General features: G+C 42.6%; 1 protein-coding gene and 1 long non-coding RNA gene across 5 annotated transcripts; both read right to left on the bottom strand.

Moving 5' to 3' along the window:
* Nucleotides 1–31,975: 31,975 nt before the first annotated feature.
* On the bottom strand, nucleotides 31,976–89,489 carry LOC111979602 (adhesion G protein-coupled receptor L2-like). 4 transcript variants are annotated; one of them, XM_024010194.2, is made up of 20 exons: nucleotides 89,283–89,489; nucleotides 85,029–85,138; nucleotides 82,051–82,854; nucleotides 67,945–68,247; nucleotides 65,333–65,436; nucleotides 64,345–64,524; nucleotides 63,110–63,148; nucleotides 56,988–57,171; nucleotides 53,969–54,091; nucleotides 53,611–53,807; nucleotides 52,765–52,938; nucleotides 50,760–50,969; nucleotides 50,361–50,581; nucleotides 48,869–48,935; nucleotides 45,015–45,106; nucleotides 43,212–43,380; nucleotides 42,565–42,693; nucleotides 41,730–41,826; nucleotides 39,896–40,024; nucleotides 31,976–34,104 (listed from the first exon to the last, which is right to left on the bottom strand). In XM_024010194.2, the coding sequence occupies exons 1-20, from the start codon at nucleotides 89,396–89,398 to the stop codon at nucleotides 33,182–33,184; spliced, it is 4,371 nt and encodes a 1,456-aa protein (XP_023865962.2). In that variant the 5' UTR covers nucleotides 89,399–89,489; the 3' UTR covers nucleotides 31,976–33,181. The 4 variants fall into 4 exon arrangements, with proteins under 4 accessions (XP_023865962.2, XP_070304937.1, XP_070304936.1 ...); XM_070448836.1 differs by lacking the exon at nucleotides 39,896–40,024; XM_070448835.1 differs by lacking the exon at nucleotides 63,110–63,148.
* Nucleotides 89,490–110,932: 21,443 nt separating this feature from the next.
* Nucleotides 110,933–139,621, bottom strand: LOC111979418 (uncharacterized). The gene is made up of 2 exons (XR_002879331.2): nucleotides 138,993–139,621; nucleotides 110,933–111,146 (listed from the first exon to the last, which is right to left on the bottom strand). It is a non-coding gene; the product is annotated as an uncharacterized lncRNA (long non-coding RNA).
* Nucleotides 139,622–144,179: the final 4,558 nt, after the last annotated feature.

Here is a 144,179-nt window from a genome sequence, read left to right as displayed (position 1 = left end):
AGACGCACGCACGCGAAAACACAGACACACACACACACACCCACACAAACACACACACACACACAGAGTCCCAAAAGTGTTTGTGTGTGTGTGTGTGTGTGTGTGTTTGTTTGTGTGTGTGTGTGTGGGTCCGTGCATGTGTCTGTGTGTGTTGTTTACTGATTGAGTCTAGGCAAGAGGATCTATAGTGTATAGTATGTACACTATGTGAGTGTGCAGAAGCCTATGTGTGTGTGTGCATGTGAATATTTCTGTGTGTATCTCAAGGACAACTAGGACAACCTCCTCAACAGACACACATTTTACAGACATGCACACATCTGCGGAGAGCAGACTCGTAGAGGAGAGCTGTATGTCCTCTTTATGACAAAATTAATCTTCTCGGAATACTTATGACTACTCCTTTAAGATTTGTTCTTCCTGTGCAAAATATATAGGCCTATGCCCAAAACATGTAGCACAATTGATGTACTGTATTTTCATCATTAATGCTACAATACTCTACAAAGGGGCCACATCTTACCCATTGCTGTCCTCAACTACTGGACATTATGTTGCTGGAGCGCAATTTTTCACAGAGTAATCCCCTGACTCAAGCCCTTCTATTATGATCTAATTTATGTCTTTTAAACGTTGCCTCGATCAATAATTAACGAGACACAATGTATGACAAATGAACAATAATCGACTAGTCTACGGCAAGCACTGGGAATCTTCAGGGGGTTAAGAAGAAGGGTGTGTGTGTGTGTGTGTGTGTGTGTGTGTGTGTGTGTGTGTGTGTGTGTGTGTGTGTGTGTGTGTGTGTGTGTGTGTGTGTGTGTGTGTGTGTGTGTTTGCATGAGGTGGTCAGAGACTCAGAGACAGCCCCAGCTTTAGAGGCTCTTGTGAGGTTGGTAAACATGTTCCTGTTCACTTTTCCAGCTGCCATTCTTAAATGGCACATTAATCTCCGGTAAACCCTAAAAGTCACCCGGGAACACATGAAATGCTCTTTGAGCATCAAGTGGGGTCAAGGACAATCCTGTTGCTCTATTCTCTTTTTTTCTTATAAGTAATTTTTTAGGTGTACATAGATCGACACTAATAGATCACAAATAGTCATATATCACATAAAAATACAAATAATGTTTTTTATTCACTTATGCAAAATAGTTACAACCTAGAAATATTGGATACGGCACAGCCAGAAGAGGACTGGCCACCCCTCATAGCCTGGTTCCTCTCTAGGTTTCTCCCTAGGTTCTGGCCTTTCTAGGGAGTTTTTCCTAGCCACCGTGCTTCTACACCTGCATTGCTTGCTGTTTGGGGTTTAAGGCTGGGTTTCTGTACAGCACTTTGAGATATCAGCTGATGTAAGAAGGGCTTTATAAATAAATGTGATTTGATTTGGATACTTCAATTAAATAAATAGGAAGCCACTAAACTTCCTGTTATAATTTTCCATGTGAATCCATAATAGAATAATGCGGAATGAAAAATTCAACATGTTTCAAACATGTTTGTTTTCTGCTATTAGTTGATGTGAGTCATCATGAAGATAATTCATTGTAATTCTGTACGATATTGTATTATATAATGAGTGTACAGTATTATACTACGCATATGTGCTGTAATTTCCCCTGCCCCAGACAGATTACCTGCTACAGGACCACTGTGTACTAGACGGATAAGGATGATCAAACAACCGTGGGTTTAGAGCTAGATGTTACATCTGGTCATATTGTGGTTGGTAGCCTATGACAGATACTGGAACGATAAAGCGTATTGCTCTGAGAGCACTGAAACACGGCTAGTTTACCTTTACACTATCACGGCCACAAAAACACAGCTCCCTCTTATATGGATGAAGAACCCTGACTACCTATTGAATGTAGGCTACAGCTTGGAATGATGCACTCAAAGAACAGCTTTTCATTTTAAGATGAGAATGAACGTCATAAAGGCCTATCCAGGCCTGTTTTTCAATACATATAGCAATGTTAATACCACGCACAGCCTTGAATCAATACATTTGTGCCCTGTAGGAGACACTGACTAACAAAAAGAACACTTTAAAAAAAAGCATTGTGGGGATAATAATGTAACATTAAAAGCCACGTCTTATTCTGTAAAATGAAGGTGACTGTATTATGGAAAAGGTTCACACAAATGCACTTAACATTTATATACACAAAGTAGTTTGCTTGGTTATAAGGAGATATAAGTTGAGGAAAGTTGAGGAATGTTTGTAGAGTGTACAGTGGGTATAATAGAGCAAGTGCTAACTGTTTTGCGGAGTGTTTTTCTTCCTTCTTTTCTTACACAAGAAAAACAGATTACTGGAGTTCATACTGACTCTCCTCTTAAAGAAAATAGCATGTATCTACACCTCCCCTGCTGTTCCCTGCCTCCATTTTTGTCTTCCCTCATTTTTTTTCATGGCAGGTAGTTGCCACGGAAATATGACTTGACCAATATCCTGCACGAAGGCAGTGATACATCAATGCATCACGATGCAAAATTCTAAATGTTTTTCTGTCTGTTCTGTGCATGACACAGGGGGCATTATCATGGTACCAGCTGTCATTTTAAATGAAAAATAAATATCCACATTGTGTTAGGTATGAATTCCATAAGGGAAAAACAGATGTTAAAGTAAACCCTTTGGTTTCATAAGGTTTCATTGGATTCACGATATAGGCTTGTTGTCACGATCGTCGTAGTGAGGAGACCAAGGCGCAGCGTGATGATAATCCATCTTCTTTTAATAAAGAAATAACACTGAACAAACTACTACAATAATAAAAAACAAACGTCAACACTATAACACTGAGTGCAGACATGCAACCTCACATAGACAATAACCCACAAACCAAACTGGGAAATGGCAACCTAAATAGGATCTCCAATCAGAGACAACGATAAACAGCTGCCTCTGATTGGGAACCAATCTAGGCCTATATAGACCTACAAATGCCTAGACTACACACACACACCTAGACAATACAAAACAATCATATCCACCCTCGTCACACCCTGACCTGACCAGAATAATACAGAAAACATAGAATACTAAGGTCAGGGCGTGACAGTACCCCCCCCAAAGGTGCGGACTCCCGACCGCAAACCTGAACTTATAGGGGTGGGCATCTACCCTCGGTGGCGGCTCTGGATCTGGATGCCGCCCCCCTTCTTTACACCGAGTCCTCAATTGTAGCACTGACCCGTGGATCATTGTCGATGTTCTGGGCTGGGGACCGTCGCTGGAGCCCGGGCTGGGGACCGTCGCTAGCGACTCCGGACGGAGGGAGACTCTGGCGGCTCCGGCAGGAGGGAGACTCTGGCGGCTCCGGACAGGAGGGAGACTCTGGGGCTCCGACAGGAGGGAGACTCTGGCGGCTCCTGACAGGAGGGAGACTCTGGCGGCTCCTGACAGGAGGGAGACTCTGGCGGCTCCGGACTGACGGGCGACGCTGGAGGCTCCGGACTGGAGGGCTTCGCTGGAGGCGCCGGTCTGGAGGGCGTCGCTGGAGGCTCCGGACTAGAGGGCGTCGCTGGAGGCCTCGTGCCATAACTCCTCACTGGAGGCTTCGTGACATGGATCTTCACTAGAGGCTTCGTGCCATGGATCATCACTGAGAGGCTTCTTACCATGGAGCATCACTGGAGGCTTCTTACCATGGAGCATCACTGAGGCTTCGTGCATGGATCACCACTGGAGGCTTTGTGCCATGGATCATCACTGGAGGCTTCGTGCCATGGATCATCACAGGAGGCTTCTTGCCATGGATCATCACTGGAGGGCTTCGTGCCATGGATCATCACTGGAGCTTGCGTGCCTTGGATCATCACTGGAGGCTTCGTGCCATGGATCATCACTGGAGGCTTCGTGCCATGGATCATCACTGGAGCTTCTTGCCATGGATCATCACTGAGCTTCTTGCCATGGATCATCACTGGAGGCTTCTTGCCATGGATCATCACTGGAGGCTTCGTGCCATGGATCATCACTGGAGTGGAGAGACACACAGGAGGCCTGGCTCTGGAGAAGGCACAGGACTCACCAGGCTGGGGAGACATGCAGGAGGCCTTGTCCTTGGCCGAGGCACCGGATACACTGGGCTGTGGAGGCGCACTGGCGTCTCGAGCGCAGATCTGGCTGCTCCCGTTCTGGCTGGATGCCAGCTTCCACCCGGCAAATACGGGACGCTGGCACCGAGCACACCGGCCTGTGGATGCTCGGCCGAGACACAGTGCGCATCACCAATAGCACGGGCCTGACCAGTCACATGCTCGCCCGGTAAGAACGGGGAGTGGGCTCAGGTCTCCAACCTGACTTCGCCACACTCCCCGTGTACACTCCCCGTGTGCCCCCCCCCAAAAAAAATTGGTTGGGCTGCATCTCGGTTTCCTTGCCAGCCGTGTTCCCTCGTAATGCTGGTTCCCTTCCTGCTGCCTCCGCTCTCCTGGCTGCCTCACCTGTTCCCATGGGAGGCGATCCCTTCCAGCCAGGATCTCCTCCCATGTGTAGGACCCCTTCCCGTCCAGAATGTCCTTCCATGTCCATTCCTCCACAGAAAACGCTGCTTGGTCTTTTTGTGGTGGGTTATTCTGTCACGATCGTCGTAGTGAAGGAAGACCAAGGCGCAGCGTGATGATAATCCATCTTCTTTTAATAAAGAAATAACACTGAACAAACTATACAAAATAACAAAACAAACGTGAACGCTATAAACACTGAGTGCAGACATGCAACCTCACATAGACAATAACCCACAAACCAAACTGGAAAATGGCAACCTAAATAGGATCCCCAATCAGAGACAACGATAAACAGCTGCCTCTGATTTGGAACCAATCTAGGCCACCATAGACCTACATATGCCTAGACTACACACACACACCTAGACATACAAAAACCCTAGACTATACAAAACAATCATATCCACCCTCGTCACACCCTGACCTGACCAAAATAATACAGAAAACATAGAATACTAAGGTCAGGGTGTGACACTTGTCCTTATTCCAGAAAGCCCACCAGATCATGTAGACCCTGGCATTATGTGGCTTAGCGATGAGGAGAAACTGTATTTTTGTTGGGGCCATTGTGTATTTCGGTGAGCAGATTTTTTTTATGAAGCCTGGAATAAAATTAAAAGGGTGACTTATAATTAAATTATACAAATATTTAGCTCCAGATATATAGCAAAGTGCACGTAATACACTACCGGTCAAAAGTTTTAGAAGACCTACTCATTCAAGGGTTTTTCTTTATTTTTACTATTTTCTACATTGTAGAATAATAGTGAAGACATCAAAACTGTGAAATAAATAGCCACCCTTTGCCTTGATGACAGCTTTGCACACTCTTGGCATTCTCTCAACCAGCTTCACCTGAAATGCTTTTCCAACAGCCTTGAAGGAGTTCCCACATATGCTGAGCATTTGTTGGCTGCTTCTCCTTCACTCTGCAGTCCGACTCATCACAAACCATCTCAATTTGGTTGAGGTCAGAGGATTGTGGAGGCCAGGTCATCTGATGCAGCACTCCATCACTCTCCTTCTTGGTCAAATAGCCCTTACTCAGCCTGGAGGTGTGTTGGGTCATTGTCCTGTTGAAAAACAAATGATAGTCCCACTAAGCCCAAACCAGATGGGATGGCGTATCGCTGCAGAATGCTGTGGTAGCCATGCTGATTAAGTGTGCCTTGAATTCTAAATAAATCACAGACATTGTCACCAGCATAGCACACCATAACACCTCCTCCTCCATGCTTTAAGGTGGGAAATACACATGCGGAGATCATCCGTTCACCCACACCGCGTCTCACAAAGACACAGCGGTTGCAACCAAAAATCTACAATTTGGACTCCAGACCAATGGACAAAATTCCACTGGTCTAATGTCCATTGCCTGTGTTTATTGGCCCAAGCAAGTCTCTTCTTATTGGTGTCCTTTAGTAGTGGTTTCTTTGCAGCAATTCAATCATAAAGGCCTGATTCACACAGTCTCCTCTGAACAGTCGATGTTGAGATGTGTCTGTTACTTGAACTCTGTGAAGCATTTATTTGGGCTGCAATTTCTGAGGCTGGTAACTCTAATGAACTTATCTTCTGCAGCAGAGGTAACTCTGGGTCTTCCATTCCTGTGGTGGTGCTCATGAGAGCCAGTTTCATCATAGAGCTTGATGGTTTTTACGACTGCACTTGAAGAAGCATTGAAATTTCTTGAAATGTTCTCTATTGACTGACCTTCATGTCTTAAAGTAATAATGGACTGTCGTTTCTCTTTGCTTATTTGAGCGGTTCTTGCAATAATATGGACTTGGTCTTTTACCAAATAGGGTTATCTTCTGTATACCACCCCTACCTTGTCACAACAGAACTGATTGGCTCAAACGCATTAAGAAGGAAAGAAATTCCACAAATTAAGTTTTAACAAGGCACACATGTTAATTGAAATGCATTCCAGGTGACTACCTCATGAAGCTGGTTGAGAGAATGCCAAGAGTGTGCAAAGCTGTCATCAAGGCAAAGGGTGGCTACTTTGAAGAATCTCAAATATAAAATATATTTTGATTTGTTTAACAATTTTGGTTACTACATGGGGTAACCAACACCATGGGGTATTATTTCATATATTTGATGTCTTCACTATTATTCTACAATGTAGAAAATAGTAAAAATAAAGAAAAACCCTTGAATGAGTAGGTGTTCTAAAACTTTTGACCGGTAGTGTATATTGATTGTGTGTAGGCCTATATCTCTCACACTTGAATCTTCTCTTTGTTTTTGTTAGACTTCAGTACGGCTTTTGACATTATCAATCATAATCTGCTGCTGGAAAAACGTATGTGTTATGGCTTTACACCCCTTACTATATTGTGGATAAAGAGTTACCTGTCTAACAGAACACAGAGGGTGTTCTTTAATGGAATTCCCCAGGGCAGCTGTCTAGGCCCGTTACTTTTTTTCAATCTTTACAAATGACTTGCCAATGGCTTTGAGTAGAGCCAGTGTGTCTATGTATGCGGATGACTCAACACTATACATGTCAGTTACTACAGTGACTGAAATTACTGCAACACTTAACAAAGAGTTGCAGTTAGTTTCAGAGTGGGTGGCAAGGAATATGTTAGTCATAATTTTTTTTTAACTAAAAGCAATGTATTTGGGACAAATCATTCACTGAACCCTAAACCTCAACTAAATCTTGTAAAAATTATGTGGAAATTGAGCAAGTTGAGGTGACCAAACTGCTTGAAGTAACCCTGGATTGTAAACTGTCATGGTCAAAATATATTGATTCAACAGTAGCTAAGATGGGGAGAAGTATGTCCATAATAAAGCGCTGCTCTACCTTCTTAACAGCACTATCAACAAGGCAGGTTCTACAGGCACTCGTTTTGTCGCACCTAGAGTACTGTTCAGTCGTGTGGTCAGGTGCCACAAAAAGTAACTTAGGAAAATTACAATTGGCTCAGAACAGAGCAGCACGGCTGGCCCTTGGATGTACACAGAGAGCTAATATTAATAATATGAATGTCAATCTCACCTGGCTCAAAGTGGAGGGGAGATCGACTTCATCACTATTTGTATTCATGAGAGGTATTGACATGTTTAATGCACCGAGCTGTCTGTTTGAACTACTGGCGCACAGCTCGGACACACATGCATAACCCACAACACATGCCACAAGAGGTCTCGTCACAGTCCCCAAGTCCAGAACAGACTATGAGAGGTGCACAGTACTACATAGAGCCATGACTACATGGAACTTTATTCTATATCAAGTAACTCATGCAAACAGTAAAATTAGATTTACAAAACAGATAAAAATACACCTTATGGAACAGCAGGGACTGTGAAGCAGCACAGACACATGCAGACACATGCAGACACATGCAGACACAGCACACACACACACACACACACACACACACACACACACACAACACACACACACACACAACACACACACACACACACACACACACACACACACACACACACACACACACACACACACACACACACACAGTACACATGGATTTTGTACTGTAGATATGTGGTAATGGTTCCTTGGCAGAAGCTAATAGGGATCCATAATAAATACAAATGCCTTCCGTTTTATTTTTCTGTATTTATTTGTATTATTTTTACTGCTCTAGGGTTATTATTATTGCTTGGATAACCTTATCTACTTTTATGTATGTATTTATTTTCATTCTTTATGCGGTGCGCACTGCATAGAAGAATGATCACTGAATTATCACTGTGAATCGTTGTAGTATGTGTCAATTCATCCCTGTAGGGGATGGGGATGCTAACTGGCAATTTGACACACAAAAAAGTATTCATTTATTCATTTCATTCATTCATAATGTTTTGAAGTGCCAAATCACAGTGCTATTCTAAATTTCACAGTTGAAATAATCTCAAATATGCTTACATTTCTACCACTTTAAACACTGGCTGCTGTAGAATGTAAACTACTAAACTTTGACTGTTAACAGGGCGACAGCAATCTTCTTACAGACAATAATTTCAACAATAACCCTCTAAAGGCCAGGAGAAAGGAGAACCATATATTTCTAACAGAGTCAGGTGAATTAAACTAGAATCAACAACATGGTTACAGTTTGACAAAGACTATTGACTATTGGCCTTGATGACAATGACTGACTCTCTGCCGTGACTGTTTGTCTGCCATCACCTGTTGCCAGGTAACGTAACAAGAAACGAACTAATGCAGTTTAATCAACATATTTTCTTCCTCCTCCCTCCCTCGCCCTCTGGTTCATGGGAGAGGCTCCACTCAAGGTCAGAGACAAGCTGAACCTCTTAAAGGGTAGCATAAATGTAACCACATGTAACATATGAATTTGCATTAGTATACACAGCAAAAGTCCTAATGCAAAGTTACACCTCACTTTCCTATTGTTCAAGTTATTACATATAACCGATCAGAATTCCGAAGAATGCCGAAGTTAGAAAATGTTTTTCTGGGTTGGGTGATGTAACATGGAGGACCCAGCAAGCCAGCCTATTCCCTATAATGTAAACTCCAACAGATATACCTTCAAATGTATAACTTCAAATTAAACCAAATAGTTTGTACTCATGACAACTGGTTTCAATTTCATAATCAGCCAACTTACAAGCAAATACATTATGAATTTATTGTTACAAATCAACTTGCAAGGTTGATAGCCAACTAGCCTGCTAACGTTAGCCCTACCACCCTGCTAACATTAAGTTAGCAGTACATGAGTCAGCCAGTTGCGATCAACATCTAGATACAGCTACATTAAAGTAAACCAAAGTTTGGGAAATACATTTTGACATCTAACCAGTTATCAAAGAATTGTAGCTATATGCAGTTATCTTAGCCAACAAGCTAGTCAGCCAGCTAACGTTAGCTATTTAGCCAACTAGCTATTAGTCTGGCCACCCTATCCAACAACCACGGTTACGATCGGCAAGCTACAGTCCAACTACTGGAGACCAGCTAGAACACAACTAACACAACATAACTAAAACATAATCCCAGATCAAAGCGAAGAGATAGCAGAGAATTACAGATTAATGGCTGGGGTCCAGCCGATGTTAAAACTTTTAAAAGCGTGCAGGCTGAGTCAGCTACCCCTACCAGGGGGAGGCGGGTGCTTCCCTCGCTGATGGAGAGTCAGGAAAATCCCAAATAGATAGATTCCAGATGTCCGTCAAGGTGGAAAAAATTACAAAACTCCCGTAGCTTACTTCACGGAGAATATACCGAAAAGTTGACAAAACAAAAAGGAGAACAGATGAGGTACTACCAGTGGCATGTATTCATGGATACCTAGGGAAGCTATGCTTCCCTCCAAAGAATTTGAAGAAAAAAAGAAAAAACATATAAAATAATCCATCTTTAGTGTCTCTGCATTTCATTATAGTCCTAACATTTCCAAGAGGCTGAATGTATCTCACCTGAGAAAGGATACCAGCAAGCGAAACAGCACCCCTCTGTCTCTGTATGTGTAGCCCATCTATCTGATGTTGTCTGGTCAAAAAGAGTGTGGCATTGTTGCCGCCCCTAGCATTGAATGCAAAGGAAGCCTGCGAACGTTTAGCCTCCCTTGTTTTAAGAATGTGAAATGTCAGAATAATTGCAGAGAGAATGATTTGTTTCAGTTTTTATTTCTTTCATCACATTCCTAGTGGGTCAGAAGTTTACACACACTCAATTAGTATTTGGTAGCATTGCCTTTAAATTGTTTAACTTGGGTCAAACGTTTTGGGTAGCCTACCACAAGCTTCCCACAATAAGTTGGGTGAATTTTGGCCCATTCCTCCTGACAGAGCTGGTGTAATTGAGTCGGGTTTGTAGGCCTCCTTGTTTGCACACGCTTTTTCAGTTCTGGCCACAAATTTTCATTAGGATTGAGGTCAGGGCTTTGTGATGGCCACTCCAATACCTTGACTGTGTTGTCCTTAAGCCATTTTGCCACAACTATGCAAGTATGCTTGGGGTCATTGTCCATTTGGAAGACCCATTTGCGACCAAGCTTTAACTTCTTGACTGATGTCTTGAGTTTTTGCTTCAATATATCCACATACTTTTCCTTGCTCACGATGCCATCTATTTTGTGAAATGCACCAGTCCCTCCTGCAGCAAAGCACCCCCACAACATGATGCTGCCACCCCCGTGCTTCATGGTTGGGATGGTGTTCTTTGGCTTGCAAGCCTCCCCCCTTTTCCTCCAAACATAATGATGATCATTATGGCAAAACAGTTCCATTTTTGTTTCATCAGACCAGCAGACTTTCTCCAAAAAGTACAATCTTTGTCCCCATGTGCAGTTGCAAACCGTAGTCTGGCATTTTTGTGGTGGATTTTTCCTTGCTGACCGACCTTTCAGGTTATGTTGATATAGGACTCGTTTTTACTCTGGATATAGATACTTGTGTACCTGTTTCCTCCAGCATCTTCACAAGGTCCTTTGCTGTTGTTCTGGGATTGATTTGCACTTTTTGCACCAAAGTGCGTTCATCTCTAGAAGACAGAACACGTCTTCTCCCTGAGGGGTATGATGACTGCGTGGTCCCATGGTGTTTATACTTGCATACTATTGTTTGTACAGATGAACGTGGTACCTTCAGGCGTTTGGAAATTGCTCCCAAGGATGAACCAGACTTGTGGAGGTCTACAATTTTCTTCTGAGGTCTTGGCTGATTTCTGTTGTTTTTCCATGTTGTCAATTAAAGAGGCACTGAGTTTGTAGGTAGGCCTTGAAATACATCCACAGATACACCTCCAATTGACTCAAATGATGTCAATTAGCCTATCAGAACTTCGAAAGCGATGACATAATTTTCTGGAATTTTCCAAGCTGTTTAAAGGCACAGTCAACTTAGTGTATGTAATCTTCTGACCCAATGGAATTGTGATACAGTGAATTATAAGTGAAATAGTCTGTCTGTAAACAATTGTTGGAAAAATTACTTGTGTCATGCACAAAGTAGATGTCCTAACCGACTTGCCAAAACTATAGTTTGTTAACAAGAAATTTGTGGAGTGGTTGAAAAACGAGTTTAATGACTCCAACCTAAGTGTATGTAAACTTCGACTTCAACTGTAAATTCACACATTTTGCCACCTAGCCTGAGAGGATGGATGTTCAATATGTAGATAGATGCAGAAGGGTAATGTTGCCCATGAAAGGAAGTTAGGCTTATGGCTTTTTTCTGGCTTGGCTTCACCAGTGTTTTTACCCACGTACCTCTACTGGGTACTGCAAAATTAGAGCAAGCAGGTATGATTTTCTCTTTCGTTTTGAGCCCACGGAAAGGCACCAGAGCCTGCCGTGCTAATAGTTTCACACTAGATAACACAGCCACAAAGTCTGTGAAAAGCATGCTGCATGGCCAAATCAAATCAAATTTTATTGTCACGTACACATGGTTAGCAGATGTTAATGCGAGTGTAGCGAAATGCTTGTGCTTCTAGTTCTGACCATGCAGTAATATCTAACAAGTAATCTAACAATTTCACAACAGCTACCTTTTACACACAAGTGTAAAGGAATGAATAAGAATATGTACATATAAATATATGGATGAGTGATGGCCGAATGGCATATGCAAGATGCAGTAGATGGTATAGAGTACAGTATATACATATGAGATGAGTAATGTATGGTATGTAAACATTATATAAAGTGGCATTGTATTAAGTGACTAGTGATACATTTATTACATCCAATTTTTAATTATTAGAGTGGCTAGAGATTTGAGTCAGTATGTTGGCAGCAGCCACTCAATGTTAGTGATGGCTGTTTAACAGTCTGATGGCCTTGAGATAGAAGCTGTTTTTCAGTCTCTCATCCCAGCTTTGATGCACCTGTACTGACCTCGCCTTCTGGATGATAGCGGGGTGAACAGGCAGTGGCTCGGGTGGTTGTTGTCCTTGATGATCTTTATGGCCTTCCTGTGACATCGGGTGGTGTAGGTGTCCTGGAGCTGTCTCTTATACACATCTAGATGTGTATAAGAGACAGCACCTGTACTGACCTCGCCTTCTGGATGATAGCGGGGTGAACAGGCAGTGGCTCGGGTGGTTGTTGTCCTTGATGATCTTTATGGCCTTCCTGTGACATCGGGTGGTGTAGGTGTCCTGGAGGGTAGGTAGTTTGCCCCCGGTGATGCGTTGTGCAGACTTCACTACCCTCTGGAGAGCCTTACGGTTGTGGGCGGAGCAGTTGCCGTACCAGGCGGTGATACAGCCCAACAGGATGCTCTCGATTGTGCATCTGTAAAAGTTTGTGAGTGTTTTTGGTGACAAGCCAAATTTCTTCTGCCTCCTGAGGTTGAAGAGGCGCTGTTGCGTCTTCTTCACCACGCTGTCTGTGTGGGTGGACCATTTCAGTTTGTCCGTGATGTGTACGCCAAGGAACTTTCCACCTTCTCCACTACTGTCCCGTTGATGTGGATAGGGGGGTGCTCCTTCTGCTGTTTCCTGAAGTCCACGATCATCTCCTTTGTTTTGTTGACGTTGAGTGTGAGATTATTTTCCTGACACCACACTCCGAGGGCCCTCACCTCCTCCCTGTAGGCAGTCTCGTTGTTGTTGGTAATCAAGCCTACCACTGTGGTGTTGTCTGCAAATGTGATGATTGAGTTGGAGGCGTGCATGGCCACGCAGTCATGGGTGAACAGAGAGTACAGGAGAGGGCTGAGAACACACCCTTGTGGGGCTCCAGTGTTGAGGATCAGCGGGGTGGAGATGTTGTTTCCTACCCTCACCACCTGGGGGCGTCCCGTCAGAAAGTCCAGGACCCAGTTGCCCAGGGCGGAGTCGAGACCCAGGGTCTCAAGCTTAATGACGAGTTTGGAGGGCACTATGGTGTTAAATGCTGAGCTGTAGTCGATGAACAGTATTCTTACATAGGTATTCCTCTTGTCAAGATGGGTTAGGGCAGTGTGCAGTGTGAATACGATTGGGTCGTCTGTGGGCCTATTGGGGCAGTAAGCAAATTGGAGTGGGTCTAGGTCAGGTAGGGTGGAGGTGATATGATCCTTGACTAGTCTCTCAAAGCACTTCATGATGGAAGTGAGTGTTACGGGGCGATGGTCGTTTAGCTCAGTTACCTTCACTTTCTTGGGAACAGGAACAATGGTGGCCCTCTTGAAGCATGTGGGAACAGCAGACTGTGATAAGGATTGATTGAATATGTCCGTAAACACACCAGCCAGCTGGTCTGCGCATGCTCTGAGGACGTGGCTAGGGATGCCGTCTGGGCTGGCAGCCTTGCGAGGGTTAACACGTTTAAATGTTTTACGTTGGCTGTGGTGAAGGAGAGCCCGCAGGTTTTGGTTGTGGGCCGTGTCTGTGGCACTGTATTGTCATCAAAGTGAACAAAGAAGTTGTATTAGTTTGTCTGGGAGCAAGACATCGAGGTCTGCGACGGGGCTGTTTTTCTTTTTGTAGTCCGTGATTGACTGTAGACCTTGCCACATATCTCTCATGTCTGAGCCGTTGAGTTGCAACTCTACTTTGTCTCTATACTGACCCTTAGCTTGTTTGATTGCCTTGCGGAGGGTATAGCTACACAGTTTGTATTCGGTCATGTTTCCGGTCGCCTTGCCCTGATTAAAAGCAGTGGTTCGCGCTTTCAGGCCACACGTTCCCCATCTGCTTCTGTTTACGTCACACTTCCTGTGATTGGTGGATTGTAGCTCACCACCGCCACCACTTGGTCTGGAATGTAATTAAATGCTAGCATGGCTAGTGAATAATGTTAGCCAGCTTGAGATAGATACCGAGCTAGCATACGAACTCGGTAGCAGAGTAGATCCTCCATATGACGTTGAGAAATAGTGTATTGTGGGTAGTTTAGAAGATATCCCGAAATAAGTTAATAAATATGTAATAACCCCAAAACATAACTATGTTTGTCCTTACAGGTAACCAGATTGTGACTTATCTAAGTTATTAAGACATTGACGACACTGTGTTGTTACATTGGTGAGTAAACACTACCCTTTAGCTATCCAGCAGCTATATTCAAAACAAAGTGAATTGTGTGGGCTGACATACACACGTTTAACATCTATATGTATGTTTGTATACACACGCGTGTTGTTCTACTGTATCTGTTATAGAACAGATAGAGAAGCATGTAGAGCATAATGTCCCATACAAAAGCCAATCCTCCTAAGTTCACATCATGAAGGCTTGTTGTCCTGCTACAGTAGAGTATAATAAAATACATGTGATGTTGGCTATACAGTCCAGGGTCAAATTACAGTAGCATATCCTACTGCTTTAACATTGACTGCCTTTAAAGCCTGCCACCGTGATCTTGAAACCCTTGTGATTCAATAAGGGAACATTGTTAGGAGTCGGCCTAGGCTTGGAAAGCAATAGCACCTCACCAGAACATTGATTTCCCAAGCTTGGCGATTATCTCCACGTGGTTTTGACTGTACTGTACTGTATTTTTTTGCCGCACAGTCTCAGTACATGGTTGAAACTATTGTAAGTAAATTAGCTGTGAATAAGTCCCTGTAAAAAGTGGAGAATGACTCAAAGGTATCCCGCTGCTTAGGGGCTGTGAACTCTTTTCATTGATCCAGAGTCTAAGAAAAGAGGAAAGAAGACGCAAGACAGCGCTGTCATCATAATTATTCATTAAAAATCTGTCCACTGTATTTTGTGGAGGGGGCACACTGACTGGACCAGGCAAAGAGTCCCCCCCCCCCCGCACACACTCAGCAGGAGATATGTTTGTAAATGAATTTGATCAAGATATGTATCTTATTGATTCCTTCTTGATTAATAAATAAAACAAAAATATTTTGTTGTTCCTCTGTTATCCTAGCCACCTAGCCATTTTATGGAGTTCGCTTTAGCGAGCCAGCTAGATAGGTTCCGAATCTTCCAACCTCATAACTAGCCACCTAGCCATTTCAGGCTATCAATCAAGTTGGAGTAGCTTGTCTTAACTATCTTAGTTGGCATGCCTGTTGGAAAATCAAGCAGTTACTAAATGTACTGAATAAAACTCACATTCCATTCAGTCTTCAACCCAGATTTTAGCTGAGATGCAGAGAAGCATATTTAGTTTATTTAAAAAAAGAACCATCAGTAAGGAGCATACAGACAGCTCAAGAGGTATGCTTAGACATGAAGGAAAATAAATGTGTAAATGTAATCTGGCACCTTATGATAATATCATGATATTTGTGTATTAATTATGATGCCATATGATATGTGCCTGCATTGATGATGCGTGTTATGATCCCTTGTACTGTGTTGTAATTTGCATATAATATCCTAGGCAGGTTAGTGCAGTATTTTGAGATGTGTGATTTACAACAGTCAGAATAACACCCTCATTAAAATGACAATTAAAGAGGTAAAGAGCTTTGCTAGATAACCTTTGCAGAATTTCTATTTTATTTTTAAATAGAATTAGGCATCATGATTATGGCTCTTGTAAACCACCCCGCCTCCATCTTTATGCCCCTTCTAAAATAATGGGTGACGCCCTTGCACACGCGCACACGCACACGCACACACACACACACCCCTTCTAAAATAATGGGTGACGCCCCTGCACACGCGCACACGCGCACGCGCACGCACGCACGCACGCACGCACGCACGCACGCACGCACGCACGCACGCACGCACGCACGCACACACACACACACACACACACACACACACACACACACACACACACACACACACACACACACACACACACACACACACAGGTCACTTTATTTTTTAGCTCCGTAACATGAGGGAATATGTTTGTTTTGATATACTTTTACAGCTACAAAGCCAGAAGTTATTGTGAGATTCCTCCTCTGATCCACTCATTTCCCTAAGAATGCAACCCCTGAAAAAAATGTAGTATGGTTGGTCAAATTCATGTCAATAATGCTGGTTCTGTGCTTATATTCAGATATGGAGCTATACAAGCCAGAAAATCTAAGACTATTTGATACAAAAAAGACTATACAGTACATTCGGAAAGTATTCAGACCCCTTCACCTTTTCCACAATTTGTTACGTTACAGCCTTATTCTAAAATTGATTTAAAAAAAATTAATCATCAATCTACACACAATACCCCAAGATGACAAAGTGAAAACAGGTTTTGTAGATAAAAAAATGTAAACAGAAATACCTTACTTAAGTATTCAGACCTCTGCTATGAGACTAGAAATTAAATTGAGTGCAGGTGCATCCTGTTTCCATTGATCATCCTTGAGATGTTTCTACAACTTGATTGGAGTCCACCTGTGGTAAATTCAATTGATTAGACATGACTTGAAAAGGCACACAGCTGTCTATATAAGGTCCCACAGTTGACAGTGCATGTCAGAGCAAAAACCAAGCCATGATGTCGAAGGAATTGTGCGTAGAGCTCCGACACAGGATTGTGTCGAGGCACAGATCTGGGGAAGGCTAACAAAAAATGTCTGAAGCATTGAAGGTCCCAAAGAACACAGTGGCCTCCCTCATTCTTAAATGGAAGATGTTAAAACCAACAAGACTCTTCCTAGAGCTGGCCGCCCAGCCAAACTGAGCATTCGGGGGAGAAGGGCCTTGGTCAGGAAGGTGACCAAGAACCCGATGGTCACCCTGACAGAGCTCCAGAGTTCTTCTCTGGAGATGGGTGAACCTTCCAGAAGGACTACCATCTCTGCAGCACTCCACCAATCATGCCTTTACGGTAGAGTGGCCAAACAGTAGATTGGCCTGCCGCTTGGAGTTTGCCAATTGACACCTAAAGACAAGATTCTCTGGTCTGATGAACAAGATTTAACTCTTTGGCCTGAATGCCAAGCAACCTGGCACCATTCCTACGATGAAGCATGGTGGTGGAAACATCATGCTGTGGGGATGTTTTTCAGTGGCAGGGACTGGGAGACTAGTCAAGATTGAGGGAAAGATGAATGGAGCAAAGTACAGAGACATTCTTCATGAAAACCTGCTCCAGAGCGCTCAGGACCTCAGTGGAACAAAGGTTCGCCTTCCAACAGGACAACGACCCTAAGCTCACAGCCAAAACAACCCAGCCAAGACAAAACAGGAGTGGCTTCGGGACAAGTCTCAATGTCCTTGAGTGGCCCAGACAGAGCCTGGACTTGAAACCGATCTAAAATCTCTGGAGAGACCTGAAAATAGTTGTGCAGCGACGCACCCCATCCAACCTGACAGAGCTTGAGAGGATCTGCAGAGGAGATCCCCAAATACAGGTGTGCCAAGCATGTAGCATCATTCCCAAGAAGACTCGAGGCTGTAATCACTGCCAAAGGTGCTTAAACAAAGTACTGAATATTTATTTAGATGTGATATTTCTAAACTCAGCAAAAAAAGAAACGTCCTCTCACTGTCAACTGCGTTTATTTTCAGCAAACTTAACATGTGTAAATATTTGTATGAACATAACAAGATTCAACAATTGAGACATAAACTGAACAAGTTCCACAGATATTTGAATAACATAAATTGAATAATGTGTCCCTGAACAAAGGGGGGGTCAAAATCAAAGGTAACAGTCAGTATCTGGTGTGGCCACCAGCTGCATTAAGTACTGCAGTGCGTCTCCTCCTCATGGACTGCACCAGATTTGCCAATTCTTGCTGTGAGATGTTACCCCACTTCTCCATCTGCAAGTTCACAGACATTTCTGGGGGGAATGGCCTTAGCCCTCACCCTCCGATCCAACAGGTCCCAAAAGTGCTCAATGGGATTGAGATCCGGGCTCTTCGCTGGCCAGGGCAGAACACTGGCATTCCTGTCTTGCAGGAAATCACGCACAGAACGAGCAGTATGGCTGGTGGCATTGTCATGCTGGAGGGTCATGTCAGGATGAGCCTGCAGGAAGGGTACCACATGAGGGAGGAGGATGTCTTCCCTGTAATGCACAGCGTTGATATTGCCTGCTATGACAACAAGCTTAGTCCGATGATGCTGTGACACACCGCCCCAGATCATGACAGACCCTCCACCTCCAAATCGATCCCGCTCCAGAGTACAGGCCTCGGTGTAACGCTCATTCCTTCGACAATAAACGCGTATCAGATCATCACCCCTGGTGAGACAAAACCGCGTCTCATCAGTGAAGAGCTCTTTTTGCCCCCTGTCTGGGTCCAGCGACGGTGGGTTTGTGCCCATAGGCGACGTTGTTGCCGGTGATGTCTGGTGAGGACCTGCCTTACAACAGGCCTACAAGCCCTCAGTCCAGCCTCTCTCAGCCTATTGCGGACAGTCTGAGCACTGATGGAGGGATTGTGCGTTCCTGGTGTAACTCGGACAGTTGTTGTTGCCATCCTGTACCTGTCCCGCAGGTGTGATGTTCGGATGTACCGATCCTGTACAGGTGTTGTTACATGTGGTCTGCCACTGCAAGGACGATCAGCTGTCCATCCGGTCTCCTTGTAGCGCTGTCTTAGGCATCTCACAGTACTGACATTGCAATTTATTGCCCTGGCCACATCTGCAGTCCTCATGCCTCCTTGCAGCATGCCTAAGGCATGTTCACGCAGATGAGCAGGGACCCTGGGCATCTTTCTTTTGGTGTTTTTCGGAGTCAGTAAAAAGCCTCTTTAGTGTCCTAAGTTTTCATAACTGTGACCTTAATTGCCTACCGTCTGTAAGCTGTTAGTGTTTTAACGACCGTTCCACAGTTGCATGTTCATTAATTGTTTATGGTTCATTGAACAAGCATGGGAAACAGTGTTTAAACCCTTAACAATGAAGATCTGTAAAGTTATTTCGATTTTTACGAATTATCTTTGAAAGACAGGGTCTTGAAAAAGGGACATTTCTTTTTTTGCTGAGTTTTAAAAACCCGTTTTTGCTTTGTCATTATGGGGTATTGTGTGTAGATTGATGAGGGTGAACATTTTTTTAATCGATTTTAGAATAAGGCTGTAACGTAACAAAATGTGGAAAATGTCATGGGGTCTGAATAGATTCCGAATGCTCTGTAGACTAGTACATCAGAATCACTAGTTAGTGTTAGGGTTAGCCCGGGTTAGGGTTAGCTCTAACCCTAACCCTGAAAATCAATCATAAATAACCATTAGAAAGAACTGCATCATATATATGAACTAACCAATTTTAATTGACTAAAATATTAAACCATATGACAACTTGGTGGACAACTCAGCTAAACTGTAAAAATGCATCCCTCATATGTCAAAGGTCCATTTACTTCTCAGTGATACGTTTGACAACCACATATCCTCCGAGAAGTGAGAATGAAATTAGTCACATTTAAACTTCAAATGTGTTTTTCATATAAGTTTGAAGTCACTCCACATCGTCCAGGCTCTTCTTATCAAATACACGTTTTTTCCTTACAATATTCCACATATTAAAGCAGAAGCTGGAGGTTTTTGCCAGTGTGTTTATCATGTTGTGCTTCACAATTTATTTTACCACACACTATTTAAACTTTTATGAGTAATACAACAATTTATTTAACATTTTCTTCTCCGTTTCAAACAGAAATAGAGTCAATGTTTTCTTCTCCATTTTCACAGTTGCATCAAATACCTATAGTTTGGAGGCAAATGTTATCACATTTCAGAAAATAAATACCCGACAGTTGGCCTTGCCTGTATGACGGCTGCCGGTGTGGCTGTATTAGCTTTGGTATAAGAGGTGTAATGTGCTGTCACGTCCTTGGCTCAGGGTAATGCATTTCCTCCATCACACAGCATGGGTAAAGCCCAACAAAACACAGACACATGGACACACACACGCACGCACGCTCACACACAGACGTAGAGCCTAACGAAAACACGCACCGTGTGCAGTGTTTACAGAGTAATCAGTTTGACAGGTAACTGTAGACCTGTTTCTAAGTCAGTGGAAGTGTTTCATATGAGGGCTGACAGTTTTACAATTGTATTGTGCTTGAACTAGGATGGTTTGTGACAGATGACACAATGCACAGGCAGGCTCACACATGCAGTGCCTTCAGAAAGTATTCATACCCCTTGACTTATTCCACATTTTGATATGTTACAACCTGAATTTAAAATGGATTAAACAGTTCTATACACAATACCCAATACTGATGAAGTGAAAACATGTTTTTTGATTTTTTTTTAGAAGAACTAAGAAATTACAATGTACAATCCAGATATTTCTGTATTTAATTTTCTATAAATCTGCAAACATTTGAATAAGTCAAATTATTATTTTTTAAACGATTCAAGCTCTGTCAAGCCATTTTCAAGTCTTGACGATTTACATTACCAGTCCATAGTTTGGACACACATACTCGTTCCAGGGTTTTTCTTTATTTTTACTATTTTCTACAATGTAGAAAAATAGTGAAGACATCAAAACTATGAACTAACACATATGGATTCATCTAGTAACCCAAAAAGTGTTAAACAAATCCAAATATATTTTAGATTTGAGATTGTCAATGTAGCCAGCCTTTGCCTTGATGACAGCTTTGCACATTCTTGGAATTCTCTCAACCAGCTTCACCTGGAATGCTTTTCCAACAGTTTTGAAGGAGTTCCTACATATGCTGAACACTTGTTGGCTGCTTTTCCTTCACTCTGCGGTCTGACTCATCCCAAACCATCTCAATATGGTTGAGGTCGGGGGATTGTGGAGGGCTGGTCATCTGATGCAGCACTCCATCACTCTCCTTTTTGGTCAAATAGCCCTTACACAGCCTGGAGGTGTGTTGGGTCATTGTCCTGTTGAAAAACAAATGATAGTCCCACTAAGCGCAAACCAGATGGGATGGCGTATCGCTGCAGAATGCTGTGGTAGTCATGCTGGTTAACACACTGACAGTCACCAAAAAAGCACCCCCACACAGAACACCTCCTCCTCCATGCTTCACGGTGGGAAATACACATGCGGAGATCATCCATTCAGCCATACACGTCTCACAGACACGGCGGTTGTAGACACGGCGGTTGTAACCCAAAATCTTCAATTTGGACTCCAGACCAAAGGGCAAATTTCAACCGGTCTAATGTCTATTGCTCATGTTTCTTTGCCCAAGCAATTATTTTCTTCTTATTGGTGTCCTTTAGAAGTGGTTTCTTTGCAGCAATTCGACCACAAAGGCCTGATTCACACAATCTCCTCTGAACAGTTTGAGCTGTGTCTGTTACTTGAACTCTGTGAAACATTTATTTGGGCTGCAATATCTGAGGCTGGTAACTATAATGAACTTATCCTCTGCAGCAGAGGTATCGCTGGGTCATCCATTGCTGTGGCGGTCCTCATGAGAGCCAGTTTCATCTTTTCATCATAGAGCTTGATGGTTTTTGTGACTGTACTTGAAGAAACTTTCAAAGTTCTTGAAATGTTCCGTATTGACTGACCTTCATGTCTTAAAGTAATAATGGACTGTCGTTTCTCTTTGCTTATTTGAGCTGTTCTTGCCATAATATGGACTTGGTCTTTTACCAAATAGGGCTATCTTCTGTATACCCCCCTACCTGATCACAACACAACTGATTGGGTCAAATGCATTAAGGAAAGGAATTCCACAAATGTATCATTTAAGAAGGCATACCTGTTAATTGAAATGCGTTCCAGGTGACTACCTCAAAAAATCAAATCAAATTTTATTAGTCACATACACATGGTTAGCAGATGTTAATGCGAGTGTAGCGAAATGCTTGTGCTTCTAGTTCCGACAGTGTAGCAATATCTAACAAGTAATCTCTTAATTCCACAAAAACGACCTAATAAACACAAATCTAATTAAAGGAACGGAATAAGAATGCATACATATAAATATATGGATGAGCAATGACCGAGCGGCATAGGCAAGATGTAATAGATGGTAGAAAATACAGTATATACATTTGAAATGAGTAATGCAAGATATGTAAACATTATTAAAGTGGCATTATTATTATTATTTTTATAATATGTTTGTTATTTTCCAATAAAAGATAAATTAAAAAAGAGAGCGATACAAACATTGACATTCATTGTACTGTTGAATGGGATGGCCAATTTAGAGGACAAAACAAAACTCACACATACACAAAATAAAACTAAATCCTATTAGGTGGTACATGTATAAATGTATAAGAAGACAGCATATAGTCATTACAAGCAGTGTAGTTAAACCAAATATAAAAATTAAGTGGAGTACAGCACAGAGCAGCAGCAGATCATCATCCAAGTTATGAAGCGGGACTAGACCATTTATCCAGTATCGGCTGCCATATTTTGTAAAACGTGGCATTATTAAAGTGACTAGTGATCCATTTATTAAAGTGGCCAATGATTTCAAGTCTGCATGTAGGCAGAAGCCTCTCTGTGTTAGTGATGGCTGTTTAACAGTCTGATGTCCTTGAGATAGAAGCTGTTTTTCCGTCTCTCGGTCCCAGCTTTGATGCACCTGTATTGACCTCACCTTCTGGATGATAGCGGGGTGAACAGGCAGTGGTTCGGGTGGTTGTTGTCCTTGATTATCTTTTTGGCCTTCCATTGACATCGGGTGCTGTAGGTGCCCTGCCACATACGTCTCGTGTCTGAGCCGTTGAATTGCGACTCAACTTTGTCTCTATACTGACATTTCGCTTGTTTAATTGCCTTGCGGATGGAATAACTACACTGTTTGTATTCAGCCATATTTCCATGGTTAAATGTGGTGGTTCGCGCTTTCGGTTTTGCGCGAATGCCGCCATCTATCCATGGTTTCTGGTTAGGGTAGTTTTTAATAGTCACAGGGGGTACAACATCTCCTATGCACTTCCTGGTTGAGAGAATGCCAAGAGTGTGAAAAGCTGTCAACAAGGCAAACGGTGGCTATTTGAAGAATCTCAAATATAAAATATATTTTGATTTGTTTAACAATTTTTTGTTTACTACATGATTCCGCATGTGGTATTTCACAGTTTTGATGTCTTCACTATTATTCTACAATGTAGAAAATAGTAATAATAAAGAAAAACCCTTGAATAAGTAGGTGTTATTACACTTTTGACCGGTAGTGTATGTACCAAATATATTATATATATATACTTTTAAAATGTTTTTCTGCAGTGCATGATATGTGTAGGCTGTTTATTGGCACAATCCTTATTTTAATTATTTAGAGCTTGGGCTCATATATAGGCCTATGTTTATGCTCACCTTAGAAAGCGCTATCCATTTCATTGTGTTCGGCTTCAAAACAATATCCACAAAGACCATATTTTCCACTGTTTCAACCTGTTGTTGAACTTCTCTCTTCAAATTGATCAACCACATCGAGGTGAGTTTTAAAAGCACATACTGTTTTGATGATAAGTGTTTGATGTGATTTTCCATTGTATTTGCATTGATGTCAGAGTGGTTAGAGGGACAATAGAGTGCTGAGTACCAAGCCATCAGCGACCTGATGGTCGTTAGTGAGTTTGGTTCTAATAACGCAGGTCCAGAGTGCATAAGAGGAGATTACCGTGTCTCAACGGTCAAGTAGTCCATACATGATGTTACAAAAGCATGTATGAGGATCTCCGCTACCAGGTCTATGAGGGATGGTCAGAGTTGGGAGATGTTACGGGGGTGAAAGAAGGCGGATTTGGTGACAGACTTGATGTGGAACTTGAAGGAAAGAGTGTGGTCCAGGATGACACCCAGGTTTCTGACCTTGGATGATGGGCAGATGGTGCAGCTGTCGATGGACATCACAAAGTCACCCACTTTCTTGAGGAGAGCCTTGGGAACCACCAGCAGTTTTATTGCTGTTGAGTTTGAGTAGATTGGATGTCATCCAGTTTTTTATGTCCTGCAGACAGTTGATCAGAGACGGAGGAGGGAGGTGAGAGGGGTTTGGTCTGCATGTAAACTTGGGCATCATCCGCATAGCGGTGGAAGTTGAGACCATGGCAGCGGATGATCTGGCCCAGGGGAAGCATGTATGATGATGAACAGCAGGGGTCCAAGCATGGAACCTTGAGGTACGCCTTGGTTGACAGGGGCTGGGGGAGATTTAGAGTCTCCAAAGAACACGTACTGCTTCCGGTCAGCCAGGTAGGATCGGAACTAGTTGAGTGGCGTTCCAGTGTGGTCCAGAACCTTTTCCATGTGGTTGAGGAGGATGGTGTGGCAGACAGTGTCAAAGGCAGCAGAGTGGTCAAGGAGAATGAGGATATTGAAATGCCAGGAGTCAGCGGCAATGACGAGGTCATTGATGACTTTGACCAGGGAAGTCTCTGTGCTGTGCTTGGCCCGGAACCTCAATTGGAAACGTTCATACAGATCATGATTGGTCATGTGACACTGTAGTTGGGTGGCGACTGCCCGCTCCAGGGTTTTGGAACAGGAGGTTGGAAATAGGCCGGTAGTTGTTCAGGTTATCTGGGTCCAGTCCTTGTTTCTTAGGATAGGTGTGACTGTAGCCACTTTTAGTGAAGGAGGAACAGTTTCAGTCAGTAGAGAAGAATTCACAATGTCCACCACGAGAGGGCACAGGGAAGGTAGGCATGCCTTCACCAGAGACGTGGGCATGAGATCCAGTGAACAGGTGGAGACTTTAGATCTGGTGACCAACTCTGTGATGTGGGCTGCATCAACAGGAGAGAAAGCAGAGAAACAGCAGTCAGTTGGGGGGCTGTGGGGGGGGCTGTGGGGGTAGTGTTAGCCACAACCTGGGATGGGGCAGGGTGGGAATAGCTGAAGCTGCTGGTAGATGGATTTGATTTTTAGCTGAAAAAATCCTGAATCTTATTGCAAAGCTCTAAAGAGCCAATGAGGGGGTAGGAATCCAGGGGCCTGAATAGTATGTTAACGTCAAGAAAGGTTTTCTGGGATTGCAGTAGTAGACTGATTTGGCCTGGGAGAGAGCGTCCTTATAGTCCTTGACATGCTCCTTGTAGGCCTCTGAGTGGACTGTGAGATCAGATTTGAAATAGAGCCTTTGTCAACTCTAATTGTTGTCGACCAGTGGACTTCAAAGAACGCAGCTTAGGGGTAAACCAGGGAGCAGATAAGGAGAAGGAGGCAGTCTGAGTTTTCAGAGGGGCAACAGAGTCAAGGCTGGAGGAGAAGAATGTGTCATAGTGAGACACCAGCTCCTCGGCTGAGGAAAGAAGAGGATCAGGGTTGTGTGTTTGAAGCTTGTTTTTTCTAGGACTGATGTGCTGACAGACTAAAGGGGACGGCCACAATACACGGATGGCAAGATGGTCGGAGATGGAAAGATCTAGGCTACGCAGTTTGTTGGGGGCAAAGCCTGTCGAGCACCAGAGGTCCAGAACATGGCCTTTGTCATGTGTGGGACACTGTACATGGTGTGTGATGTTGAAACAGTCCAGGACCTCTGAGAGCTCTGAGACGAAATGAGGTGGGGTTGTTTTGGGTAGTAGAGGAGGAGGTATGGTGCAAAGAGCTAGCCACTTTACCAAAAGGCATCTTAGGCATCTTAGATTTACACCAGGGTGTTCATTTCTGTATTTGTTGGGGAGGCAAGCGCTGTCCCAGAACCAGTGAATGTTGTAGTACAGTTCGCTGTATTTTTTTGTAAGCATCTATAGCAGTAGGCACCCCGACGCACAATCCCCAGGTCGCTGTGCATCCGTAGGGAAAACGGGCTTTAAACCGGACAGACTGAAAACGGTGGAGTTCGGCAGGGAAGTACCTCATCTGTGTCATGACAGAATCCTGATCCAGGCTTGGGGCATTTTGTAAAAAACAGACAGTTTGTAAAAAGCAATCCCAACGCTCAGCAAGAAACAAAACTCGACGATTCTTGTCACGGATGGGCTATTGAAGCAGACAACCACACCGGGTTCAACTCCTATCAACCAAAAACAGTGGCTCCAGTGGGCACGCGATCACCAACACTGGACAATTAAGGAATAGAAAAACATTTTCTAGAACATGACAGAGAGTTCAGTTTACTTGAGCGGCCTACGAAGTCCCCAGACCTCAAACCAATAGAGCATCTTTGGGATGAGATGGAATGGGCTGCTAGCACCATGAATGTACCATCAGCATAGACCAACATCCCTGTGGAATGTTTCCAACCCCTTGCAGAATGTCCTGAAGAATTCAGGCTGTTCTGAAGGCAAAGCGGGGTCCGACCAGGTACTAGATGGGTGTACCTAATATACTGTCCGGTGAGTGTATATAAAACACAGGAAATTATGTTTTTGACTGCACTGGGCCTTTAATAACTCAGAAATCAGGTGTCCTGAATGACCATAATTAGACTGAAAACAAATAACAAACGAATCATGGTTCGGGTGGCAGTACAGAAGGGCTCCTCATGGAGACACCGTCTCACATGTTCTCACAGGACGAGAACCCAGGAGACTTGAAGTTCCACCCCATAGCACCCAAATAAATACACTTCCCCGCTGTCACAGGTGCAGCTTATCACCTGTGATCAGAGATAGAGTGAAGTGAGAGAGAGGGAACAAAGAGAGAACAAAATGATAGATAGTACAACAAAATGACATCACATACCTTCATTCGAACAACTAATTAAGAATAACGGATCAGGGTGCAATTATGATAGTATGCATATAACTGTAAATTGATTAAATATGGATTATAACACTGTCCAGTATATCAAAGGATAAACACAAACACATCCATAGTTTCACTTTCTAATACTTAGCCCTCCCATCTAGAAAGAGATGGCAGGCACCCACCCAGTGAAGGCCTCCTTACACAGTGGCACAGAGGGTTTATGATCTGACTGCAGAGCTGAATATTGCAGGTTCAATCCCGCATATTCTTAACCCATGTTTCTTTAGAGAGAAAAAAAAACTGTGAAATTGAGGCTCAGATCAAATCTACTGAAAGAGAAGATGTCTTTATTTTGTCCAGATTTATAAATCCAGTCTGAAATAAAGAATTCAGACTAACTGTTAAAAATAACACATTGTGTAAAAATGTGTAACAGCCTGACTACACCGCTCGCGTCGCATGCGTGAGCATTGCAAAATAAATGTAGAAATCTATATTATTCAATTATTGCACCCACACTGCTCGCGTGCGCCAACGAGCGTCTGTGTTGCCAAGGTCTAAAATATACCTTTTTTAGACGCAAATAGACCTATTTGTGACGCAGATTGCACTGCAAATCCTGCCTCTCCCATCTCCTCATTGGTTTATAGAAGCAGGTACCCACGTGCCATCTCCTCATTGGTTATACCCACGTGGGTGACTGAAAGACGAACGAGGTCAGTGGCGGTAATGCACCTAATTTATGAAAGTTGCCAATCGCAAGTCCAGAGAAGAAAAAGCCTGGAAGGAGGAGAGATGACTAGAAACGATTCGGTTGACCGTTTTTTGTGTGGATTAATTGGCGGAGTAGAGGACCTTGTGCATTTCAGGTAAATTAACAACTCAATGTTTGTATCCCAGGACAAACTAGCTAGCAACAGCAAGCTAGCTAAATAGGACAAACTAGCTAGCAAGTGCAAGCTAGCTAGCTAAATTGCCATAAATGTTTAATGCTTTTCGACCTGTCCCCAAATTAATATAATTGGTTCAGAGTTTGTTTTTATATTCTAATCTGCGTGTCGTGATCGCGCTTGGTGTGGGGGGACAAAATAAATTTATGCACGATGGCGCACGATGCTTTTTCATGCTAAGAATGTTGTGCTAATATTAGGCACAACTTAAATATAACATTTTCTAAATGTTTTTTTAAATGTTCTGAGGACCTCCAGGACAAGGTAAAATGTATATTGCGTGAACATCAATAAAATATTATGTTAAACCTAAAACACATATGAACGTCTGTCACGTTCCTGACCTGTTTTCTGTTAGTTTTATGTGTTAGTTGGTCAGGACGTGAGTTTGGGTGGGCATTCTATGTTGTCTGTTTCTATGTTGGTTTAGGGTTGCCTGGTATGGCTCTCAATTAGAGGCAGGTGTTTGGCGTTCCTCTAATTGAGAGTCATATTTAGGTTGGTTGTTTCACAGTGTTCGTTGTGGGTGGTTGTCTCCTGTGTCTGTGTATATGTTTGCACCATACGGGACTGTTTGCGGTTTGTTCGTTTTATGTAGTCTGTTCCTGTTCATTGCGTTCTTCACGTTATATGTAAGTTCGTCGTTCAGGTCTGTCTGCATCGTTTATTTGTTTTGTTTGTTTATGCAAGTTTAGTTTGTTTTTTCGTCGTGTTCAATAAATCATGTCATTTCACTACGCTGCGCCTTGGTTCGATCACTACTCCTCCTCTTCGGATGAAGAGGAGGAGGACTGCCGTTACAACGTCATAAAACTGACTTACTTGGAAATTGTGTAACATTGTGCATTGTTGTGGGAATGTTCTATGCAACCTATGTGAATATCACACAAATATTCTTACAGCATCCCAAACTACTCCCATTACTTCATCAAATGTCCTGGGAACCTTTAAAGAACTTAGACCAGGTGTTCTGCCAACATTCTTAGAACATTATAGGAATGTCCTCTGCAACCAAACGTAAACACTGCATGAATGTCATCAAAACCAAGCATATTTTGTGTTTTGGGAACCTCTCTCTTGTAATGTACCCACACTGATCCCACAGCCTAATTAAATGTTCTGGGATTCGTTAAAGAACTAAAGAACATTCTTGCAACATCAAAGGAATGTTTTGTGCACCCTGATACAAACATTATCTGAATGTCAGCACAACTGGATAGTCTTAGTGTTTTGCGAACATGTCTCCTGTTTATATCCCCATAATGTTCCCACAACCTAAAGAAACACTCTGGGAACCTTTATAGAACAGAAGAAATGTGTTCTGGGAACGTTCTTGTAACATCAGGTGAATGTTTTTTTGCACCCTAAAAGAAACATTGTACAATCAACACAAAAATTGTGTTTTTTGCAGATGATTCTACAATGTTTCTAATAGTGTGTTCTAAGAACATTAGGCAAATGCTTTATACAAACTTTCTATACTCATCAGCACGGATGGACAGTTTTTGTGTTATGAGAATATGGACCGCGACCTAATGAATGTTCTGGGAACTTTCACAGAACTAATTTTGGTTTGCTGGGTACACACTCAGTCAAATATTATCATCATTTCCTATAATAGGCTTCCGTGTGGAAGAGTCTACGATCCTGTTCTATCTACACTTGCTCACTCTCTCGCTCTCCTCGTCTCATGTTTTTCTCTATCTGTCTCTGTTTCTCTGTCTCTGTACCTCCTGTCTGTCTCTATTTTAGAGGGTTAAGCTTTAGTCACAGTATCCTTGAAGCAGCAAAATACAATTGAAATGAATAAAAGATACTTGATAAAAGCTATGCATTAGCGGAACATTAAATAACACAAAGACACAACATTAACTTCACATAAATCAGCATTATTCTTAGGTTACAAGGCAGAGAAACAGGCTGGGTATGATTCAATAAGGTTATTGTTACTTAATACCGTTTACCTTAATCATTGAGACTGAGCGTGGGAGCTGCGGGTTTTGTCCAGACCATGCATTTTTCTTTTGTTCAATCAGATAAAAACAAGGCTTACAAATACATTGCAATACCCACAATACATATACATTCACCACAACAGAAATGTGACCAACTGAAATATCCATGTGTTTTACTGTTTGTGTTAACTATCAATTATTTTCATTCAAAGATGCCTACATTTTTGGTTGTATAAATATAGCATACACCACATGCAGAATGCAGTGGTGTAGCAGGAGCGTGATGGCAGGGATGGAATGACGCAGAGAGCCACATTCAGATGTTCTTTATCTTTTTGCTGCAGAGTGAAATGTAGAGGAATGTAAGCTGTGCATTTACAGGGGCCCTGAGGAAATATAATACTCCTTCTGCTTGTGTCTGTACTAATGTAATTATGCATAGTTCCCGCTTTGGCTAAAGTTTGCTATCCCTCACTAACAAACATTTGTCCGCAAGAACGCCTTTTTCATCCTAATATGACCGTTTCTTTGTGTTTTTCTTCCAGCAAGACCGTAGTGAAATGGTCAAATCATTTTTTTAAAATGTTGGCATAGACAGAATGTTCATTTTCATTTATATCACGTTTAGGATGCACACACACACACACCATAAAGGGTCTGTGATCTGAGTTTGAATGAAGCATCTTGTTTGATGTCTTTTGAAGATGGACATGAAATAATGTCCAAATCACCAGCGGGAACAACATCAAACGGACCCAAATGAAAACACCATGTCTGTTCGGACTCTGGCTTATTATGCCTTCATTTGCGACCGGGCCCTGTGGAAACTAAGCTCCAGGATTGTCCGATTATAGATTAAAGATGGGTTGATTAGTAAAGTTCTTTCATCTCTACCAAACTTCGACAACTTCTCATTTGCTTCACGAATAGTGTGTCATCACTGATATATAGTCTAATCCAAGGTAATACGCGGTGGGAAAGCTGGGACGATTGATGGCTAGGAGCGTGAATGGTGACATCATTGAGGGTCCTTGTTCTTTCGTCAATGGCATGTGACTGTGTCCCAATAGAAAATGGAGCCGCTCCCTACCCCTCCCCCTCGTGCATAAGTGTATATTACAGCATTACCCATGCTCCCCTCAAAAGCCTTCCTCCCACTCAACATGGGGGAAAAACATGATCACCAGTATATTGGTTGATATTACCAAGCACTTGTCTTGAAGGTGATAAGGTGAGAAAGCTAATTTATCAGACAGATTACTTAGAGATAATGAACCAATATATATGCAACAAAAAAACAACCCCTAAAGCCTTGCGAGAGAAGGGAGGCACAGATTTTCCATTCATCATTATTTTGCCTGAGCTAGGAACACACAGATAGATGGGGGATTCAGACACAAAAATGACACCGTCACGTCTTGTACCCGGTTGTGTTGTTGTTGGTGTCAGAAAGGGGGATTTGATTGTGTGCCACTCGGATTTAACGGTTTACGATAAAGCTGCCTCTACAGACAAGACATGGTCCAAATGAACTGCGTGTCCGAGAGAGCCTGACTGTACTACTGTATGCATGGATCCTGGTCATCAGCTTTGGATTTCATCTGATTTATAAGCAAACGTGAAGCCAAGTTTCCATATAATATAACAGACCTGTTCAATGTCTCCCGGCCCCGGGCCTGTTGGATCTGGATGGCTCTATGTAAACGCAGAGGCTGACATTCAAACACCGCGGCAGGGAGCCATGGTGGACTTAGCAGCTCAACTCTGCTCTGCCTTGGCCTCGGGCCCCGCTTCGCTCTCCCTCTCTCCCTCCAAAGTCTGACAGAGAATTGGCATCTCACGTGGCCTAATGAAGTGTATGTCACAGTTAAATGCTGAACTGAGCAGACGTACGTCGTCTACTAACAACAACTGGGTGGCCAGTTTGAACCAGGACCTACCTGCTTGCTGCAAGACCTTACTAGGCAATAATATTTGAATGAAAGTTATTGAGCAGGATAAATGTGATGACTCTCCCTTTGCCATTTCTCTCCATGGCTGCAGGTCTAAACAGAAGCTTACAGTTATCATCATCATGAGCCATGTCTGGACTTGAAAGAAAGAATAGTCAGACATTTGCAAACAAGAAAAAGTCTCACATTTATTTGATATCAAACAAGAGTTGAATTTTTATATAAGCTGACAATGGGATCTTACAAAATAAATGATATGAACCTAAACAGTGCTGAAACAAGTCACACTTCCCAACCATTTTACTTTTTCAAATTTTCAATAACTGTTAATAAATTAATTAGTGTCAAAGGCTGAAATATGCTTGTAAAACTTGAAATATCGCGTTGACACATCTTTTTGAAACCTGACAATTTCTTTCAAGTAAAATAAATTACACAACGACCAAATTCACGCCAAATCTGTGCTTGGCATGGTGTTAACACAAAATATTACTGGCAAAACTCTTAATTCATGAAAGCAAAAAGCACTTCACAAGCGAAGATGTGAGTATGGTTTCTTATGGGACTTTAAAAAAATTATTTTTTTATTTGATTTTTTATGTTCAAACATACCACAATGAGTCAAGTGAGAGGAAAAAACTGATTTGAGCAACCTGCTTTGAGAATAATCTTCTCAACATTGAAATGTTGTATAATTGGTTGCCATAACATTTTTTCATATTTATTTTTTTACACTTGTGGTACAGCAAAATATATTTTCTTTAGCTATTACTCTGACAACAGTTAAATGTGCAATAGAGAAAATATAAGGCCTGAGTCTGAATTAGTGGTTCTTTGTTTGACAGTCCTCACTATTTAGTGGAATGACTCTAGAACGTTCTAGAGTCCAGGACCCAACAGATACTCATCCTCATTCATTCTGGAATCCCCTCCAGGAACACTTCACCAGCGTTCCAAAAGTTCTAAACCATGTTTTTTTTCTTCTTCAATATAATACAAATGCAGGCTGGACAGGAATGGCGCCAGACAGACTTCTCTCTGACACTTGTAGTGGTCTGTGCATTTACCTCTCTGTAGTCCCACAGCAGAGCAGAGCAGTTCAAGTCCACAGACAGACAGACGGTTTCAGAGGATATTTGTGTGTGTGACCGAGTTTATGTGTGAAAAAGTAATCCATCTCCTTCCTCCCTACCACCCACAAACATTTCACTTCCTGCTCTGACGGGTCATTAGGAGTGCAGAGATGGAGGACTGGGAGGACCGATGAGGGCTGGCAATAGTCTTGACATCAACCAAAGCCCACACACATACATATGTTCAAACCTGTGCAAAAACACCAGAGAAGTGCTTCTCCTCCTTCCTCCATCCATCTGCTCAGAGGCTGGTAATGAGCTGCATCTGTCCGTCCCGGGGGCCCTCTCCCTCGGGTACACAGTCCTCAGCGCTGGGGGGTACGATGCACCCATTGCTGGTGCCCCGGTTTATGTGGTAGTAGGACAGTGGCTGGGGCCCGTCGCCCAGCTCAGGCATGCTTTTATGGTACAGGTCCTCCCCCTCGCTCCTGGGGGAAGGTGACAGGTTATCATCTTCATCGGGGGGGTAGGGTGAGGCTGAGGGAGAGTCTCTCAAGTTGGGCATGCTGGTGTACAGGGAGTCCCTGTTGTTGTTGGGTGAATGGGAATCCCCGTCCCCTGTTGCCCCCACTGTCTCTGAGCCGTGGCACCCAGGGCCCTCCACAGCCCTCCTGGGGGCCTTGTGGGCGCTGTAGAGCAGGGAGTGAGTCCTCTGGGGCAGGAGTGGGGCCTCTAACGCCTCCTTATGGTGGGGATGCAGCAGCAACTCTAGGGTGGGGTGACCTCCATCTACTACCCCGACTATACTACCTCTCTGGGGGGACGAAGCCTCAGCGTGGTCCACCACTATGGCATCATCTTCGCTGCCGCTTCCACCCCCACAACCCCTATCCCTGTCCACAGTCACCCTGGTCTGGAGAGGGGCCTGGTCCCTGTCCCTGCTATCCCTATGGGGGTTGTGGCCCTTGGGGGCCCCGCGGGGCCTCAGGTTGTTGTGCACCAGCTCAGAGATGATCATCTTCTCGAAGGCGGCGTCATCCAGGCTGAGGCCCCCCAGGTCCCCCGGGCCATGGACCACGCCCCCAACCACGCCCACAATGTCCTCATAGTCGTCTTCCTGGTTGTCTTCCTGGTCACGCAGGGAGTAGCTGTTGTTAAAATTTCCGTTGAGGGGTAGGGTGTCCATGGCACTGATGTCCCTGCTGTGGGTCAGAGAGTGCTGCCCTGCAACGAGAGGTACGACACCTGGATTAGATACCACTGATCACTGTTAATAAATCAATATTGAATTACAAATCAATACAATACAGTTTGATACTGCTCAGGACACCTCACTGTTAAGTGTTTGCAACCTTTGCTATCTGGATATTTTACATTGATTTAAATAATAATAATTTCTATGTTCATAAAATATACAATTAAAGAGGTTCAAGTACAGTGAGTTCCAAAAGTATTGGGACAGTGACATTATTTATTGTTTTGTCTCTGTACTCCAGAACACTTGAATTTAAAATGATACAATGACTATGAGGTTAAGGTGCAGACTGTCAGCTGTAATTGAAGGGTATTTTCATTCATTTCAGGTGAACCGTTTAGAAACTACAGCACTTTTTGTACATAGTCTCCCCATTTTAGGGGACCAAAAACAAATTCACTTCAAAAGTGTAGTATTTGGTCCCATATTCCAAGCACGCAATGCCTCCATCAAGCTTGTGACTCTACAAACTTGTTGGATGCATCTGCTGTTTGTTTTGCTTGTGTGTCAGATTATTTTGTGCCCAATAGAAATGAATGGTAAATAATGTATTGTCATTTGAGTCACTTTTATTGTAAATAAGAATATAGTATGTTTCTAAACACCTCTACATTAATGTGGATGTTACCGTGATTACAGATAGTACTGAATGAATCATGAATAATGATGAGTGAGAAAGTTACAGAGGCATAAATATCACACCCCCCCATGCTAACGTCCCCTGTTATTGTAATGGTGAGAGGTTCGCATGTCGTGGGGGTATGATATTTGTGCGTGTAACTTTCTCACCATTATTCACAATTCAAACAGAACTATCCGTAATCATGGTAGCATCCACATTAATGTAGACAACTTTAGAACAACGTTCTATTCTTATTTACAATAAAAGTGACTTCAAAATCACACAACACATTATTTACCATGCGTTATTGTCACTTACCCAATACTTTGACGCTTACTGTACTTCAAATATGAATCTCTTTAACTGTAGTTTTCTATCATGTGTGTCTCCATCTAGCATCATCATGTCTGAACATCATAAACAATACGGAAGATATCCTGAACAATATTTCACAAATGAGAAAGGAAAAAACTAAAAAAAGGAACATTACAGCAACAACACACAGATAATGTAGCTAGCCAGGTAACAACGACATAGCAAGATCAACATAACATCATAACACAGAAGTTATGAGAGGGAAAAAAGCGGTGGGGGAGGTGGAGGTATAAAAAAAAGTGACAATGAATAAAACATTCATTCCACCCTTAAAAAAAGAAAAAAGAAAGAAGGAGTAATGTCGAACAAAGACATACGGCCATCTCGTTCACCACTGGAGCCATACAAGCACAGCCCCCAACACCACCACGACACACAGGCACGGTGCAAAGACTCACTTTACCACCACTCACATCAAGTGTGTCTGCTCAGGCTATCTTGCCTAAGAACTGCTGATATGCAAAAAAAAGTAAAACATATGCTTTTTTATTGCGGCTTAAAAAAAATCAAAAATTACTTTAAATAACACAAAAGAGAAACGAGGAGGAGGCTTCAAAAATCAGGCCTGGATTCAGTCGGTCTGTCTCAGATTTGGGTGCCCTCAAAAAGTGACTGATTTATTTGAGTACAACTCTCATTTACAGATTAATTTGAAATCATTTGAAAATGTTTAAGAAAGCTATAGAGAACAAATCCTGTGAACAACTGAATCCAGGACTTGGCAGGTGGAGGGGTTTCAGCAGCAAGCAATCACAGCCTCTTAAAGTCTAAAATGGCAGGTACACTATCATATCATTACTCTCTCTCTCTGCTTAGAATGTGATTGGGGGATGATTTGATTTAACAGGTTTCTATCTATCTACTTCTCCCAGACGGGAAGGAAATACTTTGAACACAATAGATCACATTGAAAACCTCTTGTGAAGACCAAAGACTGGCTAGAAGAAAGTCGGCAGAAGATGAAGAAGAGGGGGAGTAGGAGGATGAGCCTAAATGAGCGAAGGAAGAGGATGAAAAAAAGGCAAAGATGTATTTTGCAGATTAGTTACTGCTTTGCTTCAAGCTCCGCAAAAAGGGGGAGATTGAAGTTTTAGATTTCAGTTAAATGAGTCTGAATAGACCTGACTGGGAGACGGAGGAATACAATTGGAGCTGGGCTGTGACACACACTGCCGTGGAGATGAGGAGCATCTCTTTCTCTCTTTGGTAGAGAGAACAGAGTGTGAAAACAGACATCAAAGAATTTGGAAAAAAAGTGAAAGGTGGGAACACAGAGGGAGGGATGGGGGAGAAGTGTGAGGGCAAAGAAAGGGAGAATATGGAAAAATTCAGAAATAGCGTGAAAAGCCCCATTGCAGGTTTTGCATTTGTTTATGTATGGGTAGTCATTTGAATGCAAACAGGTACACAGTAAATTTGGCAGTTTTAAATCAACACCTAAAGGAGTTAATTTTAGCACTATCTTAGAGTATATATGGTCCCACTCTACAGAGTGTAAAAGGTACTCTGATTAGAGTGTTGCATTTTGAGTGTTAATGCAACACACTTGCCAGTGTTATTCACATGTAAACGAGAATTAACACTCACAGTGAATAGAATTAACTCCTATTAGTGTTAAACAAAAACACTGTTACTGTAAGTCATTTGGGGTGAATATGGTGGAAAGCAGGGTTCCCCAACTGGCAGCCTTATTTGGCCCCCCACATTTTTCTTTTTATTGTTGGACATAAAATACTTTAAAGCAAATAAACTCCAAGAGATTTTAATTTTGGACATCTGTTCCAAAGTATTCCCTGGCATTATAGAGATATTTATGTGATCGTATACAAATGTAAGCACCGTTTGAAATGACTATGTTTTAGTCAAATATGATATACGTTTGAGCTTCTTGCGGTCAATTTGCATTCTACAAGTCATCTGTAATTATGTTTTGGTACCCTGACCATCCGCTCAAGAAAGAATTGGCCCGTGGGTGAATCTAGTTGATGATCCCTTGTGTAAAGCCTAGTTTGCATATTTCCCATGGTGCCTTTTCTTTGAGTGAATTGTAGAGTTATGCCCCATGACTGTATTTGTTAATGACATGGTTGTTGAATTCTTTCCTTTTAAAGGAATGTGGCTTTCACCTAGGTGAATGTTATTACAATTCAACTTTATGACAATACATGACATACTGTATATAATAAGGCTTAACTTTGATGGCCTAGTTTTACCCTAACACTATGGTGTTAGGAAACTCCTGGTTTACCAACAAGATCGGGACTGCAAGTCACATTATGCTGTGATGTGTAATTCTTAACACTTGGAATTTTTATTCACTGCAACCTGCATTCAGAATGACTGTCAGGGTTAGGAAACTTGACAGAAAATACTACCATTTAAACTGGAACAAACATTTCAGTAACGGGTGCAATAAATCTTACCAACTGATTGGATTAGTTAAGAAAATGTATATTATTTGTCTTTGTGTAGCACAAGATTAATCAATCAATTGATTGGGGCAAAATTGGTTTGGCTTTGGATAGCCTATTTCTACAATTTATAGTTCGTTTGAGGGGTTTAAATCATTGAACTTTGGAGCTGTTGGAATTTTAACATATTGTCCCATGTACATTGTGTAATTTACTGACGGTCCCTAACTAGCCCCATAGAGATATCCAAAGTCAACCCAAATTTACCACAGGCAGTTAGATAGGGTCATGTGCTGCTTCACTACGAACTGATGATTACTTGTGCTGTCAGCTGTGGGCAAGATTGAAACAAACCCAACCTTAATTTACATTGTGCTGCAGTCACGACTACAAGTCTCACAAAACTCTGTTTTGGACTAGATTGCCTTTATGACCAAAATGTATCCTATTGGCACTTTGTAGTCAATTTTGACAATATAATACATGTTTCTGACTCATATTGATGCCCACAGCCTGTTTTCTGAATGACAAGTCAGTTTTTAGGGGCAGTTGCTCTTTAACTCCTGAATCAACACTAGAAATGGTACACAGCAAAATCAACACCGGCCAATTTGCTGTGTATTGTCTACTGGGAGGGGGGTAAGTGATGTGAACAGAATTTAACTGGACACAGCCGGAGCCAGACAGCTGCATTCTGTGAAAGATTCCAACGGAGATTTGCCCAAGATGTTCTCTTTACCGTTACTGCATCAAATGAACATCTGCACTGTATTATCTTTGAATTAATACACTTCAGGATGGGGAGGCTCATCTATAACGACTAGAGCATTTTCAACTTGAGCCTCTTCAATACTTTACACTTGGGTGATTCATCATCATATAACACTACTTGACATCTGTCTGTTAGAGAGTTACACCCAAACCAGTCAACATCTATTAGGTCAAATTCTTCAACTTTTCATGTTCTTCAATTAGTTACTAATAATGTTTGAGTGCTTTCATGTTCTTCAACTGTGAGTCGCCAACGATAGTTTCTGTGATGTTTGAGGATGAGTATCTCCCTCGTGGCTGTGTGTCTCACGTGTATTTCCACATGACTAATCTGCCTGTAGGGAGGACTGACTGATGATGTGTCTCGGCAGGTTAAGGGATGATGACACTGACGCATACAATAAACGCTTAATTAGACCGTCACTTCATTCACCACCACTGCTCAACTAGAATAAGTTAGCTTAGACTGTAATTATCCTATCATGAAAAAGATGACGTCTCGAAAGCATTGTCTGCTTGCTACATAGCAGTGTTATTTGTAGATTCCACTTACATTTGTGGTGTTTTGATCATACTGGTATTTCATTGATATCATGATGGTAATTAAATCATAATGATATCGTGAAATGTGTGATTTTTGTGACAATCGGTTTGTTAGGTTCCCGAAGTCTTTCCAACCTCATCCAGGGAAAAAAGGCAGAAAATGTGACTTGAAAGTGTCCTCGGTGTTCTCATTGTGAAGCGAGTGAACTGGGCGACCTGCCAAATCAGAGCGACTGCAGTTTCTGTATATTCTCCTGTATCCTTCTCCCCCCTCCCCCCCCCCCCCCTCCACACATTCATCCGGGTGCTGCCTCCTTTCCTTCCATCCGCTCCTCTTTCATCATCAAATGCCTCTGCATATCTGAGGGGTATAATTCTGCCTGCATTGCGTCATGTGCTCCCGTGTTTTTCTGTTCCTTTGCTTGGCTTCCTCCTTTAGTCTGACAGAGAGGGTATCTGGGTCACGCTACACAGACAATGACAGCATTCAAATAAATGGGGATTCGGGTTTGTAGTCAAGAAATAAATAAAGAATGCTATTGAACCTGCTCAAAATGGTATCATCGAAAGGCGAAGGAGGAGAATGGCAAATAATAGGATATAATATATAAACTCTGAATAAATTCATCTCGATTTCCTATAAATGAATGTTGGAGTAGTCTCGATAAGATAGCATTGACCATTCTCAACCTTATCTCATGCTGTGTTACAAAGCGCAGCTTGCATACTAGCTAAATAAAGATTAAATAAAGAGAAGTGGTAATGAGAGAGAGAGAGCGAGAGAAGAAAGGACAACTCTAAAACATAGAGTAAGACTTCTCAACAATTCATGCTGTGTAGGGGCCCACAACCCCACAAAGTACCGCTATTTCAATTAGTTTCAAACAGACACAAAAACGAAACAAATGTTTGCCCAAATGGCACCCTATTCCCTATATAGTGCACTAATCAAGTCAAATTTGTCAAGCTGGCACCATAGGGAACATGGTGCCATTTCAAACACAGATCTGCATTGAAAGGTTAGAGGTCCCCATGCACCTGGCGAGTGAAAGGCTGGAGGGGAGGGGGTGTTGTACACCACCGTCTCAGCCAGCAGGTTGTTATAAGGGTTGTTAGGGTCGTGGGCTCGGAGCAGAGGGTTAGTTAGGAGGTAGTTGCCAGTCATCCCTGTGAGAGAGAAGGAAAGAGTGAGGGAGGAAAAGAAAGAAAGACGAAGCAGGAGAGTGAGGAAGAGAGGAGAAAAAGAGAGGGTTACTTAGGAGGTAGTTGTCAGTCAATCCTGCAAGAAACAGAGAGAGAGAGAGAGGGAGAGAGAGAGAGAGAGAGAGAGAAGATGTGAGCGAGGGAGGAGAAAGTCTATTATATTATTATATAGTATCATAATATTATTATAGAAAGGATGAAGCAGGAGAGTAAAGAAGGGAAAAAGAAGAAGATAGCAAAAGAGACCAGAGGAAAAAGGGAGGTGTGTATAGGAGTTCCAGCAGTGTGTTCCTTCAGTAAATACAACGTGCTGGTTAGTTGAGTAGCTGATGTTTAAATACTGTCTACACACCGCATTCTCCAGACTTCATTTCACAGAACATCAAGCAATCAAAATCATCCGCAACAAGTGCGTCAGTCGTCTGTTGTAAACAAAGCCACTTGCTTTATCACCAGATAGTGCCAAAAACTCTGGTACTATACTCACAACATTGCCAAATACTTTCTCTGTTAAAGAAATATTTGACTAATAAGTAAACACAACAGTAGGTTATAAAGTGTGAGTCAAATCATTCAGTATGATTAACCATTCATGGTCAAAATATTCAGCATGATTACAGTAGCCATATAATACAAGTAATTGCAAGTATCCACTCTGCAGTCAGCAGACATAATATAGTCAATACAACCACACTGATGATGTGGGGACTACATCTATTGACATCACTGTGCTCCAAAATGTATATAGTATACGTAATACATAAGTATAGACACTGGCTGGAATGCGGTTTTAACCAATCAGCATTCAGGATTAGACCCATGCGTTGTATAAAAGTATAATATTTAATAGCAATGTCCAGTCATTGAAAACTAATCTCTTATATCTCATCTCTTATCAGGAGCGATTAGGAGTTATCTTAATGCTGATGGCACACACTGATAAGGAGGAGTGAAAACGGAGCTGTGTAGTGTTAAACCTCACTGTGACCCCCCCCCTCTCCCCCCCCCCCCCGCTCTCTCTCTCTCTCTCTCTCTCTCTCTCCTGTCTCTCCCAAGCTTTTTCTCTGTATCTATCTCCTTATCCCGTCTCTCTCTCTCTGTATCTCTCCTTATCCTGTCTCTCTACCCCCCCCCCCCCCGTCTCATGGGCTGAAAATCAGCAGGATCAGGCCAGGGTGAGTCAGTGTAGCCAGCCAGGGTCTCCCAGAGTTGAACACACAAGCAGACACCAGCTTCTCATCACTACCACTTGAAGCCAGACTAAATAGCTACATAACACTTCTCCCATCCAACAAGTAGCAGTTGTGCAGGTCGACCATCAAAAGACATGTTTGAAGTGAACTTTGACTCATTTAAAAACATTTTGAGCGTGTATTTATTTACTTGTTCAAAATAATTTATTGAATTTGTTATTCGTGGTTGATTTAAATCAGGACGTATACAAGCACTAGACCATATTGAGTAAACAATTATCAGTTTATCAAAAAGCTGCCTCTGAATGTAGAGCATCATCCATCATTGATTGGTTAAATAAAAGTTAAATGCATACAAATTGAATCTGCATCTGCCAGATTTATTCTGGCACTTGTTGTCTATTCAAGGTCACATAACAGAGAGAATACAGCATGTGCAAATAGAGACAGTGTGGACAGAGGGGACGGTGTCTTACCCTGGTTCAGGGTGGAGGTGCTGTTGATGTCTCCGGAGATGAAGGAGGATTCGGACTGCTTCCTCACCGTGTCGTTCCACATCCTCCTGATACGACTCTGTGGAGGAGGTAAACAACACACACATTGTATTAGAATAACTTTTAACACCGACGTCAGCTCCATTTACATGCAACAGTAAAAGAGCACAACTCTGTGGAGGCATCAAGCAAACACAACGGATTACAAGAACCACTTCCAAGACTGATGCAGGAAACAAAATGGATGCATCCGGAATGGCACGCTATTCACTTTTCTATTATTTTTTACAAATGTAGTGCACTATGTAGGGAATAGAGTGCCATTTTGGACGCAGACACAGTGTATTGGAATGACCTTCAACACTGATGTCCTTCCGTGTTACCTCTACATGCTAGCATGCAACAGGACAACAAGGCGTAGGCGCTCCCTTTCACTCTCAGGGGAAAGGAAGGAAGGCTATTTCACACAAGGGGATTGGAATGTCCACCTTTAACTCAACACTACCACTCTCCCCTCTATGTTAGCATGCAACAGAAGAAAAAAGCCTTTCCCTTCTATGCCGCAAACCAATTTCCCCCTGGGACTATAAAGCTATACTGAAGTATACTACAGTACTGCTCTCAATAGAAAGAAAGGCTTGACAGAAAGTTTATTCCAGTGTTCATGCTGCTCCTTGACGTGCTAGCATGCAATAGGAGAAGGGAAAAAAAACAGGAAAAGAACTCTCCTTTCCCTCTCAAAAGAAAGAAAGGACAGAAAAAAAGGTATATATAATTCAACTTCCCGCTGCTGTACTGTACCTAGTATGTACTGTACCTGTGTGGCGGAGGAGTAGCGTGCGGTGGATCGAGACGTGGCTGTCTTGGCCGAGCTGTGGGACCCTTCAGAAGGCAGACCTCCGCAGCACTGGGACTGACGGAAGCATTTGCTGTACTCTTTACGGACCTGCAGCGGGCACAAGATCAGGGCAGAGCAACAGAGACACAGTGAACTCAGAGACACCACAACAGTGCAGGGTCCTCCAGAGAGAAAAAGAGAGGAAGCTGCCTCTATCCTGCAACAAAAAGCCACAAAAATAAATATATCTATCAAATGCCACCTAGCCGACAGCAGCAGTTCAAATGGCGTGTCTTTGGAGATAGCCCTATCACATCTACCACGATGACACATTCAAATACCATAAGGAGGGGGATTTTGCACGGGGACAAATATGACACAGAGGTGTTACTTCTATCAGAGATGGTCTTAAATGTCAAGAGGCAGTAGACAGCGGACTGAAAAGTATATATTTTGCATTGGACTTCAGTACACATAGATACCTTCTGTTATCTTATTTCTTTGGGAAACTAGACATAAAAAAAAGGTTACTTCCCACCTCTGGTGAGGAAAACTTATATTCAAACATTGATGTACAAAATGTTGTAGCATTATCTTCGTATATGTCATATGTATTAAATCCTTACCTTTTTCTGGAGGAGGCAGTGGAAGATAAAGATGAACATCCCTTGCAGAGTGTTGAAGATGGTGAAGAGGTATGCCATGACCACGGAGGATTCGTTGAGGAAGAACAGGCCAAACGACCAGGTCAGACCCAGGAGAAAGAGCAGGGCAAACGCTCCAAGCACCCAGGATCTGAAAAAAACACACACACACACACACACACACACACACACACACACACACACACACACCACACACACACACACACACACACACACACACACACACACACACACACACACACCACACACACACACACACACAACACACACACACACACACACACAACACACACACACACAACAATATTGTTCCACAATCATAAAAAAAACTAGGTAACTTCCCTAATTTCATCTTTCATTGATTTGAAGTTTCTCTCTGTTTGGTTCCTAGGGATTTGTTCTGTGGGGAAAGAAGGAGGCTGTGCTATTATCTCTATTTCTCCTTCTGGACATGTTGTACAGTATATACAGTACAACCCATAAAAGCTGATACATAGATTTTGAATGAGAACTTCCACAGAGTCTCTGACAGAGTCAAACTAACTACGTTTCCTTGGCCTTCCTCAGGGTTGGCTGGTTAAACAGAAACAGCAAACACAGCAGGTTTCTCACAGGAGGTCCAGGAAAAGCCTAGAGGAAATCAGATAACCAATGGTAAGTTCCCTCTGGCAATGGCTGGCAAAGGGAGCCATCGATGCACAGGAGAAAAAGAGTGAGCAACCCTGGACAAGAAAGAGAAAAGAGGAGACCAGTGAAAACCAGACACCATTGTACCACGTCTTTGAGTTTCAAAGAAAATCCAAGGACATTAGAGAATACAAACCTAAGGAGAGAGATGCTACAGATTAGTTATGCTTTTGTGTCATTGTGCACATTTTTCATTATTTGAAAAATGCTGGCTCTTTATGGTTGTTAAAAGTCAACTAACTGATCATTTCAAAGTCTTGTGGAAAGTTACCAAATCTAACTTTGCGGGAGTAAATAAGTGGTCGATTAGAGGTGGACTCCAATTAATGACAGTTAATGAGTTTTGGGTCCTTTGAATAAATGATTTGTTTGAATTAGCCACTATCTTTGAACGTAGGCTCTCTTTAAATTACATTCTTAACCAGGATAGCACGGTTCAGAGGTCAATTAAACAATTTTGCTGGTATTAAAAGCCGAAAAACAAAATTAATAAAAAAATATTTTACTACAAAAAGTCCAAAACACAACACAGGAATGGCACATGTCATTCTGTCTCAGAGTTATTGTTTGACAAGTATTTTAGGACAGAAACTGGCTAGGGACTTGTCTTTTATCCAATCCGCTGGATTGAGTGGATGTTTGAATAAAGATGTGGGCACAGCTCCAGTTCCTCCACCCCACCCTTAAATCATATATACTTGAGCTAGGGTTCCAGAGGAACCTGAAAATGATGCCAACACAGGAGCAACTAATACAAGATGTCAGGGATGCAGTTCTGAATAAATAAAAGAGGCAATATAAACCCTGCATAGCGCAAACACTGCCCTCATAAACAACTAAAAAGGCAACACGTGAGAATAGAATCTGAAATAAATATATTTGTCCACTCCAGTTATGGGTTATTGAGATGTAATTCTAAGGTCAAATACACCAAATTCACCCTTTAATATTGCACAAGCAAGGCCACGGCTGTGAATAGGACAGCACACAAAGCTTTGTTTTCTCACTTAAAACTGAGCTGACACAACCAGTAATACCAGCTTTCACATCACCTCCAGAGACCCCCCCCCCTCTCACCTGATACCGCCCAGCCGGGTCGAGTCGGGTTTCATGGAAGTGGAGTGCTTCACCATCTTGTACATGGTCACCATCAGGATGATGAGATTGAGCTGTCAGAACAGAGGCACAGCGAGCTTAACGCATCACAGTGGAGCGTGGTATTCATTCCATGGTACGAGCAGCAATGCATGTCGCCTACATTTCGTGGCAACTTAAACCACAAAAAGGGTGATTTGCACACAGACACAGAACAAACTCTTCGAAATGTAACTAGCAGCATGTCACCTGCATGTTTTAGTGACTTTCTGAGATCATGCATGGTAATTATACTTAACCTGTAGTGATTTTGGCACAATCGCAAGCGTCAACGTTAGTACGTCTTAACAAGAGGGATATGAAACTTTCAAGCTTCAGTGCAAATGGTAAAACAGACAGCCTCCCAAAAGTGAGAATAGAGAGGTTGTAGCTTAGCTTCGGTCTCCAGCTCCACTAAAACTGGCTATGATAAAGTGCCTTGGAAGCCCCTTCCCACTCCTATGGCTGATGCAACGCACAACCTCAGGCCTTACTTAGCCAAGCAGGCGGGTGCCAAACGCAGAGTGTTATTCCTCATCGAGAGAGCAAGAGAGAGCAAGAGCGAGAGAGAGCGAGAATGTAAATCTAATACGGCCAGAACAGAACAGAGAGAGGGTGGAAAAGACAGAGCAGAGCGCCATATTTTTTAAACAAACGTCTAGAGCCAGGAAAAACAGCTCCATATTCTAAGCTATACATTCAGAAAGGTTTCCATGACTTCAGGATGTTTTTTCTATAAGCAGGGGGGGACTTAAATTTGGCTCAGTCACTACCACATTAAAACCTCACCAAAAAAACTATTCAGTAAATATTATATGTTATTTTTTATACTTCTATAAAAAAAAAACATAACTTGCATTTTAAGTTATTAAAATCTTCACCATAATCTGCCCCCAGCCTATTTATTCTGAAACCTGACCAATCTTTATGAAAGAAAATAAATGACAAAAACTTCCTGGGTTTGCGAGAACACAAAGCAATACTGTTCTAGTAGAGATACGGTCCCAAGTTTATTAAATACAATATATTTGTGGGCTGAATTTTATGAAAGCTGTTCACTCTAAAACATGAATACACCAGACCAGTAGAGCCGTAGCTATGTACTTCCCTTTAAAAAATAAACCAATAACGTGGGAAGAAAGACAGAAAGAGGGCAGAGACAGAGAGAGGGATAGAAGGAGAGGAGAAAATACAAATAAAGGGGTTTAGATCAGAGAGATGTGGAGTTTTGTCTCCTAGCCACTAGGGCCGATTTAGGTCTGCATGAGTCGAGAGGTTGGAGATGCATTAACACAGCTACCAGTGTCGACACAGATCTAATGAGACAGGCAGGCAGGTAGGCAGGCATAGAGGCAGGCAGGGAGGCAGGCAGGCAGGCAGGGAGGCACCGAACTGTACATGTCCTTAATTGCCCCCGCATCCCACTATCTACAGAAACCAGAACACACTTTGTCTTGGGTATCTATGTACGGCACTTTTTCTTGGGTATCTATGAACGGCATGTGCTGTATAAACACAGTATGTACACATTTACACGTGTCTTCTGTGTGAATAATACAAATGTACAGTGGGGAGAACAAGTATTTGATACACTGCCGATTTTGCAGGTTTTCCTACTTACAACGCATGTAGAGGTCTGTAATTTTTATCATAGGTACACTTCAACTGTGAGAGACGGAATCTAAAACAAAAATCCAGAAAATCACATTGTATAATTTTTAAGTAATTAATTTGCATTTTATTGCATGACATAAGTATTTGATACATCAGAAAAGCAGATCTTAATATTTGGTATAGAAACCTCTGTTTGCAAATACACAGATCAAACGTTTCCTGTAGTTCTTGACCAGGTTTGCACACCTGCAGCAGGGATTTTGGCCCACTCCTCCATACAGACCTTCTCCAGATCTTCAGGTTTCGGTGCTGGCGCTGGGCAATACGGACTTTCAGCTCCTCCAAAGATTTTCTATTGGGTTCAGGTCTGGAGACTGGCTAGGCCACTCCAGGACCTTGAGATGTTTCTTACGGAGCTCCTTAGTTGCCTGGCTGTGTGTTTCGGGTTGTTGTCATGCTGGACAGCAGCACGACCCATTTTCAATGTTCTTACTGAGGGAAGGAGGTTGTTGGCCAAGATCTCGCGATACATGGCCCATCCATCCTCCCTCAATACGGTGCAGTCGTCCTGTCCCTTTGCAGAAAAGCATCCCAAAGAATGATGTTTCCACCTCCATGCTTCACGGTTGGGATGGTGTTCTTGGGGTTGTACTCATCTTTCTTCTTCTCCAACAACGGCGAGTGGAGTTTGACCAAAAAGCTCTATTTTTGTTCTCATCAGACCACATGACTTCTCCCATTCCTCCTCTGGATCATCCAGATGGTCATTGGCAAACTTCAGACGGGCCTGGACATGCGCTGGCTTGAGCAGGGGGTCCTTGCGTGCACTGCGGGATTTTAATCCATGACGGCGTAGTGTGTTACTAATGGTTTTCTTTTTGAGACTGTGGTCCAGCTTCTTCAGGTCATTGACAGGTCCTGCCATGTAGTTCTGGGCTGATCCCCCTATTCCTCATGATCATTGATGCCCACGAGGTGAGATCTTGCATGGAGCCCCAGACCGAGGGTGATTGACCGTCATCTTGAACTTTCTTCCATTTTCTAATAAGTGCGCCAACAGTGTTGCCTCTCACCAAGCTGCTTGCCTTTGTCCTGTAGCATCCCAGCTTGTGCAGGTCTCAATTTTATCCCTGATGTCCTTACACAGCTCTCTGGTCTTGGCATTGTGGAGAGGTTGGCGTCTGTTTGATTGAGTGTGTGGAGGTGTCTTTTTATACAGGTAAGAGTTAAAACAGGTGCAGTTAATAAGGTAATGAGTGGAGAACAGGAGGCTTTTAAAGAGATAACAGGTCTTGAGAGCCGGAATTCTTACTGGTTGGTAGGTGATCAAATACTTATGTCATGCAATAAAATGCAAATTAATTACTTAAAAATAATACAATGTGATTTTCTGGATTTTTGTTTTAGATTCCGTCTCTCACAGTTGAAGTGTACCTATGATAAAAAATTACAGACCTCTACATGCTTTGTAAGTAGGAAAACTTGCAAAATCGGCAGTGTATCAAATACTTGTTCTCCCCACTGTACGTGTGTGTGTGAACTCCATGCAGCCTGCATGAAATATTAAGAGGTGAAGACGGAGATTTCCGTGGAACAGGGATTGGCTGCAGATGCGTCATGATCCTCGGCAGGGCCAGGGGGTTGTGGGTAATGGCTGTCTGGCCCACCCACTCATTACTTCCATGTTCATCCGTCTCTCCCCATCTCCCTCAACCCCCTCTTTGTCTAACTGAGCAAATGACCTTCATGCCTGAGATTGTCTCTTATCCTCCTCCTCCTCGACTGAGTGTGTGAAAGGGAGGAATTGCGCAACTCTTTCCACCAAAAAAACTGCTAAGCTGTTGACTGCTGCTCACTTGACTAGACTGATTTCATAGGATTTTACAGCTGAATGACTGCTGATGTCCTCATGTCAGATATAATGGACCACTTTCCTTTCACGCAAATTGATCAGCGAAAGCAAGAGCTAAGTGACCAGACGAAAAAAGAAAAAAAAAGTCCATGTATTTTTTCCCACTTCACATTTCTTTGAGGAAAACATTTATTTTTGGATAGATAGACATATTAAAACAGAGACACAGGCATACTGTATGAAACATACACACATACCGGATTTACATTCCAACGCACGCACGCACACACACACACACACACACACACACACAAAGTATAACTTGGCTTACCATGATAATGAAGGTGACAGGTCCTATGAAGCTCCAAATGAAGTGGTTATCCACCCTCAGCCAGCAGCTGCAATGGAACATGGTCATGTGATCAGGTGATAGCCATCCCTCAAGAGCAAATGAGCTATTCTGGCTCTCCCACTGTGACTGTAACATCTCTGCAATTACATCCTAAGAACACAGCGGCAGTTGTTACATCGTATCCTACTGATCACTAACTAGCCTGGCTTCTAGACTAGATAGATGACATGATTATATAGCTTCTACAGCAATAGAATAGTGATTTATTTACCTTCTTGACCAAAGAAGAGAGAGAACCTGACCTTGAACACATTCTGGCTGCGAGCCATACAACAGCACTGGTATTGCCTGCACGACTTCAGAGGCTACCAATGTCTACAATTGAGAGAGCAGTCTGGCTATACGTTAGACTCTAAACACAGTCAAAACGTGGTCACAAATAGTTCCAACAAGATTTGTTGTGCTGAAGCTACTGTATGTATTATCAGAGAATATGTTGATTCAAATTCAGGGACCGTTGCACTACAGCCACAAAATGTTTAAAAAAACAAACATTTAAGGAAGGCTTACAACAAATCATAAGGCTTGTTCTTGGATAAAGGCCACTGAAGAATAAAAGTTTGAAGACGCAAAGGCGAGAGAGAAAAAAAGCTCAGAGAAAATACCAGACCAGCACAACCAACCAGCCAGAGAATTCATTAATGTAGTGGTTTTGCTCACAGCTTTTCTCTTTCCTCTCTGACAGGGTATAAATTTGCCAGGAGGCAGAGGGAGACTAGGGCCTGTGATGTAGCTCTCATTAGCACTGTGGGGAAGAAAAGGAGTCTTGATATGGAGCTGGCTGGCCTGGGAGACCTGATGCTCTCTGCACAAAGAAAGGAAGATAGATACTGTTGAATGCTCCCACAGTTTTATTGTGTAACGTTTCCACTTCAAGGTCTTCTTCTGACTCAACTTTTCGTACCCTGCACCTGAAGGTTACTGGATGTGCGTAAAATAGGGCTGTCAGAGTAAATCAGTTAACTTGTGCTAACTATTTGTAATTTTAGTGCAATTTTTTGTGCAAATGTTTTTTTATTAAATCGTGTTGTCTGAAAGCATTAAAAATACACTGAAAACATCCAAAATACATCATCTATACAGCTAAAAACAACAATGCGATGTCAAAATAAGTTGACATTGAGGTTAAAGAAAGTGTGCTTCATCAATATACTTGATTTTGCTTACCATTACTTTGGACAAAATCAAGACGTCAATATCTTGTAATGCATTTGTATAAAATGTTTTTAAATTACAGCTCAATTCGAGCAAATTCTGAAATTACGATTAATCACAGCAAATCCTGCGATTAACTCAATAAAATGTTTTTAGCGTTTGACAGCCCTAGCGTAAACATATTATAAACTACTGCATTCGGAGTCAAGCAAGATCACAAAGACTCTGCCTAAAGATGACATTGAGTGTTACTTACGCCTTCTGTGTACCGTAGCTGCGGTAGTCGATGGCGGCCGAGATTCCCACCACCACGGCGGGAAAGAGGTATCCGGAGACGTAATAGTACTTTCTGCGGGAGAACTCGCTTTCAAACACCTCAACCAGCATGAGGTAGAGCTGCACGCCCTCCAGGCACATCCAGGCAAACGCCGCCAGAAAGAAGAAATGAAGAACGCCCGCGATGATGGAGCACACCAGCTGGGAGGGGGACACATTTAGAGGTTACACACACACAGAGGTAAAAGGACAGTGGCATTGAAACTGCATTGAGTCAATGGAAGAGTAGGAATAGATAACTGGAGCATATTCCCCTGGGAACAAAATAATTGTGCATCTAAGCCCACCCCGATACTCGAGGGGGGCCCATACTCCTTACCTTGGGTTCAGTCATGTTGATGCCCACGAGGAAGACGAGTTCGGCGATAAATAGGTTGAGGCAGAGGTTCTTGTGGATGGTGTTGCGGTCGCTCTGCAGGCCCCTGAAGAAGCAGAAGGTGAACAGGCTGATGGCCAGACACACCAGAGACACAGCAATGCCCATCCGCGTTATCACCGTCAGCAGCAGCTCATGAACGCTCCCCTCCACCTGGTGGACAGGACAGAGAGACACAGAGGGGGTTAGAACCAAGAACCTGACCAATCTAGGACCTAACATGACATAAACACACCCCAAAAGCTTTTTTTTTTGTGATCACCTTTTTATTTTATTCAGATGGTCAGGGAATACAATGAGTAGGAAGGCCCGAGACAACAGTATTTAGCACAGTACAGCCGCCAACTTCCTGGCTCAGGCCACTTTGTACAAATGCCGTTCCCAACATGTATCAGTATGCGTTAAATAATCTTAAGTAAACCCAATAACTTGGAGCTAATATGACATAAGCAGAGATTTATACAGAGATTTAACTCAACATCTAGTTAACCAATGAGAAACACACAGCAACCCAGCAGGGAGGGTTTACACTTAATAACCTGCCGGGAAACCTAAAACATGACAGACTTCATGTCCCCATCAATGAACCTTGACATAACATGATGTCCTGACTCACTGAGGGATTTCACTCAACATCTACTGTAGGAAACAGATGACATGTCTTTAGTTCCTTGTACATGTGCCGGGCCAATGTAAAAAGTCATTAGTAAGCTGTCACAAAGCTCTGTATCGTCGCTGGGTGAAGGGTTGATTACAGTGTGTGTCACAACCCAGGAAAATGAACACAGTACAATATGGACATGTAGGCTACAAGACCATATGCAAAAACAGAAGCCTTCACCATACAGAATATCACTCAGGGATAGTGGTCTGAACATGAGGTAATCCGTTCCGTGACATGACTAATTTTATTAAGGGCAGGCCAGGAGGAGTTGTAGTTGAGGTGAGTAGTTGGGTTGGTGTGACTGAGGGATGGCTTAAACCACAGGCTCTGGTTTTTCCTTGTGGTGAAGGGTTTTAAGGTTCGGGGTTTGCGAGGGGAAGACGTGGGAAGAGTTCATGAGTCGGGACATGTTATTATATACACCACAAACTTATGTTCCACGTTTATTACTGGGTAGATGCTCCCAGCACATGATATTTATCATGTAATTGGATTGTAATTGCATTTTGCTTGCGAATGGATCTCACCCACTTCACGTCGTCGAGTGGAAATGGAAAATAAAGAAGCACGACACCGGGCTGCCGTGTACGCTTCCCCGTGTAGGATATGCGTGTGCGTGAGTGCTATTAGTCACGGAACATAGGTAAAATGTAATTTATTTCCAATAATGGCAGAGCTAACTTTCACTATCTTGTGTCTGCGATCTCTTGCTTTTTACTCCCGGCAAAGTAAGTGACAGCCTCCTTCTGTTTCTCTCCACATACATTAACAGCATTCCTCTCCTCAACCCCTATTCCCTCAACCCTCAACCCCCAACCCCCCACCTCAAATCTAATCAGCCTCCGAGTTGACTATCTTACTCTAGCCATATTTACGTACATAAAATACATACAATGGGGGGGAAGGGGGTTTGGGGCAGAGCCACTACGAGTGTCCTTGAATCCCAAATCAACCCCTAGCTCCTTATGGAGATCTGAGAGGATTGGATAGGTGTCCGCAATATGGTTTCAATTCCACAGAGTATTTGGGAAATTTCACCATATTGCTTACACATCTCCAATCTACACAAGTGTCTTGGGGGTTAGGGCCTAGGGGTTGATTTGGGATTCAGTTTAAATCAGAACCACCCACTCACCATGTTCCCTAGATGGGAACATACATCCATGCATACATACATGCATACATGCATACATACATACATACATGCATACATACATACATATTACATACATCCAGTAGAGTCCAACCACACAACATGAGAAAAACCCACAGAAGGCCACTCACCACATTTCCTCGATGGGCCATGAGGATGGCGAAGTTGGTCAGGTGACTACAGGAACAGGTGGTGTGGCTCTTGTTGGTGTCCAGGAGCTTACAGCCCTGAGTGGACCAGTAGCCCATCATACTCCTCTCAGAGTAGTTCCAGAACGAGCAGTTGGGGTTGTAGTAGTGCTCCTTCTACAGAAAAAAAAGAAACAAAATAACAAAAACATGAACATTGTTTAAAACAACTAGCTAAAAGTTAGGCTTGTAATAGTTCTCAATTAGCAAAAAAACTAAAAAACAAGGAAACCTCTTAAATACCACAAACCACATTATACGCATTGTTTAAAACAATTAACAGATTACTTTAGGGTACATATGCTTCCTACATATATATATATATATATATATATATACTGTATGCATATGTCATTTTCCATCAAAGGTCAACAACAGCAGGCAGACGAGCCTGCCATGGCAAATAACTACGGTAGCAAAACGCTAAATACTGGAATACACAAGGTAGCACTCAAGTTAGCCTGCTTCGGCCTATGGACGGATCCACCTTGTCTGTCGTGTCAAGTGCAATTATAAACAATTACAGTATATTGACATATCATAGCATGACAAACACGATAGCTTTTCTATGTAAACTAACAGAAGCGTATATACCGTGGGATTTCCAGATCTGACACCTACTTATATTTCACAGCCGTGCTAGCTGTATCTTATGAAATTGGCATTTATCCTCCACAACTACTAAAGACTACACTGCCATTTCTCTTTCTCACTATTTCCCCCTGCACTCAACCACACCACGGCCTGACTCTAGAGCTCCAGGTTTGTCCAAGGGGAAGGGGGACTCACGTCGAGGTGCTCCAGGGTGAAGATGACGGGGTCGGACACAAACACACGGCTGGACTCCTTGGTGATGGAGGCGGCCAGGATGTGTGAGTTGACGGTCAGGTCGGAAAGGTTATGTCCTCCTCCTCGGAGAGTGGCGTTCTCTGTACTGAGGAACCGGCCCAGGTGCTTATAGAGGACAAACACCAGCTTGGCCACACCTGGGAAAAAATACATTAGAATAAGATTTATGGTGGCATTGTGAATGTATAAAATTGCTTCTAATTTCTATACTTCGGCCACTGTTACAGTGCAGGGCAATGCTCCTTCAGCATGATCACATTAATTCATTTTATTCATACATTTTTTCCCCCTTTGTTACCGTTTTTACTGTTGACTTTGACTGTGTTTGCAGATAGCTGAATGGAGGCTCCACCCTTGCTGGTCTGGGGGAACCTGAAGTCCTGCATCTGGCCATCAGTACTGAGCACATACACATCCATCACTAAAAGAGGATGAGAAGAGGGGAGGTAGCGGGAGAGGAGCAGGAGGAGGCGGAGAGAGGGGGAAGAGGAGGAGAGGGGAAGAAGGGAACGGTAGTGGTATACATAACTGATAGGTCACGTTTCAATAGCAACACGCAGTGTTTAATAGAGCTCCGATATAAAGGTTGGGAAGTGTGAAAGAAGGGAGGAACCAGATCAAGTGTTCCAGCTAGAGAATCCAATCTCATTGTCAATATCCCATCCAGCACTATTTACTATAAAAAAGATCTAAGCTGCTCCCCGTAACCCTGGCCTACAGAGCTCCTTATGGAGAGATGGAGAGAGAGAGAGAGAGAGAGAGAAAGAGAGAGAGAGAGAACAGCACCACCCAACCTGCTGAAGCATGAATGTCAAATATTCATAAGATAAAAAATATCATTGGGCTTTTTCTTCCCCCTGTGGGTTCAGATAACTCTGGCCTTGCCAGTGAGCAAATCTCTGAAAAGCCTGCTAGATTCCTGCAGCAAACCCCCTGCCCTCTCTCTCACTCTCTCTATCCCTCCCTCTCTCTCTCTCTCTCTCTCTCTCTCTCTCTCTCCTCTCCCCTGTGCTGTGCCAGCTGCCGGATGGCTCTCTCTCTCTCTTTGATGTGTGGAATTACGGAGGGGTCAGGAGGACGCACGTATCAGCACACTCCCTCCTGTCAGAACCAGCCTCAACTTCCTCACCACAGATCGCTTTTGACACTCAGAGATGAGGAATTGTTCTCCCTCTGACATTTTTTCTCCTTTCCTTCGCTTCCTTCCTTCTTTCTCTCTTTCCCTCTATCCTAAACGCCCCCCCCCCCCCTTACCCCTCCCTTTTCTCTCCTCCTGCCCTTGACGTTCGCCTCAAGGTGCCATTTGTGTTTCAGCCTGAATCAGGAAACTATGTTAATTAGGAGTAAGGATCCTTTTGGGCTTCTCTCCTGCTGCTCATCAGGCGAGCTGCAGAGAAGACTGTCCCAGGGCCTCAGTCCTCACATAGCATTGTCAGAGATTGGGATAGTTCTACTAGCTATATTACTACAAGTAGAAATACTTTTTTATTTTATATCTGTTGTTGAGGCCCTGTGTGCTAAAAGCACATAAACAGAGCCTGTTCGCAACGATTAACTATACATGGCGTGTATAGGCAAACGATTACATTTTGCATTAGCTGGCTGCAGTACATCTGGTTTTTGTTATCCGCTTGTAATTACCATTTACTGACAAAGGGTTAAGGCAGGGTTAGAGGACATAGCTACTGTATAGAATGCACTATATATACAAAAGTATGTGGACACCCCTTCAAATTAGTGGATTCGGCTATTTCAGCCACACCCGTTGCTGAGAGGTTTATAAAATCGAGCACACAGCCATGCTATCTCCATAGACAAGCATTGGCAGTAGAATGGCCTTCCTGAAGAGCTCAGTGACTTTCAACGTGGCACCGTCATAGGATGCTACCTTTCCAACAAGTCAGTTTGTCAAATATCTGCCCTGCTAGAGCTGCTCCGGTCCACTGTAAGTGCTGTTATTGTGAAGTGGAAACGTCTAGGAGCAACAACGGCTCAGCCGCTACATGGTAGGCCACACAAGCTCACAGAACGGGACCGCCGATTGCTGAAGCGTGTAGCACGTAAAAATTGTCTGTCCTTGGATGCAACACTCACTACCAAGTTCCAAACGGCCTCTGGAAGCAACGTCAGCACAAGAACTGTTAGTCGGGAGCTTCATAAAATGGGTTTCCGTGGCCGAGCAGCCGCACAGGTGGTGGTGTAAAGCTCGCCACCTTTGGACTGGAGCAGTGGAAATGCGTTCTCTGGAGTGATTAATCACGCTTCACCATCTGGCAGTCCGACGGACAAATCTGTGTTTGGCGAATTCCAGGAGAAAACTACTTGCCCCAATGCATAGCGCCAACTGTAAAGTTAGGTGGGTGAGGAATAATGGTCTGGGGCTGTGGTTCATGGTTCGGGCTAGGCTAAGGGAAATCTTAACGCTACAACACACAATGACATTCTAGACGATTCTGTGCTTCCAACTTTGTGGCAACAGTTTGGGGAAGGCCCTTTCCTGTTTCAGCATAACAATGCCCCTGTGCACAAAGCGAGGTCCATACAGAAATGGTTTGTCGAGATCAGTGTGGAAAAACTTGACTGGCTTGCACAGAGCCCTGACCTCAACCCCATCGAACACCTTTGGGATGAATTGGAACGCCGACTGCTCATGATTTTGGAATGAGATGCTCGACATGCAGGTGTCCACATACTTTTGGTCATGTAGTGTATCAAATGATTCAATTGATTTTCCATGAGAAGACCAGACAGTTCATCTTGCAGAACAAATTCAATGCCCCTACTTAACTATGCAAGAAAAAGGCAGCGGGGAACTCATAACCATGGCAACAAAGAGGCTTGTGTAGGGAAAATGACAGTTCACTGCACAAAGCTGACTTAAATGAATGAGATCACATTGCTAATAAACTGCCTGTGAGAACATATTAGCTTGCCTGGCGCTGAGCGAGACATCAAACCTCCTACTGTGACTTCAACTAAATTTGGTCTTTCTAAAAACCACTTTGCCTCTCTCCTGGAGGAATAGCTGTCCAGGTTCTTGTCTAGAATGAATAAGCCCATGGAAAAGAAGCCCTGGGGCCTAGCAGAAGTATGTTTCTACAGAATGGTTGTGAATGTTAACTTCCACTTCCTTGAACATAACAAACTGTAGAAAAAAAGGCAATTTTAGTACTGAGGTCAAAGTAATTTTCTTCCAAGACAAGGGGAGATAATACAAAGGAAAATAAAAATTAAAACTGTGGATTGTAACTGGCAGACGTGTCTGTCTAGTTTTTCCTTTTTACGAGTGATGGGCAGGGGGGGTAGAAGAAACATACTTATGTTGTCTGCAGGCACTTTGACTACAGCGGGTTCAATCAGGTTGTCGGCAAGGATGAAGGCTCCTTCCTCCAGGGTATCCAGTAACATGGTGGCGGCGTGCGTTTGCTCCGTGGAATTCATGTCTTCCCAGGACTTCAGGGCTTCCGGCCTCAGGAGGTTGTCAACCGTATCCACAATGGCCTGTATCCGTGGAAACAAGTCAAATGTCAGACCTTTGTCACTTTAAAAAAAAAATGTATACCTCATAACTTCTACTAATGCCTGCAGCATACAGGCAGAAAGGGGGCAAGAAAAGCATATGATGCTGATGGCAAGTAAGGACAAGCGACAACCCAAAAAATTCAACAAATAACGTCACTGGAAATAAAAGATGATATGAAGATTCATTCAAATTAAAACATCACTTAAAGATGGCATGGTGGTCACAGAATAAAAACTACAGGATGTTGTCTCCCCACTTCCCTGGTTTAGACCCATTTATTTTCTTTTGAATAACAAAACTGTGCCAGAGGGGAAGTTCAAACACAAACCAAATGTTTTTCAAATGAATGGAGCAGTTATTCCACAATAGTACTCTCTCAGTTCCTGTTCTTTAATATCTTATTTTTCCCAAAGAGCAATTATCTTCCTCTTCGCTAACAATAAATATATTCCATAACAGGATCTGGTCATTATGGCCTTGAAATGTGCAGCTTTTCCTTCCTAGAGGGGAAAATGTTATCAAGAAAATGAATCCATTTGTTTCATGGGTAGCAGTCAAAGTAAAGAAGGGCATAATTCTGCTTGTTTTCAATGGCAATCCTTTCATTTCCTGCTTGGCTGATAAGCAGCAAGTAAGCAAAACATTCCAAACCCTCACGAGAAAAAGTATCAAATGTTGATCAAAATGGAGGTCACTGTGACCCTGTGCAGGGGAGTTCACAACTTCCATGTACCTTAGCATATCTATCTATATCCATATCCACACAGCAGCGCTAACGCTAGCCCCATTGATGACTCCCATGTAGCTTATCTACAGTGCATTCGGAAAGTATACAGACCCCTTCCCTTTTTCCATATTTTGTTACGTTACAGCCTTATTCTAAAATAGATTACATATATGTTTTGTTATCAATCTACACTCAATACCCCATAATGACAAAGCAAAAACAGGTTTTTAGACAAATTTCCTACATTTATTAAAATTAAAAACAGAAATACCTTATTTACATACAGTACAAGTCAAAAGTTTGGACACAGCTACTCATTCCAGGGATTTTCTTTATTTTTACTATTTTCGACATTGTAGAATAATAGTGAAGACATCAAAACTAAGAAATAATAATACAATACGGAGTCATGTAGTAAGCAAAAAAGTGTTAAACAAATATATTTTATATTTAAGATCTTCAAAGTAGCCACCCTTTGCCTTGATGACAGCTTTGCACATTCTTGGCATTCTCTCAACCAACTTCATGAGGTAGTCACCTGGAATGCATTTCAATTAACAGGTGTGCCTTCTTAAAAGTTCATTTGTGGAATTTCTTTCCTTCTTAATGCATTTGAGACAATCAGTTGTGTTATAGGGCTCCTGAGTGGCGCAGCGGTCTAAGGCACTGCATTTCAGTGCAAGAGGCGTCACTACAGTCCCTGGTTCGAATCCAGGCTGTATCACATCCAGCCTTGAATGGGAGTCCCATAGGGTGGCGCACAATTGACCCAGCATCGTCCGGGTTTTGCCGGGGTAGGCCGTCATTGTAAATAAGAATTTGTTCTGAACGGACTTGCCTAGTTAAATAAAAACAAATATTGTTGTGACAAGGTAGGGGTGGTATACAGAAGATAACACTATTTGGTAAAAGACCAAGTCCATATTATGGCAAAAACAGCTCAAATAAGCAAAGAGAAACGACAGTCCATCATTACTTTAAGACATGAAGGTCAGTCAATACGGAACATTTCAAGAACTTTGAAAGTGTCTTCAAGTGCAGACGCTAAAACCATCAAGCGCTATGATGAAACTGGCTCTCACGAGGACCGCCACAGGAAAGGAAGACACAGAGTTACCTCTGTTGCAGAGGATGTTCATTCGAGTTAACTGCACCTCAGATTGCAGCCCAAATAAATGCTTCACAGAGTTCAAGTGACAGACACATCTAAACATCAAATGTTCATAGGAGACTGCGTGAATCAGGCCTTCGTGGTTGAATTGCTGCAAAGAAACCACTACTAAAGGACAACAATAATAAGAAGAGACTTGCTTGGGCCAAGAAACACAAGCAATAGACATTAGACCAGTGGAAATCTGTCTTTTGGTCTGATGAGTCCAAATGTGAGATTTTTGGTTCCAACCGCCGTGTCTTTGTGAGACGCAGAGCAGGTGAACGGATGATCTCCGCATGTGTGGTTCCCACTGTGAAGCAATGGGAGGTGTGATGGTGCTTTGCTGGTGACATTGTCAGTGATTTATTTTGAATTCAAGGCACACTTAACCAGCATGGCCACCACATCATTCTGCAGTGATACGCCATCCCATTTGGTTTGTGCTAAGTGGGACTATAATTTGTTTTTCAACAGGACAATGGCCCAGCACACCTCCAGGCTGTGTAATGGCTATTTGACCAAGAAGGAGAGTGATGGAATGCTGCATCAGATGACCTGGCCTCTACAATCATCCGACCTCAACCCAATTGAGATGGTTTGGGATGAGCTGGATCGCAGAGTGAAGGAGAAGCAGCCAACATGTGCACAGCATATGTGCGAACTCCTTCAAGACTGTTGGAAAAGCATTCCAGGTGAAGCTGGTTGAGAGAATGCTAAGACTGTGCAAAGCTGTCATCAAAACAAAGGGTGGCTACTTTGAAGAATCTAAAATATATTTTGAATTGTTTAACTCTTTTTTTGGTTCCATTTGCGTTATTTCATAGTTTTGATGTCTTCACTATTATTCTACAATGTAGAAAATAGTAAAAACAAAGAAAAACCCTTGAATGAATAGGTGTTTCTAATCTTTTGACTGGTACTGTATTTACAATCTAAATTTTGCTCAGGAGCATCCTCTTTTGACGGATCATTCTTGAGATGTTTCTACAACTTGATTGGAGTCCACCTGCGGTAAATTCAATTAATTGGACATCATTTGGAAAGGTGCACACCTGTCTATATAAGGTCCCACAGTTGACAGTGCATGTCAGAGCAAAAACCAAGCGATGAGGTTGAAGGAATTGTCTGTAGAGCTCCAAGACAGGATTATGTCGAGGCACAGATCTGGGGAAGGGTACCAAAACATTTATGCAGTATTGAAGGTCCCCAAGAACAAAGTGGCCTCCATCATTCTTAAATTGAAGAAGTTTGGAACCACTAAAACTCTTCCTGGAGCTGGCCGCCCGGCCAAACTGAACAATCGGGGGAGAAGGGCCTTGGTCAGGGATGTGAACAATAACCCGATGGTCACTCTGAGTTCTAGACTTTCTCTGTGGAGACGGGAGAACCTTCCAGAAGGACAACTATCTCTGCAGCACTCCACCAATCAGGCCTTGATGGTAGTGTCCACATGGAAGCCACTCCTCAGTAAAAGGCACGTGACTGCCCACTTGGAGTTTGCCAAAATGCATCAAAGGACTCTCAGACCATGAGAAACAAGATTCTCTAGTCTGATGAAACCAAGACTGAACTCTTTCGCCTGAATGTCAAGCGTGACGTCTGGAGGAAACCTGGCACCATCCCTATGGTGAAGCATGGTGGTGGCAGCATCATGCTGTGGGGATGTTTTTCCGCGGCAGGGACTGGAAGACTAGTCGGGATCAAGGGAAATATGAACAGAGCAAAGTACAGASAGATCCTTAATAAAAACCTGCTCCAGAGCGCTCAGGACCTCAGACTGGGGCGAAGGTTCACCTTCCAACAGCACAACGACCCTAAGCACACAGCCAAAACAATGCAGGAGTGGCTTCAGGATAAGTCTCTTAATGTCCTTGAGTGGCCCAGCCAGAGCCCGGACTTGAACCCGATCTAACATCTCTGGAGAGACCTGAAAATAGCTGTGCCGCGTCGCTCCCCATCAAACCTGACAGAGCTTGAGAGGATATGCAGAGAAGAATGGAAGAGTCCTCAAATACAGGTGTGCCAAGCTTGTAGCGTCATACCCAAGAAGACTCAAGGCTGTAATTGCTGCCAAAGGTGCTTCAACAAAGTACTGAGTAAAGGGGCTGAATACTTATGTAAAAGTGATATCAGTTTATATATATATATATATATATTTTTTTACATTTGCTAAAATAAAAAAATAACCGTTTTTGCTTGTCATTATGGGGTATTGTGGTTAGATTGATGAGGGATCATTTTTTGTTGCGACTTTAGAATAAGGCTGTAACGTAACAAAATGTGGGAAAAAAGAGGTCTGAACACTTTGCGAATGCACTGTATATCCATTCCCACACAGCAGCACTAACGCTAGCCCATTGATGACTCCCATATAGCTGATATCCATACCCACACAGCAGCGCTACCCCTACAGATAAACATATCCAGCAGCATAATTTCCCCACAAATCCATATCAACCCATGGCCCAATAAACCAGAGACAATTTAACCACAGGTGCCATTAACCACAGCAGAGGTCCAGGCTACACTATAGTGGTAATTAGCCAATAACAACAGTCACTCAATGTACCAATTAGTGCAAAGCTGTGATTATCATCCACACGCACGCTAATTGACCATAGGCACAATTACCCTTTTGTCTGGATTAACCAGTGGGGCGAATAAACACTGTAGTCCCTCGCTATCACACCAGACTGATGATTAACCAATCACCACAACAAGTAAACCAACCACACGGCTGGCTACCATTATTACCTAGAGCTATGATATGCCTACAGCCCAGTCAGAGTTGGATAGGATAGGAAGAGAGTGAAGGAGTCAGAGTAGCAGTAGTGATTTCAGGGCTAATGCCGTTACACCCCAGACAAACAAATCAACACTCAATGGTCCACCCTCCTGGTGAGTACCCCCTTCCTTGTAGGCATGAAGAATGAGGAACAAAAAATAAATACAAATAATCGATGTCCTTAATTTGTGGCAGCATTAGAAGAAAGAAAAAAACCTCTGTTCTGATTGAGTCCTCTTTAATTAATATAATTCTCGCCTGGGTGGCGGCCCCACCATACACCAATCACAAGGGTGTTACCCAAGATGCCCTACAGTGAGCAGGAAATGCTTGGGTGGTGGTGGTGGTGCTGACTTCACTTACATTGCCTATTGATGAATAAAGAAGACACCCTTAAATCAAGTTGACGGTGACATGCAGTGTATCCCAATTTCTCACAGTAAAAGAGACCTCAGTAAAAACAGCCCTAACGCATGGTGAAGAATGCTCCCACCAGTCAAATATAGAGACTGAAGAGAGAGACAAGAGGTCTGAGAAGGCTGGTTTGTTTCGTGCAAGGCAGGCCCACTGTGTGTTTACGCCAGAACCGCTTCTTTCAACAGGACCTGCTCTCAGATTATAAACTCTGAGGAAAGGAAAATGGCATGAAGAGAGAAAGGAATGAAAAGACCCAACAAATCCTATATGAACACAAACACATTAATGGGACTGAAAATGAATCCATCAAACAAACACAAAAATTGGCACTTTTGTCAGCGAGAGGAGGAACAAGGAGAGCCTGGAAATGGTAAAGCGTAAGCAAGTGAAAAACTGAGTACACTGCCACTTTGATCAAACTTCTGGCTGACAGGGAGCTACAATTACGGCCGTGGGAAGGCAATTACTCATACAACGCACAAAGAGGGAGGGGAATAGAGAGAGATAAGAGATAGGAGAGATATTGACTTACAGACAGACAGGCAGAGATATTGACAGACAAACAGGCAGGCAGATCGACAGACCAGACAGACAGGTGAGTTGAGGGGTAGAGAGATAGATGGACATACCGTCAGGCTAGCAGACACACAGGCAGATAGACAGGTTGGCAGATGCACAAGCAGAGAGACAGGTGGAGAAGCAGATGTGTTGTGCATACAGACAAGCCAGCAGATAATCACAGACAGACAGACACCAATGTTTCATGCTACTGAGCATATTGTGGATACTTTAAGAGGCAACGGTGTCTATGTGGAACCAGCAGGTATACAGTACCTTCATATATGCCCTGCAAGTCCTCTCTCTCTTTTGAAGCTTTTTAACACAAAGTGAGGATTAAGAACAAGAGGCATACTATTAGGAAGCAAAAGAGCTTGGAGGGAAAAGGAGGTTAGTCTATGTCTTTAGAAAACAGATATCCTAAAATACACCACTTACCCAACTTGAATCAGGATGGAAATTATAATATATAAACCTTATGTTAGGTAGATGAAATAAGAAGCTCACTGTATATTATGCAGCACATTCTAAAATGTGTTTCGGGAAGCTGTATCTAGCTTACATAACTACAAGGGCTTGGCCGGCCAAGACAGAGCTGTACAACATCGCGTTGTAGATGGGGAATCGCTGAGATAAAATTCCTATGCTTTGCATTAACGATGTTTTATAAAGCACTGAGAAAATAAACAAAGCAGGAGATGGTCATTTGGATTCCATGGCACTGAGGTTATAACAGTATGACGGCGTTGGGTTTTATTGTCGAGCCTTTTGTTGAATGGTCTCCGTCTCCGTCAAAGGAAACTGCTTCATTATTCCCACAGCTAGCTACATCGTGGCTGCAGGAGTATAGTACTGTGCAGTTTTAAGAGAGTACAGCCAGAACATAGACAGAAAGATTCAGTCTAGGACTAGCTAACCCAAAAGTAACAAAGACAACACTACCCTGGTGCCTTTTGGTCCAAATCATTTCACTTTTAGGTTCTGAATAGCACTGTAAAACCGTAATACATTTTTCCATATGACTGTCGCCAGGGGCGCAACTTTGGTTTTAGAAGTGTGTGATGGTGGAGAGGTGTTATTATTTGTGTTGGCTAGCGGGGGGCTGCTATCCATCAGCTCTAAGTCAGAGCTGCCAGGTGAGAAGGCTGCGTTTCAGAACCCAGTAATTACTAAAAAGAGGTGGTGCTGGAAGAATGAGCTTCCTCCCTCTCCACAGCTACAGCTCCCCCTATGGGCTGGGCCGGCCTCTCCTCCCCCTCCTCCCCCTAACCTCACCTGGAAGGAGAAGTGCGGGGAGGGCTAATGAGTGGCTTAACCTATGTAGAGTCAAAGGTGGAGCAAAGCGAGGGCAGGAGGAGGAGGAAATACTACCCACCCAGAGATATACGTATGTATACGTATATGTTTATACAATGTACGGCTCTCGTACTAACTAGCCTACCTGAGGTCACATATACTCAGATTTATGCACTCAAATCGTCTGCTAAATGACATAAATTGTTTTATATTACCTTGTTGAAGCTACGCCCAGCTGAGTCCTTTTCGCATAGCTCCTGGAGCTGAGCGTCCAGGATGTCCACCAGCTGCTCCATGAGACGTACTGATGAGCTGATGTCACCGGCGAACACTGGACCCTGCGTGTGGTGGGCCAGCTCATTGGCTAGGTTAGCCGCATTCTCCCCACTACGGATCTGGAGTTGGAGGGAAAACTGCAATATTAAAGGTCCTGTTTAAGCTTTTAATTACTTGTTTCCTACTAAATACTGTACCTGGTATGTGGTATGTTAACTATGTGCTAACAATGGATACTTAAGCAATAAGTCAAGAGGGGGTGTAGTATATGGCCAATATACCACGGCTAAGGGCTGTTCTTAAGCAATTGCCTGGACACAGTCCTTAGCCGTGGTATATTGGCCATATATCACAAACCCTCSTGCCTTATTGCTATTATAAACTAGTTACCAAAGTAATTAGAGCAGTAAAAATAAATGTTTTGTCATACCCGTGGTATACGGTCTGATATACCACGGATGTCAGCCAATCAGCATTCAGAGGTTGAACCACCCAGTTTATAATAGTGATTTAATGTGGATAAAGGAAGAAAACAGCACAGCAGGAAAAGGCTCATGGTCATTTGTGAAACATCTTTGGATGATAGGCATCACAGAGTCAGGTAATGTACATGTAATGTATCACATACTGATTTAAACTCAAATCAATATTAATGCTGCTAGCTATAGCCCACAGAAAGCAATCCACAGTGTGCACGAAAAATATAAACAAATGTGCATTAAATGTGTATTTTGTTTACATCTATAAGGCACTCAGTGAAATACGGTGTATGTATGGGCAAGCCCCTTATTTAGTGTTGAAACCAACAAGATGCCATACAATGACAGATACACTGTGCCCTTTCAGATAAAGTAGAAGAGGAAAGTTGATGTGTTTTGTTCCTTCCCTCGCTGTCACCAGAGCCATGGGGGGACATTGTTGACCAACCTTTTGTGCCACTTGAGTGACCCAGTGGGAGGTACAGTTGCTGAGGTCAGGTCCCTTTGGGTTCCAGGTCCCCCCTGCCACCGTGCAGAGGTAGGAGGCGATGCCTGGAGAAACGCACAACAAAGACAACCATTACACAACCCTATTGTCTGTTTTGAATGTATGTGTGCATTTATTTGTGCACATTTTTGTAACGTTGCTGACCACTGCCATCTCGAACAGTTCTCTCTTGCAAAAGAAATTGCATCACAATGAGTATAGCCTGTTTAAATAAAGGTTAAATAAAAATGTATTTAACAGAGGTAAGGCCAACTCTTCACCCTCCTACCATTCCTGTCCTCCTCTCAACAAGTTCCTCAGGAAAAACAAACAACTGAGGTCAGCCGCGGTCAAAAAAGCAATGATGCAAAAAGTGGCTGACCAGTAGGAACCAGGAAGGTTGCCAGCTTTGTACTGTCTAAAAGTGGACACTGAACAGTGAGATATTCTCATACAGTTCATCTTTATACTGTAGAAATCATTGTCTGTCTTCTTATAGTCTAATTCAGTGGTATTCAAAGTTGGGGTTATGACAGGGGAACTGCAGTGAGGTCCCCCCCCCAAAAAAATGTATTAAGTACATTTATTTATTGCTTTCTGTTGAAAATGAAATGAATTTAAGGTTATTTGTTGAAGTAAAAATCCACATACATTTTACAGATTTTAAAAGGTTGTGTAATTATATTTGGGGTAGGGTGTGGTCGCGAGAAATTCTTGGGGGAAAAAATGGGTCCCCAGAAATTCTATCAGTAAAAAATGGGTTCCCTGTTGAAAAGGTTTGAATATACCACTGGTCTAATTGCTGGTTGTCAATTAATAAAGTTGCCATTAGATGCTCTGTACCAGTGGAGGCTCCTCGGAGGAGGCCCATCCTCCTCATTGAATTTTATAAATTAAATTAAATAATGTAACATTTAAAAAGTTATCCTTTTTAGATAAAACGATACTAAATATAATCACGTCACCAAAGGATTTATAAAAACACGCTATTTTGCAATGAAGGCCTACAGTAGCTTCAACAGCACTGTAGGGTAGCACCATGGTGTAGCCAGAGGACAGCTAGCTTCCATCCTCCTCTGGGTACATCGACTTCAATACAAAACCTAGGAGACTCATGGTTCACATCCCCTTCCATAGACTTACACAGCAATTATGACTTCTGGAAGACGTCCTCCAACCTATCAGAGCTCTTGCAGCATGAACTGACATGTTGTCCACCCAGTCAAAGGATCAGAGAATTAATCTAGTACTGAAAGCATAGCCTACAGCTAGCTAGCACTGCAGTGCATAAAATGTGGTGAGTAGTTGACTCAAAGAGAGAGAAAGACAATACTTTAACAGTTTTGAACAAATTCATTTCTTACAAAATGAAGGAGAAGCAAAAGAGAGAGTCATTTTTTTCCATTTCAGTTTCACTTAGCTAGCAAATGCAACTTGCTAGTTTAGCCTACTCAAACACCCTGCTCAAACAGAGGGATGCTATGTTAGCTAGCTGGCTATGACTATCCAACACAACACTGGAACTCTTCCAAGTTAAGGTAAGCATTTGGTGTTACTCATTTATTACCACCAGGGCCTGCCGGTGTAAGTGCTAAACTGCTTACTGACTGTACACTAACATCACAGCACAATTGTAGGTTAATTGTTGACTACGATGTTACTTTAGCTAATATGGTGACAACGATGTAGGCTGTGTGTAGCGGTTCTGATATGGTTTGGCTTGTAAAGATTTTCTCGCCTGGTCACATACAGCTGGTCATGTGTTGTGCATTGAAGTCCACAAGCAAAGGGAAAAGATTAGAGGAGGAGAGTGCATAGATGCAAGAGGGAATAAAATGTGGCTGCTATGAAAGTGAACTATGTTTACACGTGATCAGGGATGTATTCATTTTGCCAGTTCTGTTGGGGGAAAAAATCTTAAACATGGAAGCAAATGGAACAAAACAGGGATAAACATACCTGAATATGTCCAACAGAAACACTAATTTGCAGATGTTGGGCTAATGATTACACCCTATATCAGCTAGATGCATGCAAGAGTGTGAGAGGTATAGGGGACATTCAGTATCATGTAGTAGCCTAAACCTATCGCTGTTACATTGAACTGGGTGAATGGAATATGAATGAGAGTCATCCAATATGCTGTAATAGAAATAAGGCAATGCTCATGAAAAGAAAATCATCCTCCCTCATCTTAAACTGCATTGACCGCCACTGCTCTGTACCGTATATATTACTGAATTCTTTGTACGCCTTGATGTCCTGCATGTCTGCATTCCATATTATTGAAAAAACAATGATAATATACATCCCCTTATGCCACCACATTGTACATTCTCTTACTGTTTATTTTATCTTCCTATATTGTCTGTTTGGCCCTATTAGCATATTGTAGGTAATGAATATCACATCTTGGGACCTTGTCCAATGTAAGGTAGGCTATGTGAAAGACAATGTCTAAACACACTAATAAACACTAACACATTCATACACAGATGACTACACACACACACACACATACCTCACACACACCTTCCCTCCCTCCCCCCCGCCCTCCTGGTTCCTGATAGTACCTCTGGTTCCTTTGGGGCAGGGTCTCTCCACGGTGACTCCAGTGTGTGTCTGGGGCCAGGAAATACCTCTCTTCGTTGTTCCCTCACAGAAGCGCCTGGGGGTGGGGGGGATCTCTGGGGCGGTGGGGTCAGCTGTCCCATGGGGGTCCTCCGCTGGGTTACCCGCCTCTCTCTCTCTCCCATCCCTGGGGTCAGCCGGAATCGTGGTGTTAACTGGGCCTTTGACTGTGGACGTGGTGGTGGTGATGAGAGTGGTGGTCTCAGGCAGGGCTGATGAGAGGGAGACATCTTTTGTAGTTGGCACTAGGAGAGGATGAGAGAGTGGTGGTTATAGCTTTCATAAAACCCAGCCTTACCTTGAACTCCCTTCATACATTTCAGACATACATCAGACAGCAGGGAAAGTTCAAGGTAGTTTCACTGTTTTAGTTCCACACCACTAGAAGGGATGGCTGCTCTACTGGAGACGCCCATACATTCCTGGAGACACAGAGTCGACTGCAGCACTCAGGTATTCCTCCACCTCTCTCTGTTCTGTTTCTGCTCCAGCACAGAAAGCACAAAGTCAGGAGGAGGAAACCTGCAAACGCTACACCAGGGTTTCACAAAAATCGGTCCTGGGGCCCCACCTGAACTACACAATTGATTCAAATAACAAACTCATCAAGCTTTGGTTATTTGAATCAGTAGTGTAGTGCTGGGTCAAAAACCAATACGTGCACCCAGGGGCGACCCCAGCATCGAGTTTGGGAAACCCTGCACTACACTATCTCAGCTATTTTTACCTTTACCCAATCCCCAAAATAACGAGAGGTCAGGTAGTGTAGCAGCATCTGCCTGGCTCTCCTGGGAGTGGCTGATTAAATGTCAACAGGGAAGACAAAGCCTGCCTGCATTTGACTTTTTTCTTGTCCGTTTCATCTCTCTCTTTGATAAAGCCGGCGTGAGGAAACTAAACTGCAATGCTCTGGGCAAAAACCATACCTCAGCGATAATGCTCTGCTGCTGTATTCAATGCACAGCTATAAAGAAAATCTGTGTAGGTGTGTGTAGTAACCAAGAAGGTGTAGTCTGTAGCCTTTTTTTACAGTCTCTACCCATTTGTGTGATCACAGAACTGTGAATGTACAGTAGATGTATATTTGAATGAAAGAGGAAAATAGATATAAATTGAGTACAGAGAAAACAGTTTATCGTGCATGCTTGGGTGTGCTTGCAGCCCGCGTATATGAGACAGTGACTGTGTGCATGACTACACTGGTTGCCTCTTGCCTTACTGATCTTATATTATATCCACGGCCACGCGATCGCTGGCGCTGATAAGAGGCAGCTTCCCAGAATGAGGTCTGCTACTGTGAAAGTCCCGCAGTGCCGTCTTCAGAGGCCCATGGTGCTTCAGGGAAAAGGCAATATCATGCTATCTGACACCCCATCATCAAACACATATCTCCATTTCCTCCCGACCTGAATGGTGAGAATGCCCACATTTAGAGTCTGAGCTCTGGAGCTAATCAGACCATCAGGAGACTGGTCGTCTTTGTTTTGTGTTTCCATTTCAGTGAAATCTGGAAGTTCATTACAAAGCCCTGTCTGTGTCTGTCTGTGTTTATGACAGGCTTTTCAAAAAAGACCTCAGAGTGCATAAACAACAATGCATTAAATCTAGCCGGACGCCGCGGTTCTCAGAAAAATGGGGAGGGAAAAAAAGTGGCCCAGACAGCGACACATTTCGGATAAAAAAAAAATGGCAGCCAGGATCAACCAGCCTTGTTGCAATGTTGTTGTGTTATGACATTTCATTCAATGACCTTTTCTCCCCTGGCAGGAGCAGTGTTTAATTGGGCTGTACTCATTCCTTCATTGTGCGTCCATCTGTCGGTCAGCTACTCAGTCACTCACGTTTCTGAGCACTGAGCGGGGATGCAAATGAGCGTCTGACATATGTCCAGTTTATTGTTGTGTGAACAGATGTTGAGACGAGGTCTCTTATGAATATTTGACATTCATGCTGCAGCAGGTTGTATGGTAGTGTTCCCTCTCCCTCTCTCCCTGTGAACAGGCAAGAGGCTGTGAGAGAATAAAGACTTAAAGGGAATCTACGAAAAACACCATACTGAGAGAAAAACACTCATACCAGAGTCACTATTCTAAGGAGACTATCATAGCTACTGATGAGCACTGGAACTCTGGTCTAGTTGTAGTTTACTAGTGCCTGAACTTGACCCCTCGGCCGCTTCCTCTCTACAGCGGCAGATAAATAAATAAACAAATAAGATAAATATACCAAATCTAAACCACTTGTCAAAGAGGACCATCTTCCCGTTACATTTCTCTTGATGTCTCCATCCACCGCCCTCCCGCACTCTATCATTTTCTTTTGATTATGACGAGTCATTTCACAGATGGTGGTTGAAAGCTGTGTGTCCTCTGCTAGCACTCAGGCCAGAGAGGGGCCACCTCAATTAGCTGTCATTTCACTCAAGAGCTAGTTAAAGTCCCTCTGGGTGGGGAGGCAGACGGCTAGGACCCTCTGGGTGGCATATGTTGAGTGATGTCTGTTATAAATAACATGAGGTGCTCAGAGGTTGAGTAGCACTCTGAAAAATGCACGGTGTCGGGAATTTCGGGAACTTTTGAAAACGGAATAGAATGAACTAGATATAATGGAATCGACAGCAGTGGAATTGGGGCCATTGAGAAAGCAAATAAAGAGTTAGGCAACACTGTGCACTAAAAAAAATGTATGTCGGAACTTGCAAAAACTAAATAGAATGAACTATACACAATCGCCAGCAAGAAATGGGCCACTTCAGGGGAGTGAGGAAAGGGTTAATCAATACTCTCCACTAATGATAAATAAAGATGAAGTTAGAGTTCTATATTTTAACATCACCGCAGGGCACTTTTCTTACTTTCCAAAAATGAAATACTAATAAGATGATCAGAGGCATAACTAGTTAGCCCTATTGGTTGAAGGCCAAGTCCCAACTCCCGAAAAGCCAGATTTCTCATGCCTCTGGAAAGGACACGTTTGCCATTATCTCTGAAGAATTGAGAAAACGACATGAAAAGGTTATTTAAGAAAGTTTGACAGGGAAACAACATAATAACGGGCCATCAGTGTGTCTGTGGCATGGAAGAAGCAGACGTCTTGTGACTCTCTCGCTCTCTCTCTGCAGAAAGAAGCTATTTCAGTCTTTACGACAATTCAAGGTTTGTTTTGAAATCAATGATCATTGAAATGAAAGGGTTGATTAAATAGTCGATCAACTGAATGAAAATGTCAAATACTGAGTGCCACTACATCGGCGTTAACAATAGATTCAATAATTAAGCAAAGTCTCAATGAACTTCCAAATGTCAGAATCCTCCAAAACTTTGTGGCGGTGTTACATTCTCTTAATTCACACAGTGTTTTTCAAAGTGTGAATCTGGCCATCTATGAGGACTGCAATAAGAGGCCAAAACAGCCTGTAACCAAACTGTTGGACACGACACAACCAACGCACCACCAGCCTACACTGCAACGCCATGAATAACGAATGGTGTGAGGGTGAGTGAGTGTGTGGGCGTGTGTGTGTGTGTGTGTGTGTGTGTGTGAATGTATGTGTGTCTGCGAGTCTGCGAGTGTCAACGTGTGTGTGTGTGTGCATCCATCCGTGCGTTTTAAGCTTAGCCATTTCCAGTCAGCCAGACAGTCTCCCTCTCTCTCTGAATATCTCAAACTTAAAAAGGGAGCAAACAGCAATACTGGTGAGCCACAACTGTGGTGTTGCTTTTTTGAAGATCCCTACGCCAGACCAGTAGCTAATGATAGAGAGAAACAACAAAACCCAGGAGACATGAATATTACATCCGCTTGTTTTTATGCAGTCTCATCCTGCTCTGCTTGAGCCTGTGTGACGCGCTGATGTGAACATCAGTTCTGTGTAGCTAGTAGCTCCCGTAATGGGTCTAAGTGAACCCTCAGGTCTCATAGCCCTTTCTGCCCTGGGAAGACAGGTTTTTCCTGGCTTTGCCTTTAGTACAATTTGGAATAACTCATGGGTCTTTCTGGCATAAAAAGGCAGAAACCACTGCCATCACACAGTGGATGAAGTAAATAACTGAAAAGGCGTAGGTTGTTTTCCTCCTAATGTGTGCTTATTACCTGTATTTACTGGACTAGGGAGATTACCACATCAAGCATTGCTGTGGCATTGCTGTGGCATTGCTGTGGGCGTTATTGACAGTTGTTCTTAAAGATCAAGAGACAGAAAAAGCCCTGCCACTGCCAGCCAGACAGGATTTGGATCTATGTGATCTGATTTACGAGAGCTGAAACTGAAGACTGGGGCCACCTCATTACTACGGTAGGGACACCAGGCCATGGAGCCACTTTGAGAGAGAAAGGTAGCTAGCACAAAATATACTGTACAGCTATGAACACTCTCTCTTCCAGTTCTTTAAAATGTCCACTTGAAGTCACACATTCCAATCCACCAATCAGGAAGTCAGACTCATGAAGACTTGTGCCATGGCAACAAGAGGAACAAATGGAGTCGTTCCAACTATCCGCCTGGCACCTTGACCTCTGACACGCATGCACGCACGCACGCACGCACGCACGCACACACACCCTTGACTCCGGTCTGCATGACTCTCCTTGCTGATGTGTTAATTCCTTCTGATCCACTAAGCGGCAAGGACCAACCCACGTGATCTGGTAAATATTCCCTTTGTTTCTCTGCTTCAAAGAGTGTAAAGCCCAATCCCAAAAGCCTCACTGTGTGTCAGTCACGATACAATTTATTAATGAGCCCAGCAAGTGCTTCTTCATCGTGCTACACGTCGATGCAAAGTTTAAAAAGCATTCAAATAAATATGCATAACTGAGTTTTATAAGCAGCCAAATTGAATGAGCAGAACGTCGATAGAGCGAGGCAAGACGAGGCGCTTTATGACATTAGCACGTTTTGTGAGGCAGAAGGAGATCTAGTCGATTAGAATCTCACTAACTAGCCTTTTCCATGTATGCAGTGGCATGGTCGGCGACTCAGCTGTGCCTTTCTTCTCCTTGGGTTGTTGGATCTCTCCATGTGGCTAAACCCCACAGTTCTCCATTGGCCCTGTTCCTCTCTGTGAAGGCATTAATTTAACACTCCTCTTTTTTACTCCTCAGATCAATGCTACCTCGAAGGCAAATACATTTTCTCCCTTCTCCCCTTGTTACTTTGAAATGCTCCTGGCAATTATTGGCTCCCCTGATTAGTCTTTGGAATTAATTAGGCCAAGACCCGAGTCGATGTCTTTGAGGAATCTCAGACAATACCCTTGCAAGTGTGTCCCTACACATTTTGTAACAGGTGGCACTTAGGGGCACATTTTATTGTCACGTCGGAGCAGTACGATCTCTTAAATAGTGAGCCTTCTTAGGAGGTGGACTATCAACGTCATGATCACTGGTGTCTGTGTGTTCGGAAAGCATTAGAGGAGTTTCACTCTTCAACACATGTATGTGTTCTGAAACTCACACCCCTGTAGTAAATTCAAATGAATCCTTGGAGTTTGGAATATATCTGAGGAATTATACAGGTATCAAATACAGTTATATATGCACACAACATATACAGTACATTTGGGTCCATTTGTTTTGGTTTCTGTCTTATCCCCTAAAACACCTAATATAGACATATACATCGGCTTTACCTGGCTCCCGTAGGATGAGCTTTGCAAAAAGGGTGGATGCAAAGGTTGTTGGCATAGTAGGAGAAGACACAGTCGTGGTAATATACTGACTACCGGTCTCTGTAAAAAGCAGAGAATRGTAGTGATTTGGTTCAACTTACAACTTTTACTGTGGGGCCCCATGAATCTTAAAAAGGGCTGACACCAATTAGTCGACTGGTCAAACGTTTGGTCGATAGGCTGTCGACCAAGATTGTTTTTAGTCGAGCAGTAGCAAATATATCTATATTTTTTATGGCAAAAGACACCTGTCTTATTCGTGGCCATCTCAGTGAACTAATCCATTGCGGAGGCTGAGACTAATCCATTGCGGAGGCCGTGGGGATGGCACAGTCCAAGAAGAAGGAGTGTGGCTAAGATGCACAATGCATATCTCACTCTATAATGCGCTCCCTCCTGCCAATTTGTGCACAATCATTGTTTCATAATTCATCTTGTGAATTGTTTGCCTTTCATTGTTAGTTCCCCATTACAAACACTGCATGACCAAAAGAATGTGGACACCTGCTCGTCGAACATCTCATTACAAAACCATGGGCATTAATATAGAGTTGGTTCCCCCCTTTGCTGCTCCTGGCATTCGCCAAACCCAGATTTGTCCGTGGGACTGCCTGATGGTGAAGCGTGATTCATCACTCCAGAGAATGCATTTCCACTGCTCCAGAGTCCCATGACGGCAAGCTTTACACCACTCCAGCCGACGCTTGGCATTGAGCATGGTGATCTTAGGCTTGTGTGCGGCTGCTCGGCCATGGAAACCCATTTCATGAAGCTCCCGACTAACAGTTATTGTGCTGACATTGCTTCCAGTGTGTAGTTTGGAACTRGGTAGMGAGTGTTGCAACTGAGAACAGATTATTTTTACGCGCTACCGTTCTGTGAGCTTGCGTGGCCTACCACTTTGCGGCTGAGCCGTTGTTTCTCTTAGACATTTCCACTTCACAATAACAGCACTTACAGTTGACCCGGGCAGGTCTAGCAGGGCAGAAATTTGTCGAACTGACTTGTTGGAAAGGTGGCATCCTATGATAGTGCCACGTTGAAAGTCACTGAGCTCTTCAGTAAGGCCATTCTACTGCCAATGTTTGATAAACATCTCAGCAACGGGTGTGGCTGAAATAGCCAAATCCACTAATTTGAAGGGGTGTCCACATACTTTTGTATATACGGTGTATATCACCAGTAGTGCATTTACCGTTAATTCCTATAACTTATTTTTTTGCTTACGGTAATTTCTGTTAATGCATTCAATAGCTTATATTCTTATTCAGGTCTTTACCGTTCTCATTGTCGGAGTGGATACGTTGTTTGCAGAGCGGACAACCTATGCTACACCTGTGAGAAACAAGTTTTAGTTAATTGCATTCAATTTATGAATTTTGTAAGGACATGCACCTGATTACGCATAGAAGTAGGCCTATAGGCTACATGTCCTGCGCGCAAATGTAGGCATATAAATGTGCACATTTGGGGATTTGGTAGTATTTCTGATTGGCTTAATGCACCACCACTAATGACCTGTGGAGCTTCTCAAAGTAATGTTTTCGTCACCTCAAACAGCAAGTAAACAAAGTCTGTTTTTCCATCCATTGATAATAACAATAGTTCCTCAATGTACCTGAAAAATCTTTCCACCTCTCTCCCGTTCCATAACCACTCAGCGTGCTCTGATCCAGTGGAAACGTCACAAAATAGGCCCACCTGATTACTTCTTATCCCTTGTGCAAATAACCTACAGCTGTGTCTGACCCAAGTTCATTGGCGCTGTAAATCAAAGCAAACTTTATTTGCCACATGCGTCGAATACAAGTGTAGACTTCACCGTGAAATGCTTACTTACAAGCCCTTAACCAACAGTGCAGTTCAAGAAGAAGAAAATATTCACCAAGTAGGTAAAAATAAAATGTAATAATAAAAAGTAACACAATAAGCATAACAATAACAAGGCTATATACAGGGGGAACCAGTATCGAGTCAGTGTGCTGGGGTACAGACTAGTTGAGGTACATGTAGGTGGGGGCGAAGTGACTATGCAAACAAACAGCGAGTAGCAGCAGTGTACAAGGGGGGGCTCGTGTGATTTTATGAAATGCTCAGCAGTCTAATGCCTTGGGGTAGAAGCTGTTGAGGAGGCTTTTGGTCCTAGACTTGGCGCTCCGGTACCACATGCCGTGCGGGAGCAGAGAAGACAGTCTATAACTTGGGTGACTGGAGTCTCTGACAATTTTGAGGATCTGGGGGCCCATGCAAAATCTTTTCAGTCTCCTGAGGGGGAAAAGGTTTTGTCGTGCCCTCTTCACGACTGTCTTGGCATGTTTGGACCATGATGGTTCATTGGTGATGTGGACACCAAGAAACTTGAAACTCTCGACCCGCTCCACTACAGCCCCGTCGATGTTAATGGGGGCCTGTTCGGCCCGCTTTTTTCTGTAGTCCACMATTAGCTCTTTTGTCTTGCTCACATTGAGGGAGAGGTTGTTGTCCTGACACCACACTGCCAGTTCTCTATTCTCCTCCCTATAGGCCGTCTCATCGTTGTCYGTGATCAGGCCTACCATGTTGTGTCATCAGCAAACTTAATGATGGTGTTGGAGTCGTGTTTGGCCATGCAGTCGTGGGTGAACAGGGAATACAGGAGGGGACTAAGTACACACCCCTGAGGGGCCCCAGTGTTAAGGATCAGCGTGGCAGACGTATTGTTGCCTACTCTTACCACCTGGGGGCGGCCCGTCAGGAAGTCCAGGATCCAGTTGCAGAGGGAGGTGTTTAGTCTCAGAGTCTTTAGCTTAGTGATGAGCTTCGTGGGCACTATGGTGTTGAACYCTGACTTGTAGTCGATGAACATCATTCTCACATAGGTGTTCCTTTTGTCCAAGTGAGAAAGGGCAGTGTGGAGTGCGATTGAGATTGCGTCATCTGTGGATCTGTTGGGGCGGTATGCGAATTGGAGTGGGTCAAGTGTGTCCAGGAGAATGCTGTTGATGTTAGCCATGACCAGCCTTTCAAAGCACTTCATGGCTTCCGACGTGAGTGCCACGGGGCGGTAATCATTTAGGCAGGTTACCTTCACTTCCTTGGGCACAGGGACTATGGTGGTCTGCTTGAAACATGTAGGTATTACAGACTCAGTCAGGGAGAGGTTGAAAATGTCAATGAAGACACTTGACAGTTGGTCCACGCATGGTTTGAGTACACGTCCTGGTAATCCGTCTTACCCAGTGGCTTTATGAATGTTGACCTGTTTAAAGGTTTTGTTCACATCGGCTACCGAGAGGGTTATCATACAGTCATCCAGAACAGCTGGTGCTCTTGTGCATGCRTRAGTGTTGCTTGCCTCGAAATGAGCATAAAAGGCATTTACCTCGTCTGGTAGGCTCGCGTCACTGGGCAGCTCACGTCTGGGTTTCCCTTTGTATTCCGTAATAGTTTTCAAGCCCTGCCACATCCGACGAGCGTCAGAGCRGGTGTAGTAGGATTCAATCTTAATCCTGTATTGACGCTTTGCTTGTTTGATGGTTCGTCTGAGGCATAGCGGGATTTCTTCTAAGCGATTAGTCTCCCGCTACTTGAAAGCGGCAGATCTAYCCTTTAGCTTGATGTGGATGTTGCCTGTAATCCATGGCTTCTGGTTGGGATATGTATGTACAGTCACTGTGGGGACGATGTCATCGATGCACTTATTGATGAAGCCAATGACTGAGGTGGTGTATTCCTCAATGCCATTGGATGAATCCCGGAACATATTCCAGTCTGTGCTAACAAAACAGTCCTGTAGCTTAGCATCRGCMTCATCTGACCAGTTCCGTATTGATATTCTATACAATGTGGCAAGTTTGCTAGAGCAAGCTTCAGGCCAAACCCAAGATAACAGTTGATATAATGTTTTAAGTTCATTGCATACAGGCCATGCATAGCCAATGTGATTCATAGGATATGTATTTTCTACCTGCAGGCTGCAATGTTTTTATTTGTTGGTTTCATGTAGGCTATCTTTTACATAGTTGGAAATGAAAATAGAAGTTACTTTTGTGTCTTATTTCATCAAAGAGCGCTGAAAGCATCAGACAAGGTCAATGCATATAGTTGATTTTATTCAAACACATAGGGTGTGTCTACAGTTGAAGTCGGAAGTTTACATACACTTAGGTTGGAGTCATTAAAACTCGTTTTTCAACCACTCCACAAATTTCTTGTTAACAAACTATAGTTTTGGCAAGTCGGTTAGGACATCTACARGACACAGATAATTTTTCCAACAATTGTTTACAGACAGATTATTTCATTTATAATTCACTGTATCACAATTCCAGTGGGTCAGAAGTTTACATACACTAAGTTGACTGTGCCTTTAAACAGCAAGCATACTTCCAAAGTTGTGGCAAAATGGCTTAAGGACAACAAAGTCAAGGTATTGGAGTGATCATCACAAAGCCCTGACCTCAAWCCTATAGAAAATTTGATGGCAGAACTGAAAAAGCGTGTGCGAGCAAGGAGGCCTACAAACCTGACTCAGTTACACAAGCTCTGTCAGGAGGAATGGGCCAAAATTCACCCAACTCATTGTGGGAAGCTTGTGGAAGGCTACCCGAAATGTTTGACCCAAGTTAAACAATTTAAAGGCAATGCTACCAAAAACTATTTGAGTGTATGTAAACTTCTTACCCACTGGGAATGTGATGAAAGAAATAAAAGCTGAAATAAATCATTCTCTCTCCTATTATTCTGACATTTCAAAATAAAGTGGTGATCCTAGCTGACCTAAGGCAGGGAATTTTTACTAGGATTAAATGTCAGGAATTGTGAAAAACTGAGTTTAAATGTATTTGGCTAAGGTGTATGTAAACTTCCAACTTCAACTGTATATATGGAAAAATACATCTATTTTGAATTTTATATAGTTTTTTTGCATCTCTGGGTGACATCAATTCCCAGGTTCATTTCACGTTTTTATGTACATCTGAGCTATTGCCGTTCAAGTAGGGAGAAATTCAGCTGGTATGACGTAGCATTACAATAAATCTTCTCTCACCGCACTAGAAGTTAATAGGAATATGACTTTTAAATCGCCTATCACATCTATCATACATATCAGATCTCAACACTGGCCGATGTGGGAGGTTGTCTTCACTTAAACGAGCCATTGATCATATTTTTGCGATATTCCTACCTCGATAAATGTGTAATTAACAGAGGGTCCACCACATTTCTCCTATTAGTCTGCCTCTTCAGTCCAGGGTGCATTGCATTGCCGTTGCGAATGTCAGACTTCACTCTGCAAGGCACATCGATCTGCATGTTGAACATGGTGAGATTGTAGACTACTAAATTGATAGTGCAGTTTGTTAAGGCGATTTTACAGTGAACTAGCTACTTCACATGCTGATGTTGACTTTCGTATTATTGTGTGAAGCTATGTTTGCTAGGGCGGCATGTAGCCTAGTGGTTAACAGCAATAGGCCATTAACCGAAAGGTCGCTGGTTTGAATACGCAACATGGAACAATCTACCGTTCTGCCCTTGAGCAAGGCAGTTAACCCCCAACAACTGCTCCCCGAGCGCCAATGACATCGATTAAGGCATGCCTCCCCCACCTCTCTGATTCAGAGGGGTTGGGTTAAAAGCGGAAGACACATTTTGMTTGAATGCATTCAGTTGTGCAAGGTATCCCCTAGCTAGCCGGCCAGCCCATAGAAAGAGCATTGCATTGTGGGCTTTGTAGTCGACTTGAGCTGCAACGGATTTCCACAACAATCACATGTTGCTACCAACCTTATTATAACGACAAAGTGAAACACTTGTTCACAGTTTTATTTAACACAGTAAATTATAGTCACTTGTGGATTTTTCCTTTAATGAACACAATTAGTTCTCTCTCTGCACCTCAAGTGCTTGTTGGTATCAGTGAGAGAGAGAGTTGTTCTTTTACCACCACAGGATCACCCTGCAGAACAGGTTGTTTAATTCCTCTCTGTACTAAACATGAACCATTTACTTTCATGTGTCTACCTATGCCATTCACAAAAGCCTAGTGGAATCTTGCAGCTGGCATAGCCTTGCTTCTCTATCTGCCTTCCTCTCTGTGCAGTTCAATGGTTTCATAAAATTACACTTTTTAAAAAATGTATTAATTTTACCTTTATTTAACTAGGCAAGTCAGTGAAGAACAAAGTCTTCTTTTCAATGAAGGCCTAGGAACAGTGAGTTAACTGCCTTGTTCAGGGGCAGAACGACAGATTTTTACCTTGTCAGCTCGGGGATTCGTTCTTGCAACCTTTCGGTTACTAGTCCAACGCTCTAACCACTAGGCTACCTGCCACCCCACTTAATGATATGCAGAGGCCAGTTATGAATGCAAACATATACGTTTCAATTCCAGTAGCAGAACTGTAGCTCGAACAAGTATTCTTAAACTAAAAAGGGTCAAATAATCAACAACTGTGTAGGTACTGTGTGGTTGTTCTCATCATTACGTCTATCGCATGCGAGCCAGCGAGTTTGTTTGTGTCTGGCTCTCTGGTCTTTGCGTTTGCTGTAGCGTTAGCTGTGATAACAGATCACTGTAAAGCCCCTTGATTGGAAATGCACTGCCATGCGGACTCCTCTCCTCTTTTTCCGTGTGGCTGTTATAAGACATTGAGGGTAGTTATGATAATTCAGTTGGTAATTACATTTACATTAATCTTACCCTGAGCATCCAAAACGGGCCGTTTGCATGTACATACATGCCAGTTCGGCCATGGAGAACTAGCTCATTAGAATTCTAGTATTTATTCTGTTCTATTCTACACGGTCTACTTAATTGAGTGCTTTGGTTGGGTTGGGCACACAGAGAGACTCAACCTCTGACCTTCATGTCAAGAGCTCACGGCCACCGTCTGTCTGTCTGTCTGTCTGTCTGTCTGTCTGTCTGTCTGTCTGTCTGTCTGTCTGTCTGTCTGTCTGTCTGTCTGTCTGTCTGTCTGTCTGTCTGTCTGTTCTTCTGTCTGTCTGTGTCTGTCTGTGTCTGTCTGTGTCTGTCTGTCGGGCAGATATACATGTAGAGGGAGCAAAGGGAAAACAAACAGACGTGTTGACAGGTGGTCAGCGTGTCCATGGATACGTTGCCCTTGGACACAAGAGGTCGGGGATCATATTTCAAAACCTTAACGTTAATCTAGCCTGGGACCATCACTCACCGAATATCACTTCGTTTTCAATATCGTTTTACTCCAACTTGAACCCCCCGACGTCAGCGTGGTAGCATGTTCCCCCCACAGTGACTTACACAGTGCGTTAGCGGGGACTTAGCCGAGCTCTCAGTGGTAAGGAGGAAGCTGCATCCCAACGTCACGCCAGCATGGTATAGAGTTGATCGTTCCTTGTCGAGTGCAGTGCGTTAGTGGGGACTTAGCCTAGTTTTTAGGGATAAGGAGGCTACAGGCAGGTAATTACGCCCATTATCACACAGCGTGATGTAAGAGCCCTGTCTGATGACACGCACGTCTGTCTCTCCTCAGACACTTCACAGATTAATTTAAAACCCTACACCGTCTGATAGATATCAATTTCGGCGGATGGTCCTTTCTATAATTTTTTTCTTCAACAGCGCTCAAGTCACTATTCTAACCTTGTCATCCGGGCCATGATTCACCGGCATTACCGCCACCTAGCCACACGGTACCTTAACTCTGGGTTTTAACACCAACCCCCACAAAATGATGGAGATTGTCTCAATCACGGGTAAATGAGGGGCCGTCAACAACACGGTTGATCGGGTAGCCATAGCAACAGATGTCCGAATCGGATCCAAAGGCAAGGAAAGGAAAGTGGGGATGGGATAACCTTCTGTCATACCGTGTGCAATATTTCAGAATCCCATTCCGGGGCATTAAAGGGAAGTTCACAAGGCCACTGCTCATAATGGATTGGGATAAGACCTGAGATTAGAGAATTTGATAGGGTCCAAGTGGAGAGGGAGTGCTTGAGCTTGCCTTATGGTAATAAAGGAAGCAAGGCTTTCCAGCGGATGCCTTGTGCCAGACTGCGAAGCCCCTAAGGGAGTTATACCCCGTTCCAAGGTATAACTGTAATTTTCTGTTTACTCATGAGGCCTTTCCCCAGGACTAACCAAACCCTACTATTCTCTGAATCACACCTGTATTGTGTTCAAAATAAACAAATCTGTCATCATGAGACTTATATACACCCCCCCCACACACACAGGAATATGTTCAGCACCTGACACAAACACAACACAAACGGCTGTATACTAAACTGAAATATGTGTTTGTAACTTTACAGCAATCATCTATTGAAATTAGGTTTGTGAAATTCAATGTACACATGCAGATCTCAAGTCAGGACTCATCTGAAACAGGCCACACTGTGACTGAGACGTACCGTCAGCAGGGTCTTTCTCCGCGTCAAACTCCAGGTCGTAGCGCAGGATGTAAAAGTTATTCCACACGTACAGCTGGTTATCTCTGGGGTTGTAATCCACAGCAGCGATGTACTGGTACTGGTTGGGGAACAGGATGTCTGTGTACTCTCCCTGGCTCAGCTTGGTGTTGTAGATGTAGTCGATGTGGCTCTTGGGCGCCTCGCTCTCGTTCTCCTCGTAGGTGGACCGCACCACGTGCAGCACGCCYCACACCATGAAGGCATTGGAGGCGGATCTCTTGTCGTACGCCGTCTCCCAGGTGGCCTCGAAGCGGAGCGTGTATGGGTTGAGCTGTGAGACCACGATGCGCCCGTTGTTCTGCTCCGTGGCGTAGATTACCCACAATCCCCGCTCATCGACAGCGAGGTCTATGTCCGTCTTGCCGCCCCAGCGGTACGGCGAAGTGTCGTGATAGTTGGCGTTGGCCACGATGGCTTCACCACTCTTGATGCGCGTGCGGAGATCAAATTTCACGATGTTGCGCGTGCGCTCCTTGTTGAAGAAGATGGCTCCGTCGTAGGCCACGAAGCCGGTGCCGTCGACTCGATGTGGGAGTTTATAGGTGGTAGTCTGGCGGCCATTTTTTAAGTCCTCCAGGGAGTTGTACTCAATCAGAGTGTCGGTGCGGTACGGCGTCCAGGGCATGAAGAAGACCTTGTCTCTGGCCTGCAGGGGGTCTTTACACCACGACCCCGCCTGTTGCTCTGCCTCAAACACAAACGTGGGCTCCCCCACCTCCATCAGGGTCCCGGGACAAATGAAAACTTGTGAGGGAGAGGGAGACAGAAAGATGGGTTTAAGTAAAGAAAATAAGCAGAGTATCAACACAAATATTTCATCAAGGTATTGTAGTGAGTATAGTTTTCGCTGCTGTCTGAGTAGATTGTGGGACAAAGACGTGTGGCACTGTCATTGAACTAGCGCTGAGTGCCATTGCTTGTGAATAGAGGGAAAAATAAAAGTGCAGAAGTGAATAAAGGACTTGCTTCTTTATAGTCTGTCTGCCATACACGTTGACTGTGTGGGACAKAAAAAAAGTTAAACAAAAGGAGAAAAAAACCTGTAAATGCAAGACATGTAAGGGATGGGAGAGGTAACTAGGGCTGAAGTGTATWCTGGAACTTGTTTTAATTCCAACTTGTGACACTGACTGTGTAAATGGTCAAACTGCACATGCTTACTGAAAAAGCACACAGAAGACAAAATGATAAGGGATAAGACTTCACGTCTTGTGGAGAGACCAAATGACATAGTCTGGATGGAGGTGGCAGCAAAGCTGGGATAAAATGATGAGGGTGGAGCTTTGGGAGAAGACAGGACAACAACAGTAGAGGCTGGAACTCTACATCATAACAGACAAAAAAAAGAAACCTTTGATGGGTGAGGGAGGCCATGGCAAGTGTCCCATTGGAATCCTATGGATTGGTTTTAGATGAGAAAGGCAGGTGACCATCACGTGCTATGGGTGCGATCAAAGGGTATTGCCAAGCAGAACAAGACTAAGCCAGAAGAAAATTCTAAACTTTATTTAAAAAAATAATAATAATAATTACTCTCATCTAAGTAGGTAAGKGGGGGTATCATTCCTAATGTAATCCACCTCATGAGTCAGTGATGATCGTTCTGATAAGATGTTATGTGTTCATGTGGACCAGAAATATATTTCAATCTTCTAGACTGCTTTAAAAAAATTGCCTTTGAAATTCTAATTGTCTCCCAGAGTAGCAATCAACACCCTATCGGGGGTTTGGGGCGGGTGTTAAGACTAGAGAGGCAATCAGAAGAGAGGAGACAAGAGGGAGGGTTGTATTGAACACCACATAACAGGGGGCTGGGGGGGACGGGGGGTAAGACTGGACCACTCATTTACCTTTTTGTTCCACTTCTATTTTAGGCATTGGAAAAGAAAGAAAGCAAACAAGAAAGAGTGCAAGAGGGAGAGAAAGGTTATCGTGAGTCAACTACCAGGTACACGAGTAGAGAAGGTTACAGGATATGATCGATAGAGGACCAAGAGATGCCTGTTTTGGGGGAACAAGAAAAATACTGAGGGAAAAAATAGGACATTATCAGGCCTTATAATATGAAAGCAGTCAGGTTAGGGCTGGAGTCAAACACTGTTTAACCGATTACGATTCCATGCTTTTCTTGCCATCAAAATAATATGTCTTAGCCTGGTCACTGACCGCATCGGTAATAATCAGGCCACAGTACTTTCAAATGAATTGTTTGACATAAAGAAACATTGTAGCGTTTCTGAAATCGCTTTTCAGTTTAAAATCAGATACAATTCTTAGAGAAACAGCAAAATAGTTATTTTTGGCAGTATTGAATGGAGCAGTATTTACATAAAAATTTTATAGACACAAATCTAAACTAAATTCCAAAGTCTGCTTCGGCCAACCACAGAACATAACTTGTTGCTAATGTTACAGGCGAAATTTCCCTAATGAGCCAAAAAATACAATTGCAAGTGAACAATATTGAGTTCCTTCATTAAAGCAGTGCAGCAACAAACGGAAGAGGGAAAGATCCTAGTGAGACAACCAAGGAACAAGAATGACTGAAACTTAGAAGGAGAGAAAGCATAGAGGTTKATTTGGAAAAGATACAAGAGAGGAAGGAACATTTGATGAGAAATGAAGAGGTAAAGCAAAATTATTATTTCAGAAAGTAAATCTCCACTGAATTACATAACAGAAAAAAGGTTGCATGTTACAAGAGTCTGATTTTTAAAGAAAAATAAGTAAATATTACATATGTTTTGGTATCAACTGTATATTGTTTAATAATAGACTACAAACAAACATTACACASAAGATAACACATATCCCCCCCAACAGGATCCCACTAAATAAGTAATGGTTGTAATAAACCTAACAATACGTTGAAAAAACATCACGTAGTAGCACTGCATAATTAAAGGGCAAATACTTACTGTATGGGACACACTCATACTGAACCTCTAGATACTTGTAGGTACCAGGGCAGGGGTCAGGGAACACATCAGAGCCAGTCACAACCACACACTGGGTACGGTTATTGCACCTGGGAAAAGATGGATCACAAACAATTCAGCAATGACACAAACTACTATAACATCCCAGGAGTGGTATTAGGGTGAGAGAAACACATGAATAATACATGGTCACTTCCCTCTTCCCTCCACACACTTATTCAAATCAAGTTTGCAGCATTGCTGTGGTGAAGGATATAAAAATCCTATTCATCAGAGTAGGGCCTTGATTCAATATGCTGTATTGTCGACGTCAACTTAACAAGTTGAGGGAGGAAGAGAAGAATCATTTGGGGGGAATAAATAAAAGAGAGAAACAGTAAATAGATATAAAGAGAGACACACACAGACATAAAAATAAAGAGTGGAAGAACTGTGTAAAGAGCTGAAGACCGGTCTGGAGTATATTATGCGATGTTGATGAGAATGTCACCTTATCAGACCCATATACCCACTGAGACCACTCACCCACACAGAGAACAATTTAAATTGTACACAACAGGCAGGGTAATTGCCTGTTTCAAGCGGGTCAACCGAAACACAGAATGCTCACCATTATTTGCTATGGGAGGCTCCCGGGCCTTTGCTATAGGAGCTAGTTATTTACCTTATAACTTGAGTTGACCTTGGCTATGAAGTAGAATGTGCGACCCTTAAATTAAAACGGTTTCAATTGTGTGTGTGTGTGTGTGTGTGTGTTTTGCGAGTGCAACAGAGTGAGAGATGGAGGGGGAAAGAGAGGAAAATAGAATAACTGATTTTGTATAAATATAGGATGAAATTGTCTCCACTTCAATCAAGCTCTCTTGAGACTGAAGGATTGAGAAGGCAGCGACAACAGCAGAAGCAAACGGTTATCCATGACAAGTTGTTGTTTTTTTAAAGCCCCAAAAAAATAGCGACTTAACAATTTGCAGGCCGGTTTAGTGATAAATATTTGAGAAGGTCAAATGCAAAGTCGTGCAAGTTGGACAGATCTCTCAGAATCACCGCCGAAGCAAAGAGCCTAGCTGTCCCTCAAAAGCCGAAAAGGACAGCTTTTAGTGTGACAGCCAAGAACAAATTAGGTTGTTATCAGACCTGCTACAAAACTTTGCCGTGACCCAGTGACCTTGTAGGAAATCCATGTGTAATACAATTACGTACAGATAAGACACACATGCGTAAAATGCGGTGTTCATTAACCAGTCACTTGCTGCCTATTACAACCTGCATATAAGTATGCGATTTGCATTGAGATATTGAACAATTACTTCCAACTAATGTACGGTCGGTAGACTAATCATATTCTTTCTCCTATTTCTTCCAATTGTTTGTCTAATTGTTTGTCCCCATCATCAAATGTACAACTGCAGCCGGCAGATCATTGTCATCATCACCATCATCACTACTATTACAATGACATTACAGGAGGTTGTCTGGGAGGCAGACAGACAGTGATGTCTGTTATGTGAGCTACACTTATCCACTTCCCTTCTTCAGAAAATAATAATGAAGAAAAATGTCATTATCCCCTGCCCAGGGCTATTACCCTGTCCTACTCTGAGGGAAGAGATTAGTGCTGCATGGGAAAGGGTGTGAAAAACTCTCCAGAACTTCCCCTTCATTCCAAATCCCTGCAATTAATCTGTTAGCTAGCTACAGTCTTGTGATTTTTACTCCAATGACACCAGAAATGATGAAACCAAAGAAGTTAATTTCTAGAAAAATGACTCATTACCTCCACAATGTGTTAACACTGATTTCTGTCCACTGAAACAGTGATAATTTCACCTATCATCATTTTGTGTTAATCATATTTGTATGTTTTCCTGCTTATGACCAATGGGTTGATGGCGTCTTTTAAATGATTTAAATACTTAGTAATCCCGTGTGGCTCAGTTATCCCATTTTGGCTCAGTAGAGCATGGCGCTTGCAACTCCATGGTTGTGGGTTTGATTCTCACGGGGTCGCTCAGGATAAGATTGTCTGCTAAACGACAAACAAATATTTAACATATAAACCCATAGTGACATCCATGGTAACAGACAAATCCTCCAACAGCCTATTTCTCATTTTATGCAGTGTATTTATCTCCATTGTTTAAGCCAGCATCCATTATAACCAGGATTCAGACTAGCGCATCATCAGGCTGGCTGTTCTGTGGCTTAGACCTGCTGCCTGCTGCTGCCTGAACCACCCCAGGTTATTGTATCAATACTCATTATTGTCATGTCTCATTTCCTCTGATCTACTACATTAGAATAACGCACACAAGCTACAGTAGGTTTAGTGGTGTAGAGCATGATCGGGCTCTGGGCTCTTTACCACCTCCACTGACTCTCCTAAAAGCCTTTGTTAACAGATTAGTTTGAAGTGGAGTTCAGTGGGTTCTAGCKTAGGCAACAATGCAGACATGGGATAAAATACTATTTGATATAATTCCAAACACTTTATCTGGGCTCGATTGAATTTGTCTGATGCAATAGAACCAATAGAATTGTTGCAAAACCACCCATCTGGACCTCAAAGCAGGCCAGAGAAAATGCTCAAAGCATTTGAAAGATATCACATAGTATTTGAACCCAGGTCGGCTAAACCAGCACGTGAGCACTAACAGACAAATCAAGGGACACGGTGAGCATTCTCTGTCTTTGTCTCTGTCTGGTCTGTGTGCAACTGCTGAGACACACACTGCAGTAAATGTAGCGTGACAAGCTAAATATGGGACGTCTTTATTATCTATTCAAGAGCTCATGGGAATTTTTGTGGATGCGGATGGATAAGGCAGGACCTATTTCCTAAGGTGGATGACTACATACACTCAGTAGCACACAGGTCAGGGCAGGGTAGTGGCATGTTTCGGTAGGTGAGCCGGGGTTCTTGCTGACTTATGAAACGTTAATCTGGGGTCCTTTAAATACACACTTCCGGGCTGGGGCCGGCATAGCAGTCGATTTAAAGTGGTGCGTGCAGCCTAGTGGCAGTATTGCAGCTAAATGTCCTGGGAGAGTGTTACTAATATGAATGGTATTATGAGGGGGGTAGAGGCATTGCACAGGGCTGGGTGCTGGGCTGTGTCAATGCAGTACGAGTGTTGGAACAAAAAACTAATGTTGGAAACAGAGGGATTAAGAAGGAGGTTCATGTGACTCTTTTGAGACGGACAGGCTGGCTGGCTGGCTGGCTGATTGAGCAGCTGCAGTGGTACTGGTGAAGGGATGCATAGAGCATATGGTCTAGGGTTGCMACGAATGACCCCCTGTCCAGTTTTTACGGTCTAGAGTTCCACAACAATACCCCAAAAAACATCTGATTATTAAAAAGTCAAGGAAGTGTGGGTAAATTGTCTGTTTTTGGTCAGTTGAAAAGGTAACACAAATGCTAGTCTAGTAATATTAGGGTTACCACCCAAACCAAACCACTTTGTTTTGATAGAAAAATTGTGGATCCAGAATCACTAGACTGGACTCTAGAATCACATACCACACATCCCTAACTAACTCCAGGTTATATTGTGTAACGAGACCTTTCTGCTCTATTACCTTTGAGATACAATCTTGTAGGCCTTGTGGGTGAGGTAGCAGTTGACTCTTACCTTTGTGATATGATCTTGTAGGCCTTGGGTGAGGTAGCAGTTGACTCTTACCTTTGTGATATGATCTTGTAGGCGTCGGGGAGGTAACAGTTGACTCTTACCTTTGTGATATGATCTTGTAGGCGTCGGGGAGGTAACAGTTGACTCTTACCTTTGTGATATGATCTTGTAGGCGTGGGGAGGTAACAGTTGACTCTTACCTTTGTGATATGATCTTGTAGGCGTCGGGGAGGTAACAGTTGACTCTTACCTTTGTGATATGATCTTGTAGGCGTCGGGGAGGTAACAGTTGACTCTTACCTTTGTGATATGATCTTGTAGGCCTGTGAGGTAGCAGTTGACTCTTACCTTTGTGATATGATCTTGTAGGCGTCGGGGAGGTAACAGTTGACTCTTACCTTTGTGATATGATCTTGTAGGCGTCGGGGAGGTAACAGTTGACTCTTACCTTTGTGATATGATCTTGTAGGCGTCGGGGAGGTAACAGTTGACTCTTACCTTTGTGATATGATCTTGTAGGCGTCGGGGAGGTAACAGTTGACTCTTACCTTTGTGATATGATCTTGTAGGCCTTGGGTGAGGTACAGTTGACTCTTACCTTTGTGATATGATCTTGTAGCGTCCGGGGAGGTAACAGTTGACGTTCTCCATCTGGAACGGGTCTGCGTCGCAGATCTTGTCGTCGGTGCGGCCGTAGTTCGCTGTCTCGATCATGATGACATCAGCACCGGGGCAGCGGAGATCGATGGCATATCCTTCGCAGGAGAGCTCTCTTCTGACCAGGCCAAACGGCAGGGCCGCACGACCGAACCCTGGGCGAAAGGGAGGGAGGGATAGGGAGATGAGAGAGAGGGGGAGAACGTAAAAGAGATATTAGGTTAAGTGCTGTACAAAACTGCTATAATATACTGCATTCATAGGAATGGGAGCCAAGAGGAGCCAAAAGTACCCAATAACATGGAGTCATTTGATATCTTAGGAGGTAGTACAGACTGCAGAGCATCAAAAGACAATCCATTTAATTAGTAACTGCAGACCACTTGTCCAATGTTTACAACGGTTTAAAACAGAAGAATCATAACATACAGTACAACAAGGATGAGGAAAAAGACAGTTAAATTGAATTACCAATTTCTCTAAGGTCTCTTTGTTTCTGGCAAAGACATCGAAGTTGTATAGTCATTGTATAAAAGTCCATGTAACAACCCAAGAAACAAATTCAAATACACCTAAACACAATACTATAGAACACAAAATCTCTCTCTCAATTCCTCCTTCAGGACCATGGTTCGATTAAGTTTGAATGGTTAGTTTCGACAAAGGGGTACAAGCTCCCTCATTTGTTTTTTGTTTCACTTGTTTAGCTTTTCTATCAGTAGAGCAAGAGGCAGAAAAGAGCCTGAATCTCCCAGCAGCAGCATGCAATGTAATTTAATCCATTTTACAGTGTCGATGATAGAAGACACTGAAGAGGAAAAATCTATATGCGGAGCTCAGCAGATGTGAACACCAGCCAAATATCTGTGCTTTGGGGAAAATTAACTATTTTGATCAGTTTTTGTTCCTCCCATCAACAAAGTATATTGAAAAGGTTGTTTTTTACTCTCTTTTTTCCCTAAAAGCAATAAAACGTCAAGCCATAAATACCATGGAAATACATATAAAGAGATATTAAAAGAAAGCAGAGGAGAGAGAAAGAAAGAAAGAAATAGATCCATTAAACAAAGAAAATAGGAACTAAAGAAAAAAGAAAACAAACAGGTATGCAGTTAATTTCGAGACCAATCCCTAAGAAAACACCTCAAGTTCCAGAAAWGCAAATGGTGTTCCGTTAAAGGACTAAGTGCAAGGCAGTAGCACTGCATGAGCTGTCAATAATCACTGTTGTCCGCGGCAACAGTCTGCCTCTCTGAGGGGCCAGCTCAGCTGCCATTTGTGTTTTCTGCCACTGCACTACTCTGCTAATTAGTCTCTCTTTTCAGCCTGTTACCTTCTCAGCGCTCCCATTGGCTCCTCTGCATTGTCAAGTAATAACACTAACCACCCCAGGTTTGCTTTGCACCCGCCTGCTAATTGCAACCGTACACAATTTGACAGCCAGGGCATGACGCAATTAGCAATTGTTTGAAAGAATGGCTCAAAGTTGAAGTGATTTCGYCTTGAAACTCCTACTACCCTGAGACCTCGACCTCGGCTCACATGTCTGTCTATTTGCTTGTCATTCTAGCCTGTAGTGGTWCCATGCCCTGCTCTATTATAATGGTATTCTGTGTAGGTTCCACAAATGTCGCAGACACACACTGACGAGTGTCGAGAAAGGTTTGCATACCAACGTGGATATAAAGCACCTGTAAGCCAAGAGATGAGAGTTTTTCTGAGACTCGACTAGAAGCATGAGGCACCAAACAAGCTCTCAATAGGAAATGCTTTTTTATGCATGAACCATTTTACAACAGAATGCTATGAGACCACTTCAGATTACAATATATGTGCATTCATGAATATACTGATGATAAACATGTCTGCTAATTGGTCTGTGGATTCTGCTTAGTTGAGATGTATGTGCCGTAGTCCAACTAACTGCTATAACTACTGTAACTACCCCGTGCAGCTTCAACTTCACCACAAAAACGAATGAACGGGTTTCATGGCCATTCCTCACYGAGGGAGTGACAGCTTTATCACACAGGCAGAGGCTACAGAAAGCAGACAGAAAGAATACATTTCATGGGGTTTTAAAGTTTCTCAATGGAAAAACTCTCCTTTAGAGTGGACTGTAGCTCACTGTAACTTCCCCTCCCTCCTTTCCCTTCTGTCCAACAGTTAGCTATGGGCCATCTATCAGGGAACTATAGTTTACTGTATGGTCTGATCACACACAGCTGCTGTCAATTGAGGCCTAGCAATTGATTAAGCCTGGGGCTCGCCTGCCTCCTCTTCCCCAGTACAGTATAGATCCATCTGGCCATAAGGCAACAGTATATCAATTAAGGGGGAGWATCTTGACTTTTATGGGCGCACACAAGGACAAATTGCCTGGTTTCTCCACTCCCTTCAGATAGCATGGATCTCATTAATGACTCACTTACCTCTCGGTAATTGGATACGTATCATGAAAAATCACTTCTTTTTTTTAAAAGTTGTAATGTTTTGAGAAAATCTAGTTTTGTTTCCTTTGGGGGAAAATAATAGAATGAAGTAAAAAGTAATTTCTTTCTGTTTGAAGACTGCACATCATGTTCTTTCAATAACCATTAGTTCAAAGCGTTCTTAACTCTTTGGCTGCGTTTACACAGGTAGCTTAATTCTTTTCACATCAGATATTTTTCAGAGCTGATCTGATTTGTCAAAAGACCAATTAGTGAAAATAATTGGTCTGCCTGTGTAAATGAAGTGAACAGATGTGAACAGAATGGAAAACACAGGTACTCTATTTGTAATTTTTATTTAACCTTTATTTAACTAGGAAAGTCAGTTAAGACCAAATTTGTATTTACAACGACGGCCTACACTGACCAAACCCGGACGACGCTGGGCCAATTGTGCTCCGCCCAATGGGACTCCCAATCACGGCCGGTTGTGATACAGCATGGATTTGAACCAGGGTGTCTGTAGTGATGCCTTTAGCACTGAGATGCAGTGCCTTAGACTACTGTGCCACCCGCATGACACATTTACAATGTATCCACTTTGATTTTTTTGGAACATCACTGTGAATGTTGGAGACTTTCATTAAAAGTTAAATGGTTTACGCGGGGGGAGAAACATTTGTGTGTGTGCATGAGTGTCAATGTCTTGAGGAAGTGTGAAAAGCTTTTCATCTCATGGCTCTGTGTAACTTTGTTTGACTTCTCTGTTCCAACTTTGCAGTGGTAGGAAAATAACTGCCACAGGACACAAGCATGTCGGGCAGCCAGCTGCAGTTCAGAACAGTTCAGAAAACAGGAGGGAAAATCTATAGCACATCGTGTGTGTGTGTGTGTGTGTGTGTGTGTGTGTGTGTGTGTGTGTGTGTGTGTGTGTGTGGTGTGTTGTGTGTGTGTGTGTTGTGTGTGTGTTGTGTTGGTGTGTTGTGTGTAAAAAAAAGAAAGAAAGGACACGGCTTACCTTTCTCTCTTTATCGCTCCTTCAGACTAACATTAAATCATCCTACATAAGGCTGGCACAATAACCGTATAATCGCGTAACCGATAATGAATTGCCCAAAGCATAGTTCTGAGATATTGAGCAATAAAGTTTTCACATTCCAGATCTCTGAACTGTTTTGTAGTGAATTCTTCTTTTGATCACCCATTCTGGTCCTCACCCTAAATGTACCTGAAGTGCAGAGCATCGAAATCCTAAGACATTTGAAAATCTGTTTTTTTAGTGGGGTGCAATCGCAGCTAGAACCTTGTGGCTCTGAAATGTCAATCTGGCTTCAGCCATAAGATTCTATCTGGCACAGAATGTTACAATTATGTCAATAGAAAAGTACAAAAATTGTAATGATTAAATCAAGAGAATACCCTTCTTTCTAGTCACATCGTCAAATATATGAATTCATGTCCCTCACACATTTGTTAAAGTGAAAATGACAAATACACTATATCCTATGGAGAACTAGCAGCATTGCTAAAGCTTAGCTCTGGATGACTAAACTGATATATGTTTCTGGTGTCTGACACCCAAAGTATGTAAACTACTTGCTAGTCATCAATAAAACGTTTGTAATTTTAGTAAAATAACCCTTCCATGGAGGTTTTCATATTGCTATAGAACTAGTCAAAAACAGCAATGCCTCTCTAAGGACCTTAAACATGCTCTAAGACACCTGTATTTATTTATTTTTGACCATAAAGAGCTTACGTTACGGCCATTCTTCAGAAAAATTGTGAAAGAAAATCTAAGTAATTGAAAAAGAGGACCAGAACCTATGATATGAATAATCAAGGACTTGGGAGTCCCAAGGTTCTATCTGCAAAATATATGGTTTTGAGATAATCGTTCTTTAATTATTTTTTTTTAAAGTCCCAGATCTCAGAACTGTTTTTGTGATGTCTTCCTCTTTCATGGCTCAATAAGTATATCACCCTCCATCCAATTATTTTTGATTGACAATCCATCATTGTGTGATTGGGCTGCAGATAGAACCGTATAGCAGCAAGTTAAAAGGTGTTTGTGCAGATAGAACGTTCAGATAATTTACCAAAAAATTATATAATAAACTATATTATTTATTTTTATCTGACATGTAAAGGACCACCTAAAGAGCAACTACGTTAATGACACAATTTTGACCAAAATGTCCGATATAACCTTCTAGTCCCAAGGTCAAGAATTATTAACAATAACGTGAACAAAAAAAATGTATCATCATAATCGCCTTAACAAGTTTATTTCCAGAGGGGGGAGGGATTCAACTTTATTTTCAAGTAGATAGTTTACCCAATAGCAATTATTCATGTTTACATGAAAAGGGTAAAATTGCAATCATTTTACGAGCATAGTCAGAAGAAGCTTCATTTCCAAAAGTTACAAGCAGCCAAGCGTATACATTTTTTAGATGGGGGTGTCACCAACGCTGTGTTGTATTAATTAGGTAAGTCGTAGCTATTTTTCAAAGATGCATTATGATACATTACAAGCTCAAAACAAACAAAAATACAATTATCACTATAACTGTTGTCATTTGCATGACAATTAATCGTTACCCGAAATTCCATAAACGCCACAGTCTTAATCCTACGGCTGCATCCAGCAGGCCAGTATATAATATACTAAATAGAATGCGCAATTGAATTGCCATGGAAACCGCTGTACGCATTTTCTCTGTGCCATAATTGGCTGTGATCCCCTATTCCTGGCCCTGTTGACACGGCGACGCCTTATCAGGCATTCTGGTCAGTGACTGACTGACTGACTGGGGGAAAGAAAATAGGCTTTTCAGATTCCTCCCCCTGACCAGCCAACGGTAAGCCTGCTATTTGAGCTCAAGTGAGCACAGAGTAGGCAGACGGGGGGGCAATACGGACTCACAATGTGTTGTATTATGGAAGTGTGGAGACTCTTCTCCTTTTTTCGGTACGCAGCCTATAATTCACTGGCAACAATCCTTTCCATAATACATATTTTGTTTTCTATCAACACCCTTGAAATTGAAAGTGGCACCACAGCGCAGATGGGTGCATCTGAAAAATACAGGCCCAGCCAGTGGCGCGCTGCCATCGTCTGATGCTTTTAAACCCCTGAGAAAAAAAGAGAGAAAAAAATAAAAAGACAATTGAGGTTTGATATAAAGCTATTGGCTTTGGCCAGAGCACCAGACCATGACACACAGTCACAGTTATGTTTAGCCCCTCATCCTAACCCCTCATTTTCCCAGGATTGTTTTGTCCTTTAAGAGGCCTATCCTATACAACCTTTAACCCCCAAAACTCCCCTCCTCTGCTCTCCACGAGGACTTCAGACTCAGGCTGAGGAGCCGAAAGAGTACCGGAATGTTTGATCAGTCTGGCAAAAAGTGGGCCAGTTTTGGAGGGGTGGGGGGGATACAGACAGAGTGGCGAGGGCCGCAAGAGCCTTCACAGACAGACAGACAGAGCACAGCTAGGCGTTGGTTGACGCTTGTCATCCTCCATTAAGGCCTCTTTGATTGGTCTTTGTGGTCGTGGAAACGTCAAACAGCTGCATGCAAATGGACCTGTTCCCCCAGGCTGGCCCCCATTGTTCTGGGCCTAGGCTTGACAGGGACGCTTTCTCCACAGGATAAAGCAGGGTGTAACCCTTTAGAAGAATAAGAGTGGCCCCACCGCTGACACAGCGTGAGTCCTTCAAAATTGTTTGCCRTTTTTGGTTGTTTTATTCTTCAATATTACTGGTAGCCTATGTCTCGGGAAGAAAGAGGGWATCTTCCAAAGTCAAGCATTCCTCCCAACTGCGCTGGATGCCTCCATAATCTAATATCCGGAGCGAGAGTATAGGGCAAGCGAGCATACAGTATGTTTTCCAAAGATGAAGTCACGATTTTCCAAAGGGAATTAAGAAAAAGGAGGAAAAAAATCCAAAGCATATTTGAATACTTAACAAGTGAGAACAAAGCAGCAACATGTTTTTAAAAAACAAATTCTGCTCTCTTTGTACTCCTCTGCAGTATTTCTAATCTGTTCAATGGAAGTTGTTGATTGCAGGCCAAGGAAGGATTTAAAAAACAATAGGCTGAATTCATTTCGAAATAAAGTACTTTTATGAAGAAAATCACAGTGGCTTCTAAAGGGCACTTGCAATTAACCCCTTCTTTATTAAATAATACTAGTCTCAAATTGTAAACAACATTCTTAAGCTGACAGAAAAGTATTATATTTTGTATAAATATGTCATACAAGTCTCTTTTCATATCCCTCAGTAGCATACAATAAATAGCATAGCTGCTGGTGTCTGCCATTTGCTATCTGTGATACAATCTCACAAATGCTATCCAAAAGGAAGACACACATTAAAACACATGGGAGTGAGTTGAGAGATGAGGAAGGAGATTTGGGGACTTGCAAAATAACATCTGCACAGGAGATACTCTGTACAGGCATGACCCCGCTACAACAGGCCCATATTTCATTACAACCACCAAAACTGCAATAATARAATCGACAAGGACATATGGCACCATCTCCCATGACACTCACCRRCTCTCTCTCTTTCCGTCTCTGTTCTAGCTTGCTGGGAATCGTTTCTAAAGACAATGTCAGACAAGACCGCAAAGCAGACCCCAAAGGCTAAACGCTACTTTCCCAGACAAATAACTGCTATCAAACACCTCCAGGTTCCGATATACCGTAAGCATTCTAAAATAGAACCGGATAAGTCACTTAGTCCATTTGTGGTGAAAGCCATGCTCTCAGGAATTTCTCTCTTTAATAMGGTTGAAATACAATGGTGGTGCTTCAGGTTCCAAAAATCACTCTTGGTATTCATGACCATGGCCATTCATCTCCAAGACTGTGTTTTCTATATTTTTTCCCTCTGAAAACAGTGGGTGGGCATTGCAGGAGAGCAGGAGAGCATTACATGCACGGCATGTTGATGCGTGTCTCATTCTGGAGAACTAAAGGGGAAGGATTTGTCATATCACTGGGACTAAAGCATGATAGAGTCAGGCCCCCCCGTCATCTCTTAAGCGCTTGGAAATATTGGAGATATTGGCGATATTGTGTGGGCGTGTGTACATGTGTGTGGCTGAGATAGACCCTGTCACGGCAGACGCTCAGGTGGCATTTCTCATCCCCATTTCCCCTCATCACTATTTTCTCCCTCCTGTTTACAAGCCCAGGTGCTCCAGGCATGCTAACTTGCAAGCCTCCTTTAAATCCCAACCTAAACCTCAAATCCACTTCAAAAGTGACGCACGAGTGAGTGATGCTCCTATTGTCCTTATTTTTACACCAAGCGCCCTTTAGTGCTTAACCTGATTTTGTTGTTGTCTTCAAAGTCAGCAATGGCAAAACATGACAGTTCCAGACAGTTTACAAATTCAATGTAGCGTCTAGGCGAAAGACTGTTTTGGTTCTTCAAAGACAGCAGCAGGCTCAACTCAAGCTAAAGATATCCCTCGATGACATCTGATTTTCCAAGATCTGAGGGAAAGCGAAAGAGTATAACCATAGAACTAGAATTACAAGAARGGGAATTCCCAATCAAGCCAATGGGTCTGTGATGGGTGAAATTCTATTTCTATGTTTATAACTAACTATCTAACATTCCCTGTTTAAACTGAGGTCATCTTCTCTGTCAATGGGACTGCCCTGACCTCTGACCTTTAAGACACATCAAAAGGAAGCCATTTTAGAACGATGATCAACATCATTACATAGCTAACGCATTTAATCCTCTGAGGCCAACACAGGGTCACCCATTAATTAAGCTCTTCATGACAGGGATGACACCATGTTAAAAACATGTCTTAGAAAAATTTCTCCTTTTGTCAATCTTTATCCAAACCAAACGCCTGTTGGATTATTAGAGCTTGGCAAATCAAACGGTTTTTTTTGTAAAGGAAATAGAAATGGGCAATTCCACAGTGACAGAATTACGCTGAGACTCCCATTTTTCATTTTAAAACAGTATGCCAAACAAAAACCATTGATTTCAAAGTTTAACAAACCATACAACTCTATGCACAATGACAACGTTGAAACACAGTAAATAAAACAAAACATGGAGATGCAATGATGCACATTTTAGTAACATAATTATGATAAAATCTCCCTCCGTTTTATTCTGTTACCAAACTTTCTATCTGCACAGTTCTACCTGTAAACGTGTTTTTGTAAAATGTTCAGTGGAAATTGTTAAAAGTAATCCTTGTGCATAGAGTTATGGTTTGTCAAACTGTGAAATCAATGTTTTTTGTTTGGTATACATTTCAAAGTGAAGTCTCAGCGTCCAAAGACACAAATATGTGTCACAGGCGTTAAACATTAAAATCGCAAAAGGCTTTGGTTGAGTTTATGAAAAACCTATTCAGTATACACAAGGGAGAGAATCAATAATTAGTTCACTGCTGCAAGCTGGCCTAGCATATTATTGCATGTGTTTTCCACAGAGTTGATGAAACACACAGAAAGAGGAGAATATAGAAGGAAAATCTCCCCTGTGTGTAGCAAGGGCGTAGTTTCTTTATCTCCCCTGAATGATTGTGCTGCATCCTTAAACGTCCTCAAAGCCAAAGCCCCGTTCATAACCCCTCACATTTAAACCCCAGCTGGGCTTTCTGCTTCAAGTCCCGGAACCAGTCAGGTGCTTCCCTAAGGGGGGTCCCGTCCTCATCACATGGCCCTGCATGCGTGTGTGCGTACGTGTGTGTGTTTGTGTGTTCTGAGCCCGGCCCAGGAGGCTCCCTCAGTACGGCACATTGACAGAGTATGTCAGGAGGAACTGTGACTGGAACAGGGATTAAATCGGTTCTTAATAACGAGGCTGGAACAGTAGGGCTGACTGGGGACTAACCAGCACCGGGGGACTACAAGTAGCCAAGCGGTTAAGAGCGTTGGGCCAGTAACCGAAAGGTCTCTGGTACGAATCCCACAGCCAACTAGGTGAAACATCTGCCGATGTGCCCTTGAGCAAGGCACTCAACCCACTTCTGTGCATCACTCGCTGGATAAGGAAAAGACACAGATGATAGGGGAACACTCTCTTGCATGCCGCAAGCAAGCGCTCACACAAATACGCCACATGCACATACATGCAAAAACACAGACGTGAAAGCCGTACACTATATATTAATGAAAACAAATACTAATGTGTTACCATATCATTACAGTGAAGGTCCAATTCGAGTCCTGACATACAATACAATCATGTTACAATCAACTCCTGACAAGTACAATTAAGTGATAATGCCCTCGAAGTCGGTGTTTGGAGGATATATTGGCACGGGTGTTTTTAGGCATATCCTCCAAACACCGGCTTCGAGGGCATTATCACTTCTATACAACGGGTTACCAACATATTCAAATAATAATAATTTACAGTTGAAGTCAGAAGTTTACATACACTTAGGTTGGAGTCATTAAAACTCGTTTTTCAACCACTCCACAAATGTCTTGTTAACAAACTATGGCAAGTCGGTAGGACATCTACTTTGTGAATGACACAAGTCATTTTTCCAACAATTGTTTACAGACAGATTATTTCACTTATAATTCACTGTATCATAATTCCAGTGGGTCAGATGTTTACATACACTAAGTTGACTGTGCCTTTAAACAGCCTGGAAAATTCCAGAAAATGATGTCAAGGCTTTAGAAGCTTCTGATAGGCTAATTGACATAATTTGAGTCAATTGGAGGTGTACCTGTGGATGTATTTCAAGGCCTACCTACAAACTCAGTGCCTCTTTGCTTGACATCTTGAGAAAATCAAAAGAAATCAGCCAAGACCTCAGAAAATAAATTGTAGACGTCCACAAGTTTGGTTCATCCTTGGGAGCAATTTCCAAACGCCTGAAGGTACAACGTTCATCTGTACAAACAATAGTACGCAAGTATAAACACCATGGGACCATGCAGCGGTCATACCATTCAAGAAGGAGACGCGTTCTGTCTCCTAGAGATGAACGCACTTTGGTGCGAAAAGTGCAAATCAATCCCAGAACAACAGCAAAGGACCTTGTGAAGATGCTGGAGGTAACAGATTCAAAAGTATCTATATCCACAGTAAAACGAGTCCAATATCGATTTAACCTGAAAGGGCGCTCAGCAAGGAAGAAGTCACCACTAAAAAAACGCCATAAAAAAAACTGACTATGGTTTGCAACTGCAAATGGGGACAAAGATCGTACTTTTTGGAGAAATGTCCTCTGGTCTGATGAAACAAAAATATAACTGTTTGGCCATAATTACTATTGTTATGTTTGGAGGAAAAAGAGGGATGCTTGCAAGCCGAAGAACACTCTCCCAACCGTGAAGCAGGGGGTGGTAGCATCATGTTGTGGGGGTGCTTTGCTGCAGGAGGGACTAGTGCACTTCACAAAATAGATGGCATCATGAAGACGGAAAATTATGTGGATATATTGAAGCAACATCTCAAGACATCAGTCAGGAAGTTAAAGCTTGGTCGCAAATGGGTCTTCCAAATGGACAATGACCCCAAGCATACTTCCAAAGTTGTTGCAAAATGGCTTAAGGACAACAAAGTCAACATATTGGAGTGGCCATCACAAAGCCCTGATCTTAATCCTATAGAAAATTTGTGGGCAGAACTGAAAAAGCGTGTGCGAGCAAGGAGGTCTACAAACTTGATTTAGTCACACCAGCTCTGTCAGGAGGAATGGGCCAAAATTCACCCAACTTATTGTGGGAAGCTTGTGGAAGGCTACCCTAAACATTTGACCCAAGTGAAACAATTGAAAGGCAATGCTACCAAATACTAATTGAGTGCATGTAAAATWTGTCTATGTCCTGGGAAACGTTCTTGCTACTTACAACCTCATGCTAATCGCATTAGCCTACGTTAGCTCAACCGTCCCGAGGGGGACCCATCAATCCTGTAGAGGATAACTTCCCTGCCTGGGCTGATGAGATGCACAGTCAGATGGAACAGAGTAAATAGGCATTTTAACGTCATAGATTTAGCCAGTGGAAACTTGTGCAATAGACACRGGCTGGAATGCACTTTTAACCAATCAGAATTCCGGATTAGACCCACCCGTTGTATAATCATTTTATAGAAATCACATTCCAACATCCCATATACGGTCGTTGTAGGTGACCCTTTTAGAGCTTGGTCAAGGAAGTGAGAGACAAACAGAATCCAGACACATTCCAATGCAGTAGCCCAACCCAACAGGCGGACAATCTCTGGAACACTGTCTGACTGACCACTGATTGACTAGAGTGTGATGACTGTGATGACCTTGCCCCCTCCACTCCTCCACCGGTCAATACGAGCAACAAGCAGCCTGGCCACTGATAAGAGATTGGCCAGATGGGGAGACCTTGATGACAGACAGCTTCCTGCTTCCCTGCCCCCCTCCTTCACTTCGATGAGGAGCCATTGCGGGCTGGCAGCCCTGCGCACTCAACGGAGGAATATGCTGATAACGTACCAGGCAAACAAAAACGCTCTTTGTGCCTCTCTCTCAGTCTCTCTGTTTCTCAGTCCCCTGTTTCGGGGGACTATTCCATCTCTAACCACACTTATTCAATTTCCTGCACCGCAGTAGAAGGGTTCCTTATCTTGGGCTGTTTATACCTGCAAATCGCCCAGCAGCCCTTTTGTTTGCAGGTGACCCACCCCGAGGTGACATTTAATTCCTGGACAGAAAATGTGGTCATGCTCCATGGCACAGCCTCCCTAGCCTTGGGGGATTTACTATTACATGCTACAGAGTGGTGTTCGTTCACCATCTAGAGTGTACAGACCTAGCAGACAGAGGTACACAAACAAGAGTGCTGCTGCTAATAAAACATAATGGAAATAAATCAAGCCCAATGAGACACAAATACACACACACAGAGAATAGTAATCAGTATGTAGACTAACCTATCCTGCACAGGTTATAACACAAATACACCACTGACAGAAATATGCAAGCAAACACGCACGCACACACACACACACTCACCCTATCATAATTAATTTCAATTACTTCACTCCTTTTTATTGTTATATACATTTTTTTATTTTTTATAATTAACATCTGGGGTGTATATCATATTCACTGCTGCCCAAAAAGTAATTATAAACTCCTACAAAATCGACTGCAGTGTAAAGTGAACGTCAGCAACAAATTCTTCTCTAAATAGCAATAATTTTCTTCACAGACACTACGGATGCAATATAGCCTACTTTCCCTTTGATAAAGCCAAGATCCCCTTTCTTCCTATAAAATCAAATCACATTTTATTTGTCACATGTGCTGAATACAACCTTACAGTGAAATGCTTACTTACAAGTCCTTAACCAACAATGCAGACTTAAGAAAATACATAAAAAGAGCAGCAGTACATTTTTTATTTGTATTTTATTTAACCTTTATTTAACCAGGTAAGCTAGTTGAGAACAAGTTCTCATTTACAACTGCAACCTGGCCAAGATAAAGCAAAGCAGTGCGACACAAACAACAACACAGAGTTACACATGGAATAAGCAAGCGTACAGTCAATAACACAATCGAGAAAAAAAAAGTGTGTGCAAATGGCGTGAGGAGGTAAGGCAATAAATAGGCCATAGTAGCGAAGTAATTACAATTTAGCAAATTAACATTGGAGTGATAGATGAGCAAGTAGAAATACTGGTGTGCAAAAGAGCCGAAAAGTAAATAAAAACAATATGGGGATGAGGTAGGTAGATTGGGTGGGCTATTTATAGATGGGCTATGTACAGCTGCAGAGATCAGTTAGCTGCTCAGATAGCTGATGTTTAAAGTTCGTTCCAGTCATTGGCAGCAGAGAACTGGAAGGAAAGGCAGCCAAAGTACGTGTTGGCTTTGGGGATGACCAGTGAGAGATACCTGCTAGTGCGCGTGCTACAGGTGGGTGTTGTTATCGTGACCAGTGAGCTGATGATGTGATAGCTTTACCTAGCAGATAAGGCGGAGCTGTACCTAGCATCGACTTATAGATGACCTGGAGCCAGTGGGTCTGGCGACGAATATGTAGCGAGGGCCAACTAGAGCATAAAGGTCGCAGTGGTGGGTGGTATAAGGGGCTTTGGTAACAAAACGGATGGCACTGTGATAGACTGCATCCAGTTTGCTGAGTAGAGTGCTGGAAGCTATTTTGTAAATGACTAATCGCCAAAGTCGAGGATCGGTAGGATAGTCAGTTTTACGAGGGTGTGTTTGGCGGCGTGAGTGAAGGAGGCTTTGTTGCGAAATAGGAAGCAGATTCTAGATTTAGTTTTGGATTGGAGATGTTTAATATGAGTCTGGAAGGAGAGTTTACAGTCTAGCCAGACACCTAGGCATTTGTAGTTGTCCACATATTCTAAGTTAGAACCGTCCAGAGTAGTGATGCTAGTCAGGCGGGCGGGTGCGGGCAGCGAACGGTTGAAAAGCATGCATTTATTTTACTAGCGTTTAAGTTGGAGGCCACGGAAGGAGTGTTGTATGGCATTGAAGCTCGTTTGGAGGTTAGTTAACACAGTGTCCAAGGAAGGGCCAGATGTATACAGAATGGTGTCGTCTGCGTAGAGGTGGATCAGGGAATCACCCGCAGCAAGAGCGACATCGTTGATATGTACAGAGAAAAGAGTCGGCACGAGAATTGAACCCTGTGGTACCCCCAAAGAGACTGACAGAGGTCCGGACAACGGGCCCTCCGATTTGACACACTGCTCTGTCTGAGAAGTAGTTGGTGAACCAGGCGAGGCAGTGATTTGAGAAACCAAGGCTGTTGAGTCTGCCGATAAGAATACGGTGATTGACAGAGTCGAAAGCCTTGGCCAGGTCGATGAAGACGGCTGCACAGTACTGTCTTTTATCGATGGCGGTATTGAAATCGTTTAGTACCTTGAGCATGGTCGAGGTGCACCCGTGACCAGCTCGGAAACCGGATTGCACAGCGGAGAAGGTACGGTGGGATTCAAAATGGTCAGTGATCTGTTTATTAACTTGGCTTTCGAAGARTTTAGAAAGGCAGGGCAGGATGGATATAGGTCTATAACTGTTTGGGTCTAGAGCGTCACCCCCTTTGAAGAGGGGGGTGAAATAACAATTGCGGGGCTATATACAGGGGGTACCGGTACAGAGTCAATGTGCGGGGGCACTGGTGTCGAGGTAATTGAGGTAATATGTACATGTAGGTAGACTTATTAAAGTGACTATGCATAGATCAGCAACTTGAAGCTCTCAACCTGCTCCACTACAGCCTTGTCGATGAGAATGGGGGCGTGCACTGTCCTCCTTTTCCTGTTGTCCACAATCATCTCTTTTGTCTTGATCACGTTGAGGGAGTTGTTGTTGTCCTTGCATCACACGGTCAGGTCTCTGACCTTCTCCCTATAGGCGGTCTCATCGTTGTCGGTGATCAGGCCTAACAGGTCACTGTTGTGTCATCAGCAAACTTAATGATGGTGTTGGAGTTGTGCCTGGCCGTGCAGTCATGAATGAACAGGGAGTACAGGAGGGGCCCCCGTGTTGAGGATCAGCGTGGCGGATGTGTTGTTGCTTACCCTCACCACCTGAGGGCGGCCTGTCAGGGAGTCCAGGATCCAGTTACAGAGGGAGGTGTTTAGTCCCAGGGTCCTTAGCTTAGTGATGAGCTTTGAGGGCACTCTGGTGTTGAACGCTGAGCTGTAGTCAATGAATAGCATTCTCACATAGGTGTTCCTTTTGTCCAGGTGTGAAAGGGCAGTGTGGAGTGCAGTAGAGATTACATCATCTGTGGATCTGTTGGTGCAGTATGCAAATTGGAGTGGGTCTAGGGTTTCTGGGATGATGGTGTTTATGTGAGCCATGACCAGCCATTTAAAGCATTTCATGGCTACAGACCTGAGTGCTATGGGTCGGTAGTCATTTAGGCAGGTTACCTTAGTGTTCTTGGGCACAGGGACTATGGTGGTCTGCTTGAAACATGTTGGTATTACAGAATCAGACAGGGAGAGGTTGAAAATGTCAGTGAAGACACTTGCCAGTTGGTCAGTGCATGCTTGGAGTACACGTCCTGGTAATCCGTCTGGCCCTGCGGTCTGGTGAATGTTGAACTGTTTAAAGGTTTTACATCGGCTGCGGAGAGCTTGAACACACAGTCGTCCAGAACAGCTGATGCTCTCATGCATGTTTCAGTGTTACTTGCCTTGAAGCGAGCATAGAAGTTATTTAGCTCGTCTGGTAGGATTGCGTCTGTAAATAGTTTGCAGGCCCTGCCACATCCAACAAGCGTCGGAGCCGGTGTAGTATGATTCGATCTTAGTCCTGTATTGATAATTTGGTTCGTCGGAGGGCATAGTGTGATTTCTTATAAGCTTCTGGGTTAGAGTCCCGCTCCTTGAAAGCGGTAGCTCTTCCCTTTAGCTCAGTGTGAATGTTGCCTGTAATCCATGGCTTCTGGTTGGGGTATGTACGTACAGTCACTGAGGGGACGACGTCCTTAAAGCACTTATTGAAGAATCCCGGAACATATTCCAGTCTGTGCTAGCAAAACAGTCCTGTAGTTTAGCATCTGCTTCATCTGACAACTTTTTTATAGACCGAGTCACTGCTTAAATTTTAGCTTGTAAGCAGGAATCAGGAGGGTAGAATTATGGTCTGATTTGCCAAATGGAGGGTGAGGGAGAGCTTTGTACGCATCTCTGTGTGTGGAGTAAAGGTGGTCTAGAATTTTTTTCCCTCTGGTTGCACATTTAACATGCAGATAGAAATTAGGTAGAACTGATTTAAGTTTCCCTGAATTAAAGTCCCCGGCCACTAGGAGCGCCACCTCTGGATGAGCGTTTTCCTGTTTGCTTATGGCGGTATACAGCTCATTGAGTGCGGTTTTAGTGCCAGCATCGGTCTGTGGTGGTATGTTGACAGCTATGAACAATACAGATGAAAACTCTCTTGGTAGATAGTGTGGTCTAGAGCTTATCATGAGATACTTCTACCTCAGGTGAACAAAATCTCGAGACCTCCTTAGATATCGTGCACCAGCTGTTGTTTACATAAATGCATAGGCCCCCGGCCCGTGTCTTACCAGAAGCGGCTGTTCTGTCCTGCAGATAGAGTGTATGAGTGCCAGCTGTATGTTCTTAATGTTGTTGTTCAGCCACGACTCGGTGAAACATAAGATATTACATTTTTTAATGTCCCGTTGGTAGGATAAACATGCTTTCATTTCGCCCCTTTCATTTTCCATCGATTGAACATTAGCTAGCAGGACGGAAGGCAAGGGCAGATTAGCCACTCGTCGCCTGATCCTCACAAGGCACCCAGATCTCTTTCCACGAAATCTCAGTTTCCTTCTCCTGCGAATAACGGGGATCTGGGCCTGGTCGGGTGTCTGTATTATATCCCTCCCGTCTGACTCATTGAAGAAGAACTCTTCGTCCAGTTTGAGGTGAGCAATCTCAGTTCTGATGTCCAGAAGCTCTTTTCGGTCATAAGAGACGGTAGCAGCAATATTATGCACAAAACAAGTTACGAACAACGCAAAAAAAACTAACAAAATAGCATGGTTAGTTAAGAGCCGATAAGACGGCTGCCTTCCCCTCCGGCGCCATCCCCATCAAACAAGCATCCAACAAGTGCCTTAAGAGAATTGTCTTTTAAAAACATTATGTTTTCTAAAGTAAACTCTCCCGGACACCTTAAAATCTATGTCATGATGAAGGAGAAAATTGCTGACAATGCCAAGTTAAAATATTCAATAGCACAAGTAGAAATAGTCATGCCGCAATAGGACAGATTGCATTGTTTACACTGATCATTGCTATTCTTGTCTTTGGTCTCACCTGTAATAAATCTTCTTTGTTCTTATTTGTTGTCTAGTATTTGCTATATGTTGTGTATATTGTTGATACAATGTGACATACTCTTGGCTTCAATTCATCTCTATGTAAATATTACCATATGAACTGGAAATTATACTGTAATAAAATTTGACATATTGCTATTACCTTCAATCATCTTCCTTATTCTAAAGTCTCATACATGATTAATGCTGAATATAAAAAAAGACAGCCTACGTGTTTTTGCAGACATGAACGTTTGATTAAATGCATTACTTTGTCATGACATTTGTAAGCCCTGGGAAGGAAGTGACTTGTGAAAACCAACTCCAAGAATTTACATTCAAGCAGGGGTGTTCAATTAAACTGAAACTCCTCTCTACTGTATACACCACTGGGAACAATATTAGTTTGCCACCACCATTATTTGAGTTGGGTTGTTTGAGTCTGAGGAACTTCCATTTACTTTAACTGTAGATCTCACATTTGAGTGGAAAAAGTGAGGCAGGGATCTGGTCCAGTGTGTTTATATCCACTTGAGACGTTGAGGGTGTGAATTGAGCTGGGTTGTGTCGCTGCCAGCAAACAAGATTTAGGGGCATGCTAAGCAAATGAAATCAACCTGTCAGGAGGCTTAACTTCCAACCTAATAGATTGAGTGTCTGTTCATCATAGGGCCATATAACAGGGATTTTTACAATCACATCTAAATACACAATAAAAGCAAGCTAGGCCTCTCCTCTCCCAAAGGCCTGCACTCTTAAATCATAGTTGTGCGTACGGACAGAAGGGAACATTCTTGTTGCTGCTTTTGGTTTCCCAAGACCCACTCAGGAAATCACTGCTAATCTAAATTACCCCATCAAGGGTGATATTGTGTTTTGTTTTCGCAGAATGAAATGCTAAATCCTGTGCTGTTCAATATAGCTTTTCTCATTTTAATTACATTTTTTTGGACAAATCGTATCTAGGTTTACCAGCTTCTCCTAATCATTGGAAATTCTGCAAGGTTACATTCAAAAATACACATTTCATCTTGAAGATGGACATAGTGAGAAAGCATTGTGAGGGAAAGGATTGTGTGGGAAAGCATATGCTGTAGCCAATATTGACTGAATTATAATGATGACTGCAGTATAATAAACATTTTGAGAATGTGAAAGTGATGGTTAAGATCCATCTCTCAGCGACACCCCCCATGCGGTCACGGCTAGATGAAAGTCCAAACGATAAAACCCGGCTTGTTTCACGGAAGACTTCCATTTGGGCCAGAACGTGCCATGGGAAAGGGATAAATCAGAGGGCGTTCTGTGTGCATGTTCACAGCACGCAGTCTCGCCAGTCATCTGTGAATCTCCCAGGGCTCGACTGATAATTCATGATAGCCCTGCCATAGACCCGTACCGTTCAGATAGGAATTATAAAAACACAAAACCAAGCATATCAGTCAGATGACAGACTGGACGTTTATGGCTGGAGGCCAGTGTGGAGAATCGAGGCTCGATGCTTTCTTTCCATTCATTCCACTCTGACAACTGGAAATACCAGTGTGGCACATTGGAGACCATTCCATCAATACACAGCCATGGCTTACTTATGGCTTGAGTCCAATCATTTTGATGAGTTGGGACCTATAGTTGACCCTTATAACCATCTTGATAGGATAAAATCACTCAAGTATGGGAGTTGATAGAATAATATAATAACTTTTAGGCAAGATCTGCTATTGAAAGCAATGCAGTCTAATGCATGTGAAATTTCAAATTATGTGCAAACAGTTTAAGTAAAATTGGAAGCCCTCCATGTCTACTAGGAGTGAATAAGAGTGCCTAAATTTTGGCAATTTTCACTGACTGAAAAAGTTAGTCTCTAATTCTCAATATGTACAAGGGTCATGTGAATAAACAAGGTCAAAAATAATTACACCACTGTCTGCTTTAGCCCTTAGGCACTTTTCACAAAGGTTGGTATTTGAATAGACCAAACATTGACACCTCAGTTTAATATGTTTGTCAAACACACAGAACCTGGTGTAGAAACTGTATATCGCCTGCAATCCAAACACTTGTTGGGAACAAAACAAACAGTGTTTCCTGAATTATACTTAATCCCCATCTACACAAAGAGATGACACAGACAAAGAAGAGAAAACACTTCATCTTCTTCTTTCTGTTTCATACATGTTTGGATGTTTCGGTTGAGGGGCCTATTCCACTCCTGGTATTAACAACAGAACAACGTCTACACAATATCTACACAAAATAAACCGCAGAACATAATCCCCCCCCAAATCTTGGCTTCTTTTCTTTGAAGTTCATAATAACTGCCATTGTGAGAGGAACTCGGCCCTACCTTTGTAGGGTTGGCTGCTTGGCTAGGTCTGAATCTGGTTGTCAACTTCTATCTTCATATCTACAGGCTGGGCGGTCTAAAACCACCCTTGAGTAACATGATACCATCCCTGACCCAGTTTGCTGCTCCAGGAATGATATACTTAGTCAATATATAGCCATACAAGTTAGATAATGATTTGAAAAAGCAGCAGTAAAAAAAGAGTGCAAATATAGAACGGAAGTGATTACTAGAACTTTTTAAAAGCATTGCGCATAAGTAGAGAGAAACAGAAAGCTATATTTGAATATAAAAATCACATGCACTGAACCATGGCTTCCAATGATGTCCCTATTATGCTAATAAGAAAACCCACCAAATGGCATTTTTCATAAACGTTAATTAACTCGATGGAATGAGGGGACAGTCACAAGTATTTGTGCTGACTCCATTCCTCTAGTTACAAAAACCTAGAATAAGCATTCAATAACCCCAAAACAAGATTTTTTTCCATTTTTTTCTGTCATTAAAGATTTTCAAAGCACAAGGAATGTTTTTGTTTTGGGTGTACATGGTCACGTCATAATACTATCTCCTCCTCACTGAGAAGAGGAAGTCATTTTTAAGAGGGGGCCTTTTGTAGGTCGGACATCCATGGAAATGTGGTTAATGCTTAAAAAAATGGCACACACACACACACGCACACACAGGGTGAAGGTCAGTGGCGTACGGATGGATCCGACATAGTTTTCAATGTGAAAACCCACACACATTCCTTCTTTGATAAAAATGGGCAAATTTGCATTCATAGGCCTGAGATCCCTCGCCTTCGTCAAGTGAAACCCAAAACCTTGACTTTCTGCATACCAAAGCAGGAACTCCCCTGAAAAGAAAATCACCGGGACCGTTCAGCCCAGACCATCTCGCAGCTCAAATCAGAGCCCCATTCTTCAAACTTTTCTGAGGTCGTTTTTTTTCTTGGGAAAAAGATTTGAGTTATTTAGTATCGTCTACAAATGCTATACATCTACAAAGTGAGTCTATCTCCTTCTGAATGTTTGTGCCTGCCTTGACTGTTCCATTCCCATCTCTTTTTAGTTAACAAATCATCTTTCACAGTCAGATTTAAATATAAAACCAAAAAAAACTATTGAAATCTATGAAAGTGTGAAATAAAAACATGACAAAGAGATATTTAATTCAAAAGAAATCTCAGGAGTTGATACGCTTTGACGTTTGGCTGTAATCAATGTTTGGCACGCTAGCATGTGATTTGAGTACAATGAGAGTAAAACCGAACAGACATGTAATGATTGTCATTAAGCAGAAATACCAACCAACCGATATTAATGCCTCCGATGGGAACATATCAGAGAGAATAGTTTGACAAACTTGTAATGACAGCCAAACGTACTAATCTAAAGTAAGGCATGGAAAAGAAAAGATCATCACAAGATGCCTTTGGGTAGTATAAAAAACACACAGACAAACACCAGTAGTTCTTTCCAAAAACTCTTCTGTTAGGCAAAATGCCATCTCCTTTGATTGAAGCCTCCAGGTGCAAGGACTGAACAGAATCATCCTATCAAGTTGCATATAAAAACGAATGGAGTTTTCTGAATTACAAAAGCCTCGGTGCACTGCACTCAGATCTACAACTCAGTCCCTGTGCTATTGTGAACCTTCAATGATAAAATGTCTTGGAAGTGAATTCACCATATAACACAACTCTTCACTCCCATTAGAAGACTGCAAACATACTTTCATGGAACACAATCACATTCAGTGAACACACACACACACACACACACACACACACACACACACACACACACACACACACACACACACACACACACACACACACACACACACACACACACACACACCACACAAGATGCCAACACACCACACACACACACACACACCACCAAAGATGCCACACACACACACCAGCACAACAACACCACACATTCATGTATGACTCAAATCCAACATGTAAGGACTTACCTTGTGAACAATGATAATGAATTAGGGTGAGCAGTAGACAATGGAGAACAAACACCTCCACGCTGCAGGAGCCATTGTTGCTGGGTGTGGAGAGTCTCCAGATGCCCTCTAGTTAACAAACTGTGGTTGTAGGATATAGAATCAAAAAGCAGAGGAGTCTTGGAGTAGTCAGCGATCTGTGGTTTTAGGAAAGCCTCACCAGTCATCTTCTCATCTGAAAATACAGAGAGAAGATTGGGGTGAAAGGAGGGGGGGTACTGCTGCAAATCGAGACAACATCATCATCACAAAGCCTATGTCATCACTGCTGCCATCTTTCAAGATGGGTTTGAGCGATGCATTACCATAAATATTCAACACACAGTACAAATGGTGAATATTCATGGCGAGACAAATGTATACTGAAAATGTGTGATAACAGTAAGTCACTTCGGATATATGCATCTGCCAAAATGACCACAAACATTCATCAGTCAAACCAGTCAGATAGTGAGATATTCAGTCCATGCAGACAGGAAAATGGAGAGGTTTGACAAAATACTGGAGCTATTCAGTCTATCAAGACTACCGTTAGTGTTTATTATTCGCTTCTGACAGGAAATACTCTTGGGTAGAAGAGAGGATGACAGAGCACTCATCCCTGGGCTATAGGCTCATCTTTTCCATGTAGCGAATTAGTGTTTACACTGACTACCTTCACCCCGTTTATCCCTCCACTCCCTGCCTCCCTCGATCTCCTCCCCAGAGCTCTACTGCCTTATACCCACAAGAGAGGACCCTGTTGCTCAGGCAACACGCTCACACAGACTCAGACAGGACACCATTAGAGACACAGCTTCTTTGTGAGGTACTTTTGTCTGCTTCTTCCTTATCTTGAAGGGAACCACAAACAGCCCAGCCAGCTTTGTCTGCCTCGGCTAAGGTTAGGCTCAACTCCCAGAAGACGCCCTCCACACACCAGAGAGACTTGTTAGAATACAAGTCAAATACGCCGGATGGAGGCCATGTCACATATACACCACCGTTCAAAAGTTTGGGGTCATTTAGAAATGTTCTTGTTTTTGAAGGAAAAGCTTATTTTATGTCCATTAAAATAACATAAAATTCATCAGAAATACAGTGTAGACATTGTTAATGTTGTAAATGACTATTGTAGCTAGAAACGGCAGATTTTTTATGGAATATCTACATAAGCGTACATATGGCCCATTATCAGCAACCATCACTCCTGTGTTCCAATGGCACGTTGTGTTAGCTAATTTAAGTTTATCATTGTAAAGGGCTAATTTATCATTAGAAAACCATTTTGCAATTATGTTAGCACAGCTGAAAACTGTTGTCCTGATTAAAGAAGCAATAAAACTGGCCTTCTTTAGACTAGTTGAGTATCTGGAGCATCAGCATTTGTGGGTTCGATTACAGGCTCAAAATGGCCAGAAACAAAGACTTTTCTGAAACTCGTCAGCTATTCTTGTTCTGAGAAATGAATGCTATTCCATGCGAGAAATTACCAAGAAACTGAAGATCTCGTACAATGTGGTGTACTACTCCCTTCACAGTACAGCGCAAACTGGCTTTAACCAGAATAGAAAGAGGAGTGGGAGGCCCCGGTGCACAACTGCACAAGAGGACAAGTACATTGGAGTGTCTAGTTTGAGAAACAGACGCCTCACAAGTCCTCAACTGGCAGCTTCATTAAATAGTACCCCCAAAACACCAGAGGTGACTCTGGGATGCTGGCCTTCTAGGCAGAGTTACTCTGTCCAGTTCTGTGTTCTTTTGCCCATATTAATCTTTTATTTTTATTGGCCAGTCTGAGATATGGCTTTTTCTTTGCAACTCTGCCTAGTAGGCCAGCATCCCGGAGTTGCCTGTTGACGTTGAGACTGGTGTTTTGCGGGTGCTATTTAATGAAGCTGCCAGTTGAGGACTTGTGAGGCGTTGTTTCTCAAACTAGACACTAATGTACTTGTCCTCTTGCTCAGTTGTGCACTGGGGCCTCCCACTCCTCTTTCTATTCTGGTTAGAGCCAGTTTGTGCTGTTCTGTGAAGGGAGTAATACACAGCATTGTATGAGATATTCAGTTTCTTGGCAATTTCTCGCATGGAATAGCCTTCATTTCTCAGAACAAGAATAGACTGAATAGTTTCCGAAGAAAGTTATTTGTTTCTTGCCAATTTGAGCCTGTAATTGAATTAGCCTTTTAAAATGATAAACTTGGATTAGCTAACACAACGTGCCATTGGAACACGTTGATGGTTGCTGATAATGGGCCTCTGTACCCCTATGTAGATATTCCATTAAAAATCAGCCGTTTCCAGCTACAATAGTCATTTACAACATTAACAATCTATTTCTGATCAAGTTGATGTTATTTTAAATGGACAAAAAAATATTATTTTCCCTCAAAAACAAGGACATTTCTAAGTGACCCCAAACTTTTGAACGGTAGTGTACATGTTAGCAAACAAGAACACACAAACACACACGCATGCAAGCAAATACACATACACACACCTTGACCTGCACAAAAACAAAACAAACACACCAAGGAGACGACTATCCGGTACACATGACTTAACCTAGTTCATGATGTACTATCTATATTTAACTTCCAGAATGTGACCTTGTCCATACAGACGTGTCATCATGAACACAGTACGCAGCATTTTACACTTTGAAGTGTGGAGGACGCCACGAGAGGATCATTTGCGTTTCTGTGTTCTCCTCTCCAGAGACACTCATCAACTACCCTGATTATTTTATAATGAACCTAAATTTGAGCTGAGCAGCGCTCGGTTCTGATCACTCTCTGGGCTCCACTAATGCACTGCTAAGATATATTTATGGCAGCACACACATAGAAAACATTGTGTTGGGAACTTCTATATGCATTAGCATACAGAGTCATCATTTAAATCTCCATTATGGATTCATTCTTTAAAATGGCTCTATGGGTGGCTGGAGAGTCCTGTTTTGAACAGGCTAACTAAACATAGTGCACATAGCCTACAGACCCAAGGGTAATTTATCTTGCTTTGAGGTCAAATCTGCCACAAACTGTTGTACTGTGCGGCGCCAAGCTAACACACACGAGGCTATGATGATATATCAGTTAGAAGATAGGTGGTGCTTTCAGACACAGAGACAGAGATAGAGAGAGTGAGATGTGATTATTTGTTCGGAAATGACTTATCTAGCCGCAGTAGGCCACCAGATCAGATAACACAGTGGAGCGGCAGTGGAAACGCTACTCCGTCTCAGAGCGGCCCAAAACAACATGAGCCTTGCTAATAATCGCTGGTACGCTGGTGTCTGAGTGACGTGTGAGGGCTGTCCTGTCACCCTGCACATGCATTTAAGGCAGGAGACCAGAAAAATGGTTTCCATTCAGTCCCCCCCCCCCTACCCCCCTCCTCCAACCGAGGCCACACGTGACTGTGCCGCCCTCCCCTAGCGCTTTACACATTTATCATCCGCAAATATGAGTCCTGGAGGCAGGGGGTTTAAGGAAGGACGCATGGTGGTTGACCGGTGGAGACTGGAGAGACAGGGGGTTTATGGGGTAGAGGGTAAACCCCTCCCCAATACCCCCTACCTACTAACCCCTCTGCCCTGCTGGGCTGGCTCAACCGCTGATTCCAACTAGACACCAGGGGGCGAGGGGCCTGCAGAGCCTGGGGTTCCCTCCCTGCCTCCCGCACAGCCTGCCCCAGGGCCCCTTTCTCCTCCTGCTCAGTACTACTCAGACCCACCCGCAACGTCGCCCCGCTGAGTAACATGTTCCCTTTCTCCCTTAAGCTAGCTGAGGAGCTCACCCCCCCCCCCCAACCAGCCGTTTTGTTTGGCGGGGTTTCTGGACTGGATTTGGTCAGACTTGAGATAAAAGGATTAGCAGATTAACATGAAGACGGTTTCTGCGAGTGCTGACAGACGTATCATAGTTTTACGTCGGGGAAGGAAGGGAAGATTGCGGTAGGTGCTGGGTGGCTTCCTCGAGCAGAAAATGACTTAAAGAGGTAAGTGAGGCGTAGTTAACCCCTGGGAGATGGTGTGTTTATGTGGACAAATGATCTACAGCACAGCTCCTCCAAGCAGCAAGGGAATTATTGAGGTTACTTGTTACTCGACCAGGAAGGAATAACCACATCTCGTTCTAATACCATCATCGCCATGGCAGCAGCTATAGTAATAATTGTATACCAAACCCAGTTATGACTTACTGTCACCAGCTACATTAACCAACTTTAATAATAACCCAGAAATCTTCTAGAATCGTTAGAAGTTATTAACTCATCATCTGTACTTTTTGTCTCAATGTTCCCCCATAAAGGAACCATAGGAATGAATCTCTTCCTGTATTTGCTCTTTCTATTAACAGTATATCATCCCAGACACCCAGAATCCATCACAGGGGATGAAAAATGACGTGCAAACATCGAGAACATCTGTTTTTCTTTTTCTCCCACCCATAGACAGCGAGAAGAGCGAGGAGACAAATGTATCATCAGTCTGGAGGATCGAGAAAAAACACCACAGTGCAAACAAATGTTTCATGTTATCAGAGGAATGATAGGGAGAGAAAAAACAAGCAAGCATTTCAAAGGGGAAGGCAAGCAATTAAATTGTAATTAGAATAAATGGATGGAAAGAGACAGGCCACATGTCCTAGCATGAAATACGAGGCTGTTTGGGGCAGCAGCAGGCTGAATGAATGTGAAGCTTCTTTGACAAAGCTTGTGGCTGCCTCAAGCTGGAGGAGACCGGCAAAAGAGTAGCCCAGAGAGAGAGAGAGCGCGAAAGAGAGAGAGTCTAGAGAGAGCGAGAGTGGGGGTCCAGGGTTTTCTAAGAAGGTAGTAACTGAATAGATGAGAGAGAGAGAGAGAGGAGAGGGAGAGAAGAATGGGAAGGGAGGAAAAAGAAATGGGCGGGAAGGTCACTGGGAATGATTGACAGCTTGTGAGTATGGCTTGACCTGCTGGGTTCGCCCCCCAGTATTCTCAACAGGCTTAGAGAAGGACAAAATAAAGCCGCAGGAATGTTAATTTATTTTCAATTGTTAGTGCCAGGGACGGGGAGAGAAATAAAGAGTGCATATATACATATCAAGTGAGACTGGGACACAACTAGAGCAAGTAAGTAGTCCTGGACTGGTGTAAGCTTGAAGCTTTCAGTTGAAATAAAGATGTGGGCATGTGTGTTCTGTATGTGTTCCACTCTGGACCTCACAGGCACAATGCTTCAGTCCTTTCGCCCTCTCTGACTAACTAATTTGGGGAACTGTCCACCCCACAACAACAGCCTACACTCAAGAAAGAAATAACAACATGTATACTGACACTTCTGATTTCTGATACTTTTTATAAACAAGAACATGACAAATGGTGTGGAACTAGAATTGTTGTTACTTTCGGTACTTCAAATGTGTCTCACGTCGTCTATTGATTGAGAGAGGATCAAGTCTCACTGGGAGTCTGGGCTATATCACCACTTATACTGCACAGAAGTTAACACACTTAACTAATGKAACACGGCATGTAGAAATGTTGAAACTGTTAATTACTGTTTGCAAAATAATGTCCATTATAGGCTAGAACACTTTACATTGCTAGAAGACACCGGAATATTCCAGCTTTGTAGGCTAACTTTGCTTGCTAGCTTACAGCTGAAGTTAACAATTCACTACCCAGTACTTTTTTGTATGATAATATGCAAACCATAAMGCAAAATATTGCTGATTTCAAAGCTGATTGTCACCGAAAACGTAATTAATTCACTTAGTCTCCCCGCCTCACATCTCTCCAAGTCAAGATCATCTTTGGTTGAAACTCYAACTGACTGAGTGAAGTCATGGGTCTTTTTTTCTTCTTTTTTGTACACTTATTTTACCAGGTAAGTTGGCTGAGAACACATTCTCATTTACAGCAACGACCTAGGGAATAGTTACAGGGGAGCGGAGGGGGATGAATGAGCCAATTGGAAGCTGGGGATGATTAGGTGGCCATGATGGTATGAGGGCCAGATTGGGAATATAGCCAGGACACCAGAGTTAACACCCCTACCCCCTTTTTCTCCACAATTTTGATCTTGTCTGGTCGCTGTAACTCCCCAACGGGCTCGGGTGGCGAAGGTTGAGTCATGCGTCCACCGAAACATGACRCGCCAAAACGCGCTGCTTATGTGATGTGTCAGAGGAAACACTGTTCACCTGACAACCGAGGTCAGCCTGCAGGCGCCCGGCCTGCCACAAGAAGTCGCTAGAGCGTGATGAGCCAAGTAAAGCCCCCCACTGGCCAAACGCTCCCCTAACCCAGACAATGCCGGGCCAATTGTGCTCCGCCCTATGGGCCTCCCGATCACGGCCGGTTGTCATACAGCCCGGGATCAAACCCAGGTTCTGTAGTGAACGTCTCATGTACTGTGATGCAGTGCCCTAGACCGCTGCGCCACTCAGGAGGCCCTAGTGCCATGGGATKTTTAGTGACCAAAGTCAGGACACGCGTTTAACATTCCATCCGAAAGACGGCACCCTATWCAGGGCAATGTTCCCAATCGCTGCCCTGGGGCATTGGGATATTTTTGTTTTTAGACCAGAGGAAAGAGTGCCTCCTACTGGCCCTCCAACACTACTTCCAGCAGCATCTAGTCTCATCCAGGGACCGATTAGGACCAACCCTGCTTAGCTTCAGAGGCAAGCCAGCAGTGGGATGCAGGGTGGTATGCTGCTGAGTCTTAAAGAGTGACTGACTTCAAAAAGCAACAAATCCCTTTGAAAACGGCCTATGGGGCATCGGTATGAGTCCGAAACAGTTATTCTAGTGTCAAAATGTTACACTGCAAAGTGTAAATAGGATCATTTGGGTCTTAAAGTCATTTTTTTCTAAAGCAGAGTTTGGAACACCCGTGGGTCACACCATGGATAATTAGGGTTAGGTTTTGATTAGACGATGTCCATTTGCCCACTAACATGGGGTGAAGAGCTATGGTGATTTCTCTCTGTCCAATAGCATTGACAGTGAGACAGGCCTGCCCTGCAGCTCCGACTGTTTACATAAGAAAACACGTGGCACATTTTTTTACTTGAGAAATACTGCACCAAAAACCTTAGTGAGATATAAAATTGTGCAACTAAAACATCCTCGGCCAAAACGAACTACAGATTTCTTGAGTTATCTTAGATTCATTCTGGGGATTTTGAGGAAGTGAAATAGGCTTCCGCGTCTACAGTGTCTCATGGGGGACAAACATCATTAACCAAATGCAGAATCGGTCCCAAATGGAAGGAAAACAGATTGTTTTTCATCTGTAGCCCCATGGAATCAGCCAAAACAATCTCAATAACTCAACACATGCACACACACACCTACACGCCTACTGAATATGCATTCACCTGTATTGTGAATAGGCCTATAGGCTACTTCTTGATTTACCCAATTTATCAAGAGATTTACCATTCAAATAAATGATTACCATTATGCTATGTAGTTAGATTGCTAGAGAAGTCAAAGTGATTGCATGATTTTATAATTGCTTAATTAATGGGCACATTCAAAAATCAAACATTTAAAATGTAATGATATTGAACTCAAAACATCAATCTGGATCAACTGCCATTTTGTGACTTTGGCTAATATGCCTTCTTTTATGCAGTGGTATCATTTTGGTATCGAGTATCATGATACTAACCCTGMTAACGGTATAYAAGTCAAAWTTCTGGTATCGTGACAACACTAGGTTAGGGTGTGTTCTAGTTGGGATCTACAGGAACTGACTGATAAAATAAAGACCCCCAGATAATTATTTGTCCTCTATGCATCCCAACGCTACCCAGGAACACTTTGTCTTAACTGTCCCTGTCTGTCAGGGTTAGGGCTGCGCTCCTCCCTCCCCCCGCTACCCCCACCCCTCCCCCTCTCCTAAGGGAAATTATGTCACTTCCTTAGCTCTGTCAGTGGTGCAGACAGAGCACTTGTCATGGCTGCCAGTGATGGAGATAGGCGCTCGCCAGGCATGACAGTCAAGTGGGAGGAGGGTTCAGCACTGTGGAGCTGATAAGATATTTTTGGGACAGGGGCAGGAAGGGGGGAGCGGGGAAAAACATGAACAGGTAGCTGCATGGTATTCATAGGGTCGACGACAGTTGGTTGGTGAATTTCAAGGCTCTCTGCCAACAGATTGAAATGATAGATAAAGAGTGCCAACGGGCACAGAGAGAGAAAGAGAGAGTGAGAGAGAAAGATTGGTGAGAAGGATGGTGAGAAGGATGGTGAGAAGGATGGCGAAATTGAGGGAAGGATGGCAAAATTGAGAGGGAGGAGAGAGGTAGCCTTTAGAAAATCACTAGAATAGAGAAAACAGCAAAGTCAAATATTGTGGTTAGCAGAAAGTGGACAAATTAAAATTAATTGGCAGAAATAGGAGTGGGAAATTGATGTACGAAAGGCAGAGAGGAGTATGAATTATATTGTACTGAATGAGCAGAAACAAGTGTGGGAACTYTAAAAAGTCAGTCAACACTATCCTCATCATCATAATTTCCACCATCACTACTACAATATTTACCCAGCAGAATTATCATTGCCTAATTACTAAGTTCGGAACCTGTCTTGACATTACATCGACTTATGTTACATTTAAAAATGTCCTGTTAAAAATATTCTTCCTCATCTTTAGCCTTTAGCTTCTCATCCAGACCCATTTCTAAAAGGTTACAGGGGCTTAATGAGRACAATGTAATCTATGAATTTGAAGAAGAAAAAGAAGAATCAGAATAATCAGAAGAGGAAAAAGCCTTTAAATGTCAGTTTCATTCATAGAGATTCTATTAAATTACTAGAGGTGCATATGTCATTAACCCTCAAAGTTCCATAATMGGYCGAAAATGGCAGCCATCTTGGCCAGGGAGAAATTCTAAACTAGTCTAATTGGYATGAATGGCAGTAGAGGCATAGGTGATGCATTTCCTGATTTTACTTATGCAGGAAAATAAAAGTAAGGCATGTGATGTATCAGAAATTGTGTAATGAAATTATAGTCAACCGAAAATATAATATAATTATAAATACAGTTTATACAGGTTATATACCAATTTTCTGTATAAATTGCCTCTAAAATATATTTAAACAGACCACACATGTCTCAGATTATGTTTTCTTGGAAAGCTTTGAGTGCTATTATATGATACAATTTCAGTGCTTGTTGCATTTACAACTTGTCTARGTCCTATCATCAACTGATTTGAACCAGTGTAGTGGCTGTGAATTGACTGCATTGTTTGAATGGAWTGTTGGCATATTGGGAGTTAATTTGGAATCATTCATCTAAAACTGTTTGGCTAGCTAGCTGACACACATACAGTGCAGACACATTCTTCACATTCATTGTTTTACACAGTATCTTATCAGAGCACTGGCAAACCATGGTTGACCTTTGGACCATCATAAGAAAGTTAATGTCCATTTCAGTATTCTAATTCTATGGTTTCCTTAACCGATACTACACCCCTCTCTCTGTTCCATGAAGAATCAGAATCAAAATAATCAGAATCAAAAAGTGGAAAAAGCCTTTAAATGTCAGTTTCATTATCCAATACTAGATCTCTCTCTCTCTCCCTCCCTCTCTCCCTCCCTCTCTCCCTCCCTCCCTCTCCAGCTTGGTAGTGAAATTAACAGGCTGACCTTCCCACAGTGAGTTAAACAGTGAAGGTCAGTTAGAGGAGCAGCATCTCAACCCCTGAAATGTCACACAGAGCTCTTCTTTTCAATCAGTCAGTTCTTCATATACTCACACTAAAATACACCCTCCTCCACGCCTTGTTCTCTCGCTCACGCACTCCTCCACATACACACGGATGCGGGCATTAACGCGCATGTACACACACAAACAATCGTTTGCTAAATGTGAAAACATGGTGAGAACATTGGCTGCAGGACATGAACAGATAGATTCCCCTGCAGGTAATGTGGTAGGAACTTCACACCTACTAAGGTTAAATATACAGTGCCTTCAGAAAGTATTCACACCCCTTGACTTTTTCCACCTTTCGTTGCGTTACAGCCTGAATTTAATATGAATTACATTTGTGTCACTGGCCTTACACACCCCATAATGTCAAAGTGGAATTATGTTTTTGAATCTTTTACAAATGAATTCAAAATCAAAAACTGAAACATCTTGAGTCAATAAGTATTCAACCCCTTCGTTATGACGAGCKTAAATAAGTTCAGGAGTAAACATTTGCTTAACAAGTCACATAATAAGTTGCATGGACTCACGCTGTGTGCAATAATAATGTTTAAAAATATTTTTGAATAACTACCTCATCTCTGTACCTCACACATACAATTATCTGTAATGTCCCTCAGTCAAGCAGTGAATTTCAACCACAGATTCAACCACAAAGACCAGCGAGGGTTWCAAACGACTCGCAAAGAACCGGCATTTATTGAATAACCCTTTGAGRATGGTGAAGTTATTAATTCCACTTTGGATGGTGTATCAATACACCCAGTCACTACAAAGATACAGGCGTCCTTCCTAACTCAGTCGCCYGAGAGGAAGGAAACCACTCTGGGATTTCACCATGAGGCCAATGGTGACTTTAAAATAGTTGTAGAGTTWAATGGCTGTGATAGGAGAAAACTGAGGATGGATCAACAACATTGTAGTTACTCCACAATACTAACCTAAATGACAGAGTGAAAAGAAAGAAGCCTGTACAGAATAKAAATATTCCAAAACACATGCTTTCACTTTGTCATTATGAGGTATTGTGTGTAGATGAGAATAAATGTTAGAATAAAGAATAAATGTTCAATTTAGGCTGTAACASAACAAAATGTGYAATAAGTTAGGGGGTGTGAATACTTTCTGAAGGCACTGTATTACACTGTGCCTCTACCTATCTATCTACACAAGGGTTCCCCAACTGGTGACCCGCAGGTGGGGTTTTATTTGCCCCCCCCTCCCCTCTAGTTTTCTGAGCCCCCCAAAAATAGTTTTTGGGTTTATTTTTGTTGGACATAAAAGATTAAAAACGCATGGAAATTCGCTCCAAGTGATTTTAATTTAAGAAAACTGTTCCCACTCATACTAAAGAGACATGTGATCCTATACAAATGTAAGCAAGGTTTGAAATTATTATATTATAGTCAAACATATCTGTTTCGGCTTCTTGCGGTCAAATTACAGTCTAGAAATTATTTGTAATTATGTTCCACTCAAGGGAAAAAATTGGCAAGCGACTGAATCTAGTTGATTATCCCTGATCTACACTCTCAGTGAGGTAGAATGTAGTGTGTGACAAAAGGAGTATGTAAGCCCAAGTACCAGTCAAAAGTTTCGATACACCTACTCATTCAAGGGGTTTTCTTTATTTTTACTATTTTCTACATTGTAGAATAATAGTGAAGACATCAAAAATATGAAATAACACATATGGAATCATGTAGTAACCAAAAACAAATCAAAGCTGTCATCGAGGCAAAGAATCTCAAATATAAAATAGATTTTGATTTAACACTTTTTTGGTTAGTACATGATTCCATATGTGTTATTTCATAGTTTTGATGTATTCATTATTATTCTACAATGTATAAAATAGAAAAAAATAAGAAAAACCCTGGAACGAGTAGCTGTGTCCAAACTTTTGACTGGTACTGTATATCTATTGAATGTAAACTAGTAACACTGGAGCTAGCTAGTTAGCTGGGGGAGGGAAAAGTTAGAGCTACTGTATTTCATTGCCAATCCTGAACCCTCCTGTATAAAACATATGCATTTCCTAGAGGAAATAAGAAACTGGTTTGACCTGTTTACTCTGTTGACTAATCATTTAATTCTCGCTTTCAAAGAGATTCCTACAAGAGACCTCTGGGTCATACTTAAACCAGCCCATTTTCTTATGGATATTCTTTACTGTAAGCTGAGTTTCTCACACACACACACACACACACACACACACACACACACACACACACACAACACACACACACACACCACACACACACACACACACACACACACACACACACACACACACACACACACACACACACACACACACACACACACACACACACATTTTACATGTAAATCTTTTGAATCCCCCCAAAAATTGTATGTTGTCCTTTCAGACAACAGACAAAATCGAGAAATAAGAAACAGCTATAGCCCAATGCTTCAAACAAAGCAAGAGACCTGCAGTGGATTCAAAGCTTTTCCTTCGCTGCAAAGTTGGTCTTATTCTGTAACTAAGCCCATTACTGTAAAAGAAGACTGGGTCTGGAACAGAAGACGCCCTGCCCTCTTTTTATTGTATTTTCAGCCCCCCCCCTTCTTTTTTCTCCTCCTCTTCTATTAGGCCTACATCATTCCTTTGGGTGTTTGTATAGTGTCCCTTAGTTACCTCTGAAGACACCCAGCAGGTTGGCAGCGGCAGGCAGGCAGCCCAGAGAGTTAAAAGCCTGCCCTGTCTCACTCATAGGAACAAGGCCATCAATAATTCACCGTCATCGGGAAGCATTATCTAACAGGCTGATAAAACATTTAAAATGGTGGGTGACAACACAGAAACAGTGAAGAAGTGCTCCATAAGAGGACGAAAGAGAAGGACACTGCAGGTGGCGACAGAGGGAGGGAGTTCGCAACAGATGTGACGTTGCTGCGGCAACTGAAGTGGGAGAAGTAGTCTCCCTTCCAAAGGTATTCTGATGTGTTAGCTTAGCTAGCTAGCCTACTCCTCTGAGGCCAATTTACTCATTACACATCAAGTACAGAATCTGCCTTACTAAACAACTGTAAAGTGAATGTACTCTGTGCTAGCCAGCTATACACTGCGCAGCCTTCAGTCTGGTTTAACTGCTAAGCTAGCTACCCACTGGAGGAGTAACTAAATTAAACTAAATAACGGCACTGGAAGTGAATGAAAGACCAGCCTATTGCGGTGCATCTCTTTGTGTGCACCATAACAGTTGAAGTATAGGCTGTAAGTGGAGGTGGAAGCATTCACTGGCCTGTATTAACAACTAGGCCTTTCTCAGTGAAAAGAGAAATCCCTTTAAGCCCAGATCAATTACACCCAGGCTCGGCTGTAATTAAAATGTCCTAACAAAAGGTCCAGGAGCGCATGACACAAACCTGCATGCTGAAAATAAGCCTTGTTCAATCTATAGCAAGCAAGGATTGGTTGGAAAGGGTTTGGGTTTAAGATTCAGCTCGGGTTTCCTATAGGCATGGTGTATGGTATGCTAAACTTCAAAGAAATCTTTTCATGTTTCTTCACATCGTTTTATTCTGCTTGATATGACATTATTTCCCTCATTAAGATGGGMATGGTAGGGTTATATACAGCACATTTACCATGAGGTAAATAGCATATACTATACATCAAGTACATCATCTACTCAAAACCTTTTACAAAATCCTGTTTGCAATCACATAAAATTAAATATTTAATTAGGGCCTATAGCCAAAAAACATTTCCACTTTTTTCTGTTACTCTAACCATCAACAAAGTAATTATTTGTTCCATTTAAGTATGTTTGATAGTTAACTGTGTTCAGCAGAGAGAAGACAGGCTGCTTACGACTCTCTAATTAAAACTGCCAGAGCAATCAGCAATCACAACTCTGCTCTCCAAATATCATCAAGATCTGATTTGCTTGGCTGATCAACAACAGAGCCCTGCTCTCGCTAGCTCTTTCTTTCTTTCTCTCCCTCCCTTTCTTTCTCTCTCTCTACCACCTCTCTCTTTCATTTTCCCTCTCATCTCTCTCTGCCTGCAGCCTCTCGGTCTTCAGGACGCTTTTGAAACGGAACAAATCATCACAACTCGAGGAAGGGAAAAAGGGGGGAATGAAGGAGTCTGGCTCTGACTCTGAATGGGACAATTGCTTTGGTTTGTTCGGTTTGTTCAGTATGCCATTTGGGTTGGGATGTTATTCTTTCCAAACATCATGCAGATGCAGACGCAGAGACAAGTACATAGAATTAAGAGTGAATTCGGTGTTATGAGGCCAGTCAGGCCACAACAACCCACAGGAAATAATCAGCGCAAAATAAGATAGATGATATCATCTGATTGTTGGCGGTAATGGTTGCAAAAATCTCTCTGAAAAACAGTATCCTTGGATTAACACAAACACAGAAAACCTGGGCAGTGAACAACATTCATTCAATAAATATCCAATGAGAGAGCTGTCTATCAGGCCATTCTAGTTCAGTGCAGTGCAGGCTAACAACCACTATCATGGACCAAGATAGACAGAGCCGTGTAAAAGACAGAAAAATGGACAGAGCCGTATGAAAGACTGAAAGTGTGAACTCGCCAGCTGGATAATCGGTTCCATTTGTTGCCTTCCCATCATTTCCTGGTGCTCATAGTATCTCAGATTGGGTGACAGACAGGGGGCTGCCAATCAAACGTTCAAGGACTTTGACAATGGCTTCCTCACATTGGAAACATAATGGTTCCATCTCGAGCCCCATGTGTGGCACAAACAGACAGCAAAATGGACATTAGACATGGTGGGGAGAGGAAAGGGGGGTTTCTGAAGACCACAGGTGATAGTGATGCTGTGTATATGGAAGCATTGTTTTCCACCCCCKAAAAATATATTTGAAATTGGCAATAACAGTCTTCTGATGGAAAAAATTCCTCACGTCAAATGCCAGCAATATCTTGACATTTATGTTCGGGACTTGGACAATGCACACACAAAGTAAATAAGCTTCCGCTCAACCTACAAGGAATAGAAAAATAGTTCTCTCTGTTTATAAACTCAGCAAAAAAACGAACGGCCCTTTTTCAGGACCCTGTCTTTCAAAGATAATTCGTAAAAATCCAAATAACTTCACAGATCTTCATTATAAAAGCTTTAAACACTGATTCCCATGCTTGTTCAATGAACCATAAACAACTAACGAACATGCACCTGTGGAATGGTCGTTAAGACACTAACAGCTTACAGGCGGTAGGCAATTAAGGTCACAGTTATGAAAACTTAGGACACTAAAGAGGCATTTCTACTGACTCTGAAAAACATCAAAATAAAGATGCCCAGGGTCCCTGCTCATCTGCATGAARGTGCCTTAGGCATGCTGCAAGGAGGCATGAGGACTGCAGATGTGGCCAGGGCAATAAATTGCAATGTGCGTACTGTGAGACACCTAAGACAGCGCTACAGAGAGACAGGACGGACAGCTGATCGTCCTCACAGTGGCAGACCATGTGTAACAACACCTGCACAGGACCGGTACATCCGAACATCACACCTGCGGGACAGGTACAGGATGGCAACAACAACTGCCAGAGTTACACCAGGAACGCACAATCCCTCCATCAGTGCTCAGACTGTCCGCAATAGGCTGAGAGAGGCTGGACTGAGGGATTGAAGGCCTGTTGTAAGGCAGGTCCTCACCAGACATCACCGGCAACAATGTCGCCTATGGGCACAAACCCACCGTCGTTGGACCAGACAGGACTGGCAAAAAGTGCTCTTCACTGACGAGTCGCGGTTTTGTCTCACCAGGGGTGATGGTTGGATTCAGGTTTTTCGTCAAAGGAATGAGCATTACACCGAGGCCTGTACTGTGGAGCGGGATCYATTTGGAGGTGGAGGGTCCGTCATGGTCTGGAGCGGTGTGTCACAGCATCATCGGACTGAGCCTGTTGTCATTGCAGGCAATCTCAACGCTGTGCGTTACAGGGAAGACATCCTCCTCCCTCATGTGGTACCCTTCCTGCAGGCTCATCCTGACATGACCCTCCAGCATGACAATGCCWCCAGCCATACTGCTCGTTCTGTGCGTGATTTCCTGCAAGACAGGAATGTCAGTGTTCTGCCATGGCCAGCGAAGAGACCGGATCACAATCCCATTGAGCACGTCTGGGACCTGTTGGATCGGAGGGTAGGGTCATTCCCCCCAGAAATGTCCGGGAACTTGCAGGTGCCTTGGTGGAAGAGTGGGGTAACATCTCAAAGCAAGAACTGGCAAATCTGGTGCAGTCCATGAGGAGGAGATGCACTGCAGTACTTAATGCAGCTGGTGGCCACACCAGATACTGACTGTTGCTTTTGACCCCCCCTTTGTTCAGGTACACATTATTCCATTTCTGTTCGTCACATGTCTGTGGAACTTGTTCACTTTATGTCTCAGTTGTTGAATCTTGTTATGTTCATACAAATATTTACACATGTTAAGTTTGCTAAAAATAAACGCAGTTGACAGTGAGAGAACGTTTATTTTCTTGCTGAGTTTATTATGCAATGTGTGAATGAAGCGCAACAATTAAAATAACAAAAAATATATAATTCTCAAACAGACCCCAAAAATAATTATATCTGAATTTGGATTATGGTGGTGTGTCAGTGACCAGAAAGCRCATGGCGTCTGTTAAAAAAATTATAGTCCGACAGCTATTTGCTCAAATCCTCTGAAACAATTTTACATAGAAATTCAATGTGTCTATCATGAGAACAGGCCCGAGAGATGAATTCAAAGGAATAACATTGGTTTGATGGAATGTGACTGGCTCTCAGATAAGCAAATTCTTTGTCTTACTTGTATGCAAATATTAAAATACAAACCTTCATGCGATGAGAGAATTTATGCTAATGATGTACGCATACATGTTCATATKAATGCATTTTTTATTTATGTTTAGACTCATTTCCAGTTATGATGCATGTTAAAACCTGTGTGGATGGTGATGGCAAAGAACGATGGCGACGGCCAAAATTAACAAAGATAATCATGCAGAGTCCTGGGAGAAGACACTTTAAGTCCAGTTTTATGTAAGTCTGTCTGTTCAATGAAATGAACAATCCTTCAAAAAGGAAAGGGAAACATGACTCCAATTGTGTGGGACCTGCATATTCTAAACTTGCCATTTCTAGAAATCATTGATAACAAAAACCATAATTCGTAGCAGGCCTTAGATGGGCCTCAGCCTAATACACCCTACCAAGACAAAAGCATACCACCTGACCTCTATAAGCACCACACTTCCTGTGACCTGAAGGTATGTCAGACCACCAAATAAAGCACATCACGTGTCCATTCCCCTGAGACAAGACTCAGAGCAGTGTCTTCTTATTCTAATGCCCTCCAGTCCAGTGGTGGTAGAGCATCACAGAGCATCTCTGAAGGTGGTCCAGGCAACTCACAGGTCATTGTTAATCTCTTGATAGTTGGAGCCTCTGGACACCTGCCCATCCATCACACCCCAGCGACACGTATCCCACTGGGACAGCTTTACACACTCCAAAGGGTTAAACACGSACCCAAAAATCATCCATCACTCAAAAAACGACCAGCCCCTCCGCTCCCCTCTGGAAGACGAGGACTTCAACAACACCAAGGGGGTTTGCTTTCTTAACAGTGGGGAAAGCGTTCCGTATTGAAAGGACTAGGGAGGGTAAGTAAGGAGGGAGCTGTTTGGTGTGAACATATCCAGGGCTGATTTGCTCTATAGCTCAGCTCCAGGGCCTCAACATATCATTAAACATCCATTTAAGAAGCAGTGGGGGAAAGTTAACTGTCATTTAAAGCACAGAGGGTGGTGAGGGAGATTTTGACCCTTTCCGATGCCCTGTTCTCAATAGAAATACCAAAGGAATACATTAAATCGAATTGGTCAGCTAACCTAACACAATGCAATTTGTTCCAGTCTCAGTCCATTTATCTAAGTGGATATAAAAAGGAGGAAGACGGATGATGAAAAAGCTATGATGGGCATTCGCGATTAAGACTAAATACTGATCAAACAAACCCATCTTCCTCCTCTTCCTCACACCCCTGCCGCCTTCATTTCCTCCCGTTAGCTCAGTCTCCATCTGTTTGTTCCTAGCTTTTGACAGTGAGTGTGTCAGAGAAACATAACAAGACAGCTGTCAAACCGGCCCCTTGTGATTGAAGATGGCAGGTGAGTCTCTCTCTCTCTGTGTGTGTGTGTGTGTGTGTGTGTGTGTGTGTGTGTGTGGTGTGTGTGTGTGTGTGTGTGTGTGTGTGTGTGTGTGTGTGTGTGTGTGTGTGTGTGTGTGTGTGGAGTACTGCGTTCACTTTACGACCGGGAGGCAGGATGATCAGGGCCACTGACCCTAAACAGACGCACCGCTTTATACGCCACCCCTGGCATTTACATCCACTGCCTCTGGAGTTGCGTACCAGATGGCTTGCTATTCCCTATATAAACTAGAGGTCGACCGATTAGGATTTTTCAACGCCGATACTGATTATTGGAGGACCAAAAGAATCCGATACCAATTAATCGGCTGATTTTTATATATATTGTAATAATGACAATTACAACAATACTGAATGAACAATGAACCCTTTTATTTTAACTTAATATAATACATTAAAAAAATCTATTTAGTCTCAAATAAATTATGAAACATGTTCAATTTGGTTTAAATAATGCAAAAACACAGTGTTGGAGAAGAAAGTAAAAGTGCATATGTGCCATGTAAAAAAGCCAACGTTTAGGTTCCTTGCTCAGAACACGAGAACATATGAAAGCTGGTGGTTCAATATTCCCAGTTCTTCAATATTCCCAGTTAAGAGTTTTAGGTTGTAGTTATTATAGGAATATGACGCGTCGACTATTTCTCTCTATACCATTTGCATTTCATATACCTTTGACTATTGGATGTTCTTATAGGCACTATAGTATTGCCAGCCTAATCTCGGGAGTTGATAGGCTTGAAGTCAAACAGCGCTGTGCTTCAAGCATTGCTAAGAGCTGCTGGCATACGCAGTAAAGTGCTGTTTGAATGAATGCTTACGAGCCGCCTGCTGCCTACCACCGCTCAGTCAGACTGCTCTATCAAATAATCATAGACTTACATATAATAAACACACAGAAATACATTAATATGGTCAAATCCGGAAACTATAATTTCGAAAACAAAACGTTTATTCTTTCAGTGAAATACGGAACCATTCCGTATTTTGTCGAAAGGGTGGCAACCCTAAGTCTAAATATTGCTGTAACATTGCACAACCTTCAATGTTATGTCATAATTAAGTAAAATTCTGGAAAATGTATTACGGTCTTGGTTAAGAAGAAACACAGTTCGCACCGACCCAGGCGGCCTAAACTGTTGCATATACCCTGACTCTGCTTGCACTGAACGCAAGAACAGTGWCACAATTTCCCTAGTTAATATTGCCAGCCAACATACATTTATTTTAACTAAATATGCAGGTTAAAAAAAATATACTTCTGTGTATTGATTTCAAGAAAGACATTGATGTTTATGGTTAGGTACATTTGTGCAACGAATGTGCTTTTTTCGCGAAGTTGAATAAAGCTGTGATTCCATGATAAATTAACAGGCACCGGTTTGATTATATGCAACGCAGGACAAGCTAGTTAACCTAGTTATATCATCAACCATGTGTAGTTAACTAGTACTTACGGGAAGATTGATTGTTTTTTAAGATAAGTTTAATGCTAGCTAGCAATTTACCTTGGRTCATTGCAGCCACAAGGTCCTTCTGACGCTGCACTTGCGTAACAGGTGGTCAGCCTGCCACGCCGTTTCCTCATGGATAGCAATGTAATCGGCCATAATCAGCGTCCAAAAAGTCTGACTACCGATTGTTATGAAAACTTGAAATCGGCCCTAATTATTCGGCCATGCCAATTAATCGGTCGACCTCTAATATAAACTCAGCAAAAAAAGAAACGTCCTATCACTGTCAACTACATTTATTTTCAGCAAACTTAACATGTGTAAATATTTGTATGAACATAACAAGATTCAACAACTGAGACACAAACTGAACAAGTTCCAAAGACATGTGACTAACAGAAATGGAATAATGTGTCCCTGAACAAAGGGGGGTCAAAATCAAAAGCAACAGTCAGTATCTGCCGTGGCCACCAGCTGCATTAAGTACTGCAGTGCATCTCCTCCTCATGGACTGCACCAGATTTMCCAGTTCTTGCTGTGAGATGTTACCCCACTCTTCCACCAAGGCACCTGAAAGTTCCCGGACATTTCTGGGGGGAATGGCCCTAGCCCTCACCCTCAGATCCAACAGGTCCCAGACGTGCTCAATGGGATTGAGATCCGGTCTCTTCGCTGGCTATGGCAGAACACTGACATTCCTGTCTTGCAGGAAATTATGCACAGAACCAGCAGTATAGCTGGTGGCATTGTCATGCTGGAGGGTCATGTATGGATGAGCATGCAGGAAGGGTACCACATGAGGGAGGAGGATGTCTTCCCTGTAACGCACAGCGTTGAGATTGCCTGCAATGACAACAAGCTCAGTCCGATGATGCTGTGACACACCGCTCCAGACCATGACGGACCCTCCACCTCCAAATCGATCCCGCTCCACAGGCCTCAGTGTAATGCTCATTCCTTTGACGAAAAACCTGAATCCAAGCATCACCCCTGGTGACACAAAAGCGCGACTCGTCAATGAAGAGCACTTTTTGCCAGTCCTGTCTGGCCCAGCGACGGTGGGTTTGTGCCCATAGGTGACGTTGTTGCCGTTGATGTCTGGTGAGGACTTCACTTACAACAAGCCTACAACCCCTCAGTCCAGCCTCTCTCAGCCTATTGCGGACAGTCTGAGCACTGATGGAAGGATTGTGCGTTCCTGGTGTAACTCGGGCAGTTGTTGTTACCATCCTGTACCTGTCCCGCAGGTGTGATGTTCGGATGTACCGATCCTATGCAGGTGTTGTTACACGTGGTCTGCCACTGCGAGGGCAATCAGCTGTTCGTAGAAAGGCCTCTTTAGTGTCCTAAATTTCCATAACTGTGACCTTAATTGCCTACCGTCTGTAAGCTGTTAGTGTCTTAACGACCGTTCCACAGGTGCATGTTCATTAATTGTTTATGGTTAATTGATCAGGCATGGGAAACAGTTTTAAACCCTTTATAATTAAGATCTGTGAAGTTATTTGGATTTCTACAAATTATCTTTGAAAGACAGGGTCCTGAAAAAGGGACGTTTCTTTTTTTGCTGAGTTTAGTTCACTTTTGACCAGAGGTCTATAGGCCCTGGTCAAAAGTAGTACACTATATAGAGAATATGGTGCCATTTGGGACAGCAAGGTTTCTTCGCTATTAAACTGGCAATCAGCAGTTGAAACAATGAATTGAAATCCCTGCCCCTGTTTCTGTAAAAAGCTAACCACTCTCAAATTCATAGACAGATCTATGGATGCAAGGATGGAAGCAAGGACTGACCATACATGATATCAAAAGTATAGTTTTAACCATGTTGAGGCTACAGTGTCTTCAGAATGCATTCATACCTGTTAGAAATCCCCTTTGGCAGCAATTACAGTTTTGAATCCCTCGGTAAGTCTCTAAGAGACTTTTTTTATATGCTTCAAACTCTGTCAAGTTGGTAGTTCATCATTGCTAGACAGCCATACATTTAATGTCATCTTGGTAAGCAACTCCAGTGTATATTTGGCCATGTGTTTTAGGTTATTGTCCTGCTGAAAGGTGAATTTGTCTCCCAGTGTCTGTTGGAAAGCAGACCGAACCTGTTTTTCCTCTAGGATTTTGCCTGTGCTTAGCTCTATTCCGTTTATTGTGTTGGATTTGCCACAAACATAACACTTTGCATTKAGGACAAAGTATTTTCTTTGCCACATTTTTTGCAGTTTTACTTTAGTGCCTTAATGCAAAAATGATGCATATTTTGATTCTGACAGGCTTCCATCTTTTCCGGCTGTCATTTAGGTGAGTATTGTGGATTAACTWAAATGTTGTTGATCCATCCTCAGTTTTCTTCTATCACAGCCATTAAACTTTAACTGTTTTAAAAAGTCCCCATTGGCCTCGTGAAATCCCTGAGCGGTTTCTTTCATCTCCGGCAACTGAGTTAGGAAGCCTGCATCTTTGTAGTGACTGGGTGTATTGATACACCATCAAAAGTGTAATTAATAACTTCACCATGCTCAAAGGGATATTTAAAGTCTGCATTTTCTTTTTTAACCCATCTACCAATCGGTGCCCTTCTTTGCGAGACATTGGAAAACCTCTCTGGTGTTTGTGGTTGAATCTGTGTTTGAAATTCACTGCTCGACTGAGGGACCTTACAGATAATTGTGTGGGGTACAGAGATGAAGTAGTCATTCAAAAATCATGTTGAACACTATTATTGCACACAGAGTGAGTCCATATGTGACCTGATAAGCACATGTTTATTCCTGAACTGATTTAGGCTTGCCATAACAAACAGGTTGAATACTTATTGACTCAAGACTTTTCAGCTTTTAATTTTAATTKATTTGTTTAAAAAAAWAWATATATATAATTCCACTTTGATATTATGGGGTGTTGTGTGTAGGCTAGTAACACAGTCTCAATTTAATCTATTTTAATTTCAGTCTAACACAACAAAATGTGTAAAAAGTCAAGTGGTGTGAATACTTTCTGAAGGCACTGTATATAGTGTTTCTTCACATTTACCTTGGTTTACAAACATTGGAGTAAAAGCTTATATTTTGGGTACTGATGGGGTACGACAATTGAACTAAGCTAATGATGKATTTATACATTATATTCTTCATGAATCAATGGGTACATATCATTCATTTATACGTGAAAAAAATGGTTGTAGCAACTGCAGATTGAGGTCCTATCAATCAAATCAAACTGTATTTGTCACATGCTTCGTAAACAACAGGTGTAGACTAACAGTGAAATGCTTACTTATAGGCCCTCCCCAACAATAGAGAGAAAGAAAATGGAGAAATAATAGAAAAAGTAAAACATGTAATAATAAAAGTAATAAACACACAATGAGCAACTTGGCTATATACACGGGTTACCAGTACCGAGTCGATATGCAGGGGTACGAGGTAATTGAGGTAGGTATGTYCATAAACACTGAACAAAAATATAAGCGCAACATGTAAAGTGTTGGTACCATGTTTCATGAACTGAAATAAAAAAATCACAAAAATCCTACTTACGCACAAAAAGCTTATTACTCTCAAATGCTGTGCACAAATTTGTTTACATCCCTGTTGTTGAGCATTTCTCCTTTGCCAAGATAATCCATCCACCTGACAGGTGTGGCATATCAAGAAGCTGATTAAACAGCATGATCATTAAACAGGTGCACCTTGTGCTGGGGACAATAAAAGGCCACTTTAAAATGTGCAGTTTTGCCACACAACACAATGCCACAGATGTCTCAAGTTTTGAGGGAGCATGAAATTGGCATMCTGACTGCAGGAATGTCCACCAGAGCTGTTGCCAGAGAATTGAAGGTTAATTTCTCTATGACAAGCTGCCTCCAACTTGGTTTCAGAGAATTTGGCAGAATGTCCAACCGGCCTCACAACCACAAACCACGCGTAACCACGCCAGCCCAGGACCTCAACATCCGGCTACTTCACCTGCGCGTTTGTCTGAGGGTTGTGTGTGTGTGTGTGTGTGTCGGGGTATTTCTGTCTGTAATAAAGCCCTATTGTGAGGAAAAAGCCATTCTGATTGGCGAGGCCTGGCTCCTCAGTGGGTGGGCCTGGCTGCCAGGCATAGGCCCACCCATCTTTGAAATTGTTGCATGTTGTTAGTTTTTTGTTCCGTATAACTACGAATAAAGTGACAGATAATAAAGAGTAGCAGCAGCATATGTGATGAGACATACAAGTTAGTGCAAGAAAATGGTCAATGCAGATAGTTAAATAGTTAACAAAATAGCTACTGAGACTTACTATATATTTACAAGTCTTATAGCTTGGAGGTAGAAGCTGTTCAGGGTCCTGTTGGTTCCAGACCTGGTGAATCGGCACCGCCCGCCGTGCGGTAGCTAAGAGAACCGTATATTTGACTTGATACACGAGTTGGGTCCATTTTTAGGACCTTCCTTCCTCTATAGGTCACCCTGATTTATAGAAACCTGAGCTGCAAATAATGGGTTTGAGCTATGTAAATTCCAGAAGAAATAGAAAGAAAATGGAAAGAATGAGTTGTGTTCGACATCCCTATTAGGTAATGTTTGATAAGATATTAAAGAAACATTTAAAAAAAAAAATAAACACAGCAAGACCACACTCAGCAAGGCATTCTTTCACAGACAAGCAACAGCTGCATTGCATTGAAAATAAACATTATCTCTTTAACAGAGAAACATTAGAGGCCATTGGTTGCTCAAAACAGTGCTTTACACAAAGCTCTCGAAGAGGCATCCAGAAATCTGTATTGATTTACAGTAAAACGTGTAATTAACAAAAACTGTGTTTCGTTACACAGCAGCCCTGAAATATAAATCTATTGACCTTTTAGCTTGAATTATTATAATTATATATTTTTTTACAAAAKTAATGACACAACATGCCACTTAAAGCATGTAGGCCTATTGTGCAGTTACACCTTGAGGTATCTTTATAAAAGAGCTGAGGGGAGGGGTTCTGGTGTTCATCCCAAGTATAGCCCTACTTTATACTTTTATTATGTGAGGCAATAGCAAACTAAAAGTGAGCTGTAAAGGTTTAAATTAATTTAATTTAAATCATGTTCTAGTTTTAAKATTTTTGTAAAAATTAATCACAAGTCAACATATTTAAATAAGCTCCTACCAAAATCCCCAAGTGAACACGGCAACGAGTAGTTTTCTATTTTTGCTACTTACTTTGGGGATTTTGGATTGAATTATGGCGGCCTACCAACTCTGTCAATCCTAACTAAATATGCATTTGCAATCCAACACAAGAACACACACACACAGAATATTGATGTTGTACAGTTGTCTGCAATAAACAACAACATTTTTATTCTATAGCACACCACCACCCATRTCCTCTCCGGACAAAACTGGTTGGGGGAAGGTAGCTCAAGTTCTTGCCATTGAAATGCAGCCACTTTGATATGTAAATTGATAGTTACGAAAAACCACGAGAAATCACACTAGCATACATTGAAGCCATTTGCACTCGAGCTGATGTGAGATGAGATGGCACTTCCCCTGGAGACCCCGGGCCTGGACAAATGGACCAACATACAGAGATAGCGTCTGGGGCGGGGGAGCGGAGGAGTAGGGAGAAGGGGGGCAATGGGACATTTGTCCCAGTGAATTCCCCATCCCAACTCTGACATGAGTAAATGATGCTCCTGCGGTTTCTAGACCGGTACTGAAAACAAATTAGACAGGATTTCGATTTTACCATCACGAATAGGCCATTCCAGTATTTTATCAAATAACCTTGTTAAAAATGCTTATATTTTCAAGTGCATTCCCCATTATGATTTGACTAAGTTAAATAGGCCACATCACCAGTGTAGAAAATGGAATGGGCCAACACTAACAACATTTACTCCCTGTAGTGAGTTGAGTGTTGTGTCTACAGGTAAGCTACTGCATCACCTCTGTTATATATAGTTTATTAGACTAATAATTTATAAACTACGCTTTTCTAAGCGCTAACTTTTACTATACCACAGGTCAGTATAGTCTACCTGTCTATCCATCATTCATAGTGACAATAGTGGTTGGTAGATAATTTGTCCAGATGTGCAATAGGCTAACTAACTAYTCATACCACACATAAAAGCCACATCATTGCGCATGAAAGAACAGCGAAGACATGGTACATTCAGCTTAAAAAGCTCTGCTATTGATCTTGTTTAGGGACAATACAATTATCCTACCGAGCGGCTATTTTCTTGCGCATATATYTTGTTTCTATGCAGATTTTAGAATATTCACATTAAAATCTGTCAAAATTGGATGGAAACCCAGCTATAGACACCCTAAAGACTCTAGCAAGTGCGCTAGTCCAGTGTCACTTTGATTATGTCTGCACATCATGGTTCACCAGCAGCCCCAAACATCTAAAGAATAAGCTACAGGCCAGCCAAAACAAGCTTGTAAGAACCGTACCTAAAATCCCCCCTCATACTCATCTGGAGGTTGAGCATTTTGTTGTCTGCATCTCTGTAATTGTATATGTATTTATGTATAAAAATAGACCACAATGGAATTAAGTCCCCGACTTTATTGTTCAATACAGATGACTTAAAAAAAACTTTGTACTGTGCATTTTTTTTTTTTAACTACTGACAAATAAAATCYACCCGAGTGGCGCAGCGGTCTAAGGCACTGCATCTCAGTGCTAGAGGCGTCACTACAGAACCTGGATCGATTCCAGTTTGTACCTCACCCGGCCGTGATTGGGAGTCCCATAGGGCGGCGCACAATTGGCCCAGTGTCGTTGGGGTTAGGCCGGTGCAGGCCGTCATTGTAAATAAGAATTTGTTCTTAACTGACTTGCTTAGTTAAATAAAGGTTAAATAATTGAATAAAAAATCCAAACTGTGCAGTGGCCATTTGGTGAATGGAAAGAGACATCTGTTACGGAACACCAAAAAGTTTAATGACACTCGGAGATTGTCAAACTAAGCCTTCGATACTGGATAAGCCTACAAGGCAGGGAGAGATAAATGTTATGTTTGTCGTGATTGGAATAGTCTACGTATTGTGGTGTTGAACAAGTAAAACATTATATTGAAGTGCCCAACATCGGTATGCTTTGTACATTGGTTGTGCAGTGCATTGGCACATAAACCTGTTGGTGGAAAACGTGTTGCATATATTCTATACAATTATAAATATGGCATCAAAATGTTGAAAATCTGATTTCCCCCCAGCTGATCATTGACTGCAGCCAGCTCTGATCGTAGTGTGATGAAACAGGCAGGGAGGGTGAACTCCTCCGTGCATACTGATGTGGCAAAGTCAATATTCAGGGTTATAAACAGGGTCGCCACAGTTATTGTTATTTGCGGTAGTAAACATTATTTTGAGTTAATTCTATGAGGAGGGGAGGGTGTGCAATTTATTTTACCGTACAAGGGGAGGGTCATGAAAATATTTGTAATGTTGGGGGGGTGCATTTTTTTTATGATACCTTGAGTTGGGCCAGCCCCCCCTCCCCTCTAAATTTCGACCTGTCCCTTAAACGACTGCTGTATTTGATGCCTTTAGTAGCCTAGGCCTCTCTCTATTCACGGCAGCACATCAAATATTGTTTTTTGTCACATGTGCCGAATACAACGGGTGTAGACCTTACAGTGAAACGCTTACTTACAAGCCCTGAGATGCTGAGCTCTCAGGGGCAATAAGATAAGGCACTGGCGTGTGTGTGCGTGTCATCACACATGGTTGGCTTAGATATCTGTGAATTATACATGTTCAGTGAAATTATCTCATGTTACAGCCGTGGAGTGGAGAGGTCGATGAAGACAGCACCTGACTTAGGTCCTTGTGTCCACAGGATTACATGTAATGGGCGATGTTACATTTATTTGACAGTGTCACTGGACTTCTGTAATTGAAAGCGTGTTACCTAGAAAAATAATTATAGCCAAGCCACCATAATGCACATAAATTGTCATTTTCTTTCAAATCCAAGGTGACTATGCTACTGTCTCTTTTACAGTGACTCACCCAACACCTCAGCATCACAGGTGAGATATATTCTAATGATCACAACCGAGAGAACAAGAACGCCTCATTTCGAGACAGACATAATAAAACACATAATACTATATTTCAGTTAGTAGCCCTCTTATCCATCCATTAATTAATTGCATGTCATTGTATAACTAGCCTAGATTTTTTTTTCTCATTCATAGTTTGAATTGAATCAAATTCAGAGCAACGATGGCCGTTGAAGAAACCACATCTGGATAAGCCTCATGCAACTTTTTTATATATACGTATATAACCCATGGCCCGGAGTCGCTTAATGTGAGAACCACTGATGTCTGGTAAAATGCAATTATTTCATTTATTCAGAATGTACAATCTTTAGGCTGGTATGTTATAGAATGCAGTAGCAGACAGACCTCATTTTCAAGCGATGTCAATAACAAGCAATCTGTAAGTGTTTTTAAAATGGAGTGAAATTCGATAAAATGTCAGTTAGTGACTTGTACCACACCGATATRGTAAGGAATGAAGTGTCTATTTTCTCAACTCAACCTCTAAAAACTCCCACCTTTATCACAAACAGGCTCACAAGCGTACAGACGCGATGATGGAATGCTCTGCCAATGTTTGAATACTTACATTTGAGGTGAACAGTCCCAAATGGTGTTTGACGAATATTTCGGTTTGGCATTGAAGGAACACGGAGAGAGTGGTCACCCCTTTAGCAGGCTAGAGGCCCCCCTCAAACTCGGAATACGCAGCGGGCAACACAAAGACGTCCGTGGTTCCGATGCATGCTCCAATTACGAGGGACAGATCGTGTTGTTTCTTGTGGCAGGTATCTCTCTCTCCAAGTCCATGCGTCCCCAAGGACCGGACAAACTGTTCCTTAGCGAGATGCTGTTCGGAACTATTAATCAATAGTTTTTTTCCCATATCCCCCTCGCACGCATCCACATTTTCCCTTCGATTGGACACAATGAATTCAAAAACTGCACGGCTCCAATGTTATTGTAGCCTAAAAGAGGCGAATGAGAAGCATATCATCACATATCCTAAAAATAAAACATGCAGTCGTATTCCACGACGATGTCAAGCCTTTCGGAAAGTCGCCAATACAATGCTGAAACAGTCTACAATGCGACTATAGTTCGGGGGCCTGTGTCTGTGCGTCGGGCTTGTGCTCCAGGCAATCTCTGCGCTGCTCCAATCACACACCGATCTGCCAGCGCCAGTCGGACTCCTAAACCAAAAAATACGAGGAGAAACGTTGGGCCGGCTCCCCGCTCTGCAACAGCTGGCTTTCAATGGGCCACCCTAAAACCTGGGGCGGATCATGCAAAAGGCAGGAAGGGACTGGTGTCTGGTGCTTTCAGCCGTTTTCTATAGGATTTGTCTATGAAGAATAGGTCCCCTAAAGGCAGGAGCTGGTAGCTGGATATTGATAGTGAGAACAGGGACTGTCAAATAGCCTACAGATTGCAAGATTCATCTAAACACAGTGTATAATATATGGGTCTGTGAAATATGTCATTCATTTCAATGTGGGCTAWTATTATGGCACTCAGTAGATTCATACTCATTCTCACAACAGGAGTTGTCACTACTAAAGAAAAACAGGAAAAGGGAAAATGCAGCTCTGTCATTATATTATAATTTCAGCTGGACCTGATGAATAATCTGGATAAAGGCGAAAAAGCCACACCAGGAAGTTAAAGGTAGACTCAGCAAAATGGCYTTACGAGCAGCACCGCAGATATTGAGATGAGCGAGTTGCAAAACTTAGTTCTCACACCGTCACACACAGTATCTATGCATGTTGTATGGGTTTGCTTCACACTGTTTCAGTGTGGAACCAGGGGACCAAAATAGCGAAGTTGAGCSTCGCACTTCAACGCTCTTAGTTGTTGCAGAAATGGACCTACTATGCTGTTTACTTTCTGCATGTTCGTCATATCGCGGAGTCTACCTTTAATAAGATTGTATGGGGCCACTGCTCATGGAAAAACGTAAGTGTAAACGACACCAGTGTGCTGCTAACAGTTTAGCTTCCTCCACTGTCCCTGTCTCCATACAGGGCTCAAACCAGTGATCCTCTACCTTGCAACACACGTGACTGCCCTTCTTGACAACGTCCAAACCAAATGAGCTATACCTAAGGTACCGATTGGATAGTTCCATCAGCGACATTTCAAGCTAGCTGTGGAGTGATCTTACAGCAGGTTCTTAATGCCTTACATAAGCAAGCCAGCCAAGCACAAGAAGCCATCACATCTAAACACATCCAACTTAAACACAAACCAAAAAGCATCCCTCTAGTAATCCACAGGCCAATAGGAACTGTTTGTCTACCTGTTTATATAAATTTACCAGCGGTGTATGTATACACTATCAACATGACCACAGAGTGACTGCAATGCATAACCCCCAGAGCAAGTCCCCTGATGACAACATGTCGTTTTGGATTACAGGCAAGAAATTGTAATTCCCTGTTGTTTTATGACCTTGTTATGTGGGAACATCAAATGTGAACTGTATATGTCTTGTTGTCATTATGGACAACAATGGTTGCACTGGAGGGGAAATTATATCCGTCAGCTGGATTGAGCTCGGCAGCTTTATAGTAATTTTCTTCAGTTTCCCAGAATTCCCAGGTATGTTTCCCTTTGACTATAGTATCACACTGCCTATTAGTAATATACTGTACAGTTTATGCACCACTACTTTCCACTATTTATATAAATAATGTTTGTTAAAACATGAAATGAAACAACAAAACTACAGACTCCCTTACTAGTGGATTTTGACACAGCATACACCACTCTGGTGCAGCGGTCTAAGGTACTGCATCTCAGTGCTTGAGGCATCACTACAGACACCCTGGTTTGAATCCAGGCTGTGTCACAACCGGCTGTGATTGGGAGTCCCATAGGGCGGCGCACAATTGTCCAAGCGTCGTCCGGGTTTCATTGTACATAAGAATTTGTTCTTAACTGACTTGCCTAGTTACAGAAAAAAAAATGCATTGTTACTCTAAACAATGAGTACCCTACTCTCGCAAAAAGAAAAGACAGAAAACACAACAGCAAAGTTTGAAGAAAAGTTATTGTCCTGAATGAAGATTAATTGACCCTCTTTTTCTCTCCCAAGTCAAAGTACATTGCAAGGTCAGTGGGCTCTGTTACACGTAGGCTTCAATAAAAAGCTGGTCTCCTGGCCGCACAGGGGAAATGTGAATTTGGGTCAAATTCACCAGGTGGAAAGTGAGAGGATTAGTGAGGAGCTCATGTTTTTCGAGGCATAATTTTACAAAATAAAGAATAGTGCAGTAAGAGAAAACAGATGTAATGATGGTAATCCGCTGGCACATATTCCTATTTAGAGAAATAATGTTTATGTATAGAGTACTACTGAAAGTATAAACACTCTTCTTTATTTGAACTGAACTGCGAAGTTCCTGAAATATTTGTGTGTTTTACTCTTTCGGGGCTTGTGGTCAATCCCATATATGTCAAAAAAACACACAAGTAGCCCCTTCCCTGTGTTTTCAGAACACTTATGGTGCTCTCAGAAAATGCTTATTCTTGCCATTTCACTGTAGCCTCGCATTGTTGCCCTTACTCAATGTGGGGCTGACGTTTCAGTCCATTTTGTTTACATTTTTTTTGTGCGAGCCTGTGAAGAAAAGCTCCCACCCATACATATGCATCACCTCACCCTGGATTCTTTCTCAAGATTGTCATGTTTCCCCGTTTTTCTGAGTAATGAAGCCTTAGAATGGGTGAAAGAAAGAAACCAACAATAACAGGATCTCATATTGAAGTACTAAGACAGTCCTTCCTTTCTTACTACAAACCGATGCTGGCACTTCGGTAGCACAGACTGGAATATGTTCTGGGATTCATCCGATGGTATTGAGGAATTTACCACATCAGTCACCTGCTTCATTAATAAGTGCATCGACGTCATCCCCACAGTGACGTACGTACTTTTCCCAACCAGAAGCCATGGATTACAGGCAATATCCGCACTGAGCTAAAGGCTAGAACTGCCGCTTTCAAGGAGTGGGAAACTAATGCAGACGCTTATAAGAAATCCTGTTTCGACCTTCAATGAGCCACTAAACAGGCCAAGCGTCAATACAGGACTAAGCTCGAATCCTACTACGCAGATGATGCTCATCGGATGTGGCAGGGCTTGCAAACTAGGCCACGAGCTTCCCAGTGTAAAGGGTCTACCAGATGAGCTAAATGCCTTCTATGCTCGCTTCGAGGCAAGCAACACTGAACCATGCATGAGAGCAGTGATTGTTGCCGGGCGACTGTGTGATCAGTAGCCGATGTGAGTAAGACCTTAAAACAGGTTAACATTCACAAGGCCGCAGGGCCAAATGGATTACCATACTCAGAGCATGTGCTGACCAGCTGACAGGTGTCTTCACTGACATTTTCAACCTCTCCCTCTGTAATACTTACAGCGCCTTCAGAAAGTATTCATACGTCTTGACTTATTCCACATTTTGTTGTGTTACAGCCTGATTTCAAAATGGATAAAATAAAAATTACCCATCTACACACAATAGCCCATAGTGACAAAGTGAAAACATGTTTTTAGACATTTTGGCAAATGTATTGAGAATGTCTAATTTACATAAGTATTCACACCCCTGAGTCAATACTTTATAGAAGCACCTTTGGTGATGATTACAGCTGTGAGTCTTCTTGGGTAAGTCTCTATGAGCTTTGCACACCTGGATTGTACAATATTTGTCATTATTCTTGAAAATATTATTCAAGCTCTGTCAAATTGATTGTTGATCATTGCTAGAGAGCCATAGATTTTTAAGACGATTTAAGTCAAAACTGCAACTAGACCACTCAGGAACATTCAATGTTGTCTTGGTAAGCAACTCCAGTGTATATTTGGCCTTGTGTTTTAGGTTATTATGCTGCTGAAAGGTGAATTCGTCACCCAGTGTTTGTTGGAAAGCAGACTGAACCAGATTTTCCTCTTGGATTTAGCCTGTACTTATAGCTGCTTCTACACCTGCATTGCTTGCTGTTTGGGGTTTTAGGCTGGGTGTCTGTACAGCACTTCGAGATATTAGCTGATGTACGAAGGGCTATATAAAATAAAATTGATTGATTGATTGATATTCCGTTTCTTATTATCCCCTCAAAAAACTCCCTTGTCCTTGCTGATGGCAAGCATACCTATAACATGATGCAGCTACCACCATGCTTGAAAATATGAAGAGTGGTACTCAGTGATGTGTTGTGTTCGATTTTCCACAAACATAATGATTTTATATTCAGGACAAAAAAGTTTGTTTCTTTCCCACATTTTTTGCAGTATTACTTAAAGGGAAATGTAAAAAACATTCTACTTCGTATTCATCATCTCCAGCACCACCCCAACATCAACATATGTGAAAATAGTACGTCTCTATGTTTTGTATTAACAAATATAGAGGAAGATTTATTTCCAAAGACATCATCGGTGTGCATTATGTGATTTTTAACCAGTTATTAATTGTCTACTAATTGGTTGATAATGTAATTGGAAACACTTATCTTCCTCTCTTTTTGACTACAAAACATAGAGACGTGCCATTTCACATATGTTAATGATGGGGTATTGTGTAGTGCTTTGTTGCAAACAGGATGCATGTTTTGGAATATTTTGTATTCTGTACAGGCTTCTTTCTCTTCACTCTGTCATTTAGGTTAGTATTGTGGAGTAACTACAATGTTGTTGATCGATCCTCAGTTTTCTTTTATCACAACTATTAAACTCTGTAACTGTTTTAAAATCACCATTGGTCTC

This window comes from Salvelinus sp. IW2-2015, linkage group LG19 (assembly GCF_002910315.2).
Source record: "Salvelinus sp. IW2-2015 linkage group LG19, ASM291031v2, whole genome shotgun sequence".
Lineage (NCBI taxonomy): Eukaryota > Metazoa > Chordata > Actinopteri > Salmoniformes > Salmonidae > Salvelinus > Salvelinus sp. IW2-2015.
This window is presented reverse-complemented; position numbering and strand designations above follow the sequence as displayed.